Source organism: Pan troglodytes, chromosome 22 (assembly GCF_028858775.2).
Source record: "Pan troglodytes isolate AG18354 chromosome 22, NHGRI_mPanTro3-v2.0_pri, whole genome shotgun sequence".
Lineage (NCBI taxonomy): Eukaryota > Metazoa > Chordata > Mammalia > Primates > Hominidae > Pan > Pan troglodytes.
The window spans coordinates 2,484,734-2,610,859 of record NC_072420.2 but is presented as its reverse complement, the minus strand read 5'-3'; the positions used below and the strand labels follow the sequence as shown (position 1 = coordinate 2,610,859).

General features: G+C 41.7%; 2 long non-coding RNA genes and 1 pseudogene across 4 annotated transcripts; 2 read left to right on the top strand and 1 right to left on the bottom strand.

Moving 5' to 3' along the window:
• Positions 1 to 24,436: 24,436 nt before the first annotated feature.
• On the top strand, positions 24,437 to 103,931 carry LOC107972548 (uncharacterized). 3 transcript variants are annotated; one of them, XR_010154483.1, is made up of 5 exons: positions 24,437 to 24,674; positions 26,913 to 27,042; positions 93,252 to 93,434; positions 93,755 to 93,872; positions 101,110 to 103,931. It is a non-coding gene; the product is annotated as an uncharacterized LOC107972548 (long non-coding RNA). The 3 variants fall into 3 exon arrangements; XR_010154481.1 differs by having other exon boundaries at positions 99,484 to 103,931; XR_010154482.1 differs by lacking the exons at positions 93,252 to 93,434; positions 93,755 to 93,872; positions 101,110 to 103,931 and adding exons at positions 62,392 to 62,472; positions 64,625 to 64,789; positions 66,935 to 67,794.
• Positions 103,932 to 112,573: 8,642 nt separating this feature from the next.
• On the top strand, positions 112,574 to 114,087 carry LOC134809243 (C-terminal-binding protein 2-like; annotated as a pseudogene).
• A 6,911-nt stretch (positions 114,088 to 120,998) lies between these two features.
• Positions 120,999 to 126,032, bottom strand: LOC107972547 (uncharacterized). The gene is made up of 2 exons (XR_001715177.4): positions 124,493 to 126,032; positions 120,999 to 122,889 (listed from the first exon to the last, which is right to left on the bottom strand). It is a non-coding gene; the product is annotated as an uncharacterized LOC107972547 (long non-coding RNA).
• Positions 126,033 to 126,126: the final 94 nt, after the last annotated feature.

Here is a 126,126-nt window from a genome sequence, read left to right as displayed (position 1 = left end):
TCAGTAGCCAGGGGATGGACAGGGAGATGCAAACAATTCTTCAGAGTAAGTTATTATCTTCTGTTCCAGTGGAAGTTCTTGAGGCTTCATAGCTACCTGGCACTCATCTCGTATGAGTTCCTTTGTGTTTCTGAAGCCTCTGGCATACACCGAGGGTGTGGGTTTGCCTGGAATGTAGCATCAACCTGTAGAGAACAGGATTTTCCATGACCCAGTCATTGAATAAACTTGATATCTGCTTCTGCTGTTGAGAAAACATTATTTCTCCTTCAGGAATATCCACCCTCTTCATCAAGAACATCGTGTCATTTTTCAGGGTCACAGAATGCTCTACAGCCTACTTCCTGGTGTCCACCAAGGAGGAGATTAGTTGCATCTGAATTCAAGGAAGATTCGAGAGGGGTCACAGCTGCAGAATTCCAATCACGCTCAGTCTGACTGTGCTGATTTTAGAAAGACACATGGGGATCTGCCACAAGGAAGGCACTTTGCAGGGAGGCCTCAACCCCATGGCACACCGCTTCAGGAGGGTTCTTCTCCTTGTAACAGTCACTTAGCCACTTATAGAAAGGCAACTCTTAGAAAATTCAAATGGGGACCAAAATACTAACCCTAACCAGTTTATTATCTCAAAGAATTGGAAAAACAAAGTTTTCAAATACTACAGGATTAGAAGAGTAAACAAGATATGCCTTTTCTTTGGAGCTACATATATGTATTAAAAATGGGATGTACAAAGAATTTTTTATCACATGGAGAAGTGCTTATGAGATGATATACCATTAAACATATTAATTAAAGGCATACATTAAAAAGTATAACCAAACTTATACATTAGAGCTCAAAATTTAAAATGTGTAGAAAAATGATTGAGAGGAAATATGCCGAATTATAGGAATTGATGTGTTTCTTATAGGAATCAGGATCCTGTGAGAAATTAAATTGCTTTATTGATTCTCTTGTACTTTTATAGTTTCCAAAAGTTCTACAGAGAGTGTAATGTAGGACCTTAGTCAGGAATAAACATCTCTTTAAATAAGCAGCAGAGAAGTTCAAAGGAAGTGTGTGGTATGGGTTTATGTGTTTCTTTCAAGATCTAATTTTTTCCACGTTGTGCTTCAGAAAAGACAAGGTAATTTCAACAACTTAACCCCATCATCAAGAGGGTGTTACTTAAGTACATTATGGGAGGTCATAGATAAACAACCAGTCAGCTTCTAAGCATCAGAAAATCCGTGATGTCCATTGGCCTGTGAGATGATCTGCATTTCTTTGAAGGAAAAAAGCAGGTTTTAAAACACTAGAACTGAATCAAATCCTAAATTTGAATAGAAAGAGTAGAAAGGCTTATGCATGGGAAAAAGATTCAGGGTATTCAACGGTTAATTCTGACTATTTCTGAGTAATTTAAATTTACCTATAATTTAAAAAAAAAATTTAAGGTCAGGTGTGGTGACTCAAACCTGTAATCCCAGCACTTTGGGAGGCCGAGGTGGGTGAATCACTTGAGACCAGGAGTTTGTGACCAGTATGGGCACCATGGCAAAACCTCATATCTACTAGAAACACAAAAATTAGCCAATTGGTGGTGTGTGCTTGTAGTCCCAGCTATTTGAGAGGCTGATGCATGAGAATCTCTTGAACCTAGGGGGTGGAGGTTGCAATAACCCAAGATCTCACCACTGCACTCCAGTCTGGGTGACAGAGCAAGACCTTGTTTCAAAAAAAATTTTTTTGTATTTTAATTAGGAATCAATTAAGATAATTAAATGTAAACTTACACTTAACTTACTTTTTAAGCATTTTAGGAACTGGTATTCTAATTTTGTGTCGGTACATTTTAAGAATCAATAAAATTATTTTTAAAATCAAAGCAATTTTAAAGCTTTTACTTCATTAGACTCCCTGGCAAGAAAGCCCTGGGAAGATAGAAAGTTTGGAGGATGTCAGAGGGAAGTTTGGGAAAAGTAGAGGAATATATGGAGGGCAGAAGGAGTGAACATCAGGGAAACCCTCCCCTAGCTCAGTCTTCAGATATGCTGGTGGACTTCCCCACTCAGCCTGAGTCACCTTTGCTACTGACCTCATCTTGTCTTCTGACTGGATGCTCCTTTCAGGAAGCTGGTGTCTGGAAAACTTCTCAATTTTAGTATCAATTATTATTCAGAGGCTGAAAGGCAAGCCTCCACCTAAAGTGCCAGTCCTGGGGCCTTGGTGAGACCCTCTGCTGGGGAGAAACTCCACTTCACCGGGGGGTTCTTATTTTATACAAAATGGGGACATGACGGGGCAGCCAAGCAGCAGAAAACCAAATCATAAGCAAGAACCAAACTCTTGGGGAGTTTGATTCTTTCTGCTACATAGTGCACAAGTTCTAGAGAGACTATAGGGGTGAAGAATAATAAAAGATTTTATTTTTGAATCATCTTGCATGGTTGCCTGGTTGGAGTGCAGTAGCGTGATCATAGCTCACTGCAGCCTAGAACTCCTGGCTCAAGTGATCCTCTGCCTCAATGTCCAGCATAGCTGAGGCAACAGTTTGGAACTATCACAGCTGGCTAAATTTTTTTAATGCTTCAAGTTTTTTGTATAAATGGGGTCTCGCTATGTTGACAAGGCTGGTATCAAATTCCTGGCCTCAAGCAATTCTATCTCCTCAGCCCATCAATATGCCAGGAATACAGGCATGAGACACCGTGCCTGGCCAGCGCCTTTATAATGTTTTATTCTCCCAAGTTCTTCTCAAAAAAGTCAACATCCACCAAGTATCAGCTGAGATTTGAACTTCAACCCTGGGCTGAACTCAGTTGCAGGACTCTCCATTCCCAACAAGGGACAAGTGGAGAAATAAATGGTGAGAGGGAGGAGCTTGTTTCTGCCCATGCTAATTGGACACCTATTGTGTGCTAGGAAGACACACAGAGGTCAATCCAAATTCCAGCTCCAGCCACAGCAGGACACCCATGGTGTAGAAGGCCTAGCCCAGAGGAGGGAGACTTAGCAAGCGGAGCACCCCTCCATGGAGTATTGACACTCTGTTATTTCAGTTATACTGAAAACTAGTAGAAGGTATGAGATGTTGCACTCAACCATTATGAGCAAGAAAATCCATTCAATCTTCTTTAATTTGGTTAAAACTAACCATTACTAAAAGGCAGCAAAGAATAATGCTTGTCTGTGAGAATTTAAAAACATCATAGCAAACCACTCCTTTCTCAGTTTAAGAGGAAAGGCAAAACGCTTGTGTGGGAGAATAAGAAAAAAAAATTTATGTAATACTTTGAGTTTCTATTGCTCCTAACCACCATTGCTACATAATTATTCCAAATTATAGCACTTATTTACCCATCTTACTGTTAAAAAGTACCTCACTGATTCTGTAACCCCCAACTAATCCATCCTATAGTCCCTAGATGACGAGAGATGCCTATTATCCTCTGCTTTTTACTGTCACTCTCCCCAGTCCAGCAAACTCATTCCTCTTCCTGCATGAGCCTCCTGTGTTTCTGCCCTTTTTTATCTGCACCCTCTGCTGAGATTCTTTTGTCTTCACCCATCCCAAAGCCATCCATACTTCCACAGCTTGACTAGGGGTAATTATCTCATTCAACCAGCCTAATTTTTAAACTTACCTTCCTGCTCCCACCCTCTCTTCACTCTGAACAAGATTTTACTAGGTTGTTGTTAAGTTCTGGGGTTCGGAGAATCTGACTAGTGTGAGTTTCGCAAGGTACAGGTAATGCCTTAATAATTTTCACTTTAATTGCTCTTTGCGCACTGTTTTGCACAAAATTAACACAATAATTGCTCCCGGAGTAAATGCATAAATCTTTGCAATGTCCGATTTGACTCCCTTAGAGTTTGGATCTTTTCCCCTACAACCATCCAGAGTCCTGTCTAACCAAAGTGAAAATGCGGAACTCCCTCTTTCTGGCTGGCATCACTGCTGAGAATGGAAATAAATGCTGTCTATGCCAACTCCCTAGAATAAGTATAGGTTTCATCTAGACTAGTTTTCAAAATGAGGAAACAGGATGCAGACAAATACTTTATTCTCACTTTTTGGCCTGGGGTTTATTAACAAGGTGAAATTATACAGAAGAATAAATTAGTTTAGCTGAAAAAAGAAAAAATGTATAGTTAACTGAGGGAAGAAATTGAAAATGCAATAAAACCAGATGTTCAGGAATTTAAAGTTGTTGATGCATAGAAATGCTACTGATTTTTGTACATTGGTTTTGGGTCCTAAAACTACTTGCTTATCCATTTCAGGAGGCTTTTCAAGTTTTCTCCAAAAGGAGTTTTGGAAAGACTTTAGCATTCTCTATGTAGTAACTCATATTGCAAATGGAGAAAGAGAATTCAATTTTTTTTTCTATTTGTATGCCTTTTTCTTTTCTATTGGCTGATTGCTGTGGATAGGACTTTTAAATCTAATTAAATTGTATTTGTTAGATTTTTGTATATTTTAATATGTCTCCAATTAATTTTATATCTGTATAATGTCCCTTTATAAAGGAATAAGTAGCTGTTTTATTTAGTTATTTTATTATTGATGCACATTTGAGTTTTTTTCAGTTTGGAAAAGTACCAAATAATGCTGCTTAGAGCATTTTTCTGCATTGGAAAATATGCTGGCATTTCTATTGGGTGTATATACCTAGTAGCAGAGTTGCTGGGTCCTAGAGTGTGCTTATGTACATCGTGTATGTAAGGAGTTACTACTCAAGAGGTTTTGAATGCCGTTATAACAGTTTGCACACAGAATGGTATAAGAAAGTTCCAGTTGCTTGACATCATCACTAGTACTTAATTTTGTCAGTTTTCAAAAATGTTAATGATTGCATAGTGGTATTCAATTGTAGTTTTCATATGCATTGTTCTGATGCATAAGGATGTGGATATGTTCATCTACTTGTTGGCCCTTTGGTTCTGTATGTGGAACTCCTAGTCACGTGTTTGCCAATTTTGTTCAATGTATGCATCTTTGTTTATTAATTGATGGGATTTAGTTAAATAAACTAGATAAAAGGCTTTTGCCACATCAATATATGACAAATGTTGATTTCCACTTTGTTCTTGCCTTTCAGCTCTCCTGAAGGTTTTTTTTTTTATGAAGAGAAGGTTTTAATTCTAATAAAGTCCAATTTGTCATATTTTTGTCTTGAGAATTAATGCATTTTGTGTCCCGAGAAATCTGGGCCTGTGCCAGTCATGGACATATTTATCTATGTTATCTACTAGAAATATTGTTTTCAACTTTGACCTTAAAATTTAAAATCCACTTTTCGTTGGAATTTGTTAATAATATAAGATAGGAGTGTTTTTACTCACATAAATAACCGGTTGACCCAAGGCTGTTTACCGAGAAGACTGTCTTCACTCCTCTTCTGTGCCTTTTTTGTAATATACAAAATGTCCAAATGTGTGAGTCTGAGTTGGACTCTCGAGTTTTTCTAGTTTTCTTTGTGCCTATTTTTGCATTACTACCATAGATAGCTTTTATTACTGTAGCTTTAATCTAAGTCTGAATATATGTCATTTTAAGCTCACAAACTTTGTTATTCTTCAGGGCAGTTTTTACAGTTCTTCGATTTTTTATATGTATTTAAATTTTTAAACTGATTAGACAGTTTCCACAAGATTTCTGCCAAAATATTGTATTGTGAAAATGGAAATCTATAAATCAATTTAGGGAGAAGTTACATAGAAACAAAGCAAAACAAAACACTAGTAACATCCAAAACAAACTTAAAGAGAACACCAAAATAAGAAAAGAAATTCCCAAATCGGAATAAATATTTACAACTCATGGAATTACAAAGGTGCTCGCATTTCCATAAAGGGCACTCTCTCTCTCCCTCTGTCTCTCTTTTTTTTTTTCCACAGAGACTCACTCTGTCACCCTGTCTTGAGTGCAGTCGTGCAATCTCGGCTCACTGCAACCTCTGCCTCCCAAGTTTCAGCAATTCTTCTGTCTCAGCCTCCTGAGTAGCTGGGGCTACAGGCTTGTGCCACCATTCCCGGCTAATTTTTTGTAATTTTAGTAGAGACAGGGTTTCACCAAGTTGGCCAGGCTGGTTTTTAACTCCTGACCTCAAATGATCCACCCGCCTCGGCCTCTCAAAGTGTTGAAATTACAGATGTGAGGCACCACAGCTGACGTGTAAAGACCTCTTAAAAATTAGTTAAAAAACAAACAAAACAGAAAAAGAGAAAGAAGAAACAGCCACTCAGTTAAAAAAAAAAAAGAAAAAGAAAAAGAAAAGAAAAGAAAAGAAAAAAAGGCAAAAGACATTATTTTACAGGTCTAGTGCCCTGTGCCCCTCACTGTAATCGGGGTGGATATGGGCTTCACAGGACATGAAATTCATCAAACAGTTGCTGGTTGAAGGAGGGAAAATCTTGCGGGACCAGCCTCCAGAACAGAGCCTGTGGTGCATTGTCTCACCCCGTAGCCCTGGTAAGATAACCTGGCTGTGCCATGCTTTATGTTCGCCTGCATTGGCCCTGTTCAGAGGCCTGAGCTACCATGGACACATAAGTCTGCCCAAACTCTCCCCATCCCAATATTCTATCTGGTATTGAGCATGACACCCTGTCTTCACTGAGCATGTGTTTATGCAGTTTTGTGACCACCTATCCATTTTACAACAGGAAGACTGATGCCCCCAAAAAAGGCAAAGAATGGTCCATATCCCAGAAATTGGGAAGAGCACAGAGTATAAGGAAGGTAGCCAGCTTCCAAGGCCTTGCATGCACCCCACCCATCAGGTTTGCTTTGGAAATGAGTGCTCCTAAATCCTGGAAAACCCTGTGCTCTACTTTCTACCTGGGCTTTCTATCCTTCCTTATTCTCACATAGGTGTGCTGGCATGCACACACAAGCACACCACACACACAGGCTTCTAAGGTGGAGATCATGGAGGTGAGGTTAGAGAGGAGGAAACCAGAGAAGTGACAAAATGGGAAGAAATAGAAGAGGCAGCTTTGCCATGATGCATAGGCATCCACTACCCCAGCTACATGTCCAGGAGCTGACAGCATGGGATGAAGGATCCTCCAGGTTCCCTGGGTTCTTCCAGGCCTGGGGACCTTCCCAGCTGTTTCAAGAGGACAGGACAGGGGTTGTGACTCCCACTTCTGTGGGCACCTGGAACTAAAATGAGCTATGCCCTCCCCCAACCACCCCGTGTGATATAAAGTGGGGCTATGGGAAAGAAAACCTTCGTTTTCTCTCTCATAAATAGGGGTACTCAAAAGGAATAATACCAAGAATTCTAGATACTCATAAGTGTCTGCTCCCCTTGGTTCTTCATTGGTAACTCACTGTGCTTTGAGACTCTGGGAAGAGGCTTTTCAGGTTCTAGAGGTCCTTCAGAGAAGAGAGAGACCTAGAGATGTGGGCAGATGAGGACTTGGAATAAAGCAGAATGTGACAATGCACTGGGCTCTGGAGTGTGGGGCCCAGAAAAAATACTAGTTTTTTGGGCTGTCCTTGAGGTCCTCATTCAGAAGTGGAAGAAAATAATGTCTCTGAATGCTGTTAAAGTGTTTAATGAGTGCACAGCACACTCAAAGAGGCTGAGGAAAATAGGAATCAAGGGAGGTTTCCGAGGTTACTTTTATGGCCCTTGGAGTCTTCAGATACTGCTCCCTTTCCCAGGGATCCCTGAATAGCCACTGCCTTGAGAATTCCCCAATGCAGGTGCCTGTTTTGTGATGCTTCCACCTGGGACTTCAGTGCTAATGGAGGCCTCTAGGTGGCGGCAGACCCCGTGTTTCTTATGCCCGCTGGGCTTTACTGGAGTAGCTGGAGCTAGGGGGAGAGTCAGCCTGAGGTCCTGCACCTCCTGTTATCATTCATGATCTCCACATTATTGGGTGGCCAAAAGCGGGAAGAAGGGCTTTGTGATTTTCCATGTTATTTTACTCAGCGACTCTTCCCCTAGCACTCACCCTGTGGCAGCTACCTTGGTAGGTTCACCATGTGGTACCAAAAATGATTATGTTATCCCTGCCTCCCAGCGGGAGCCCACAGTCTGAGGACGGCAGGACAAAAACACTAAAGCAAGTACATGTGAAAGAAAAGAGCATTTTATAATGGAAATAAAGTAGAATGTTGGGAGGGAGGGCTGGGGAGAGGTTGCCTGGAGGGGACATGAATGCCTCCCTGAGGTGACATTATGTTGTCACCAGAATGACAACACAGAGCCAGTCCTGCACAGGTGTGGAAAGTGTGCCAGGGAAAAGCCACTCTTCGTGAAGAGACTCACAGGCACAGGTGAGTTCAGCAGAGGAGTTTATAACGGGACAATTGTGGCTGCAGGCAGCCTGAGAAAGAAAGGAAAAGAGGGGAGGGAGGATCCTGGGGACTGAAAGAGGAGATTAGTCATTTGCCCCTCTCTGACAAAATTTCCCTGAATTTTAGCACATGTTGACAACAAATACTGTCTCACAACTTTTGCGAACCGGAATCTCGATATAGCTTAGTAGGGTGCCTCTGCCTCAAGGTCTCTTATGAGGCTGGGGCTGTGATTTCAACTGAAGCTGGATTTGAAGAGAGATCGGCCTTCTCTCTGCCTCATGGAAACTGGCACGATTCAGTGTGAACTGAGAGCCCGAGTTCCTTCCTCTCGATTGGCCTGGGCATCTCCTCAGTTCTCTATCATGTGGGTCTGTGCCTAGAGCATCTTAGGACACTGCAGATCACTTCCTCATCTTGAGGATTACAATACAGAGATGGAAAATGAAAGAGATAGACAGACATATGCAGAGAAAAAGAGAGAAAGGGAGACAGAGAGATTGAGAGAGGACGCACAGGACAGAGCAAGTAAGAGGAAAATAATAGCTGTTTTAGAAATATAACTTTGGAAGTTGCAGTAGACTATGTGATTCCCCTCTATATTCACATTCCAGAACCTTATTCCCCAGTGTAATGGCCTTAGCAGGTCAGAGGTAATTAAGTCCAAAGCATGAGGACCTCATGATAGCGATTACTGGCTTTGTAAAAGAAACCGCAGAAGGCTGTCTCTCCCTCTCTCTGCTAAATGAGAAAACAACCTGAAGTCTGGAGTTTGAAACTCAGAAGAGAGTCCTTACCAGACCCCAACAATGCTGGAAGCCCAATCTCAAATTTCTGGCCTCCAGAACTAATGTCTTTTATTTATAAGTTGCCTAGTCTATGTTTTTTGGTATAGAAGTCTGAACTAAGTCAGAAGTGATAACCTATCACATTTGTTGTATTCCCTTTGACAGAAACTAGAACCAGGTCCCCAAAGAGTTCAACCAATGACTAGCAGAAATTCTTCAGTTTGCAGAATGACAGGTAAGAAAAGATACAACTTGTTGAAAGAATGAAATTTATTCCACTTATCAGACTTCTAAAAAGTGGCTAAAGTTGGTCGGAACCAATATGGTCAACTGGAGTCTGTGTGAAATAAGCTCACTGATGTCAGAGCCCAAATTTCCATCACATGTTTTGTACTAACTGTCCCCAAATTTGCACATGTGATCTGTGTGTAGCAAGAAAAAATAGTTGTTCATGCCCAATGACTTTCCATACATTTTTCCTTTCAGCAATTCCGTACTAATCCAGAACCCACCTCCTAAACCTTTCTGAGAATATTACTACCTTTAAGTAAGCACAGGGAAACAGACTTGAGCTGGAATCCCATCTCTCTGTTAGAAACCCGGTGTTATAGTACCTGCTTCTGAGGCACTGAGAGGTGAGCTGCATTTTTAAATAACAGAGTCACTCACAACTTAGTGTTGTTGTGAGATTTTGTTGGGGGCTCCCACCACATAGGCTGAGATAAGGCATATACATATGATTCTAAATATAATGCACAGCACTGGAATATTTAATGCCAGAAGACAGTATCTGATTTTCTTTTAATTTCAACCTCTTCTGCTGTGGAATAGAAAATTAAGGCCATATACATATAATATATATCTTTTAAGTATAAACGATACATAAACTATGTATCTTTTATATATAAAGATATATATGTATAAGTTTATATATTATATATAGTTATATATAATTGATATATATATAGTTATATATAATATATAAATAAAAATATTTATATACATAATATATATATATATTTTTTGAGACTCAGTCTCGCTCTGTCACCCAGGCTGGAGTGCAGTGGCAGGGTCATGGCTCAATGTAATCTCTGCTTCCTGGGCTCAAGTGATTCTTACACCTCAGCCTCCTGAGTGGCTGGGATTACAGGCATGCATCAACACATCGGCTAATTTTTGGATTTTTAGTAGAGAAGGGTTTTTGCCATGCTGGCCATGGCTGGTTTCAAACCCCTGGCTTTAAGTGTTCCACCCATCATCTTGGTCTACCAATCTGCTAAGATTACAGGCAAGAGCCACTGCATCCAACTGATTTTGATTCATTCTATCTCTTAAATCACCAATGACTGTTTTTGGAAGTTGATGTTAGCATAATTCCATTATGCATACTTCAGGGCTGGGGAGACCTGAAGCACACAGTGATTTTTATATGGTCACAGAAATGAAAAGGAAAAGAAGATTTTAATCGAACTCTGTTCTCTCAAACCTGGGGCCCTGGCTGCATTTAGATATTTTTGGGAACTAAGGGACATAATTGTGTTTGCATAACTGTTTACAGGTAAAGAGTTGACATGGGAGAGGAGGGTGAGCAATCAGCAGCCCAGCAGGGACTTTGCATAGATTTATGGAGGAAAAGGGCTCAGGGGATAAAACCTTGAAGAAGTTAACAGACTTCCCTTGTGACAAAACCTAACAGAATTCAGAACTTTGGGAACCAGAAACCCACATTCTAGAGACAGCCCTGTATCTAGCTAACTTCATGGGAGATGCTTGAGAGAGCACTGTGTTCTCATTGTATGCCATATTCCCAAGCTGTTGCCTGAGAAAGGCTCAAAGTGAGAGCCTTTTCTGACAGTATACATACTGGCTCAGCCTACACCCTTGATACCACTGGCCATTCGACAAGAGGCACCCACAGGTAACACAGTGTAGCCCAGGGCAGGTCCGTCCATGCCAGGCCACCCGTGTCATCTAATCTAGGCAACCCGATCCTGCCTACCATTACCCTGTGTTGCAAGGGGAGCAGGAAAGGAGGGGGCTTTTCCTCACAGGGTCAGGTTTTAAGACACAGGAACCCTGGTGGGTCTGTCATGTTCATACCCAGGTCACGGTTGGTGGAATAAAAAGTTGTGAGTTGTGGACCAAGTACGTCTACTCAGATGTGAATCCCAAGGCCTTAAGCTGTCCTCGGGTTTCCTCATTGGCTGGGGGTCTATGCAGATACTCCTATGTGCCTGATCTAGGAAACAGAATTTCTAATGGAGATGTCACCTGATGGTAAAAACAAAGAAGACAATTAACTTTTTTCGCTGCTGGGAACACTCTTTGTAGAGCTGCATTAAAATCAGTGAGCAGATATTTGATGGGGTCAACTCCCCCATCTCCTTCGACAACTGGCAGGTTAACCACGCCCCCAAGCATGGCATACAATGAGTTATGGTGAGAGCAGGCACATGGGGGTCTCCACAGAGAGGGACCTGACAAAACCAGGATGGGCCCAGGATCCAGACCCAAATATGGAATTTCTCTGCGCTTTCTCCTAGGGGATTTCCATGAGTGACCCACAGATCTACCCCCAAAAATCTAGCCTTACCTGGTCCCAGTGGCAACTTGGTTAAGTGTAAAGTTCCTTTTTACATTCTTGTAGAAATATCAGAGAAGACCTTTGTGTTGTTTTTACTTTACACTAGGCTGTATTTATTCATGTTACTACAGTTTGTATGGTTTAATGATTCCCCCCGGTATCATCTGTAGCAGGCAGGTTCACGGTACTGCCAGACTTTCTCCAAGACTTGAAAGCCACCACTATCACTAATACTCTACAAAAATAGGGAAGAGTTTACATGAAAAAGGGGTTATATTGTTTCCTGCATTTGTCTGCAATGTGTCATCTAAGAGAACTCATCCCAGTAGCCCATCAGGGCAGAAGTGGTGCCCTCACATATCTTTGTAATGTTCTATAATGGAGGTCACTTCCCAGAGTGGTTTAGCCTTTCAGTGACTATTATTTCTGATCAAAATGGAATAAAACTAGAAAAGAATAACAGAAGAAAACAAAAATAGCAACATATATATGGAAATTAAACAACTCACTTTTGAGCATGCTCATGTTTAAGGGTTGTAAGACTTAATATTATGAATAATGCTCATGATGTCTAAAGCGAGTTACAGATTCAATGCAATCCCTTTTAAATTAAGAGCTTTTTTTTTTTGAAATAGAAAAAGGAACCAACAAATTATATGGAATCTCAAGCGACCATAAAGAGCCCAAAAATGTTTAAAAAAAAACAATGTTAGTGACCTCACCTTTTCTGATTTCAAAGCACATTACAAAGCAACAGCAATGAAAACAATTTGTTTCTGGCATAAAGACAGACAATTTTTCCAATAAAACCGAAGGTAGCACACATGTAAACCTCACACACATGAGCAAATAGCTATTTGCATACCCATATTCATTGCAGCATTATTCACAAAGGCCAATAGGTGAAAGCAACACAAACTTTCCTCATAGAATGAATAAATAAATACAATTTGTAATATAAAAGTAATGGAATATTACTTAGCTTTTAAAGGCAGAAAATCTTGTACCATCCACAATAAAGAGGAATCTTGAGAACATAATGCTAAGTAAAATTAGTCACAATAAAACAGATACTATATGATTCTACTTATATGTAATATCTAAAGTATTGAAACTTAGAACCAGAAAATAGAATGATATTTATCAGGAGCCAGGTGGTAAGGAAAATGGATAGTTGTCATTTCATGTGTACTGAGTTTTAGTTTCGCAAAAGAAAAAATTTTACAAATATGTTGCATAACAATGTAAATACACTTAACATGACTGAACTGTATAAGAAAAAATATTAAAGATTCTAAATTTTATGTTATGTATTTTTACCACAATCAAAATTATAAATGACACCCAAGGGCCAAGAGTGATCACTCATGCCTGTAATCCCAGCACTCTGGGAGGCTGAGGCATGCAGATTACTTGAGGCCATGAGTTCAAGACCACCCTGGCCAACATGGTGAAACCCCAGCTTCAAGAAAAATACAAAAATTAGCCAGGCGCGGTGGTGCACAATTTTAATGCCAGCTACTCAAGAGGCAGCAGCTGGAGAATTGCTTTAACCTGGGAGGTGGAGGTTGCAGTGATCCAAGATTGTGCCACTGCACTTTGGCGACAGGGTGAGAGTCTGTCAAAAAAAAAAAAAAAAAAGACACCCGAAGAGACAGATTTACAAAGTTTCTGAAAAATTATCTTCAAATCGCATAAATCTTTCTTTCACACTAAGATAATATAAACAATAGATGTTGAAATTAAGACAATTTCCATGATTACTCACTTAGACAGAATAAATTATTGGCCATCAAATAAGAAGAAAATATACAAGTCATAAACAAAATAGGGGCAATATTTATACAGGCAAACAAAGAGTTAAATCATTATATTAACAAAAGACATAGGGATGGTTCATATTTGACTTTTGCCCCACACTGTCTTAAGGCATACAGAGTTGAATATTGTTATAAAATATTATATTATATAAATTAAAACTTAAAACAATAAACTAATATAAGGTGCCCTACCCTAAAACATGAAACACAGAAATGTAAAATTGCAAAACAAAGTTAAAAGAAACATTAAACCCCAAATTCTTATTTGAATAATGAAATTCAAAATCATAATAAATAGGTAGAAAGTAAAAACACAATTAACTGATGTGAGACAGTCTACTCTAAAAAATACAGAAACATAAAATTATAAAACATAATTAAGAGAAATTTTAATCCATAAAATCCTGAATAAACATAGTGTCCAAATGAAAAAGAATCGTAGGTAACTACAATTTTTAACTCTTCCTGTGAATCCATGAAAAGTATAAATTTTGAATTATTTGGATACAGTTAGGGCAACAACATTTCAGAGAAAACACATTATAATTATTACAAAGAGCTGTGATGAGAAAGTTTTAAGGAATAAGCATTTAAGTAATACTAGAGAAAGTTTTAAATTATGCTACTGATGCATTGCTGCTTTTCTTACACAAAACGGTAAGGCTGTAATCTAGCTTTTAAGTGAAAAGTCTTACATTTCTAAATATGGTAACAATATAAATATTGTAAATACAGTATAAAACATTGACATATAAAATAAAAATTGGAAATAAATTGTACTATTAGTCAAATAAAAGTTGGGAAAACTGGAAGAAGATGCTAATAGTAACATTGTGCCTAGAGTCAATTAAACATACAAGCCAAATATTTTAATAAATTGTAAATTATATAATTTATACATAATATATACATTTGAGCATGCTGTTTTACAACTTCTGAAAGGAAATTACGGAAAAATGTGACACATGATAATTCAGAAAGTGAAAACACAGTCATAGTAATCTTCATATTAAAGAAGACAGAATCATAAAATACTAAGTGAGAAATAAAGTAATAATTGTGAATTCAATATATGTTGAACAATATTCTAATTTCCCTTATGGAAAAAGTTTTTGTAAGAAATCTGTAAAATGAGTACATACAATAAACCATCCTACAGTAGAGGCTGTTGGCATATAGAGTTTACATTTCTATGATTAGGTCCTACTAAGAAAAAGGAAATTTTAAAATAAAATACTTAGATTTTCCTATTTAATAAGATAATTTTTGCCTATAAAGTTTTTCAGTCTAATTTTCTTGTAGTATTAGGTTTTAGCCATCGTAAAACTTGACATTATAAAGCAGAAAACAGGTGTCATCTGTCTCTGGTGTTCCTGGAATTTCTAACCCAAATGCCAATTCCTCCACAACTCCCCTCACACACTTCTGAATTGAAGCACAACAGATTTATTAAAAATGGCATAACAGCGGTCTCCAGAAATGTGCAGAGATTTTCCCAGATCCCCAAAAGCAATGACAAACTATTCAGATCATTTAGGTTCTCACAAGATACTGGGAGGACTTTGGCTTTTAGTGTGAATGCACTGGAAGATTCTAAGAGAGAGGGAGAGAGAGAGAATGTGTGTGTGTTGAAATCAGAACCCCACCTTATGTGTTTATTGTGGAAATTGAAAATGAAAGCCTAAAGTTGAAAATTAAAATCACACATGATAGCACATTGCAAACTATTTTCTGTGCTAGATGGGTCGTTCTAGGGTGTAGGACCCTGGAAACACCATTTTCCCCTCCTTCTGGAAAGAGCTACTCACACTGCTCAAAGCCTGCATTTACATGTACCATGTCCAAGACCAGCTCAAGAGCCTGGACCCATATGCCACCTTCAGCAGGGTTGACTGCAGCTTCTTTTTCTTCCCGAGCATCTTCTCCAATGGTGACCTGAGAGTTGCGGGAGGCATTGGGGCCAGGATTGAACAGAGGAAAAAGGAGCACAGAGGCCAGGTGCTGAGGACCAGGCCATCTCACCTGGAGAGTTCTGGCCCTGAGACATCCAGACCAGCATGACGTTTAGGTGCAGACAGCTGGCCCTGGGTGGCCCTATGCTGATCACCGTCCTCGGCCACTCAAACAGTGGGAAATGGAAGAATGGCTGGAAATGGGCACTGTCAACAGTGTGTCACCTGAGCACATTCTCCCAGGGGCCCAAGAGGGTCCATCGTGTCTCTAGAACCAGAACTGGAAGGTGATACTGCCAGGGGGAAAAAAGAAGAGGGTCCTCAGTTGGCTGGAGGGTCTCACAGCAAGATGCCTGGCTTAATCAAGCTTGGCCATTCCTGAAGCACGTTCAGTGACTAAAACTGCCTTCCATGAGCAGCTGGAACACACTCTCTGAGAGCTAAAAGATGCATGGGGACCTCATGTACCTGTTTGTAATTACAGCCAAGGACCAGCAGGCAGCATTACTGCATCCACATGGGCTTTTGCTGGAACCAGTAAGTCTCTGCTAGCCCCTCCCAGGCTCCTGGGATGCCACTTGTTCTGGGTCTGTGGACAGATAACCAGGACACTTACTCAGTGAAGCCCATCACTCAACCCCAGCCCCACCATACCCGGATTCCTAAGCCATTCCTCATCCCAGAAGGAAAGGCAATGCATTTGTCCCACAGCCCCTGCCTTGTGTCATGTCATGTGGGGGTATGGAATGAACCGGTCAGCCTAAACTCCAGTCCTTCTGCCTGAGGAATCTGCCCCCGCTGTCTGAGTCACCCTCGAGGGAGCACTCAGTGGGATAGAGAGCAACCCTGGAAGAGAGGCCCACCTTCTTCTGTTTGACTTCAGGACAGCCTTTCAGGGCAAGAACCCAGAGCAGATGGAGGCCTCACAGAAGCCTGTGGCAGGGCTCTGGGCTTGGTGGGCTAAGCATCTCCCTCTCTGATGACTGACATGGGGCCCACAACCACTCATTCAAGAGGGTCACCACCACATTGCAGGTGTGCAGCTGGATGGTTCCCCAGGCAGAGTCTGCCATGGACTGCAAGCACACAGAGGAGGCACACCTTGAAGTTGGACCATGAGGAGAACATTCCTGAAGAGGTGCATGCAGCCTGTCCCTGCCCTCACTGGGAACCCCCTTCCATCTGGGTACTAGACAGAATTCTGTGCGCTTTTCTGGAGGCTCCATGCTGGTCTGTTCATTTGGAAGTTTGATGTGTCCGTGAGGAAATAACAAAAGAGATATCTCAGAGCAGGTTGTGGGTCACAGGCTGAGCGATTTTCTCCCTCCCTAGTCCCTCTGCAGACATGGGGCTGGAACAAGGACCTGTGGATAATGAGAGAACTTCTCTTCGAGAACCTGCCTGAGCAGCTGCTTCAAGAAAGAGCCACATTAAAGGTGCCTATAGCCCCTGATGAGGGAATGGCAGCCTCAGGCCTGCCTGCCATCTGTGAGCAGGTTTTCTTGCTAACAGGATGAAAGCAAAGAAAGCTGGAATGAGCCCAGCCCTCTCAGGCACCTTGAAGACTGCTGGGGTTCCTTCCAGGCCTTCTAGCCTTATGCTTTTTGGCAGGCCACTCAGGCACCTTTTTCCAGCCTCTGAGACTTCCATGCTCTGGAAGAAGAGGGTCCCACTTTTCACTAGGCTATGGGGCCAGGCCCATCCAGCTCCCGGCTGCCACTAACAACCATGGGGCTCTCACCTGGGCGCACACTGCCCAAACATGGCCCTTCTAAGGCAGAAGATCATGTGTCTTGCAGTTTCAGCTTGCTAGGGCTTAAAAGTTATCAGTGCTGTTATTAAGATAGGGAAGTGAGAAAGGAAAACTTGCTGTAAAAGTTTCCCATAATCTTACCACAGAGATCATCAGCACAGATGACAGCACAGGCAGAGCTGCTGGGGAGGCTGAAGGCGAGTGTCCAGCCTGTTCTGCCAGCTGGTCCTTGCCAGGGGTGTCTCGTGACCCAGTACCTTAGAGAAGCATACAGATATCTCAGCAAGTATCTGGAAGGTGCAGATCAGGGCAACACAGCACCACTGACGGTGGAGTGGGCCTACCTCCCATCAAGCTGTGTCTCCACAGCTGACCCTTGGAGCCAGGAGGTGTTTTACGACATGTGCAAGGCAGTGAGCCCCATCAGCTGTGTGGCAATGAACATTCACTTCAACTCGGACATCTCACCAGAAAGCAGTGGGGACTGACCAATGCAGAAGCCTGCAAAGTAGATCAGAGCGTCATGGGGTGGGGGATGTGGGGCCTGCCTGCTGATCTGAGCACTGCTCCCTGAGGGTGTGATCTGCAGGATTCCTGAAGGAGGGCTGTGAGCTCATCTGCGAGGCCCTGAGCCTGTGGAACATGCCTGAGGCCAAGCCCATGGGGATTTGTGTCTACTTGCACCTCCTTGTTCATCTCAGTACACTACAGGTGACTGTGCCAAGGTGGGCCTTGAGCATCCCCTGGGCAGTGTTAGCAAAGGGCTCTGGGTCTGGCCTGGCATTGAGGGATGGCAAAAAAAGAGCCTGGGGTTGCATTGTCACCCCCTATGGTAGCATAAAATAAGAGAGTCCAGACCTGCAGGACTGGAACCCTAACAAAGGGGTTAGGAGACTGCTCACTTTCCCTCAGGGACCCATGTGGAGGAGCTGAGGGAAGTTAAGGAGACCCTAGGGACTCACTTGTTCTGTCTGGGCTTCCCCCTGCTCCATCGTTTGATGACCATTTTTTGGGAAGAGCTCAGGAACTTCCTGTGCTCTAGTGAGACTGAGCCTCCCCTCACAGTGTATTCTGAGACTGTGAGTGAGAAGCTAACACAGTGCCTTGCAATACTCATGGGAGCTGTCATCCTCTGTGACCATCACGTGGCCTTGTAGTGTTCAGACTGCCTGGCCTGCCTGGGGTTTGGTGAGGCTGTTTTGTGGTCAGCTGCTTTAGAATCTCACTTTCTCTGCAATCAAACAGTGACTGTTTTCATGTCTGTTTATGGGTTTAAAAAATCCTAATATTTCCTTTATAGTAGTTCAGCTTGTATGTGTTTATTTGTATAAATTTTCTTAGAATAAAGAGTGCTTAAGACAATAGCATTTTAAGGTCTTCATGGGGCATAGACTTTCATGTCACAACAGCTAACGTTGACCTCCTTTTGCTGCCTTTGTGTAAAGTACACATAAAAAGTGCAGCCAGAGGTGACTAGAGCTGAGCTTCTTGGGCTTCCTTGCTGGCCTGCAGTCAGGTGGACTCTGGCTGCGAGGTGGTGCCCACCCTGGATCTACATCCCCCATCCCCTCTCCTTAGTCCCTGAGTAACCAACAAGGCCGTGCTAATGAGAGGGTGAGTGATGGGCATCGGGCACCCCAATACTATCTGGGAAAATTTGAATGCCATCTGGGCTGGAGCTGTTGGGATTAGGGGCTATGGCTGTCTTGGCTTGTCATGGTGCCACCCACAGATGTGCCTGCCCTGTGCTGCTTCTCCAGCAGCCGGCTGCCCATGGCCCTGAGCCTGTCACACCATGCTTGCTACCTCATGCTGCTTGTGTTTGAAAAACCCATCCCAAGATGACGCTGCTGGATGTAAGTCCTGAAAAGAGGGCATCACCTTTGTCCTGGGGGATTAGGAGCTGACCAGATTCCTCTTGACTCCCTCCCAGAACAAGTGGGGCTGGTGCTGCAATTAATGATGCCCCCCAGAACATGTGTTTGCACTGGCTGAGCAAATATACGATGCAGAGACCTAAATGAAGACACGTGAATGGGGTGTGTGGACATCAGTTAGCAACTGGGAAACAGGTGTCTCTCAGGCCTCTCGTGCTCCAGCAAGTGTGGAATATGCCTGTGCCCATGAGTGTAGACATCTGGAGTGCATACATTTGGCTGCTGATTTTGCTGCCACTATTCCCAGGCCCAACCTGGCTTAAAGTCCAGGTTTTAAGTAAAAAGTAGGAGGCTTTTTGCCACACAGCTCCGTGAGAGGCTGAGGTGAAAGCATCACTGGAGCCTAAGAGTTTGAGGCTGCAGTGACCCATGATTCAGCCACTGCACTGACAGAGTGAGACCTGCGTGTGCCCTTCTACAGAGAATAGCTCTGGGGCATTTGGGGATCCCTACAGTCCGGGACATCTCCCTGTCCCCTGCTGCCTGTGCTCCTTTCCTTGCCTGCTGTCAGAGCCTAACATGGAGGCGGTTGCCACCCTGTGAGCCTGAGGGAGCTGTGTCTGACTGGAACTTCTGTCTGGGGTTTTGCGAAGAGCTACTTATGAATATGGTCTGTCCAGATACCTTGTTTCAAAGGAAGTGAGCAAGAGCTAGCAAATGTAGCCACCCCACAGCTGATAAACAACTTTGTCTTGTTTTTAAATCATCAATCTTCATTTCACATTGGAATAAAGTAAGTGAAACCTGCTACCCGAGCCTCGGCCGTGTGTTCTGTAACCCAGACTCATGTGGTTGTGAGGGCTGTTGTCTGAAATGTTATAAAAAAGTTATGCATAAATTAGATCAAATATAAAATTATGCTTATAATGTCACTTGAGTGGGAGGTAAGAGGGTAGAGTCACAGCAAATCTGTTGGGGTTTACACCCCTGCTACTTACCAAGCTCATGAGAGTGTGGCACTGGTGACCATCACCTGACATTGGTGACAGAAGAGAAAAGGCCGATGTGAAGGCCAGGTAGGGGAGAGGTGCCACGCTGTGGCATCAGGCCCTGCGCATGCTGGGCCTGTTAGGTCACTGAACATCTAACTACCTGGGAACCAGCTCTTTTCACATCATTTGAGGTAAGACGATAGGGGAGCACTCTCCAGAAGTCACACTGCGCTGGGAGAATGGAGGAGAGTCTACATCCCGCCATCCTAGGGTAGGTTTTAGATTGAGCTGGACTGTCTTCGAGAGCTAATGAGATGGGAGGAAGACAGTCCCCCAGGTGCACCTGACAGTCAGAGCCTATGAAGTTAGGGGGGTTGTGTGGGGGTGGCCTGTCCCTATAAGAGGAGGAGCTTAAAGCTCTTAAAGCTGGTGGCTGCTGCTCTGCCATCCCTCTACAGAGCAGGCAAGTCCTCAGCTGCACGAATATCTGAATGTCTTTTGGAGTGTTAGAGTCCTCTATGTCTTAGAAATTTTGAAAAGAAAAACAAATCTCAATTTTAATGTTGATTAGTTTCTCTGAGCCAATTGGGTGAAAAAAACGTCCTTCACCTCAAAGGTTTAAGTGACACCGAAGGGTAGCCACCAGTGCCTCGGCCACTGAAGCCTCATGCATGCTCCCACTACCAGTTTGATTTGCAGCCCCATAGTTGTGTTGTACTAAATATTATTTCCTCTGGCCTTGTCCAGTGAACACGGTTCACATGGCTAACACCACTTCTTGAGATGCGAACACCATGCAAAGCTGAGAATGGATTGGGTTTTGTGACCATTGTGCCTCCTCCTCACCTGAGAGGCCCATTTTTCCTGGTTGATTCATTAAGTGTATTAGTGCTGTCAGTCGCCTTTGGACAATTCCAATGACAAGTGGCTGTTGATTCATAAAGAAAATGAAGGCTTTAGATGTGAAACCCTCGTTTTCTCTTGTCCTTCTCTTAGGTGAAAGATTTTATTTTTTTTCAAAAGGCTACATACTGGTATCCCAGCAGGTGGAATGTGAGAACGGGCATTTGTTAGGCTATGGTTTCAGTGTGGATGGGCAATTCTTCAAGATGGAAAACCAAGTCTCACTAAGTTGCTGGAGCCATAGTCACCTTTCTCCACATCCCCCACCATGGGCTTTCACTTTTCTCCTGTGCTTGAATTTTTTTCACTTACAAATTGTTTATACACAGACACACACACACATCACACTCTGTCAGTGCAGGGGCTGAATCTTGGTTCACTGCAGCCTCAACCTCTTAGGCTCCAGTGATGCTTTCACCTCAGCCTCTCAAGTAGCTGGGACTACAGGCATGCAAAGCTACGCCCAGACAATTTTTAAATATTTTTCTAGAGACTGAGCCTACTTATGTTGCCCAGACACGTCTTGAACTCCTGGGATCAACCGATCATCCCACCTTGGCCACCCAAAGTGTTTAGATTAGAGGTGTGAGCTAGCACTCTCAGCAAAAACATATTTTAAAGAACCGTTACAACCAAATTATGAGTTATGATTATGCCACTGCCCTCCAGCCTGGGCACCAGAGCAAGACCTTGTATCCAAAAACTAAGCAAAACTAAACAAGAACAAAAAAAAACCTTATAAAGAAATTAAATTTTAAGATTATGTCATCTGTGTCCTTCCCTGCCCTCCAAGCTATCAATGTTAAATATAATGGTTATTGAGAAAATGGTTAGATATTATTAAGAAATTTCTATATATCTTCCAGCTGAGAATAGGTATTCTGGTGTGGCCCAAATATTTTCTCACCGCTACCTTCAGGGTCTCAACTAGCAAATCAGGACACCTGCAGAGGACAGTTGGCCGTTTTCAAATAGAAAGAGAAATACCCCCGTTCATGAGAGTAATCCAGTGATTTTCAAAAAGACAAGTCAGACTGACATGCAGCGCAGTCAGGCCACAATAACCCTGGAATAATCACTTCACACAGAATGGTTGAGGAGACTTTCTAAGATGAGCAAATTTGGGCAACATAATCCTTGCTTATTTTTTCCCGGCCCCCGCTGCCCGCCTGATTCCTAGTGGCCACCCTACAATGAGGTCAGCAGTGGGATGTAGCGTGGTGAGAGAGGGGCTCAGGGATGGGATGAAGGTCTTTCCTGCATTATCAAAATGCAGGTTAAAAAGTTGTTAAAAAGATATCCAAATGTTCTAATCCCTACTGTTACATAGCTGCTAAGATGCATTATACAACAGACCCAGGTAAGGGAAGGAGCATGTGCATTTCAAGTCTCAGCTCACTTCTTAATTAGCTGTGATACTCTGGGCATGTGACCCCAAATATACGAGCCTGTTTGCCTGTCAACCCAAAACAATCCTAAGCAAAAACAACAAAGCTTGAGGCATCCTGCTACCCGACTTCAAACTATACTACAAGGCTGCAGTAACCAAAACAGCACAGTACTGATACCAAATCAGATATATAGACCAATGGAACAGAACAGAGGCCTCAGAAATAACATCACCCATCTACAACCATCTGATCTCTAACAAACCTGACCAAAACAAGCAATGGAGAAAGATTTCCTACATAACAAGTGGTGCTGAAAGAACTGGCTAGCCACATTCAGAAAACAGAAACTGGACCCCTTCCTTACACCTTACACAAACATTATCTCAAGATGGATTAAAGTCTTAAATATAAAACACCAAACCATAAAAACCCTAGAAGAAAACCTAGGCAATACCATTCAGGACATAGGCATGAGCAAAGTCTTCAGGAATAAAATACCAAAAGCAATCACAACAAAAGCTAAAATTGACAAATGAGATCTAATTAAACTAACGAGCTTCTGCACAGCAAAAGAATCTATCATCAGAGTGACCAGGCAACCTACAGAATGACAGAAAATTTTTGCAATCTATCCATGTGTCAGAGGTCTAATATCCAGAATCTACAAGGAACTTAAATTCACACACACACAAAAAAAAAACCATCAAAAAGTGAGTAAAGAATATGAACAGACTATTCTCAAAAGAAGACATTTGGCTGGGCATGGTTGATCAAGCCTGTAATCCCAGCACTTTCAGCCATGGAGGCAGGTGGATCATGAGGTCAGGTGTTCAAGAGTAGCCTGGGCAACAAGGTGAAACCATGTCTCTACTAAAAACACAAAAAATTAGCATGGTGTTTTGGCGGGTGGCTGCGATTCCAGCTTCTTGGGAGGATAAGGCAGGAGAATCACTTGAACCTGGGTGGCAGATGTTGCAGTGAGCTGAGATCCTGCCACTGCACTCCAGTCTGGGTGACAGAGCAAGACTCCGTCTTAAAAATAATAATAAATAAAAATAAATAAAAAGAAAAGGAAGAAGGAGAAGAAGAAGAAGAGGAAGAGGAAGAAGAAGAAGAAGAAGAAGAAGAAGAAGAAGAAGAAGAAGAAGAAGACGACATTTATGTGGTCAAAAAATACACAAAAAGGAAAAAGAAAAAAGCTCATCATCACTGATGATTAGAGAAATGCAAATCAAAATCACAATGGGATACCATCTCACACCATTTGGAATGGCAGTTATTAAAATGTCAGGAACAACAGATGCTGGTGAGGCTGTGGAGAAATAGAAACGCTTTTACACTGCTGGAGGGAGTGTAAATTAGTTCAACCATTATGGAAGACAGTGTGGTGATTCCCCAAGTATCTAGAACCAGAAATACCATTTGACCCAGCAATCTCATTACTGGGTATATACCCAAAGGAATATGAATCATTCTAGCATAAAGACACATGCACTTATATATCTATTGCAGCACTGTTTACAATAACAAAGACTTGGAACCAACCTAATGCCCATCACTGATAGACTGGAAAAAGAAAATGTGGCACATATACACCATGAAATAATAAGCAGCCATAAAAAGAATGAGTTCATGTCCTCTGCAGGGACGTGAATGATGCTGGAAACCATTAACCTCAGCAAACTAACACGGGAACAGGAAACAAAACACTATATGTTCTCACTCATATGTGGGAGTTGAACAATGAGAACACATGGACACCGGGAACAAAACATCACACACTGGGGCCTGTTAGGGTGTTGAGGTCAAGGGGAGGGAGAGAATTAGGACAAATACCTAATGCATATGGGGCTTAAATCCTAGACGTCAGGTTGATAGAAGCAGCAAACCACCATGGCACATGTAAAACCATGTAACAAACCTGCACGTTCTGCACATGTATTCCAGAACTTAAAGTAAAACAAACTAACAAAAATGCACTAAGGCTGAGGGGGAGTGGGGGTAGGGGCAGGAGTCAGGCGGGGGTGGGTGAGTCCTGGAGTTTTATCCAGTCATTGACACTGATGTGGGAACCGCCCAATCAGGCGCTCAGTTGGAGAGGACAGGAGAGGAGGGCGTGGCTTCCGGCGTTTGGCGGGATCTTTGTCTCTTCCTGGCGTTGGCACAGGAACTTGGGATCCGTCTCCTCTTTCGCCTCCTCCACTTTGGGAGCCCCGGGCTACTCTTTCACAGCCCCTGTTGCCCTGTGATCTGTACGTCCTTGGGGACTCAGAGTTAAGATGCCAGGACATCCTGGAAGCTGGGAAATGGTGAGTATACGGGGTTAAGCATCCCGAGAGGGGAGAGCAGGCTGTGAAACCGGCAGGACCGGCCTCCCCACGGTTAGCTCCGAGTCTCCCGCAGCTTGGCCCTCAGTCCCCTGTGGCTGCAAGATGGCCGCTGGGCCAGCCCCGAGGCACCCACGTCCCGCCCGGCCCATCCGGTCCTGTCCCTGGGCAGCGCCCTGCTCTGCGCCCACAGCCATGAGTATTTCCCAGATTGTTCAGGGAGGCCTGGTGGGTCATCAGGGAAAAACTGCCACTGGGTGTTTGCGTGGGAGGAGCTGCGGCCCGTGGGGTCCCCAGTCTCTCTTGTTAAAAATTAAGGGGAGTCTATGTTAAAACGTTAACCAGTTTATCTGAACAAACAGTGATTGGTGAAATGGAAAGCACCCAGCCATGATTTCTGGTCCACCAGAGGGGCATAAAGGAAAGGCTTTCATAAGATGCATGAGAAAGCAACCAAAATTCAATAATTGGTTCCAGTTATGTAGTCACCTTATTTGAACTATCCAGATGGAAATGTCCTGGTTACATATTCAGAGGTTAATTGCATGTTTGCCATTGGTTAAACGTGCATTTTGTTTCAGGCTAAGATAATGGTTTATAGGAAATGTATTTGAGTTAGGTTTTAGTTTGTTTGTTTTTTTTTTACCTATGAACACAGGGCACTAGAGCCACTTTAGACTAATTTTCTGCTCTTTAATTATTTTAACACTCCAGAGGAGGACTGGTTTTCTCCTGTGTTTTTTTAATATATGGCAAGTGGAACCTCTAATGGACCACCCTGTTTTTCAGCCTAACTCAGACTTGCGGTAAAATTATCAGTTCCCACTTTCTTTGCTGCATTCTCAAATGCAACACAGGAGAACAGTTTCCCTTGCAAATTTACAATGTTGTTAACTATTTGTCCTTTATTATACATTTCATTAAAGTTTTCTATTATTGGATTTATTTCTACTTCTCCCTACAGTTCTGCCCATATTTGCTTTTTATATTTAGAAGCCTCCCTTTTGGGTGCATAAATATATATAGCTGTATTTGCTTGACAAATTAACCTCTATTATTATTGTATGGTAAACTCATTTCATGCTTGTGAGAGACATTGCTAGAAAGTCTATTTTGTCTAATTTAAGCATAACTACCATTGAACTCCTATGGCTATTATTTGCATGGAATATCATTTTCTATCCTTTCACTTTTAGCCTATGCTCTTTATTCATAATTGAGTCTCCTGTAAGCAGCATATTACGAGGTTTAAAAGTTTCATTTATCCACTCTGTCTGCTTTAGTCTCTTTTGGCTGTTATAACAGAATATCACAGACTGGTAATTAATAAAGAACAGAATTTTATTTGACTCATGATTCTGGAGGCTGGGAAGGTAAAACACCATGTTACTGGTATCTGTTGAAGGTCTAGTTGCTGGATAATAACATGGCCAAAGATGTGAGGGAGAGAGAGCTTTTTTTTTTTTTTTAATATATAACAGATCCATTCTTGTTAAAATTAGCCCATTCCCATAATAAGAACATTAATCCATTCATGAGGGCAGAGTGCTTATAGCTTAATTAATTTTTAAAGGTTCTGCCTCTTAATTCTATCACATTGGCTATTTTATCGTAAATTTTGGAGATGACATTCAGTCTACAGAAGTATCTGTTTAGTAGATAATTTAATCTTCTTATTTGTAAGGTAGTGATAGGTAAGCAGTTACTATTGTACATTTGTAGTTTTCTGTCCATTTTAAGTTTGCTTCTTTTTTTTCTGGTTCTGTCTTTCCTGTGGTATTGTTCATTTTTGTTGAGACAAAGTTATGCTTTCTTGCTCAGACTGAAGTTCAGTGGCATATCACAGCTCACTGTAGCCTCAACATCCTGGGCTCAAGCAATCCTCCCACCTTAGCCACCCAAGTAGCTTGGACTCTTGGACATGTACCACAACACCCAAGGAGTTTATGATTCTTCCACCTTGGCCTCCAAAAGTGTTGGAATTATAAGCAGGAGCCACTATATCCAATGTGTAATTTTTGTTGTTTGTGTATGCTTTAATTACTTTCTCTTTTTCTTTACTATGTTTTTTTCCCCCAGTGGTTATCATGAGACTTATGTACAACATCTTGTATTTTAATAGTCTAGTTTAAGATGATAACAATTTAGAGTATTCTGAATTTCAGTATGTATTTACTATTTTTAGTGACATTTATACTTTAGTATTTTTCATATTTTTAGTTAGCATTTCATCATATCAATGTGAAGATTTCTTCCAGACCATGGCTGGAGAAGGAAAGAAGGTGTGTTTTGCCTGATTCAGCGACTATAGAGAGAACCAAGTTCTGCAGGCCTGTCACCTAAGTCTCAGGTGAGTATGAATTCTCTTGTGTTTTTCACAGATTTTTGCAGTGGCAGGACCAAGGTCAAATGAGTTGTAGCCAAGTCTACAGTAAGATGTGGTAGTATTCTGTTTTGAAGCGAGGACCATGATTGGCAAGCTTGCCATTTGGTCAAGTGCTTACCCTCTGAAGATGTCTTCCTTGGTCTTTGCCTCCAGCTGGGTGTCACAAACTCAACTGGATTCTAAGGCTTTCATGAATGCACTTATGTTTCCTGTGGCAGCTGCATTATGTTGTGGGGGATGTGCATGCAGAACCTCCCATTCTGTCGTCTTGCTTATGTTACTCTCCTTTATGTTTCACTTTCGCAAATGAATGTCAAGCTGGTGATTTTTAGATTCAAAAATTCTAAAATAAATTGCTGAAATTTCCACATTATGTAAGCTATTAATAAAATGTCTTGTAGGTGCTACATATTTATTAAAATTTTTGGTTGTAATTTTAAGCTCACTGCAGGCAGAAAGGAATCATTAACATTTATATTCTTTTTTTTAGTCTGTATCTAAATGATGGTATATTTTAATTCCAGATATTTACTTTATACTGCAGTAATGCTCGTCATATTTTGCAAAATTTATGTTGTTCTTTTATTTGGAAATATAAGGCTTTTTTAGCTCCTGAAATCTATATTATAGGCATATAATTTTATTATATTTTGTGGTAAGAAGTGCAGCAACATATTGAGAACATAATAAAATTATCCTGTCTTTTTAATGATTATTTATTAAATTCTTCTCATTAGAGCCTGTTATTAATGATTGTAATGTATTTTCGGTATAATTTTACTGCAATTTATTAAATTCTAATGACTTAATTTGTCTGCTTTTCATGAGTGCACACAGTTGAATGCTGTAGATATCTAAAGAATTATTTTTTGGCCGGTTGTGGTGGCTCATGCCTGTATTCCCAGCACTTTGGGAGGCCAAGGCGGGTGGATCACGAGGTCAGGAGATCGAGAGAACCCTGACTAACATGGTGAAACCCCGTCTCTACTAAATATACAAAAAATTAGCCGGGCATAGTGGCAGGCGCCTGTATTCCCAGCTACTCAGGAGGCTGAGGCAGGAGAATGGCGTGAACTCAGTGGGCAGAGTTTTCACTGAGCCGAGATTGCGCCACTGCACTCCAGCCTGGGCGAAAGGGCAAGACTCTGTCTCAAAAAAAAAATTAAAAAAAAAAACGGTTATTTTCCATTGTAAATCTATGTTGTATTCAGGATTTTATGCTCGAAAATCTCTCTTCTTGTTTTCAATTCCGTGTTATTGTGTTTCTTTTCTTGGGAGTTATGTTTTCTCAGATCAGTTAATTGTATTTTTGTTTTAAATCTTGATATCATCAGTCAAAAGATAATTTTTAGCTTGGTACAGTTTATCTCAATGTGATGTTTAATATATGTGTGAATTAGCTGTGTTTGTTGCTTATAGGTATATCTGTATGTTTTTCACTTATGTAAGTATGACATCTTTTTCCTTGTTTTTTTGTTTTTTTCTTTTCAGTTTCAGATAGGCTTTTATTTTTTTTTAAGAGAATTTTAAAACAGAGTCGAAAGAACAGAAATCAGTTATTTGTCCTCTTGCAGGGCGGGGAGACAACTTCCTTCCCCACAGGTTTAAGGCTATGCCTAAGTGGTGAGTCTTGGGGAGATGCAGAAAGGATCCATCCCAGGCACTTGGCTGGACTTAAGTAAGCATAGCCTTTGGGCCACAAGACCTGATGTCTTGGGTACTGGTCTGGACGTAAGTCCCCATCTTCCCAGAAATATCGTCTTTTATCTGCAACAACTGGCTGGAGAAATATTTCAGAAAGATGTGTGTCTGGAACACCCAAAGGCATACTTTTCCTTTCTCCTTGGCATAGGCCTTGCAGCACTGAAGAAAGACCAGGTTTGCAATGGAGCCTTCAACAGTCTTCATCCCTATGGAACTCAGGGTCTCATAGGGTGACAGGAGAGGAGACAAAGCTAACTTGGGAAGAGTCTTTGTCCTTCAGCTTCTCCCCTACTGAAACACTATATATTTGGCCCACAGTTCATAGCAAAACACACATGCTCTCTTTCTTTCTCTCACACCCACATCTCGGGAACCCAAAAACTTGATGGCAGGTAGCTCTGGGTATCCTTGGTCTGGCATTCACCCACTGGGCACCTAAGCTGTCCTAAAGCTCTTTTCAATCACTTCTCACTGTTTCCAGGCCCATGTGGGTAGGTGTTCCAGGCTTCATTCTTTCAGGCTGATCATAAAGGCACAGTGCGGGAAAATCCCCTACTGTGATGGCCATTGCTGGGAAGCAGGAAAGGCTAAGGGCCCACTGCTGCCCAAGGCTAGTGTATACACCCTCTGCTCCTCCACTCATCTCCTCAAAGAATGATATCAGGTGCAGCAGCTGCTGTCTGGAATGTTATCAAACCAGGACTGCACAGGCACTGCATTCTCTCTGTGGAAGATGTAAGAAGCAGGCGAGTTGTCCAGGATGAGAGTTTTCCTCAGGTCCCTCCCCAGATGGCTGAGGTCATTGACATAGCAGCCTTGGTGGAACAAACGTGACTCATGGGCTAGGCAACTCCAGAACACCTCGCACTGGTCCATCACACCCATCACAATGTGTCTGGAATTGGTGGGTTCTTGTTCTCACTGACTTCAAGAATGAAGCCACAGACCCTCACGGTGAGTGTTACAGTTCTTAAAGGTGGCATGTCTGGAGTTTCTTCGTTCTGACATTCGGATGTGTTGAGAGTTTCTTCCTTCTGGTGGGCTCGTGGTCTCACTGGCTCAGGAGTGAAGCTGCAGACGTTCGCGGTGAGTGTTACAGCTCTTAAGGTGGCGCGTCTGGAGTTGTTCATTCCTCCAGGTGGGTTCGTGTTCTCTCTGGCTTCAGGAGTGAAGTTGTGGACCTTCACAGTGAGTGTTACAGCTCATAAAGGCATTGTGGACCCAAAGAGTGAGCAGCAGCAAGATTTATTGCAAAGAGCAAAAGAACAAAGCTTCCACAGTGTGGAAGGGGACCCGAGTGGGTCGCCACTGCTGGCTGGGGCAGCCTACTTTTATTCTGTTATCTGGCCCCACGCACATCTTGCTGATTGTTAGAGCCGAGTGGTCTTTTTTCACAGGGCGCTGATTGGTGTGTTTACAATCCCTGAGCTAGACACAAAGGTTCTCCACATCCCCACCAGTGTAGCTAGATACAGAGTGTTGATTGGTGCATTCACAAACCCTGAGCTAGACACAGGGTGCTTGTTGGTGTGTTTACAAACCTTGAGCTAGATACAGAGTTCCGATTGGTGTATTTACAATCCCTGAGCTAGACACAAAGTTTCTCCATGTCCCCACCAGACTCAGGAGCCCAGCTGGCTTCACCCAGTGGATCCCCCACAGGGTCTGCAGGTGTAGCTGCCTGCCAGTCTGGCGCTGTGCACCCGCACTTCTCAGCCCTTGGGTGGTTGATGGGACTGGGTGCCGTGGAGCAGGGGGTGGCACTCATCCAGGAGGCTTGGGCACACAGGAGCCCACGGATGGTGGGGAGGCTCAGGCATGGCAGGCTGCAGGACCCAAGCCCTGCCCTGTGGGAAGGCAGCTAAGGCCCAGCGAGAAATTGAGCACAGCAGCTGCTGGCCGAGGTGTTAAGCCCCTCACTGCCTGGGGCCGGTGGGGCCAGCCGGCGGCTCTGAGTGCGGGGTCTGCCGGGCTCGGGCTGGCCTGCAAGCACTGCATGCCGCCCTGGTTCCCACACGCACCTCTCCCTCCACACCTCGTCGCAAGCTGAGGGAGCCGGCTCCGACCTTGGCCAGCCCAGAAAGGGGCTCCCACAGTGCAGCGACAGGCTGAAGGGCTCCTAAAGTGCTGCCAAAGTGGGAGCCCAGGCAGAGGAGGCCCTGAGAGCGAGCAAGGGTTGTGAGGACTGCCAGCACGCTGTCACCTCTCAACAGGATCTGCATACTTGTTCAGGCTGGAATGAAGAGAGCAAAGAAGAAAACACATTTAAACAGTTCCTCCAGTCATCTCAGGAACTCATCCATATAAGGCTTCATGGTCCCCTCAATCTTTACAGTCACTAGGCAGTCAGCATTGCTGATTGGCTTAATGGAGCTATGCACAAGGGTTTCATCCATGTCAGTGACCATACAGATCGTTCCTTGATTTTTCTCTGTCACCTCTGGGAGCAGGCAGGTCCCTGGGATCTGATAAAACTGATACTGGAGACCCTGGAGCTGATCCGACTTAGCAATGGTGTTGACTCCCTCCTTATGTGTGGAGAAGTCAGTGGGGGAACTTGACTTGCCAACATGCTGGGTGCAAGAGCAGCAGAAAGGTACCTTCTAAGATGTGACAAATATGAGGCCTCTTCAGAGAGCACTTTGGAAACCAGGCCTTGCTTGCTAAGGACCAGGGCATCTTCCTTTCATGCCTGGGTGATGATGGAGCCTGCTTCCATCTAACAGTCCTGAGGGCTTGGCTGGCTGGGTGGGAAGACAGTGGGCACGTTGGCTGGATTGGGCTGGGGGGCATGGGCTGGGGCCTGATTCAGTTCCCGAGAGTCTGACTTCCACAGCTGTTCACATACCCCTTCTCCTTTCCATCACAGGCCGGGAAGGGAGGCGGCCTGTAGGGACAGTGGACGGCCTTGGCAGCAGCTCCCCAGGGTGCACCCAGCCCCAATTCCCCAGTAGGAGCTTCAGGATCCTCAGTTTGGGTCTAACATAGGGAATCCACCTCATACTCAGTGTTTTTTCAAGTTTTATTTTAAGTTCAGTGGTCCATATGTGATAAGCTTTTTTTTCAACTTTTATTTTAAGTTTAGGGGTCCATGTGCAGGATAAGCAGGTCTCTTACATAGATAAACGTGTGCCATTGTGCTTTACTGCACAGATCATCTCATCACCCAGGTACTAAGCCCAGCATCCACAGCTATTCTTCCTGTTGCTCTCCTTCCCCTCCCCCATGCCATGAAGCAGGTGTCCAGTGTGTGTTGTTCTTCCTGATGTGTCCATGTGTTCTCATTGATCTGCTTCTGCTAATAAGTTAGAATAATAATAGGTGGTGTTTGGTTTTCTGTTCCTGCATTAGTTTGCTGGGAGTAATGGCTTCAAATTCCAACCATGTCCCTGCAAACGACATCATCTCATTACATTTTATGGCTTCATAGTGTTCCATGGTGTATGTGTATCACATTTTCTTTATCCAGTGTATCATTGATGGGCATGTAGATTGATTACATGACGTTGCTATTGTAAATAGTGCTGCAATGAACATATGTATACATGTATATTTAAAATAGATTTATATTCCTTTGGGTGTATGCCCAGTAATAGTATTGCTGGGTCAAATGGTATTTCTGCTTCTAGGTCTTTGAGGAATCTCCACACTCTCTTCCACAATGCTTGAAATAATTTACAATCCCACCAACAGTGTAAAAGTGTTCCCTTTTCTCCACAACCTCACCAGCATCTGTTTTTATTTCTTTTTTACTTTTTATTAATAGCCATTATAATTTGTGTGAGATGGTATCTCATTGTTGTTTTGATGTGTATTTATCCAGTTATCAGTGATGTTGAGCTTTCCCTGTTTGTTGGGCACATGTATGTCTTCTTTTGAGATATGTCTGTTCATGTCCTTTGACCACTTTTTAATGGGGTTGTTTGTTTTTCTCTTGTAAATTTTAAATCCCTCATAGATTCTGGGTATTAGACATTTGTCAGATGAATACGTTGCAAAATTTTTCTCCCATTCTCTAGCTTCTCTGCTCTGATGATAGCTTCTTTGGCTCTGCAGAAGCTCTTTAGTTTAATTAGACCCCATTAGTCAATTTTTGCTTTTGTTGCTATTTCTTTTGGTCTTTTTGTCATCAAATCCTTCCTCATGCCTATATCCTGAATGGTATTATCTAGATTTTTTCTTCTAAGGTTTTTATAGTTTTGGGTTTTACATTCAAGTCTTTAATCCATCTTGAGTCAATTTTTGTCTATGGTGTTAGGAAGGGTTCCAGTTTTAATTCTCTGCACATGACTAGCCAGTTATCCTAGCACCATTTATTGAATAGGGAGACTTTTCCCTAATTCCTTGTTTTTGTTGACTTTGTCAAAGATCAGGTTGTTGTAGGTTTTTGGCTTTATTTCTATGCTCTCTATTTTGTTTCATTTGTCTGTGTGTCTGTTTCTATACCAGTACCATGCTGTTTTTGTTACTGTACTCTTCTAGTACAGTTTGAAGTTAGGCAATGACCCTTTCAGCTTTTTTTTTTTCTTAAGGTTGGCTTGGCCATTTGGGCTCTTTTTTGGTTCCATATGAATTTTAAAAAGTTTTTTTTTTCTAATTATCTGAAGAATGTCAGTAGTTCAATGGGAACAGCATTGAATCTATAAATTACTTAGGGCAATGTGCTCATATTCGTGGTACTGATTCTTCCTCTCCATGAGCATGGAATGTTTCTCCATTTCTTTTGTGTCCACTCTGATTCCTCTGAGTAGTTGTTTGTAGTTCTCCTTGAAGATATCCTTCACTTTCCTTCAGAGCTGTATTCCTTGGTATTTTTTTCTCTTTATAGCAAATGTGAATGAAAGTTCATTCATGATTTGTCTCCCTGCTTGCCTGTTGCTTGTGTATGGGAATGCTAGCTACATTTGCACATTGATTTTATATCCTGAGATTTTGCTACTGTTGCTTATCACCTTAAGAAGCTTTGGGGCTGAGACGAAGAGGCTTTCTAGATATAGGGTCAGGTCATCTGTAAACAAAGATAATTTGACTTCCTCTCTTTCTATTTGAATACTCTTTATTTCTTCCTCTGGCCTGATTTTCCTGGACAAGGTTTCCGAACGGGAGTTGTAATGGGAGTGGTGAGAGAGAGCATACTTTTCTTGTGCCGGTTTTCAGGGGGAATGTTTCCAGCCTTTGCACATTCAGTATGATATTGGCTGTGGGTTTGTTGTATATGGCTCTTATTATTTTGAGGTATGTTTCTTCAGTTCCTAGTTTATTGAGAATTTTAAAAGTGAAGGAATGCTGAATTTTACTGGGTGCTTTTTCTGCATCTATTGAGGTAATCATGTGGTTTTTTTTATTTAGTTTTCTTTATGTGATGAGTCACATTTGTTGATTTGCATATGTTGAATCAATCTTGCATCCTGGGGACAAAGCCAATTCCACTGTGGTGGATGCACTTTTTAAAGTGCTGCTGGGTTTGGTTTGCCAGTATTTTATTGAGGATTTTTACACAGTGTTCATCAAAGACATTGGCATGATGTGTTGTTGTTGTTGTTGTTGTTGTTGTTGTTGTTGTATCTATGTTAGGTTTTGGTATCAGGATGATGCTGGCCTGACAGAATGAGTTAGAGAGAACTTCTTTGTCTTCAATTTTTTTTGGATAGTTTTAGGAGAAAATGTACTATCTCCTCTTTACCTCAAGTCAAATTCAGCTTGCTTGGTAGGCTAGTTCTTACTGCCTCAATTTCAGAACACATTATTGATCTATTCAGGGTTCAGTCTTGTGGAGAGTTTATTTTGCAAGGAAATTGTCCATTTCTTCTAGATTTTCTGGTTTATGAGCATAGAGGTGTTTATAGTATTCTCTGATCGTTGTTCTTATTTCCATGGGATCAGTGATGATATCTCCCTTATTATTTCTATTTGTGTTTTGTTCTTTCTTTTCTTATTTATTTGCCTAGCTAGTGTTCCATCTAGTTTATTAATTTTTTTTTCATAAAAACAGCTCCTGGATTGGTTGAGTTATTATTTTTTTTTTTTGGAAGAGTTTTCAGTGTCTCTATCTCCTTCAGCTCTACTCTGATCTTGGCTATTTCTTGTTTTCTGCTAGCTTTCAGGTTTGTTTTCACTTGGTTTTCTTGTTCTTTTAGTCAAGATGTTAGGCTGTTAACTTTAGATCTTTCTAATTTTTTTTTTTTCTTGTGGGACAGTTTCACTCTGTCACACAGGCTGGAGTACAGTGGCATAATCTCGGCTCACTGCAACCTCCACTTCTCGGTTTTAAGTCACTTCTGCTGTCTCAGCCTCCTGAGTAGCTGGGATTACAGTTGTGAATCACCACACCTAGCTAATTTTTGTATTTTTTTGTAGAGATATGGTTTTGCTGTTGGCCAGGCTGGTCCTGAACACCTGGTCTCAAGTGATCTGCCTACCCCAGCCTCCCAAAGTGCTGGAATTACAGGCATGAGCCACCATGACCGGCCCTTTCTAGCTTTTTGATGTGGACATTAGTGCTATAAATTTCCCTCTTTTCTTCATTTCTAGTGATTATTTTATTCTATCTTGGTGAGTAGTCAGGGAAATAATCTTAAATTTACAATCAACTTATAGTTTAAATCTAAATAATTATGTGAGAAGAACCCTTTGTTATTTGAAGGGGATGTTTGAAGATTTTGTAACCGTGCCTTTTAGGTAGTCCTAAATTTCTAATTGTAGTTAAAAACATGCCATTTTCATTTCTAACATTTTAAGTATATGGTTTAGAAGTGGTAAGTATAGCTCTATTTTTTTTTGCAATATGTTTTAGATAATTTTTGTCTTACAAAAGTAAAAGTGAATACTCAATTAATTGTGAAACAAGTTAGTTAGCTTGCTTTAGTTAGATAGCAAGAGAAGGGTCCCTGGAAAGTCCCTGGCCCTTGGGTCAGTGTCTCATCCCTGCATAACATAAAAGGAATCCTGGAAAAAATCAAGCTGCAGACACTAACAAGGTAACTAGCACAGGATGTTGTGCTTGGAGACATGCCCATGGCTGCACAGACAGAAAAACCTCTGGCCCATTTGGATAAAAACTTGTACAAACCTCCAGCTCACTGAGATAAGGGAACAAGACCGACCTGGCATAGAAATGCCTTTGTTTGGCCAGGCACGGTGGCTTATGCCCGTAATTCCAGCAATTTGGGAGGCAGAAGTGGGCGGATCACCTGAGGTCGGGAGTTCGAGACCAGCATGACCAACATGGAGAAACCCCGTCTCTACTAAAAATTCAAAATTAGCCGGGCGTGGTGCCTCATGCCTGTAATCCCAGCTACTTGGGTGGCTGAGGCAGGAGAATCACTTAAACCGAGGTGGCGGAGTTTGCTGTGGGCCGAGATCACACCATTGCACTCCAGCCTGGGCAACAAGAGCAAAACTACGTCTCAAAATAAATAAATAAATAAATAAATAAATAAATAAATAAGAAAGTACATCTCAAAAAAAAAAAATGAAAGATTTAAAGAAAAGAAAACGAAAAAAAGAAACGCCTTTGTACTTTGTGCAGTCAGTGGGCTCCCAGGAAAATGTTTCTTCTCCTTTTGTGGGCATAAGCGCAGTGGGCCCTGGTGCATTCCGGTCGACACTCTCCTTTACTTGAACTGTAAGTCTGACCTCTGTGAATAATTACTTCAGTCCCTGATTGCTCCCGGGACAAGCTCCTGCGCCAAGCTTTCACTTTAGCTTCTGATAAGTCTTGGGCCAATCTAAATAGCATCTATGAATCATCCCTTCAGCTCCTGATTGGTCCCGGGCCAAAGTCCTGGGCCAAGCTGAGCCACACTTTTTTCAAGACAGCCTGTGAACTTGGCACTTTTCCTTCTCTTCCTTTCCCAGTCCATAAAAACCTTGGACCCCAGCCTCACAGAGGTCACCCCATTCAGAAACTATCTCTGCTGGCAAAGAGCTTTCTTCTCTTGCTTATCAAACTTTCAGTCTAACCTCACCTTTGTGTTCACGCTCCTTAATCTCCTTAGAAGTAGAACAAAGAACTTTCGATGCTATCTCAGACTATGAGAGACTGTTACATCTTGGTGCACTGCTGAGACTACAACACTTGGTTTCTTTGAGTTTGACTAAATATTTTACATAGGTGTAATTATACAGTTTTCCTTTTTGACTGTCTTGTTTTACTTAACAGAATGTTTTCGAGATTTGTCCTTATTGTAGTACTTTTCAAGATTTCCTTATTTTTAAGGCTGAATGCTATCCCAGTGAATATACATGCCCTGTTTGTTGAATCTACTCATCCTTAAAGGTACATTTGCTTCCAGGTAGTATGTTTGTGAGTAATGCTACAGTGTACATAATTGTGCATATATCTATTCCATGTTCTGCTTTGCCTGTTTGGGATATTTTTCACACCCTGATTTAGTACCATGTGTATTCCCTTGCTTTTGTTGTCTGATCCGTTGATGTTACATCCCCCAAATTATTGCCGAGACCAATTGTCATGAAGCTTCACCCTTCTGTACTGTGCTAGGAATTTTACAGCTATAGATTTTACATTATAGTGTTAATTTTTTAAAATTGACACATGTAATTGTACAAATTTTGGGGAAACAATTATGTATATATGTTGTATAGCAATAAAAATCAGAGTACTTAGTGTAATTATTGCCTCATACATTTGTTATTTTTGTGGTGAGAACATTCAAAAGCTTCTCTAGCTATTTTTTATATCTTTATGTATTAACTTTTTTTAGAGACAGGATCTTGCTCTAACACACAGATTGGAGTGCAGTGGTGCAATCCTAGCTCACTGTAACCTCAAACAATCTTCTAACCTCAGCTTCCCAATTAGCTGAGACTACAGGAAGCTGCCTCCATGCCTGGATAATGTTTTAATTTTTCATAGAGACGGGGTCACACTATGTTGTCCAGGCTCATCTTGAACTTCTGTCTTCAAGTGATTCTCCTACCTCATTCTCCCAAAATGTATGGATGGCAGGAATGTGCCACCACAACTGGTCTCTTTTAGCTATTTTGTAATATGCGATACCTTTTCATTAATTATTATTATTCTGCTGTGTAACAAAAAACAAAAACTTATTTCTCCTATCTAATTGTAACACAATACTTTTGAAGCTACCTTTTACCATCTCCCTGCTTCAGTCTCTGGTAACCCCTGTTGTACTCTTTGCTTATATCAACCCTTTTTTTCAGGTTCCTCAAATGAGTGGGATAATAAGATCATAAAGTATTTGTGTTTCTCTATGTGGCTTATTTTACTTAACATGGTATGCTCAAGGTTCATCCATGCTCCTTTAACTGACAGAATTTTATCCTTTCTTATGGCTGAATAGTATTTCACTGGGCATATATAGTACATTTTCCTTATCCATTTATCTGTTGCTGTACATTTGAATTGATTCCATATATAAGCTATTATAACTAGTTCTGTAACTAACATGGAAATGCAAATATCTTTTTGACACAGTGATATCCTTTCTTTTGTATATACATGCAGGAGTAAAATCGCTGGATCATGTAATACATCTATTTTTAATTTCTTTCAGAAACCTCCATGGTATTTTCTATAGTGGCCATACTAATTTACAATTCCACAAACAATGTATACATTCACTCATTTTATATCCTCATTAGTACTTGTTTTATTAATTTTTTTTTATTATAGCCATTCTAAATGGGAGTGAGGCAGTACCTCATTGTGGTTTGGATTTTCATTTCCTTGGTGATTAGTAATGTAGAACATCTTTTTATGTTCCAGTTAGCCATTTTTGTATCACTTTTTGACAAACATCTATTAAGATCTTTTGCATTTTTTAAATTAGATTATAAGTGTATTTTATTTTGAGATTTTAAAGTTTCTTATTTATTCTGAATATTAGCCTTTTGTCATATGTATAGCCTGAAAGCATTTTCTTTTATTGCCTAAGCTGTCTCTTCAATCTTTTAGTTTTTTTTAATATGGAAAAGCATTTTAGTTGGACATAATGTTGTTTGCTTATTTTTGATTTTGTTGCCTATGTTTTGACATGTTATTTTAATAATCCTTTTCCCGTCCAATGTTATAAAGCATTTTTTAGTTTTTCTCTAATAGCTTCATAATTGATAGCATTACATTTAAGTCTTTAGTTTGAGTTGATTATCACATATGGCAAGGCACTGGGGTCTAGTATAATTTTTCTGAATTTAAATATTTAAATGGCCCTGCACCGTTTATTGAAGAGATTAGCTTTTCCCTAAAGTGTGTTCTTGGCAATTTTGTTGACAATCAGTTGGCTTTAGGTGCATAAACTAACTTCTGGGCTTATTGGGCACATTAGTCTATGTGTTTGTTTTTATGCCAGTACAGTGCTGTTTTGGTTACTATAGCTTTGTAGCAAGTTTTGAAGTTTGATAAAGTGATGCCTTTAGCTTTGCTTACTTTGCTCAAAGTTATTTGTCTATTCAGAGTTTTTTGTGGATCCACATAAATTTAAAATATTTTTTCTATTTCTGTGAAAAAATGTCATTGATATTTTGATAAAAATCACTTTACGTCTGTAGATCACTTTGGGTAGCTATATTAACAGTATTCTTCCAGTGTATAAACACAAGATTTTTTCATTTATTCATTTGTATTTTATATTTTTTATCCATGTTATGTTTTTTATCCATGTTTCAGAGTAGAGATCTTGTACCTTTTAAGTTAAGTTTGTTGCTAGGTGTATTAGTCGGGCTCCCTAGAGAGATCGCAAGATCTCACAATAGGTTGTCTGCAAGTTTTAGGAGCAAGGAGAGGCAGTCCACGTCCCAAAGCTGAAGAACTTGGAGTCTGGTGTTTGAGGGCTGGAAGCGTCCAGCACAGGAGAAAGATGTAGACTGGGAGCTTAGGCCAGTCTCTGCCTGCTTTATATTCACTGGCAGCTGATTAGATGGTGCTCACCCAATTCAGAGTGGGCCTCCCTTTCCCAGCCCACTGACTCAAATGTTAATCTCGTTTGTCAACACCCTCACAGACACACCCAGGATCAATGCTTTCTATCCTCCAATCCAATCAATTTGACAGCCAGTATTAACCATCACATTAAGTATTTTAATTTTTGTACCTTTTGCTTATGGAGAAGAAACGTTGGATGAAATTCAACATTCATTAGGATGAAAACTCTCAACAAATTAGGAATAGAAGTTATGTTCCTCAACACAATAAAGGCCATTTATGACAAAGCAATGCTAACATTATACTAAATAAGGAAAAGCTGAAAGCTTTCTCTCTGAGATCTGGAACAAGACTAATCATCCCCACTTTCAGACCTCTTATTCAACATAGTACTGGAAGTCCTAGCCAAGGACATTATGCAAGAGGTAGAAATAAAGTCATACTAATAGGAAAGGATGAAGTCAAATGGTCTCTGATTGTGGACAAAATAATCTTATATGTGAAAAACTCTAAACACTACACCAAAACCTAATAGAACTACTAAACAAATTCTGTAACATTGCAGAAAATCAACAGAGTAGCAGCTTTCTGTATGCTGATAGCAAAATATCTGAAAAATAAAGTTTAAAATTCCATTTTAATAACTAACAAAAATTAGTTATTTTGAGTTTATTTCCTTATATGAGGTGGAGTCTTTCTCTGTCGCCAGGCTGAAGCACAGTGGTGTGATCTCCGCTCACTGAAACTCTTGCCTCCCGGGTTCCAGAGACTCTCCTGCCTCAGCCTCCTGAGTGGCTGGAACTATAGGCCTGTGCCACCACCACCAACTAATTTTTGTTTGTATTTTTAGTAGAGACGTTGTTTCCCCATGTTGGCTGGGATGGTCTTGATCTCCTTACCTTGTGATTCACTTGCCTCAGCCTCCCAAAGTGCTGGGATTACAGGTGTGAGCCACCACACCCGGCCTTGAGTTTATGTTTTTATTGGTGCAAGGTAAGGTCTAACTTTGTTATTTTTTCCTTGTAAATTTTTATTATTCCCAATACTGTTTGTTGAAGAGACTGTTCTTTCCTTATTGTGAATTCTTGGAACAGTTTTTAAAAATACGTTTACTAAACCCATGAGGTCTTATGTCCGAACTCTCTCATCTGTTTCATCATTGATTTGTCTTTATGTCAGCACCAAACTGTTTTGATTACTATACCTTTATAGTATGTTTTGAAATTAGAAAGTATGATGCCTCTATCTTTATATTTTTTTCCCAATATTATTTGGCTGTTTGCAATCACTTGAAATTCCATAAAAATTATAGAATATTTTAAAACTTCTGCAAAAAGTTTCATTGGTATTTTGATAGAAAGTATATTGAATCAGCTAGGGGTGGTGGCTCATGCCTGTAATCCCAGCACTTTGGGAGGCTGAGGAAGGTGGATCACCTGAGGTCAGGAGTTCGAGACCAGCCATGGAGAAACCCCATCTCTACTAAAAATACAAAATTAGCCAGGTTTGGTGGCACTTGCCTGTAATCCCAGCTACTCAGGAGGCTGAGGCAGGAGAATGGCTTGAACCCAGGAGGTGGAGGTTGCAGTGAACTGAGATCACACCATTGCACTCCACCTTGGGCAACAAGAGCAAAAACCCATCTCAAGATAAAAAGAAAGAAAAGAAAAGAAAGAGCATTGAATCAGTAAACCACTTTCGGTAGTAGTGACATGTTAAAAATATTAAGTCTATAACCTCTTGAACAAGAGTGTGTTTGAGAATTTGTTGTTTAATTTTTACTTATTTGACATGCTAGTGTTTTTAACTTCTTGTTTTATTGTATCATAGTTAGCAATAATTTTGTAATTCCATCTGCTTAAATTTGCTAAGATTCGTTTTTTAACTTAACAGGTGGTCTATCTGGAATATTGTGGCATGTGTGATTGAAAGTATTGCAGAGTCTACTGTTGAGTGGAGAGATATAAATGTGACTGTTAGGTCTAATTGTTCTATCGTGTTGTTGAAGTCCTCTGTTTACTTATCCATCTTATGTTTGTTTTTTAATTTACATTACTAAAAGTCAGATATAAAAGTCATTTACTGTTATCAGGTGCTGGCTACTTCATGTTTCAATTCTGTAAAATGTTGCTTCATATGTTTGGGAACTGTGATGTAAGGCACATGCGTTACTGTTGTTGTTTTATTGTTGTATGTTGTTTTAATGTTGTTGCTTTTATTGTTGTATGTTGCTTTATTGTTGTTGCTTTTATTGTTGTTGTTTTTATTGTCCTTTTCCTCTTGTCTCTTGAGGAAGTTTTTGATATAATATGTATTTTGTCTACCATGACAGTATTTGATTTTGCATTTAATATTTTTTATTATTCTTTCATGTACAGGTTATATGTGTTCCAGATCATAATTTGGTTATTTGTAGGAAGCAGAGAGTTGAATCTTGTTTCATGAATGTATTTAGTGAAAGTATGTTTTTGATTGACATAATTAATTTATATTAAAAAATTACTAAAAGGGAATGATTTCGTATTGTATTTTGTTTCTTTTTTGTTTTAGGTCCTGTAGCTTTTTTTTTTTTTTTTTTTTGAGATGGAGTCTCTCTCTGTCGCCCAGGTTGGAGTGCAGTGGTGAGATCTTGGCTCAATGTAAGCTCTGCCTCCCGGGTTCATGCCATTCTCCTGTCTCAGATTCCCCAGCAGCTGGGATTGCAGGAGCCTGCCACCACGCCCGGCTATTTTTTTTTTTTTTTTTTTTTTTTTGGTAGAGACGTGGTTTCACCGTGTTAGCCAGGATGGGCTCGATCTCCTGACCTCGTTGATCCACCCACCTCAGCCTCCCAAATTGCTAGGATTACAAGCGTGAGCCACCGCCCCTGGCCGGTCTTGTAGCTATTTCGTTCCTATTTTTCTCTCTTGTTCTCTTTCTTAGTGTACTATTGATTTTTGTAGTGGCATGTTTTAATTCCTTTCTCACTACTCTCTGTGTGTGTATGTCTTTGTGTGTGTGTACTATAGGTACTTCCTTTTTTTTTTTTTTTGACAGGGTCTTGCTCTGTCACCCAGGCTGGAGTGCAGTGGCACAATCTCTGCTTACTCAAGCTCTGCCTCTCAGGCTCAACTCAAACAATCCTCCCACCACAGCCTTCTGAGTACCTGGGACCACAGATGTGCACCACTACTCCTGGCTAACAGTTGTTATTTTGCATAGAGACAGGGTTTTGCCATGTTGCCCAGACTAGTCTCAAAATCCTAAGAACTGTAGGTATTTTCTTTGTTGTTACTATAGATATTACCAAGAAAAACTACTATTGCATATAAAACCCTGCCTCTTTATGGCTCCCTATGTGTTTTATTGATGTCACAAATTATATCATTTTGTGTTGTGAATCTATTGGCACAGATTTATAGTCATTTTTAAGTCTTTGTTATCTCAAATATATAGCAGAATTAAAGCATTCTGTGCATCTTCATTATAATTACAAAGAATATTATGATTGTGTACATAATTTTCTTTATTACAAAACGTCATATTTTACATAATTTTGTGTTGCTCTCATCATTATTTCATTTTTTAATGTGAATGACTAGCATTTTTTAAGACAGGCCTAGTGGGTATAAATTTATACAGTTTTTGTTGATCTTGAATATTCTTTATTTTTATTTTTTAATTCATTTGAAATGATAGTTTTGGCAGACATAGTGTTCTTGGCTGGTACTTGCCATTTTTTCAGCACTTTGAGTATGTCATCCTACAACCTCTTACCTGTAAGTTTTTTTGCTGAGACATCTGCTTGTCATCCTGCAGGGGTAAACTTGTACATGCTAAGTCACTTTTTTCTTGCTGACTTCAAGATTCTCGGTGTTTTAACTTTTGAATCTCTGATTATAATGTGTCTTGTCATGGGTCTCCCTGTGTTGTTATTAGTTGGAGTTGGTAAAGTTTCATTATATTTTAGGTCATTTTCTCCCTCAAATTCTGAGTTCTGTGTCACTGTTTGTTTCTTGAAATAACTTTGCTGCTCTCTTTTTTCTTTTTATTTTAGAATTCCCATTATGAGTATATTGGCCATCTTAATGGTATCCTATAAGTCCCTTAGGCTCTCTTAATTTTTTAAATTATTTTTAGCCTCCTCACCCTATAATTTCAAGTGACTTCTTATGAGGCTTGCTGAATTTTTTCCTGCTAGATCAAACCTGTTGTTGGACCTTCTAGTGAATCTCTAAACTCAGGTATTTTACTTTTCAGCTCTACACGTTGTTTCTATTTTGCACTTTTAATCACTTCTTTGATAATCTCATTATCTTCATGCATTGTTTTCCTTTTCTGTTTAGTTTTCTATATTCTTCTTTAGCTGACTGAGCATCTTTAAGCTAGGTGTTTTAGCCAGGCACAGTGACATGTACATGTAACTCCAGCTACTTTGAAAGCTAAGGCAAGAGGACTACTGTATTAATCCATTATCATGCTAATAATAAGGACATAAACAAGACTATGTAATTTATCATGAAAAAAGGTTTAATGGCCTCACAGTTTCACATGGTTAGGGAGGTCTCACCATTATTGGAACAAGCAAGAGACTTTGTTCAGGGGAACCTCCACTTATAAAACCATCAGATCACATGAGACTTATTTGTTATCATGAGAACAGCACGGGAAAATCCCACCCGCATGATTCAATTACCTCCCACAGGGTCCCTCCCAGGACATATGGGGATTATTACCATTTAAGATGAGATTTGATTGGGGACACAGAGCCAAACCCTATCAATTACTTAAAGCCAGGAGTTTGAGACTCCCCTGGGCAATATTGTGAGAAGCTATTGGTAAAAAATATTTTCACAGATTAGTCAGGCATTGTGGAATGTTCCTGTAGTCTCAGGAAGTTGGAGGCTGATGTAAGATTATTCCTTGAGTTCCCCAGGAACTTGAGGCTGCATTGAGCTATAATCATGGTATTGTGTTCCTGTCTGGGTGAGAGAGTAAGACCTCTTTTTAGAATTTCAAATTTATTTTAGATTTAGGAGGTACCTACACAGGTTTTTTACATGGGTATTTTGTATAATCCTGAGGTTTGAATTATGAGTAATTCCATCACTCAAGTAGTGAGCATAGTACTAAGTAGACAGTTTTTCAGTTCTTGGTCCCTCCCTCTCTCCACCCTCTAAGAGTTGTCTATTATTTTTGTTTTTCTGTCCATGTGTACCCAGTGTTAATTTCCATTTATAAGTGAGAATATGCAGTATTTTCATTTTCCATTTCTGCATTAATTTGCTTTGTATAATGGCCTTTAGTTGTGTTAACGTTGCGCAAAGGAGGTTTTTTTTGTTTGTTTTTGCTAAGTAGTATTGCTGTACATGTGACACTTTTTAAATTCAATTTACCATCAATAGGCTGGACACGGTGGCTGATGCCTGTAATCCCAGTGCTGTGGGAGGCCAAGGCGGGTGGATCATGAGGTCAGGAGATCGAGACCATCCTGGACAACGTAATGAAACCCCGTCTCTACTGGAAATACAAAAGTTAGCCAGGCTTGTTGACATGCGCCTGTAGTCCCAGCTACTCGGGTGGCTGAGGCAGGAGAATTGCTTGAACCTGGGAGGTGGAGGTTGTAGTGAGCTGAGATAGTGCCACTGCACTCCAGCCTGGGCAACAGAGTGACACGTCATCTCAAAAAAATAAAAAATTACCTTTAATAGGCACGTAGGTTGATTCACGTCCTTCCTCTTATGAATCGTGTAGTGATGAACCAACAAGGGCATGTGCTATTTTGGTAGAATAGTTTATTCTCTTTTGGGTATATACCCAGCGGTGAAATTGCTGGGTTGAATCACAGTTTAACTCTCAGTTATTTGGAAAATCTCCAAGCTGCTCTCCACAGTGGCTGAACTAATTTACATTCCTATTAACAGTGTATAAGTGGTTTTTTCCCTCTAAAACCTCATCAACATCTATTATCATTTTACTTTTTAACAAAAGCCATTCTAACTGGTGTACGATGGTGTCTTATTGTGGTTTTTATTTACATTTCCTTGATGGTTAGTGATGATAAGCTTTTTTCATGTTATTTGGCCACTTGTATGTGTTCTTTTGAACAGTGTCTGTTATTGCCCACTTTTTCATGGGGTAATTTTTTCCTTGTGAATTCTTTAAGTTTCTTATATATTCTGAGTATTAGATTTTGTCAGGTTCATAGGTTATGAATATTTTTCCCATTCTGCTAGCTTTGGGGTAAGTTAGTTTTTATTTTTCTAGTTTCTCTAAGTGTGAAGTTAAATTGTTAGTTTGAGATCATTCTAACTTCTTGATGCAGGTATTTAGCACTCTCAACTTTCCTCTTAAAAGAGCTCTTCCTACAACCCAGACATTTTGTTATATTGTGTCTCTTCTATTTCAAAATCTTTTTAATTTTCTGCCTTAATTTTTTTGTTTATCCAAAATTCATTCAGGAGCAAGTTGTTTAATTTCAATATCATTCTGTGATTTTGTGAGATTTTCTTGGTATTGATTTTTGTCTTTGTTCCATTGTGGCCTGTCATATTCTGTGAGCAGATGAGAAGAATTTACTTTCTTTAGATGATGTGTCGCATATACTATAAATGTCTGTTAGTTTCAATTGATCAAGTGTCGAATCAAACTCCAGAATTTCTTTGTTAAGTTTCTGCCTAGATAATCTGTCGAACACTTAGTGGGGAGTTGCATTCCCCTACTATTATTGTGTGTCTACTTGAGTCTTATTGTAGGTCTAGCTGTACTTGTTGTATAACTCTATGTTCCCCAAAGTTGGGTGCATCTACATTTAGGATAGTGAAGTCTTCTTGTTGAATTGAACCCTTTATCGTTACTCAATACCTTTCTTTGTTTTATTTTACTGTTAATGATTTAAAGCTCTTTTTTCTTAAAAGAGAAACAATTCCAGGTATGATGGCTTGTGCCAGCACTTCCAGACTGAAGCAGTCAGATTGCCTGAGACCAGGAGTTTGAGACCAGCTGAGGCAACACAGCAACATACTGTTTGTACAAATTTTTTTAAAGAAACTATACAGGAGGGGTAACGTGCACAACTGTGGTCATATTTACTCAGGAGACATAGGTGGCATGACTGCTTGACTTCCGAAATTTGAGGTTACAGTGAGCTGTGATTCCACCAGTGTACTCTGTCCCAGGAGATAAAGTAAGATCCTGTGCATAAAATGAAAAAGTAAATGAAAATAAAATGATTTTAAGTTAAAAAAATAATTCCTAGATCTCCACTTCTTTAGTTTCACTTGAATATATATTTTTCTCCTTTGATTAGGTTATATTTCCTGGTTGCTTTTACATACTGTAGTTTTGTTAAGGTTTTGATCAATTAAGAAACCACTACCTATTTTATCTTTTATGAAAGAGCTTTATACATGGGAAAATTGACAACATTCAGCCACAGTAGTCATACTGGGAGCTTCTCCAATCTGTTGTCAAAATGTGTCTTCTTTGGACTACTGTATGTATTTTCTTGTTAATAAGGTTTACCTCTGTTTCCTCTTAGGAGCCTTTAGTCTCTTCCCTTCGTCACTGTTGTAGGCACTACAGTCTCTGTTGTTGTAAGAAGCATTTATCTTTATTCTCGGTTGACCCAAGCTGTCATTTAAACTCTGTCTCTATTCTCGTCAACACTAAATGTTAAAGGAAGCAATTTCCAGTCTTTGGATAACCCCGGTAGGACTCAGTAAGTCAGAAGTTTGCGTATGCATTTCACTCTTTTTTCTTTCCCGAAGGAGAATCATGGAATGGACAGATTTTTATCTAACTGCACTGTTCTGTAGTGCACAAATGTGACCAAATTTTCTTCTAAATTGGTTATGGTTGGCTTTTTTCTCATGTGGGGTGCTACAAACTCAACTGGCTTTGCTCGCCCAATTGTAGTTAAGTTCATATGTCAATTGAGAGAAACAGGATCTCAGGTTCCGCTTCAACTGTCATTGTCTTCTCAGCTGACCTCATTTTGTACATTAGATTTATAAAATATATTTACTTTAATCTCATCACCGAATTTTTTAAAAAATTATTATTTTTCAGCTCTTTTAGCAATATATCCAATCAAGACCCAGAGAAAACAGTACATAGAAGCTTCTTTTCAAAAAGTAATATTGGGAAGATATGGGAGCTCTGGCCTTGAACTTTTACACTTAAGGAGAGTGGGAAATTGAAGGATAAGTGTAAACGGCACAAAGGATGCTATGATGAATATACCAGATATACAGCAATTACCTACAGCAAAAATGTCACTGCTAGAAGAGCTCAAAACCATAAAGTATTTTGGAAAAAGCATAATTAATGTTGATTCTTTTTTCTGAACTATATATTTATATAATTACATACCAATAACAATTTTTGAAACATATCATGTTTTTGAAACAAAATTTGGAAAATCTAAATAATGGCCTAGGCCAGGAATATTTCTTCTAATGCTATCCCTCCCATAGTCCCCCACTTCCCGACAGGCTCCAGTGTGTGGTGTTCCCCTTCCTGTGTCCCTGTGTTCTCTTTGTTTAACTCCCTATTATGAGTGAGAACATGCGATGTTAGCTTTTCTACTCTTGTGTTAGTTTGCTGAGAATGGTGGTTTCCAGCTTCATCCATGTCCCTGCAAAGGACATGAACTCATCCTTTTTATGACTGCATCGTATTCCATGATGTGTACATGCCAAGTTTTCTTTATTCAGTCTATATTGATGGTCATTTGGTTTGTTTCAAAGTTTTTGCTCTTGTGAACAGTGCCATAATAAACATATGTATGCATGTATCTTTATAATAGAATAATTTATAATCCTTTGGGTATATACCCAGTAATGGGATTGCTGGGTCAAATGGTATTTCTCATTGTGGATCCTTGAGGAATCACCACACTATCTTCCACACTGGTTGAACTAATTTACACTCTCACCAACAGTGTATAAGTCTTCCTATTTTTCCACATCCTTTGTTGTTTCCTGATTTTTTTAATGATCACCATTCTAACTGGTGTGGGATGGTTTCTCATTGTGTTTTTGATTTGCATGTGTCTAATAACCAGTGATGATGTCCTTTTTTTCATATGTTTATTGGCTGCATAAATGTCTCCTTTTGAGAAGTGTCTGTTCAAATCCTTTGCCCATTTTCGATGTTGTTGTTTCTTTTTTTCTTGTAAATTTGTTTAAGTTCTTTGTAGATTCCACATATCAGCCCATTGTCAGATGGATAGATTGCAGAAATTTTCTCCCATTCTTTAGGTTGCCTGTTCACTCTGATATAGTTTCTTTTGTTGTGCAGAAGCTCTTTAGTTTAATTATATCTCGTTTGTCAATTTTGGCTTTTGTTGCCATTGTTTTTGGTGTTTTAGTCATGAAGTCTTTGCCCATGCCTATGTCCTGAATGGTACTGCCTTGGTTTTCTTCTGGGGTTTTTATGGTTTTAAGTCTTATGTTTAAGTCTTTAATCCATCTTCAGTTATGTTTTGTGTAACGAGTAAGGAAGAAGTCCAGTTTCAGTTTTTTGCATATGGCTAGCTAGTTTTCCAACACCATTTATTAAATAGGGAATCCTTTCCCCATTACTTGTTTTTGTCAGGTTCATCAAATATCAGATGATTCTAGATATTGAGTGTTATTTCTGAGGCCTCTGTTCTGTTCCATTTGTCAATATATCTGTTTTGGTACGAGTACCATCCTGTCTTGGTTACTGTGGCCTTTTTGTATAGTTTGAAGACAGCTAGCATGATGCCTCCACCTTTGTTCTTTTTGCGTAGTATTGTCTTGTCTATGCAAGATCTTTTTTGGTTCCATATGAAATTTGAAGTAGTTTTTTTTCTAATTCTGTGAAGAAAGTCAACGGGAGCTTGATGGGGATAGCAATGAATTTATAAATTACTTTGGGCAGTATGGCCATTTTCACAATATTGATTCTTCCTATCCATGAGCATGGATTGTTTTCCGTTTGTTTGTGTCCTCTTTCATTTCCTTGAGCAGTGGTTTGTAGTTCTCCTTGAAGAGGTCCTTTACATCATTTTTAAGTTGGATTCCTAGGTATTTTATTCCCTTTGTAGTAATTGTGAATGAGAGTTAACACATGATTTGGCTCTCTGTTTGCCTATTATTGCGTATAGGAATGCTTGTGATTTTTGAACATTGATTTCGTATCCTGAGACTTTGCTGAAGTTGCTTATCAATTTAAGGAAATTTTGGGCTGAGATGGTAGGGTTTTCTAGATATACAATCATGTCATCTGCAAACAGAGACAATTTGACTTCCTCTCTTCCTATCTGAATACGCTTTATTTCTTTCTTTCTTTGGCTGATTGCCAGAACTTCCAATACTATAATGAATAGGAGTGGGGAGAAAGGGTGTTCTTGTCTTGTGCAGGTTTTCAAAGGGAATGCTTCCAGTTTTTGCCCATTCAGTATGATATTATCTGTGCATTTGTCATAAATAACTCTTATTGTGTTGAGATAGGTTCCATCAATACATAATTCATGGAGAGTTTTTACCATGAAGAGGTGTGGAATTTTATTGAAGGCCTTTTTTGCATCTATTGAGATAATCATGTGGTTTTTGTCATTAGTTCTGTTTATGTGATGGATTTTATTTATTGATTTGCATATGTTGAACCAGCTTTGTATCCCAGGGATTAAGCTGACTAGATCGTGGTGGATAAGCTCTTTGATGTGCTGCTGGATTCAGTTTGCCAGTATTTTATTGAGGATTTTCACATCGATGTTCATCAGGGATACGGGCCTGAAATTTTCTTTTTTTGTTGTGCCTTTGCCAGGTTTTGGTTTCAGGATGATGCTGGCCACATAAAATGAATTAGGGAGGAGTACCTCTTTTTCTATTGTTTGAAATAGTTTCAGAAGGAATGGTACCAGCTCCTCTTTGTACCTTTGGTAGAATTCGGCTGTGAATCCGTCTGGTCCTGGACTTCTTTTTGTTGGTAGGCTACTAATTACTGCCTCAATTTTAGAACTTGTTATTGGCCTATTCAGGGATTCGACTTCTTACTGGTTTGCACTTGGGAGAGTATATGTGACCAGGAATTTATCCATTTCGTCTAGATTTTCTAGTTAATTTGCAAAGAGGTATTTATAATATTCTCTAATGATACTTTTTATTTCTGTGGGATCAATGGTTATATCCCCTTTATCATTTCCTATTGCATGTATTTGATTCTTCTCTTCTTCCTTATTTGGCTAGAAGTTTATTTACTTTCTTGATCTTTTCAAAAAACCAGCTCCTGGATTCATTGATTTTTTGGATGGGCTTTTTGTGTCTCTATCTCCTTCAGTTCTGCTATGATCTTAAATCTTGTCTTCTGCTAGTTTTTGAATTTGTTTGCTCTTGCTTCCCTAGTTTTTTTAATTGTGATGTTACGGTGTCAATTTTAGACATTTTTCTGCTTTCTCTTGTGGGGATTTAGTGCTGTAAATTTCCCTTTACAGACTACTTTAGCTGTGTTGTATTTTACTTTTTAAGCCCTCAATCTTTCTTTTTCATCATGATAGTCTTGACTGTTTTATGTTTATGTAATGTAAAATTGACTACACAATTTTTACAAAGATTTTATGAAAATATTTTATTGAGAATGTACAAACCTGTCAGTCAATTGGAGGAGAAGTTACACTGTAGTAATAAATAGTCACAAAGCAAAACAGCAAAAGACATCCAAATCAGAATAAAACAAAACATTTTAACAAAAACATAAAGAACAAACTGGCAACAAATATGTGAAGTTTATATTACAAAGATGCTCACTTATCCACTCTAAAGAGAGCTTTTAGAATTTGATTTAAAATATGGCAAAGACATTATCCCACACTTCACAGAAAAAATAAATTTAAGCAGCTGTTAACACATGAATGTATTATCAAGCTCAGATATAATCAAAATTAAATATTTGACAAGAGATTCTACAGTTTGGGAGAAATAGAAGTGTTTTTTTCTTTTCCCCAGGCCCACAAGTCTAGTTTCTTGGTCTTCCTCACTATAATGGGGTTTGTCATCAGCTCCCCAAAATATGGGAAGCACAGAGCAGGTGCTGGCTGAAGGTGGGGTATCCTGTGAAACCATATTTAAGATCAGAGCCCTTGGTCCATTGTGTTGTAATCAGCTGGCTCAGGAAAGAACACCTGGCTGTCCAGAGCTCTACACCTACTGCACTGGGTATGACAGGAGGCCTGAGAACCCATGGTTCCCAAACCCACCCCACTCCAAAATATCATCCAGTATTGAGAACTCTGACACCAAATTCTCACAGAGCATATGTTTATGCAGTTTTACATTTAATTTCTCATTACATTACAATTGGGAAACTGAGGCCCCAGAAGAGGCAGAGACTGGTCCAGATCTCAGGAGGTGGGCAGGCTCCAGAGCATTAGAGAGGGCTCCAGCTTCCTAGGCCTTGGCTCCGTCCCACCTATCAGGTTTGTTTTCGAAATTAGAGTCTGTAGCTATACATTCAGGAGCACAGAAAATGAGCAGATTCAGGGTTCTGTTCACATGGGAACCTCTCCATGTCAGTTTCAAGATAACAGGACTGGGGTTCTGCATCCAGCTCTGAGGGCACCTGGAAGTAAAATGAGCTATGCTCCACCTCAGCGTAATGTAGACAATGCCTACAGGAAAGCCTGTTTCCTTCCTCATAAATAAGGGTGCCTGAAGTGGGTGACGTTGATGATTTCACATACTCATAAGTGCCTGCCAGCCTGGATTCTTGCTCTGAGACTGCAAAAATGCACCCACTCTCTGCAGATCTTTCAAATCAGAGGGAGGCATGGCCACTTGAGAGGCATCTTGGGTAGATGAAGATGAGACAGAGTTAAATGTGCCAGAGCATTTGACTCTGAGGCTGAAGTCCACGGAAAATCTCAGCTACTGTTGGGTTCTTAAGGTCCTCATTTGAAAGTGGTAGAAAATAATTTCACTGGATAAGGGGAGGATATCTCATGGATAAATAGCACAACCCAAAAGTTGGAGGCAAAGAGAGGGCAAAACGGGATTCCTAGGTCACTCATTATACTTGGGGCCTTCAGATCCTGCTACTTTATCCCCTAGGACCTTGAAGAACCAGTGCCTTGAGGACAGAAAAATCAAGGTATCAGATTTGTTCCATAGTGCTCCTGCTTGGGGCTGTAGGGTTAGTGATGGCCAGGAGGTGGTTACAGCCTGCTGTGTTTCTGCTGCCCACTGAGCTTTGCTGGAGCAGCTGGAACAAGTAAGAGTCACACACCTCATGTTGTTATCAGTGATCTCCACATTATCATGTGGTCAAAAGAGGAAGGGATATTAGAGATCCCCCATATAATCACTTAGCCAGTCTTTTTTCCCTTGCACTCACCATTTGCCAGCTACCCTGGTGGGTCCAACATGTGGTACAGAAAATTATTACATCATGCCTGCACCCCCCAACCCAGGACCAAACAGTCTGAGGACCGTTGGACAAAAGCACTAAAGCAAGTATATGTGAAAGAAAAGAGCAAGGACTATAATATAAAGTAGATTATTGAGAAGAAAACCTGGAAAATTATTGCATGGGAGGACCTCAGGCCTCACTGAGGTGACTTTTAATCCATGATGAGGATGACAGCAGGGAGGCATCTGCACAAGCATGTGTCAGGGAGAAGCCACCCTTAGTGAAAAGACTCATAGGTGTGAGTTTGGCAGAGGTAAAAAGGGACTAGTTTGGCTGCAGACAGCCTGAGGAAGAGATAAGCAGAGGGGTGGAGAATCCTAGGGCCTGGGAGATGAGGTTAGATATCTGCTCCTTTCTGAACAATATTGCCCTAAAACTCAGCACTTTTCAACAACATATAATATCTCATAATTTGTGTGGACCAGAATCTGGACACAGTTCAGCTGGCTACCTCTGCCTTCAGGTCTTTTATGAGACTGGGGGCTGTGGTCTTAACTGAAGCTGGACTGGGAAAGCATGAGCCTTTAAGCTGACTCATGTGAAAATTGACAGGGTTTAGTGTGGACAGAGAGCCTGACTTTCTTTCTCTCTACTCGTCTGAGCACCCCCTCACCCTTTGTTATGTGGGTCTCTACATGGAGCATCTCATAGCATTGGAGCTTGCGTCCTGTGTTTGAGGAATACAATAGACAGAATTAGACAAAAAGGTTTACACAAAAAGAGACAGAGAGAAAGATCGAGGGCGCAAACGAGAAAAACCAAGTAGGAGAAAAATTAGAGCTTTAAAAAAATCTTGACAGGGTGCGGTGGCTCACACCTGTAATCCCAGCACTTTGGGATGCTGAGACATGTGGATCGCCTAAGGTCAAGGGTTTGAAACCAACCTGGACAACATGGTGAAACCACCGTCTCTTCTAAAAATACAAAATGAGCCAGATGTGGTGGCGTATGCCTGTAATCCCAGCTACTTGGGAGACTGAGGCAGGAGAATCAATTGAACCTGGGAGGCGAAGGTTCCAATAAGCCGAGATCACACCACTGCACTCCAGCCTGGGATACAAGAGTGAAACTGTGTCTAAAAAAAAAAAAGAAAGAAAGAAAGAAAGAAAAAAAACTTGAAAGTTACTATAATTTTTCTTCTATATTTGTGTTAAAATTGTAACCCCCGGCTATAAGGAGGTAGAATGTAATTAACCCCTTAGGGTGGGACCCTCATAATAGAGATTACTGGCTTTATACAAGAAACCGCAGAGGAAAATCGCTTGAACCTGGGAGGTGGTGGTTGTAGTGAGCCGAGATTATACCACTGCACTCCAGCCTGGGGGATAGAATGAGACTTCATAGCAAAAAAAAAAAAAAAAAAAAAAAGAAAAGAAACCAATGCTGGGGACCGACTCATATTCAGAGAAGGACTGTGTGGTAGATAGAGCTCCCTCTCCCCTCTCCCCTCTCCCCTCTCCCCTCTCCCCTCTCCCCTCTCCCCTCTCCCCTCTCCCCTCTTTCCACGGTCTCCCTCTGATGCCGAGCCGAAGCTGGACGGTACTGCTGCCATCTCAGCTCACTGCAACCTCCCTGCCCGATTCTCCTGCCTCAGCCTGCCGAGTGCCTGCGATTGCAGGCGTGCGCTGCCACGCCTGACTGGTTTTCGTATTTTTTTGGTGGAGACGGGGTTTCGATGTGTCGGCTGGGCTGGTCTCCAGCTCCTAACCACGAGTGATCCGCCAGCCTCGGCCTCCCGAGGTGCCGGGATTGCAGACGGAGTCTCGTTAACTCAGTGCTCAATGGCGCCCAGGCTGGAGTGCAGTGGCGTGATCTCGGCTCGCTACAACCACCTCCCAGCCGCCTGCCTTGGCCTCCCTAAGTGCCGAGATTGCAGCCTCTGCCTGGCAGCCACCGCGTCTGGGAAGTGAGGAGCGTCTCCGCCTGACCGCCCATCGTCTGGGATGTGAGGAGCCCCTCTGCCTGGCTGCCCAGTCTGGAAAGTGAGGAGCGTCTCTGCCCAGCCGCCATCCCATCTAGGAAGTGAGGAGCATCTCCGCCTGACTGCCCATCGTCTGGGATGTGAGGAGCCCCTCTGCCTGGCTGCCCAGTCTGGAAAGTGAGGAGCATCTCTGCCCGGCCGCCATCCCATCTAGGAAGTGAGGAGCGCCTCTTCCCGGCCGCCATCACATCTGGGAAGTGAGGAGCGTCTCTGCCCGGCCGCCCATCGTCTGAGATGTGGGGAGCACCTCTGCCCTGCCGCCCCGTCCGGGATGTGAGGAGTGTCTCTGCCCGGCCGCCCTGTCTGAGAAGTGAGGAGACCCTCTGCCTGGCAACCGCCCCGTCTGAGAAGTGAGGAGCCCCTCCGTCTGGCAGCCACCCCGTCTGAGAAGTGAGGAGCGTCCTCCCTCCTCGTCTGGGAGGGAGGTGGGGGGGTCAGCCCCCCGCCCGGCCAGCCGCCCCGTCCGGGAGGTGAGGGGCACCTCTGCCCGGCCGCCCCTACCGGGAAGTGAGGAGCCCCTCTGCCCGGCCAGCCGCCCCGTCCGGGAGGGAGGTGGGGGGGTCAGCCCCCTGCCCGGCCAGCCGCCCCGTCCGGGAGGGAGGTGGGGGGATCAGCCCCCTGCCCGGCCAGCCGCCCTGTCCAGGAGGTGGGGGGGCGCCTCTGCCCGGCTGCCCCTACTGGGAAGTGAGGAGCCCCTCTGCCTGGCCAGCCGCTCTGTCTGGGAGGGAGGTGGGGGGGTCAGCCCCCGGCCCGGCCAGCCGCCCCATCCGGGAGGGATGTGGGGGGGTTAGCCCCCCGCCTGGCCAGCCGCCCCATCCGGGAGGTGAGGGGCGCCTCTGCCCGGCCGCCCCTTCTGGGAAGTGAGGAGCCCCTCTGCCCGGCCAGCCGCCCCGTCCGGGAGGGAGGTGGGGGGGTCAGCCCCCCGCCTGGCCAGCCGCCCCGTCTGGGAGGGAGGTGGGGGGGTCAGCCCCCCGCCCGGCCAGCCGCCCCGTCCGGGAGGGAGGTGGGGGGTCAGATCCCAGCCCGGCCAGCCGCCCCGTCCAGGAGGGAGGTGGGGGGGTTAGCCCCCCGCCTGGCCAGCCACCCCATCTGGGAGGTGAGGGGCGCCTCTGCCTGGCCGCCCCTTCTGGGAAGTGAGGAGCCCCTCTGCCCGGCCAGCCGCCCCGTCCGGGAGGGAGGTGGGGGGGTCAGCCCCCCGCCCGGCCAGCCGCCCCGTCCGGGAGGGAGGTGGGGGGTCAGCCCCCCGCCCGGCCAGCCGCCCCGTCCGGGAGGGAGGTGGGGGGGTCAGCCCCCCGCCCTGCCAGCCGCCCCGTCCGGGAGGGAGGTGGGGGGGTCAGCCCCCCGCCCTGCCAGCCGCCCCGTCCGGGAGGGAGGTGGGGGGGTCAGCCCCCCGCCCTGCCAGCCGCCCCGTCCGGGAGGGAGGTGGGGGGATCAGCCCCCCGCCCGGCCAGCTGCCCTGTCCGGGAGGTGAGGGGCGCCTCTGCCCGGCCGCCCCTACCGGGAAGTGAGGAGCCCCTCTGCCCGGCCAGCCGCCCCCTCCGGGAGGGAGGTGGGGGGGTCAGCCCCCCGCCGGGCCAGCCGCCCCGTCAGGGAAGTGAGGGGCGCCTCTGCCCGGCCGCCCCTACTGGGAAGTGAGGAGCCCCTCTGCCCGGCCAGCCACCCTGTCCCGGAGGGAGGTGGGGGGTCAGCCCCCCGCCCGGCCAGCCGCCCCGTCCGGGAGGGAGGTGGGGAGGGTCAGCCCCCCGCCCAGCCAGCCGCCCCGTCCGGGAGGTGAGGGGCGCTTCTGCCCGGCCGCCCCTACTGGGAAGTGAGGAGCTCCTCTGCCCGGCCACCACCCCATCTGGGAGGTGTACTCAACAGCTCATTGAGAATGGGCCATGAAGACAATGGCGGTTTTGTGGAATAGAAAGTGGGGAAAGGTGGGGAAAAGATTGAGAAATCGGATGGTTGCTGTGTCTGTGTAGAAAGAGGTAGACATGGGAGACTTTTCATTTTGTTCTGTACTAAGAAAAATTCTTCTGCCTTGGGATCCTGTTGATCTGTGACCTTACCCCCAACCCTGTGCTCTCTGAAATATGTGCTGTATCCACTCATGGTTGAATGGATTAAGGGCGGTGCAAGATGTGCTTTGTTAAACAGATGCTTGAAGGCAGCATGTTCGTTAAGAGTCATCACCACTCCTTAATCTCAAGTACCCAGGGACACAAACACTGCGGAAGGCCGCAGGGTCCTCTGCCTAGGAAAACCAGAGAACTTTGTTCACTTGTTTATCTGCTGACCTTCCCTCCACTATTGTCCTGTGACCCTGCCAAATCCCCCTCTGCGAGAAACACCCAAGAATGATCAATAAAAAAGAAAAAAAAAAAAAAAAAGAAACCGCAGAGGGCTCTCATCCTCCTGCAAAATGAGGGTAAAACCTGAAGTGTGCAGGCTGAAATTCAGAAGCGAGTCATCACCAGATCTCAACCATGCTGACACCCTGATCTCAAATTTGAACCTCTGGAGGTATGAGAAATTAAGTCCTGTTGTCTATATGCTGCCTATCTATGGTTCTTTGGTATAGCAGCCTGAACTAATACAAAAGTGATATCCTTTTCTGTATTTCATTGGACAGAAGCTGAATTTGTACCCCCTATACTGTTAAAAAAAAAGACTTAAAAAATCGATCTTCAGAATGAAAGATAGGAAATGGCTTGTTGAAACACTAAAATTTTAACTGCTATAAGTTTTTTAAACATTGGCTGAAATTGTTGGAACCAATATGGCCAACTGAAGTCCATAAAGCATCAGTTTGCAGATGTTGGAGCCCAAATTTCCATTGTGTGCTTCATACTAACTCTCCCTGAATTTGTATGTGACCTGTGAGGAAACAAGAAGAGATGACTGTGTATGTCTCATGACTTTCCATATTCCTACTTTCCTTCCAGCAATCCCCTACAGAACCCACCTATTAGGCCTTTTCTAATCAGTGCCTTAAAGCCAGTATGACAAAACAAATTTGATTTGAACTCCTATCTCCTTGTTAGCCACCCTACAAGATGATATTTTCCTCAAAACCGAAGGGCCATAGTACTGGCATCAGGAAATATTCCATTTTATTCAATAAAAAACTGAGTCACTCAATACCTAGTACTGGGAGACTTTGTGAAGACTTCCTCTGTCATAGACGTGATAAGGCACATGGATATGATTCTAAATATAAAGAGAAAGCACTAGAAAGTTGAATTCCTGTATTAGATCCTTCTCATACTGCAATGATGGAGTACCTGAGACTGGGTAACTTATAAAGAAAAGAAGTTTAATTGACTCACAGTTCCACATAATTGGGGGGGCACCTCAGAAACCTTCCAATTACAGTGGCTGACAAGTGAAATGAGTGAGAGCAGGGGATGTACCAGATGCTTATGAAACTATCAGATCTCGTGAGAACTCACTATCACAAGAACAGTATGAGGAGAACCCGTCCCCATAATCCAATCATCTCCCCTCAGGTTTTCCCTTAACACCTAGGGGTTATAATACACAATGAGTTTTGGGTGGGGACGCACAGCTAAAATATATGAATGCCAGAGGACAGTATCTACATTTAATTTCAACTTCATACTGGAGCAGAATGAAAATGAGGCCCAGTGGAGAAGTGATATTCCCGAGATCACCCTGCCAGACACCAGGACTGTTTGAGTTGTGGCCCATGCTATCTCCCACCTATTCTCCTAATGCTTCCATCTCTAAGTGTGTGCATTATCTACAGGTGACACTACATCATTATTTTTATGTCTTATCTTATATACACCTAATACATTCCCTAGGAAGTAGATGTTAGCATCATCACCACTGTGCATGTTAGGAGGCTGGGGAAGCCTTGAATACAGTGACTTTTACTGGGTTACCCAGGTTGCATTTAGGTCTTTCCAGGGAATTAAGGGGAAGTTGTGTTTGCATAATTGTGTACAAATAAAGAGTTGACATGGAAGAGGAGACTGAGCAATCAGTAGCATAGTGGGGCCTTTCAGTATCTCTTACAGAAACATGGGGCCCAGTAGATGGAACCTTGAAGAGTTTAACACACTTTCTTGGTGTCAGAACCCAACAGCAGTTAAGAAACCAGGAATCCACATTCTTGAGACAGCTCTGTATCCACCTCTGTTGGTGAGGGTTGCTCAAGAGAGTGAGATGCTCTTTCATTGTGCCCTGAAATTTCTGAGTTTCAGCCTTACAAAGGCTCAAGGTAAAAGTCTTATCTGATAACACAGATGTCAACTGAGCCCTGATCACTGATGTCCCTGGCTATTGGCCGGGTGCACCTACAAATAACACAGGGCAGCCCAGGACAGGCCCCTCCACGCCAGCCTCTCTTGTCAACTCATCTGGGCAGTCCCACACCACTTCTTAGTACCATGAGTTGGATGGGGAGCAAGAGGGAGGGCACTCTTCTTGGACTGAAGTAGATTGTCGGGTGTTGGAACTCTTGTGTACCTGTCATGTTCATACCTAGGCCATAGTTGACAGAATAAAAAGAAGAGGGTTGGAGAACGAATCTGTGTACTCAGATGTGAATTCCAAGACTTTAACTTCTCCTCTGGTTTCCTTCCTTCATGGAGATTTATACAGATTCTCCTTATGTGCCTAATGTGAAGAGCAGAATTTCTTTTCTTTTCTTTTTTCCTTTCTTCTTTTCTTTTTTCCTTTCTTCTCTTTTCTTTTCTTTCTTTCTTTCTTTCTTCTTTCTTTCTTTTTCTTTCTCTTTCTTTCTTTCCATCTCTCTCTTTCTTTCTTTCCTTCTCTCTCTCTTTCTTTTTTATTTATCATGAAGTCTCACTCTGTTACCCAGGCTGGAGTGCAGAGAAAAGCAGAATTTCTAATGGAGGTGTCACATACGGTCAAAGCAAGGCAGATCACAGACTTTTCTTTGTGTGGTTTCTAGGCACATTTACAAAGCTGCATTCAGATTGATGAGGAGCTTCATCATTCAGTTTGATGTGGCCAACTCCTCCCTCTTTTTGGAAAAAAAGCAGGTGCACTAAACCAGCAAACACAGCCAGCACTGGGCTGTGCTGAGAGCAGCCACATAGGGGTCTCTACAGACAGAAAGCCGAGAAGACCGGGACAGACCCAGGACCCAGACTCAAATATGAAAAATCTCTGGGCTTTGTCCTAAGGCCTTCCCATTAGTAACTCATAGTCTTGTTGCCATGGAATCTGGCCTTCATTAGTCTCAGTGGCAAGTTGGTTATGTGGAAAGTCTCTCTTTACACACTTGTGCGAATAACAGTAAAGACTTTTGTATTGTTTTCACTCTACATTAGACCATGAGTATTTATGCCTGTGGCTGCAGTTTGTGTTAGTTTCCTGCCCCAGGTATCTCCTGCAGCATGCAGCTTCAGTCCTATCGGACCCTCAAAACTTAAAAGCTAACACTATTACTAGGGAGGATTTCGCAGGAAAATGGTGAAAGGGTTACACACCAAAAAGGTTAAACTACTCTATGCATGTTTCTGCAATGTGTTATCTCAGGAACTCATTTCTGTAGCCCATCAGGGCAGGAGCTGGGCTCTCACCTGTTGATAATATTCCATAAGGGAGGTTCTTCCCCACAGTGTTTAGTCTTCCAACGCTGGTACAGCCTGACATGATGACATTCTACTTTCAAGTCGGTCATGCTGCAGGGAAAATTCTGTGAGTGTCCTAATAGGCTGGAATCATTTGCTAGGGTGAATCCCATCTTTGGTGCTCACTTTTCTGTTATCTTGTAATTAGCTTTATTCTCAGCAAATCCATGTCTATTTTATTTATCTGTTTATTTACTTATTTTTATGTATGGAAAAACACTTTTCTTTATTTACTTATTTATTTAGAGACAGGGTCTCCGTCTGTTACCCAAGCTGGAGTACAGTGGTAGAGTGCTGTGATCATGGCTCATTGCAGCTTCAAACTCTTGGGCTCAAATGATTCTCTCACCTCAGCCTCCTGTGCCACCATGCCCTGCTAGTTGATTTTAATTTTTGATAAAGAAGGAGACTCATTATGCTGCCCAGGCTGGTCTCAAACTCCTGGGCCCAAGCAATTCTCTCATCTCAGCCTCCCAAAACACTGGGATTAAAAACATGAGCCACTGTACTGAGCTGTGCCTACTTCAAAAGACTGAAAATAAAAAATCAATAAATCTTTGCCAAATTAAAAAACAAAACAATAGTTTCCAGGTCTTAGACAAAGACAATTCTGTATCATGAAGAGTGGCAAAAGGCTTATTTAGCTGTTAAAATGATTTGCTTATATTTCAAAGAAGCAGAGAAAAAAAGATACATATAAAAGTTTTCCAGGCCAGGCACGGTGGTTCATGCCTGTAATCCCAACATTTGGGGAGGCCAAGGCAGGAGGATCTCTTGAAGCCAAATGTTTGAGTCCAGTACACGCAACATGGTGAAATTCTGTCACCATAAAAAAATAAATAAAATAAATGTGGCTGGGCATGGTGGTTCACGCTTGTAATACCAGCACTTTGGGAGTCGGAGGCAGGTGGATAATGAGGTCAGGGGTTCGAGACCAGCCTGGCCAAAATGGTGAAACCCTTTCTCTCCTAAAAATAATAACAATAAAAAATTAGCCAGGCATAGTGCTGTGCGCCTGTAATGCCAGCTACTCAAAAGGTTGAAGCAAGAGAATTGCTTGAACCTGGGAGGCGGAGGTTGCATTGAGCTAAGATCATGCCACTACACTCTAGCCTGGCCCACAGAGCAAGACACTGTCTTGAAAAAATAAATAAATAAATAAAGTTAGCCAGGCCTGGAGGTGCATGCCTATAGTCCTAAGTAATTAAGAGGTTGATGCAGGAGGACTGCTCAAACCCAAGAAGTTAAGGTTATAGTGAGCTATGATTATGCCATTTCACTTCAGACTAAGCAAAAGAGTAAGATTCCGTCTCAAAAAATTAATAAAAAAGTTTTCTAAATTACATTGTTTAAGAAAAGGGAAAAGAAAAAATATCTTTTTAAATTTTCAAATGGGAGAATAGAGCCTCTCATTTCTAATTTGTATTTCCTTCTGTAAAAACATGGTCTAGGCCCATGGTCTTGAACTACTGGACATCTGGATTTTAGTAGGTGCTGGATTCAGGCAACTAAGGGGTGGCTTGGACACACTGAGTGCACGTAAAAAAAAGGTTTGAGGTGAACTAAAAGGTAAAAGAGGGGAAGGTGTTATTAAGAACCCACAATTGGGAGACAGTACAGGGTTGGTGGAAGGACTGGTTCATGCTACAGATACTGCCCCAGGTGAAACTTTGCTCTGACTTATTTTTATGTCCATGCAGGAAGACGAGATTATGATCAGGTGGCACAGAAATCTGGGATGGTGAAAAAACCAGGTTGCCCCTGCAGATTCCGTGTCTGAGGTACAGCATATGCCAGGGGTCTTTTAGGCACATGTGTGGGTTTTTGGTGGGAAAGTCTATGAGGATAGGTAGCATGGGCAATAATCTTGATGCTGAAGCCCTGTGCTGGGAGGGGCTTGACCACATCAACATGTGGTGCATATGTTCAGTGGGTGAAAAACATGTGGTGGCCTCAGGTTGGCAGGAGGGTAGAAGGCATCTGTTCTCAGAACTTCTTCCCTCAGAGTCGTCGGTCCTTTTTACCATGGGAGGATGCGTGGAACCACAGGGCAGTGCATGGTGTAGCAGCCTGTGTGCAGAGCAGAGCCTACCTTCCCCGAGACACCTGGAGTCTCTCTCCAGCAGAGGCCCCCACATTGTCTTTCTTTTTACAATGCTTTTGATCCTAAATGTAGAAAGTTCCCTGAAAACCCACTGATTCTCCAACACCCATTTGTTGCCCCAAAATTTAATTCTGACACAACTTAGAGTTCGCATAGACCCCAGAAATTCAGGGCTCAGTCCCACATCACCTGTCTCACTGTAGAGGAGAGTTACACATCCCTGCAGCCCATCTACACTTCTGAGCTACCTCCTATAAATCTAAGACTAGCATAAACCCCTTTTCAAGTTAAATAATTTGATAGAATTACTAAAAAGAAAACCTCAACAAATAACTGTAATTATATACACTACTTTATTATAAAAATGTAACTCAGAAACAGCCAAATGGAAGAGATGTCTAGGGCAAGGAACAGTTGTAGGTGAAGGTAATCCTGGAAATAGCTATATTTAAAGAAATTCCCCCATTCTTTGCATTCTCAAAGAACAGCTTAGTGAAGAGAAACGTGCTTCCCCTGATGACTTTGAGGATGCTCCCCGCTGTTTTTTTAACCTATCACAAAAATGGACACAAATTGCAAATTCCCATTTTTAAAAATGAACAACCATTCAGTAATTTAGTCTTCAGTGGTCAAAATAACATACTCTTTACAGAAACTTTGCTTGTTTCTCTTCTTCCAACCAGCCCCTGAACTTTGACTCACCCACAGCTTCAGCAAACCTACAACCCTTATTTATACATACCCCTCCTAAGAACAGGCTGACTTCAAGGTGAAACATTCTTATCTGGGATCAGATTTTGCTACCCTCCATCTTGTGCTTCCTTTCCAACCTTCTTTGTAAACTTGTTTTCTCCTCCCTATGAAATAAGGCCCTTTTCCACCTAACCTTTGAGATCCTCAAAGATCTAATCATTTGTACTTTTTCTTTGTTCCAATACTTCTTAGGTAACTTCTTAGACCAAGTCTAGAAACAGTTTGAGGACAATAACAATTCCATTCTAAGAAGAATCTCCCAACATTTCTTCTATCTCAACCTCAACTGCATCTGCCTGTGAACTTCCAGCTTACCAAGGCTCTATATCTTCTGGCAGTGACAAAGGCTCTTTCCACTTACCAGTTAGTCATTCAGTTAGTTTTCAATTCAAAAAATACTTCATGTTTGAAGAATCCAGCAAAAATTATTCAAATCTAAGGTATAAAAGAGAGGAAATTACAGCCAGGCATGGTGACTCATGCCTGTAATCCCTGCATTTTGGGAGGCCTAGGCGGGCAGATGACCTGAGATCAGGAGTTTGAGACCAGCCTGACCAACATGAAGAAACCCCGTCTCTACTAAAAATACAAAATTAGCCAGGTGTGGTGTTGTATGCCTGTAATCCCAGCTACTCGGGAGGCCGAGGCAGGAGATTCGCTTGAACCCAGGAGGTGGAGTTTACAGTGAGCAGATGTCTTGCCATTGCACGCCAGCCTGGGCAACAAGAGTGAAACTACATCTAAAAAATAACAGAATAAAATAAAATAAAAACATTTTAAGGGGCTTATATCTTATAATTCATCAAGAAAAGCCAAAGTATCTATCCCTTTCAGAAAATAAACATGTAATTTAATTATGTTCATAACAAATCATTTAGTAAACAATTAATCATATGTGAACACTTCAGGAGGTGCAAAGTCCCAGCTCCTAAAACTTAACATTACCCTCAAACACCCAGATGGCAGCATATGGAATAGAGTTATTCACTTTCACAAGTTCTCTGTTTTGAAAAAAAGAATAACTTATGTGATAAATTTATGTAATTTGACAATTAATCTACCTCATGTGCTTGCAGATATGTATTCAATTCCTACCACCGTAGTGGAAGAGAGGCTATCCCTATCTTTACAACTGATAGCATTTCCAACAGTAAGCTGTGAGATTCTGCTTGAAATCACCTCTCAAACAAATAAAAAACAGACCTGGGAGACACACTACACTCATTCTGCTGAAGAAATAGGTAAGTAACAATTTTTAACAAATGAAATATATTACTACTTAATTTTATTCAAAATTCACCAACTTAATGTGCTTTATAAATATTCTCATACCTTTGAAGCTCTACTGATAAAACATAATTTACAGTTAATGAAAAAGTGAAGTTAAAATAAATACAATCATATTTTCAAGGTGACAAAATTAGAAGGTGACAATGCTGATTGAAACACAGACATATCTGACCCAAGGGTCAAGTCAAGCCATTCTATTACTTGGGATATTTTCCCTGCTCCCATCTGGTTCAGTGAAGTGGGTCATGAGCGTCCTCCCAGGAGCTGCTACACCCTGCTCCACTGTGTCTCTGAGGTGCATTTTACTTTGCAGGTTTTTGCACTGCCTCACTAGGTTGGATTTCTTTGTCCTTTGAAATATTTTCTCTCCCTTCACCAATCTGAGGACATTTTTTCCTCAATATCAGCATCCAGTTGCCTGGCCTGCAGTGTGTCTCTAAGGAATGGAAACTAAGCATTGGGGTAAGAAATTCTTAATGTCCTAAGGGGTTTGCTTTTAACGCAAAGGTATACCTGGAGATTCCTTCCAGGTATAGTGCATCCAACCACTCCAAAAAGAGGCTGCATTCCCATACTTTGGGCTGTTCCCTGAGAGGAGATGACACAAGGGATGCTATTTACTAGACACTTCAAGAGTCATGGCCAGTGTTGGTATCTTGGGGATTCTCAAGCAGTTTTGAAACCCAAAACCAAGAAAATAACACAGGATGGCTGAGGATGTATTGCCCTGTGAGGTTTCCGAAATGAAACCTCAACCCAAAGACATTCTGATGAGGTGTCTGTGCCAAGGGAAGATTAAAGAAAGGGGCACAAATATTTTCTTTTCTTTTCTTTTCTTTTTTTTTACTGTGGATTGTCAGGGGATTATTATCTGCTTTCATGTCCTGTAAAATGTTTACAAATGAAAAATATTTTTTTAAGTGTCATCCACTGCTTTTTGAAAAAATGCAGAATTAAAATACTGTGTCTAAAATGTACAATAAAGAACAGTTGATAATGTTGTGAGTTACACAAGGTTAGTTAGTGTTGGTAAGTGTCAGGAAAGAACTGGAAATTTAAACTCTGACTGCAAGCCAGAGTTAGGCTGGGGTAACAGGGTGGTAGATTTGAGGCTCTTCTTGCCACACATTTGGAAAATGCATGAGAAAACTAATTCTCTTTTGGAGTGTTAAAACAACTAAAAAACAGGCGATTGCGTTGAGGTGGCTCTAGTGTCCTGAGCTCTGAGTGGAGAGACAGGCAAAGGCATCCCTAGATCCAAAAATCTGCCCATTCTTCTCCAGCTGTGCACCTGATTAGATAATTTGCACTCCAGAACCCATGATTGGATATAGTTCAATTCCCCACCACGCCCCCTCAGTGACATATGTGATTTGACACTGGATTGAATAAAGCAAGAATTATAGGTTTTTCCTGGATCCTTTTCTGGCAGGGCTTCCTTCATGCACTGGACACTGGCCCTGCATGTAAAATACTTGCATTTTCATTTGTGTGTAAGATTATTTGTATTTATGAAAAATATATATGTGTTATTCATACATGGAAGCAATATAATGACAATTATTTTAAAATTTCAGATTTTTTACTTTCCTGGCACACCCAGGTTTTAGAGCAGGCAGCCTGAGATTTCAAAAATGAGGCAATTCTCTAAGAAATAATATGTGAGGCACATGTGAATTTTAAATATTCTAGTAGCTACATTTTAATAAATACACCAGGCATGCTTGCCTGTGCCTGTAGGTTGAACTCTTTGGGAGACTGATGTAGGTGGATCATTTGAGGCCAGGAGTTTGAGACTAGCCCAGGCAGCATAGAGAAAGCCATCTCCACAAAAAAAAAAAAAAAAAAAAATTGAAAAATTAGCCATGCCTGGTGTATGCCTTCAGTCCCAGCTACTCAGAAGGCTGGAGCTGGAGGATCACCTGAGCCTGGGAGGTCAAGGCTGCAGTGAGCCATGATCACACCACTGCACTCCAGCCTCACTGACAGAACAAAACTCTGACTCAAAAAACTGATCTCTGGAAAGGCATTTTCTTTTTCTGCAACGTAGCCAACTAGCTAAGTATGTATTGAAGCCATCCTTTAATTTTTAACAGGGCAAGAATATTTTCTAAGACCCCGAACTCCAGATATGTGATGGGGCAAATCCTGAAGTGTACATGGCTATCTCTCACAGCTAAAGCATCCCTCACCCCTATCCAGCGCTTCTTACCCCTGGCACAAGAGAATCACCTGCGGGGAGGAAAACTTTCAAAATCCCTTAAACCCAAGTTGTAACCGCACAACTCAATCAGAATCCTTGGAGCTGGATCTGAAAAAAATACGGTTGAAAGTTGTGCAGGTGATTACAATGTGTAGGCAAGCCAGAAAACCATGGCTTTAATGAGCAGCTTTTGTTAGAAATGATTTCTCAAATGAATGTAAAAACATATGCTGCTGAATTGTGACCTTTCAATTTTACCTGCTTTTCCTGCAAAGTATATTTTGCAGACCCAGGCTGGCTTCTCCTTCTGTTCCTGGTTCACCCAGTGCCGTGTGTGCTCAGTGCATCCTGTGCACGGGTCACTGTGCTGTGTGCGCTGGCCTGGGTGAGCATCATTCTTCGGGGAGAACCTTTCTGAAAACAAAGCTGCATTCCAAAAAGTTAAAACCATGCTACTTACTGTACTGAGGTAAAAATTAAAAGACCTAGGGGACTCTTCCAAAAGTTAAAATGTAAATAAATATCTTGGAACATTAATATACACCTGATGATGTCCTGAGTGAACACGCCCCACTTTAAAACAAAACAAAACATTACTATTATTCTAAAATATTAATTTAGGATTGTTATGCAAATATGTACTATTTAAATATTTATTGATGAATAACATGCATACAGCAATATAGGAACAAAATATTTATGGAATGCTTGATGAATTATTACTAAATAAATACACTTGTGTATGTAAGAATCAGATTTGCTCATGCCCTTGACACTTTCCCCTTCCCAAAGGTAACCAAGACCTTAAGAGCTAAGTGTAGATAAACTTTGTCATTTTCTACAAGTGTTTTATTACAGAACATTAAAAATGTATACACAATACAAAAAAAAAAGGATAACAGACCAGTCACCCAGCTTTAACAGCTACTAGTCATGTGTCATTTTTGTTTCACCTATACTTCCAGCCATTCCCACCCCAATTTCATTATTTTTTAGGCTTTTTGGATAAAATGTATATTCATTGCAAGGTACAATGTGAACTGTAAATAGTAGAGAGATGGGGTTTCACCATGTTGACCAGGCTAGTCTTGAACTCATGTCCTCAGGTGATCCACCTGCTTCGGCTACCCAAATTGCTGGGATTACAGGCGTAAGCCAATATACTCGGCCTGAGAATTCTTATTTCTAACAAAGTACAAATCCATAGGGCACATGACAACTGCAATGTCCATCTACAGTAAATACAGTTTGATGAATAAAATGAAAGGCAATTGACCTAAGGTGAAAAAAAAAACAAAAAACAATCAAAGCATGGGTACTATGTGTCATCTGTAAGAGCATTTGGTTAAGAATAACAAACAAACCAGTTTTATCGTTTTAATAGCCGAAATTGGCAAAATTTTTAGTTTTTCTTTCATAGGAATGCTCTTTGCAAGAAAAAATTTTCATATAGTGAGAGCAAAAATGGCAACCATTTGCAAGTAAATGTCTTATGAAATTAAGTAGCAGATATCAAGCTCATGAACTTCAGATAGTTACCCCTAACTCAATCATTTACATAGCAAGTGCAGATAATTTTCATAGCTCCCTATTAAATTTATATTTGAATGCCCTTACAAATTGTGACTGTTTTTAAATAAAGTTGACCAACTAAAATTTTGTATATGACATATGATAAATTCCCCTTCAAGTCACCTTACATTTACTTAATTTTATTAGGCAGTGTCTGTCTACCACCCAATAATACTTGAGGATTCTCCCTCCATTTGCACAGGCATCATACTTGGGGAAACAGGGATTCACAAGACCCAGGCTGTTCCCTACATATGTTTCCTCCTCCGACATCAGTTCATCAGTCAATCAAGTCATGTGAGAGTGGAGGCCTTGTATTCCCTATTATTCTTGGGCACTCTCCTCCAAGGAGGGAAAGGCCAGGAGGTCCTTTTAGAGGATGCACTCTGAGAGCCCGGGCTCCCTAAGGTATGAGAGTTCTAACCAGCAGGTGTAGACTTTTCAGGAGTGAGGAATGAGGCAGGCATTCCAAACCGGTACCTTCATTACCTTTTGTTTCATCTCAAGACAATTCTGAGGGGCTGTTTTGGAGCGTGTCTGGAAGGTGAACGTTGAAGAAGAGTGTGGGCTTTGATATGACTCAGTTGAGATCTTTCATGGGGAGGCAGGAATTCAATGCCCAGAATCTGGGCTGGTGTCTTTGAGGTCAGTAGGTTGCATCTTTTTATCCAAGTCCGTTGTTACTAGGTTGGAGGCTGGAGATTCTAAATGGCTTCCAGACTGCCTCTCTGATTCTCTTTGGGAGATGTGGTCTGAAAGACAATGTCAGTATTTTTGGGAAATTCTAGAAAGTCTGCTTGGAAACGTGGGAAGAGCTCTTGCCTAGTGCCTAAATGCTCCATTTGCAGCTCTAGCCAAGTAGATACTTGGTAGGTATAGAGCCGGGTTTGCATTTATATCAGCAAAACCTATGTCAGAGTTGAAGAAGTAGTCAGGAAAAAGTGTCTTGGTCACAGGCCGGGGAACGTCTTAAAAGCAAACTTCTAGCCTGCTGACTCTTGGCAATGAGTGTTGGATCCTGGCTAAAGTGCCTTGAATGCAGCATGAGTCCAATCCATGAATCCAACTTCTCATGGAGAAATGTTAATATTTTTTCTGTTTGAATCAATCAGGGTGAAACTACCATGCTATTGGTTTGCTTACTTTTTATTATTTCATATAAAATCTAAGACAAAATACATTAAATGCTTATTGACATATGTATTTATTCTTCACTGGGCTGATAATATCTGCCTAATTTTAAACTTTCTTCCATTTTGTAGGTTTCAACTTATTTTATTGTAAGATATTGTTAAATCTAATACAGGCATTGTCACTTTTACATATAATTTTATTTTATTTCATATATTTCCTATTGGCTTTTTACATTTAAATTATGGACCACTTCATCATATAAAAAGCTTCAATTATATTTAAACAGTAAGTCTTTGGATTTTTTTGTCTTGTAATTTCCATATTACATAATAATGAGATAAACATTAATGTTTTCAGGGTACTTTAAATTTTAGATAATTACTCATTGTATTCATGTGAAATTTGTTTTTACTGCATGTGTGGGTTGGAGGACTGTTTTCACTTCTGATTCATCTTTACTCTTATCTCATCAGAGCTCATACCTCTTGTAGTTGGGGGATTGCAGTTTATAATTCCGATAAATGGGGCAAATTCAATAATAACATAATACAGATGAGTTTGAATGCAGGACATGTCTTCAAAGCATACACAACATGGGCCAACATATGTATAACAATAATAATTTATAAGTTACAGTTTGTATGGAAAGTAAAAGTACAGAAAATTTGTTAAAGGAAATTAAAATGGAGATCATGTCTCAATAATCTCAGAGCAGACAAAATTAGTTAGGTCTCATAAGTGATCTCAACCTTGCTTGATTTGCAAATACAAACAAAACTTAAATTATTTCTTGTAGCTGCATATTTAAAAAAGAGAAATGAAGCTCAACCAATCAGAAGTAGCCAACAACCTTATATAAATAGAAACTGTCCAACAAGGTAAACAGACAAACACAAAACAATAAAAAAAGTTGTGCTACCACCAATCAAATGATTTCTTTGTTTCTACATTTTTCAAATAAATACTTGCTTCTCACACTGTCAATGAAGCACTCAATATCTTTCCGTCTGATATTTTATAATTTATCAATTGCTCTTACTCAAATAAACACTTTGCAATTTCATTGTGTCTCAAATTACTTTTTAGCAGAATAAACTAGGAATAAATATTACAAAAGTGTCTACGGAATATGGAAAAACCACAGAAAGTTTATGAAATATATGAATGTAGACATAAGCAAATAGACAATTTGTATTATATTCTTAGGCAGAAAAACTCAATATTATCAACATCAATTGTCCTTAAAGTTATTTATAAATTCAATTTTGTTCCTATACAGGTAACATTAAATATTGCAAGTACACGTTACTATAAAATATTATATAGATGAAAACGCAAACAAGAATAGACAAGAAAACTCTGAAAAAAAAAAAAAAAAAAACACTGGCAAGCCCTGTGTAAAATCTTGATTGATTAAAAAACTCATGGATCACTGAAACTAAAAATTCAGAAATAAACCAAAGTGCCTAAGAAAGTGTCATAGTGCATCTTGGCTGTTATAACAAAATACCTTAGACTGGGTAAAGGATAAATAAGAGAAATGTATTTTTCACAGTTATGGAGTCTGGAAAGTGCAAGATCAAGGCAGCAGCAAATTTAGTATATGGTGAGAGCCCTATTCCCCATAGATGGTACCATCTCGCACACGGGACAAGGGCATTCCCTTTAACTTCCTTTGAAAGAGCACTGATTCCATTCATGAAGATGAAGAACTCTTGGCTTCACCACTTTCCCAAAGGCCTCACGCCTAAAATTATACACATATGAATTTGAAAGGGGACATAAACTTTCAGGCCATAGCAATAAAAAGTACATGGGTGATGGCATCATTTATACATGAGGTGTAAAAATGTGATGTTCTTATCACAAAGGAAATAAATGATTTATTCTTCATGGCATATATCAAAATAAAGGTCCAATGAAAATATTTTTTATAAAGATAAATCTATATGGCAAAAAATTAAGTGTTGATAAGTTTAACCCTACAGGTTGCATCAGGATTTTCAAGGTTTCCAGGGATGAGCAAGGCCCTGGACTTTCCTCCTGTGACATTTTCCTGGAAATTGCTCATGCTATTATTCAATTTGAAAGTAGATAATATTGTTTGTTTCTCTTCCAATATTTACTAAATTCAAAATAATATAGGGCTCTTTACTCATAATTCTCAAACAATCATTCAGTCAGTGGGGCTCTGCTGAAGAAGAACACAGACACATCCACACACGTATAATGTTCCTCAAATAGAGGACTTCTCCTTGTGCTGGAGCCACCTATGATGCACTCGATCAGAGGCTTTCCCAGGATAGCATTTCTCTGCAGCCCTACCACAGACTTAACCCTGAAAATCCCACTCAGAAGGCGACGGATGTACACCCACCCTAGCATTCTAATCTAATGGATCCTCTCTTAACAGTCCCTTCCAGGGATCTGGGATCTTTCCTGGATTCGTCGGCCACACACAGCTAGGCTCAAAAATTTGGACAGAAACTTTGATCCTCATTGGCCGTCCTGCCCTGTCCTACCAGCTTCTCTAGAAGTATGCTTCTCTAATTGCTCCTGAGAGACACTATCTAAGGGTATCAACCTGTGCCAATATAATTGATCTCATAAAGTGAGAAGGGAAATAGGCAAGAGTCCAGCTAGCCTAGAAGCAGTGTCTAGGGTTCCTTACCTGATTTATGTCTCTGATTTACCTAAATATTGACAAATACAGATTCACCTCTAAGCAGTAGAAAAACAGAAGGAGAAATCCCAGTTCATAGAGGAAGAAGAAAATGCAATCAATGCTGTCTAGAGTCCCGCTTAAGCTCAGCCACAGGGTACTAAGTCTCTTCAGGAAAAAGCAATTGTTGTCCATCATCTGAAAAACTGTGGCCTGGAACTATGGGCACCGAGAGTGCACACTGCCCACTAGAGTTCCATGCCTACATCACGGAGAGATAGAATAGTCTCAAGGGATTCTTAAGAGTAATGTGGGGGCAAAAGGAGATGAATCCACAGCCTCTGTCTTACCGTCTGATCTAACTAATATATTTCCAGACCTTTCTGTGGGCTGCACCAGGGGTTGTTCAGAAAGAAAAAAAGTTGTTAATGTCCCACCGTTTCCCGTAGCTTCCGAGGTCTGTGTTGTTCATACCCCAGGTTCCAGGTTGTTCTCCCACTACTTCCACAGAATCAGTGTGTCTCATTCCGGTACCTATAATCTCATCTTTATTCTAGTCGCCCTCTACTTTTTTCTAGACACTTTATCTACTAGAGCCAGGTAAAATAGAGACAAGGATATTTACATAAAACTTAGCTGGAACTAAGTTGGAGTCCCATAACTGCTACTAGGCTGAGATGCAACTCAGAGGATACAAAAGCCAGGCTTGCCTAGAATTGCAGTTATGGGAAAGAAAGTCACATTTCACCCAGGAATTATTAGCACGAAATTCCAAGTTTGTGAAATAGATTCCTAGATCCCCCAAACATTTCATCCTTATCTTGGAGGCAATCAGGAAGAGAAAATAAACCATACCTAATCAACACATTATCTAACCAACATGTGTGGAAAAGGAGGGAACATCATAGAGTTGGCTTGTTTTAGTACGTGTGGTGAAAAATGCCACGAAGTCAGAGCTCAGTTGGTCTCAAAAGCCTAAAAGATGGCACAGATTAGCTTCAAGGGACACATGGTATGGATGGAGTCGGCATACTGTTATGCTGAAGATGTCAAGAGTGGTGACTGATATCTCAAGAAGTGGGCCAAAAGTCCACTTCTGGTTATTCTGCTAGGTATGGTGTAGGAATTTTTCAACCATGAGACAAATAGGCCAACTTTCACCAGCAACCCCAAGTCTGGCTTGCAGTATTAGACTCTGCGTTAGACACAGATTTAGGTTCAATCTGCAGCTTGATTGTTGTCACTCTCTAGAAAACAAACCCTTACCATGGACTTCTAGATGAGTGATCCAGTTAGATCAGCATCTGAGATTGCTTCCGGTTTGCAACCCAAAAGACATTCAGACAGTCTACAGTTTCCATTGTAGATAACCAAACAGATAGAATATGTGCAATTACCACAAACCCTGAGTTCTGACCTTTGAGAGGAGCAACCACTCATTTCAGGTTCTGTATGACTGGCACAGATTAAACAGCCACAGCGGCACAGTGGACATCATGAGGTTTCACCTTCCCTGACTCATCTATGAACCAGGACCAGTCATATAGGAAATGCTCAGTAAATTGGGGGCCCCACAGAGACAGCAGCTTTGCTTCAGAGGATAGAAGGAGGCATAAAATCTCTAGCAGTTGGGGATGCTCTAGCCCTCTATGGGTGAAACTGAGTTTGGCAGGAGTTCTGCAGCAGGCTCTTAGCTGACTTTCAAATCAGTGTAACCAGTAGTGTGTCACTGAGTCCAAAAGCCCAAAGAACACCTCTGGGAGGAGGCTAGTCCTTTACTGGAGGCTCCAAATGCCAAAATCAAGATTTTCTTGACCTCAGGATGAATTGATCAATGCAAGTCTCCCCAAATATTTTCACTAAACCTTAATTGGAAAGTAAGACTCCAGATTTTTTAACTCTCACTAAACATAAATATCTGATTTTCTCACCTGAGATCTATGTATGTGTGTTGGAGCATGCCTTTACCAATCAGCATAAAGTTACAACTCTCCTTGTGCCTCTACTTTCTACTTGTGCAGAGTTTAAAATGCAGAGGTGAGCGCTTAGGGTTTTCTGGGTCTTTTGCTAAGCATGTACCTGATCCTGAGCATCCCCAATTCCCCATTTCCTTCTTGATCCCAAAGACTGTTATCACAGTCCTAATTCCCAGCAGCTTTTCCTCCTGGAGCTTTTTGACATGATTATTCTTAGAGCCAACTGATATCCTTTGTTCCTGGTAGACTGCGTAGCTCATTTCCATTTAAATGCTTTTACAAATATTAAACTATTGATTTAAGATTTATCTGTTTTTTAAATTAAGTAATGCTGCTCTTAGCCTTCCACAGGACTTGAGGGTTATAAAAAAAAAGGAAGAAAATAATTATTTTATACCAATAGTATGAAAAAGAGACTGGGAATGACTACGTTAATAGCAGACAAAATAGACTTAAAAACTTAAAAGAGACAATAAGACATTATATAGTCATAGATTGTCCATTTGGCAGGAAGATAGAAATAGTTTAAACCCATACCTAATAATAAAACATTTAGATATAGAAAGCATAAGTTGACAGAATTAAAGGGGCAAAAAGGCGGTTCTAAAATAATAGTTGAAGATGTTAATACTCCACTCTGAGTAATGAATAGAAAAATGAGATAGATGATAAATTAGGAAATAGAGGACTTGACTAACTCAATGAACCAAATTGATCTAACAGATATATACAATATACTCCATCCAACAAAAGAGACTATACACTTTTCTCAAATGCACATGGGGAATTCCCCACGATGGGCTGTATAGTAGATCTCAAATTAAATCAATAACAGAAGAAACGTTAGAAAGTTTACAAAACTGTATAAATTAAACAACATACCCTTAAACAACAAATAAGTAAAAGAAGAAATCACAGAGGAAGTAGGAACATACTTACAGAGGAAGAAAAATGAAAACAAAACACATCAAAAGTTAAGGGAAACAGCAAAAAGAATGCTAAGATGTAAAGTTTGCAGCTAAAATACGTTTAAAAAGAACAAAGATTTCAAATAAATAATAACTTTATCACCTAGTAAATTAGAAAAATAACACCAAATTAGATGCAAAGCAAAGACAAAGAAGAAAATATTAAAGCTTTTAGCAGAGATAAATGCAATGGAGATTATACAAACCACAGAATTCCAAAAAACCAAAAGTTCATTCTCACTTCTTCAAAAAATTAACAATTGGCAAACTTTCAGCTACATGCAAAAAAAATTAACAGCATATTCACATACTAAAATGAGAAATGAAAGTGGGACATTGCTACTAATTCAAAGAATTAAAATATTTTAAAAAGTGTACTGTGAACTATGATAGGATGATAAATTGGAAAACCTAGATAAAGTGGGCAGATTCCTGGGTATACAAGACTTGATTACAAAGAAATACAAAATCTGAATAGATACAAAACTACTAAGGAAATGGAATCAGTAATTAAAAGCCTCTTCATAAAGAAAAGCCCTTATTTTGTTGGCTTCACTAGTGATTTAGATCAAGCATTTATAGAACAAAAATCCTTTCCAAAGTCCACCAAAAGCCTGAAGAGAGCAGTTCCAAACTTATTCCATGAAGCCACCATTAGCTCATACCGAAGCCAGACAGAGATACTACAAAAACCCATAGACTAATATGCGTTATGAACACGGATGCAAAACTAGTCAGCAACAACCTAGCTAACTACATTCAGCAGCATACTAGCAAGATTACAACCCATGACCAAGGGGAGTTTATTATTGGAATGAAAGGAAGTTTCAGCATATGGGTGGTTTCAGTGCAGTGGTGTTTACAAATAATTGATCACAACCAGTATAGATTTCTTTATTCTTTTTCCAGTCTCACTGGTTCACTTAGCTAGCCTTTCTTAACAAAAGTTTAAGCATATGAAAATTAATCAATGCATATTCCACATTGTCAAAATTTTTAAAAAGTATTCTCTCATTAATACAGATAACGTATTTTACAAAATTCAAAATATTTTATAATAAAAACAATAAATTAGGAATAAAAGGAAACCAGCATTGTAAAATTCACATATAAAAACCCACAGCAAACAACATATTCCAGAGGAATAGATCAAAAGTATTTCCTCTAAGCTCAGAAGACAGAGTGAATATCTGCTCTTGCCAGCCACTTTTATTCAACACTGTATTAGAAGTTTCATTCAGAGAAATTAAAAAAGACAATGAAATAAACTGCATCAAAGTGTGTACAGAAAATATATTCTTATATTTGGAAAATCTTTAAGATTCCACACAAAAAATATTACAACTAATAAATTCAGCTGAGTAGTAGCATACATAATCAACACACAAAAACAAACTGCATTTTATGTAGTAACATGAATAATCTGAGAAGAAAACTCTGAAAACAATTCAATTTACAATAGTATCAAAAGAATAAAGTAGTTAAGAAGTAACCAAGAAGTAAAATGCCAATTACTTTTGTGTAGATATTAAAAAATCAATTTTTAAGTTTATGGGGAATCTCAAAGATCTTTAAATTGCAAAAATAATTTTGAAAAAAAATACCAAAGTTAGAGAAGTCACACTTAATGATTTCAAGACTTACTACAAAATTCCAAAATAGCATGCTACAAAGAGACTAATGGAGTAATATAGAAAGCCCATATAAATAAACCCTCATATATAAGGTCAAATGATTTTTATGGGAAATGAACTGCCTTTACAACAATTAGTGCTGGGGAAATTGGGTGCCCACATGTAAAAGAGTGAAGCTGGGCCCTTAACTTCTACTATAAGAAAAAATTAACTAACTGGATCAAAGACCTAAATGTAAGAGCTAAAACTACAAAATTCTTAGTATAAAATGTAGGTAAAACATGACATAAGGCTGGATTTGGCAGTGATTTTTTTTAACAGGACACCAAAAACGCAAGAAACAAAAGAAAAATAGATAAAGAGGAGTCTATCCAGAATATACAAAGAACAGTTCAGCAATAATAAAACAAACTACTTGTTTAAAATATGGGCAAAATACCTAAATAGATATTTCTCTAAAAATTATGTGAAGTGGCTTATAAGCCCATGAAAAGGTACTCAACAAAACCTTTTCATTTTCATTAGTAAAATGAAAATCTAACCCCAAATGACATATCACCTAATACACATCAGCATAACTAGTACCAAAAGAAAAAAAAAACAGAAAATCACAAGTGTTGGTGAGGAAGTGGAGCAGTTAGAACCCTTGTACACTGTTGGTGGAAATGTAAAATGCTGCAGCTGCTATAAAACAACACCATAGTAACGAAATAATTTACACTCAAAATCACCATATGATCCAGCAATTTCACATCTTGGTATATTGCAAAAGATGTGAAAGCGAAGACACAAAATAATACACGTACACCTAAGCTCATAGCAGCATTACTCACATCACTCAAAAGGTTTTTGAATTACCTGTGTTGTTCGAATTATCATTAATGAATAAATAGATAAAATGTGATTTATACATACAGTGGGATATTATTGAGTTATGAAAAATAAGGAAATTCTGACACATGGTACGTCATGCATGAACCTTAAGGACATTGTGCAAAGTGACATGAGCCAGTCATAAAAGGACAAATACTGTATCATTCCACTTATGAGATACTTAAAGTAGTTAAATTCTGGAAACCCACGTAGAAGAGTGGTTCCTAGGAGCTGGAGGGGGAGTAACAGGGAGCTGTTATTTAATGTGTATTGAATTTTGGTTTGGAAGTTGAAAAAAGATCCTTATGAATGGGAATAATAGTTGCAAAACAATGTGAGTGTAGTTAATTTCTCTGAGCTGAACACTTAAAATAGTTAAAATGGTTAATTTTATGTATACTTTGCCAAAATGTAAAAAATATTTTTTAAATAAACAAACTATAGCTATCTGCAATAGCAAGAATTAATATCATAAATATAAAGTTGCCTAGAAGAAAGTAGATGTAAAAGTATACATATTATATAATTTCACTTATATAAAATCCAGAAAGTGAACACAACTGAGGTTCTGGCTTCCAGTAATAATGAAGTAGACTAGTTCGTTGAATAACTATTTCACAGATAACAATAATAAAGCTTAAAAAAATACTATATTTTGCTATATAGAGAGGCACACTGTTTAGAAGACTGAATGAAGATTTTATCTATGCCACTGTGGAAGAGATAAGGATTGGGGTTTGAATCTATTCAAATTAACTCCCTCTTAAAATAATAATTTTCAAAGAAATACAACAGAATCCAGAGTCCCTGTAGTTCCTATCACACAATTTAAAAATTCATGAGATGCGTGAAGAAGCATGAAAGTGTAATCGATTCACAAGATAAAAAGCAGACAATAGAACCTATTCTCAAGATGTGCAAGATGCTGTAATCACTAGATAAGATTTGAAAGAAGCTTTGGTAAGTACGTTCATGGGGGTAAAAGAAAACAGTCTCATGACAAGTGAACAGAAGTGTAACTGTACACTTTCGTGCGTGTCCGTGTGAAGAGACTGCCAAACAGGCTGTGTGTGAGCAACATGGCTGTTTATTTCACCTGGGTGCAGGCGGGCTGAGTCCGAAAAGAGAGTCAGCGAAGGGAGATAAGGCTGGAGCCGTTTTATAGGATTTGGGTAGGTAAAGGAAAATTATAGTCAAAGGGAGTTTGTTCTCTGGTGGGCAGGAGTGGGGGTCGCAAGGTGCTCAGTGGGGGTGCTTTTTGAGCCAGGATGAGCCAGGAAAAGGACTCTCACAAGGTAATGTCATCAGTTAAGGCAAGGACCGGCCATTTACACTTCTTTTGTGGTGGAATGTCATCAGTTAAGGTGGGGCAGGGCATATTCACTTCTTTTGTGATTCTTCAGTTACTTCAGGCCATCTGGGCGTATACGTGCAAGTCACAGGGGATGCGATGGCTTGGCTTGGTCTCAGAGGCCTGACATACACTCCCAGTGTTTTGGTCACAGGGCTCTGGGACTGAGGAGGGAAATTAAAGAAAAATAAAATTAAAAAGAAAGAGAAACAAATTTTCTTGTATTGGGCTGACTTGTCCCAGAGGCATCAACAGGCACAGCCCAGAACCAGGAAAAGTCTTGATAATATTATCTAATGTGCTCTGGAGTCTCTCCCAATTTTCCCCCAACATACGGAAAAGAAAAACAAATTTCCTTTTTTTACGGAATGAGTTTATAGATTATTGTTCTCTGTAACCAGTGACTTCAAGTATTCTGTTTTATCTAAGAAGTACGATGTAAGTCATGAGAAGCCTGAGTAGGCTGAACTACAGCTGTTTGGTCACCATAGTGAGGGTTATAGGATAAGCCCATGCCCAGGGAAACCTACAAAATGGACGTGTGGGTTGCTTGGCAATGGTCATGTGCAATCCTGTCTGTCCTGCCTCTGTATCCCTGCTTTCACGCCACTGTAAGCTTGCTTCAAGCTAGCCCACCTCCTTTTGTGAAGTGTGTATAAAAGTCAGGTTCTGTCTTTGTTCCGGGCCCAGTCTTTTTGACGTGAGTTAGCTTGTCCTCAGTTTCATGCGCGTCCATGTGAAGAGACCACCAAACAGGCTTCGTGTAAGCAATAAAAGCTTTTAATCACCTGGGTGCAGTCAGGCTGAGTCCGAAAAGAGAGTCAGCAAACGTACATAGGGGTGGGGCCATTTTATAGGATTTGGGTAGGTAAAGGAAAAAGGGGGGTTGTTCTCTGGCGGGCAGGAGTGGGGGGTCACAAGGTACACAGTGGGGGAGCTTTTGAGCCAGGATGAGCCAGGAGAAGGAATTTCACAAGACAATGTCATCAGTTAAGGCAGGAACAGGCCATTTTCACTTCTTTTGTGGTGGAATGTCATCAGTTAAAACAAGAACCGGCCATCTGGATGTGTACGTGCAGGTCACAGAAGATATGATGGCTTAGCTTAGGCTCAGAGGCCTGACACTGAGTGCACTCAATAAAAATTCTCCTGTTTCAACCCGAGGTCTCTCTCATCCTCCTGAATCCCACAACAGGAGAATTCCAGCATGCACCAGGTTCACGGGACAGTGCACGGTCACTGAAGGAAAAGTGGGGCGGGGAGGGTGGTGTGCGGCTGTGAGCACCTCTTGTGCTTGCTGGGAGATGTAGTCTTATAAAGACTCCCAGCCCTTTGGTCACAGGGCTGCAGCACCGCAATTCCAGCATACACCGGAATCAGAGACAGTGCGCGCCGGCAGAGGAAGAGGTAGAGCTGTGCGTGACTCTCTGGGCTTGAAGGAAAATGTAATCTCATGAACACTCCTTAATGAACAGTGCGCCTCACTGGAGGAAAAGGCGGGGCTGTGTAGGCCTTGCTTTGCTTGCTGAGAGATGCGGTCTCATAACACTCCCAGCCCTTTGGTCACAGTGCTGCAGGACTACATTCCCATCATGCACCGGGATCAGGGATAGTGCATGTGCCTGGGCGAAGAGACAAAGTTTTGAGCGCCTCCTTTGGCTTCCTGGGAGATGTAGTTTCATAAAGACACCCAGACTTTTCATTACAGGGCAGCAGGACTACAATCCCAGTATGCACCAAGATCAAGGATAGTGCGCGTAACTGGAGAATGAGGCGGGATTGTGCACGCCTCGCTGGACTTGGTGGGATATGTATTCTCATAAACATGCCCAAACCTTTGGTCACAGGGCGGCAAGACTACAATCCCAGCATGCACCTGGCTAAGAGACAGTGCCTGTCACTGGAGGAAGAGGCGGAAGACTACAATCCCAGCCAGCACCGAGCTCAGGAAAATTGTGCGTCAGTGGAGGAAGACGCGGGGTTGTGTGCTACTCGCCAGGCTTGCTGGGAGTTGTATTCTCATAAACCCTCCCAGCCCTTTCATCACAGGGCTGAAGGACTACACTTCCAGCCCCAGCATGCACTGGACTCAGGGACAGCGCGCGTCACTGGAGGAAGAGGTAGGGCTTTGCGCTTCTAGCTGTGCTTTTTTGGGAGATGTAGTCTCATTAATGCTCCCAGCCCTTTGGTCACAGAGATCCAGGACTGCAACCCCAACATGCACCCAGCTCAGGGATAATGCGCTAGTCACTGCAGGAAGAGGCAGGGCTGTGTGCACCTCCTGGGCGTACTGGGAGATGTATCCTCATAAACACTCCCATCCCTTTGGTCATAAGGCTGCAGGACTACAATCCTAGCATGCACCCAGCTCAGTGACAGTGCGCTAGTCTAAGGAGAAAGAGGCAGGGCAGTGTGCGCCTTGCTGGGCTTCCTGGGAGATGTAGTCTCATGGCCTCTCCCTGCCCTATGGTCACAGTGCTATAAGACTACAATCCCAGCATGCACGGGGCTCACGGAGAGTCCACATCACTGCAGAAAGAGGGGCAGGTTGTGCGCACCTCGCCGCGTTTGCTGGGAGATGTTGTTTCATAAAGACTCTCAGACCTTTTGTCACAACGCTGCAGGACTACAATCCCAGGATGCATCGGGATCAAAGCAGTATGCGTCACGGAGAAAAGATGCGGAGCTGTGTGCGTCTCCCTAGGTCTTCTGGGAGATGTAGTCTCTTGGCCCTTTGGTCACAGGGCTGCAGGACTACAATGCCAGCATGCAGCGGGTTCATCGACAGTGTGTATCACTGGAGGAAGACGTGGAGCTCTGCGTGTGCCTCGCTGGGCTTGCAGGGAGATGCAGTCTCATAACTACCCCAGTCCTTTGGTCACAGGGCTGCAGCACTACAATTTCAGCATGTCTCTGGCTCAGGGAGAGTGCACTAGTCACTGGAGGAAAAGGCAGGTCTGTGCGCACCTCTCTGGGCATGCTGGGAGAGGTAGTCTCATAAACACTACCAGCCCTTTCATCACATCGCTGTAGGACTACAATTCCAGCATGCACGGGGCGCCGGGGCAGTCCGCCTCACTGGAGGAAGAGAAAGGGGTGTGAGCGCCTTGCTGGGCTTTCTGGGAGATGTTGTCTCTTTATTTCTCCCAGCCCTTTGGTCACAGGGCTTCAGGACTACAATCCCAGCATGCATCCTGCTCAGGGACAACGCGCGTCACTGTAGGAAGAGGTGGACCTGTGCTGTTCTCGCTATGCTTTTTGGGATACGTATTCTCGTAAACACTCCCAGCCCTTTGGTCACTGGACTGCATCACTACAATCCCAGCATACATCGGGATCAGGGAGAGTGCGCTAATCAGTGGAGAAAGGGGCGAGGCTCTGCACGCCTCGCTGGTCTTGCTGGGAGATGCAGTCTCATAAACAATCCCAGCCCTTTGGTCACTGGGCTGCAGCGCTACAATCCTAGCATGGACCGGGCGCAAGGAAAGTGCGCGTCACTGGAGGAAGAGGCAGGGTTGTGCACGCCTCTCTGGGCTTGGTGGGAGTTGCAGTCTCATAAACACTCCCAGACCTCTCATCACCGGGCTGCAGGACTACCATCCCATTATGCACTGGGGTCAGAGACACGGCCCGTCAGTGGAGAAAGAGGCGGGGCTGTGTGCGTCTCCCTCGGCTTGCTGGGAGATGTATTCTCATAAACACTCCCAGCCCTTTGGTCAAAGGGCTACAGGACTACAATCCCAGCATGTGCCAGTCTCTGGGGTGAGGTACAGTCCTGGAAGAAGGGGCAGAGTGGTACACGCCCCACCTAATATGCTGGGAGCTGTAGTCTGTTAACTGCTCTCAGCCTGTTTGTCGGTAGGCTTCAGAACTATAATCACAGCATGTACCGGGATCCGGGGTGCATAGCCCTGGAGGGAGGGGCAGAGCGGTGTGGACTTCCCGGTGTCCAAAGCACTGCTGAGTTCTTATGCTATGCCGACTCTTTGCCAAGGAGAATGAGTACATAGGTGGACCTAGAGGACAGGTCTGCGCTGAGCATTGAGGAGGGTATTACCCTACGTAGGCACCTTACCTTTGCCCAAATCGGGCGGGTTGTCCTCAACTGATTGGCCCTATCCTTCTCAAGTTCCTCTTTCAGCTGCACCCAGGGTTCTTTCCAGAGCATTGCGCCTTCTGCAGCCCAGGGCGCTGCCTTCTTTCCTAAACTGCTGTGGAAACTGTCCTGATGTCTGAGACACTGTCCATTGTGCCGCGGCCCTCTTTTTTCTCTAGCCAGGGCTCATGCTCAACAGCTTTTGAGAGAAATCTTCCATGTGGCCTGCTTATGAACAGCTTCAGAATTCTGTAGGGGGTGACAAGGTCTGTGCCTTCCTGGAAATGTCACTCTCAATGGCGCCTTTTTCACGAATGTGAAAGTTGAGGCATCAGGAAGGTTAATTATTGGGTTGCACAAAATCTGCTAACAGCAAAGGAGAAAACCCCATTTCCGAGGCATCGGTCTTGTGAGCCATTTTCATCAACCCATTTAAGTGGACAAGCTCCAAAATGAAACCTGAAGCTGCTGACTATTTAGGCATTTTACACTTGAAATCATCGATCTCATCTCAAGTCACGCCTGACTTGCCAGTGTCTCAGAAACACAAATGGGACCTGATCCCTCAGGAGCAGATAGTGTTCCAGCTTTGTTGGAGCGACATTTAAGACGTGGAGCACTTGGGCTCGTTTGAAACCCGCTATCTTCAGTAGGGACTTTTACTTCTAGAGAGCATGTGCATTTTGATTTTATCTGTCCTCAAACTGAACTTTTGCTCATTTTAATAGTAAAAACACATTCCTAGGTGGAGACTTAAGATGCTAATGAGACATGCAATGTATGCACAAATATGTACAGTTAGTGCACATGTGCACCCAGAAGACCACTCAAAACATGCTTACACTAACACTTCTTTCCACCTTCTTATGAATAATCGTGCAAAACCCCCAGAAGGAGGGTTTCTCCAGTAACAATTAATGCTGTCTCACTCTTATGAGCAGCCTGCCCTGGAATCTCTTTCTCAGAATGTACCGTCTGTTCTGCACTTAATTTTCAAAGTAGTCCTTTCTTTTTTTGTGTGCAATAAATTACTCTATGCTGTACTTATTTTGCTGTGTGTTTCTTGTTTAAATTCTTTTAAACTAAGAAAATAAGAATCAAGGTGTTACATCAGCCATCAACATTTCTTTTGCCATGGCCCGGAGAGAGGTCTGTCCGCTTCACTGATTTCACTTTCCCTTTACTTGCCGTGAATACTGTGCCACTTCCAGACTACCTAGTTAACTATCGCTGGTTCTTCCAGCACTGTTTCACTAAAGTTCTGGGGAAACCCTGTCCCTTCAGGCTTTATGCATTTCCCAGCTCCTTGAAATTGTTCTTCAACAGGCTTTCTTTGCTGAACAAAAGATGCACAGTCGTGTATATGCCCAGTCATAGGGTTTGAATCTGAGCATTGCAGGTGTTATAATTGGGCATCATAAATGGCAAACCACTGAATTAGGGAAAGGCTTGTCAGCCAGACATCTGCTCCCCAGCGAGCAGTGGGGGTCATCTCGGCAGGGCTGGAGATGTCCAGCGCTGGTGAGAGCTAGGACAGTGCATGGTAAATGCCTATGACCTCCTAGAGCTTCAGTTAATGGGGTTTCAAGGGGATGAGTTGGACAACTTGGTGGTTCCACTTGGCCCATGGGGCTGCCCACAGCCTCCTGGACTTTAGCACATGTTCTGTCATTTGCAGGATTCTTTCGGCACCATGGGAATCACTTCCTCTACTGTCACTGAAACACACCTGGGATGTATATTTAAAAATTGAAACAGCTTTTGGCTAAATGAAGCAAAAAAACAATTATCTTCTTTTGTAAAACTATTTAGCCTGCATACAGATTAGCTGACAAAACATGGCTGGAGAATGAGACTGTGAAATTTAACACCATCATACAGCTAGATCTTTTCTGTAGTAATCAGGGAAAATGGTCTGAAGTATCCTATATGCAAGACTTTCTGGCCCGACAACAAAACCCAGCTCTATGCAGCACCTGTGGGCTAAAGCCTAATAAGCCACAAAGCCCCTCAGAACCATTAGAAGATCATTTGTTTTATGGGCAAGGGACCCCAGACCCTACAGCCCAATTCCAGCTCCAGATAGGGGCCCTCAGAGGCCTACACCTGCTTTAGAATCCCCAGCGTCCCCACACTATCAGAGTCTTCTGTAGAATCTAAGCTTGTTTCATCTCCTCCTTATGCTCCTCTATCAGCCTTTGCCAGTTACAATAGAGACCAGTCCAGCTGCAGTTACTCACAGTGGAGCTTCACACCATGCAGGGCCAGAGAATTTGATCCACTTACAGAAAGTCTCAAATGGAGAGAGGACCATCAGAGTGCTTGTTCTCTTCTCAATAAATGATCTAATCCAACGTAAGCAACAGCTCTGATGGCTCTCAGACAACTTCAGTGCATTACTGAAGCCTTTCAGTCTCTAACTTTGACCACCGTTCAACTTCACCATCCATAAATGGACCCAATGACTGCTGCCAACTCAGCTGCACAAAACTTTTTCTTATTTGCGAAAAATAGAAAAGATTTAAAACTTTTGCTGCTTTCACCATTTTAAAGCAGAATTCTTTTGCAGCACAAAGGTCACCATAAGTTGGATCCTTGGGAATCCAGTATAAACTATCTCAGAAAATCTCAGTGTGTCCCCAACAGGGAGCAGAGGGCCTCAATAGACTTCAACAACATCTGGACTACCATGGCCACTGTAGTCCAACAAAACCAAAGAGCCTGGGATCTTCTCCCAGCCAGGCAAAGAGGAACATGTTTATATCTAAAAGAAGAATGCTGTTTTTTGAGATCAATCAGTCTGGTTTAGTCCTAGAAAATATTAATAATATCATCACCCAGGCAGACAAAATTGAATCTCTAGGAACTTCCATGGGAACATGAAAGTGATGTCCATTGCCTGCCTTGCTCTCTTTAATAGTACCAGTCATTATTATATTTTCAACTTTTACTTTTGTTCCAATTTTGTTTAAAATGTTAACTGATTTCCTGCTATCTTGCTTGTGGCAGCTCCATGTTTGCATGATGGTTTGCAAGGCTTTCAATCTTTGGCTGCCAACATCTTCCCACTGGTTCCACGAACGACATGGTTTACACCCTGTTAGATCACACAGGAAGAAACTTTAAGGCCCAGGCTAGGCAGAAGTAACACCCACTCAGCAGGAAACAGCTCCAGAAAAATTGGTCTAACCCCTCAACCTCCAATATGGTTATTGCCCTAAAATCTCTTAGGGGGAAATTGAGGCAGACTAGATAGTCCAGAAAATGACCATGATCTCGGGATACAGAAACCGTGGTGACTGTACAGCCAAAACAATAAGCCTTAGCATTGGCATTGTAATTGGGCTTATTCGAGCAAAGCTATCCTTATTAAGGACTTTCTGTTCTAGAGAGCATGTGTATTTTGATATTACCTGCCCTCAAACTTAAATTTTGCTTATTTTAATAGCAAAAAATGCACCCCCTAGCCAGGCACGGTGGCTTATACCTGTACTCCCAGCACTTTGGGAGGCTGAGGAAGATGGATCACTTCAAACTAGAAGCTTGAGACTAGACTGGCCAACATAGTGAAACCCCGTCTAAATGAAAAATACAAAAATTAGCAGGGTATGATGGTGAATGCCTGTAATCCCAGATACTCAGGAGGCAGAGGCACGAGCATGGCTTGAACTCAGGAGGCAGAGGTTGCAGTGAGCAGAGATCACACCACTGCACACCAGCTTGGGCAACACGGCGAGACTCTGTCTCAAACAAACAAACAAACAAACAGAAATACACTCCTGGGTGGAAATATAAGATGCTAACGAGACATGCAACATATGAACAAGCATGTACAGCTACTGCGCATATGCACCCAGAATACCACAGATAACATGCTTACTAGCAACTCCTCTTCCCTCCTCCTTATTAATAATAATGTAAAACTGCCATAAAGGGGTTTCTCCAGTGACAATCCACGCTGTCTCACTCTTATGAGCAGTCCGCCCTGGAATATCTCTCTCAGGGTATACTGTATTCTGCACTTAATTTTCAAATATTTTCTTTTCCAATAAATTATGCTGTACTTTTTTTCTTGGTGTCTCTTGTTTAAATTCTTAAAATCTAAGAAGACAAGAACAGAGGTATCACATCAGTTGTCAACACAGTAATAAGTCGGCCTCCTTCTTGTAAGCATGGCCCATGCAGAAAAGGAGAGTTGCATCACCTAGGTGCTGGATCCAGAGGTATGTCACAATTTATCCCATGCACAAAGTTAAGGTCATTGAGGAGAGTCGTATTAAATAGTTTCTGGGCCCAGGGATTAGTCACAACGGCTCCTGTGAGAAGAGATCAGGCAGCATAATCACATAACCGGTGTGCTGGACACAGCGATAAGCCACCTTTCATCTGCGGGCATGACCCAGGCAAGAAAGAAGAGTCACGGCATTTAGGTGCTTGCTGCAGAGGTACGTAACAATCTCTCTTATGGGCAAAGCTCAGGTAAGAGAGAAGAGTCAAATCTCCAAGGTGATTCATGTAGAAATTTGTCACAAGAGACTTTTTAGGCAGGGCCCATGCTGGATCTTCTTATCTTCCAGAAGTTAGGTACAGGGATATGTCAGAATACCCAAAATACACGGGGCTCAGTCAATAAAGAAGAGCCACATCACCCAGGTGCTGGATCTAGACATATGTCACATCTCTTTTATGGGGAAAGCTCAGGTAAAAAAGGAAGGTCACATCAAATAGTTGATAGACCCAGAGATATGTCACATTGCCTCCTGCTTGAAGTGTCTAGGCCAAAGACTCACATCACATTGGTGCTAGGCCCGTGTTCATATATAAACATTCAACCAGAGTTGAAATGGTGGCTCGTTTCTAAACCCAGCTTATAGGCAAGGGATGAGTCTCCTATCCTGACCTAGTTAATTGTAATGATGTTGACTCTCATCCTTGGGCTTAATGCTACAAGTATGATCATGGGTCCCTACGATTAGGAAGGTCTCAAAGCTGATTACAACTCTCATGCATACTGTATAGGGCCATTGGGTAGTACACAGAGAGTGCTAACTGGGCCGAGCACACAGGTGAGATTGTGACACTCATATGCACACCCAGCCAACAGTAACTATTGTCATCCTCTCACGGGAACACAGGTCAGTCTGCAGAGGAATTGAGGCTCTCATGCGCAAATCCAGTCTGGTGTTGAGATGATTATTCGTGGGCTTAGACCCAACATACAGGAGGTGTTGAATGTCATGCCTACAACTGAGACAGCTGTGGGATTGTTAATCTAATTCCTGGACCATTCTGCAGCTTCCATTGTGAAATTTCCGGTGCCTAGCACCTGAGTGACTTGATGATCTCGCATGGACCCAGCCCACAGATGGGATATTAACATATTGCTGGATCCAGCACATTGAGGGTGTAACTCTATTCTCCTTCCTTGGCACTGCCCACAGTGAGTATTTTGACATATCGCTAGACCTTACACCCAGGTGATGTGAGTCTCCTCTTCTGCCTTGGCGCTGCCCTCAGGAAGCGTTCTTATATATAGCTTGGCCTCGCATCCAGGTTATGTGACTCTCCGGCTTGTGCACTGCCCATATGGGACACTGTGTTATATTGCTGGGTCCACTACTCAGGCGATGTAACTCCCCTGCCTGGGCCCTGCCTTACAGGGGCATTGTGATATATCTCTGTGCTCATCAGCCAGGTGATGTGATTCTCTTCTCCTGCCTGGTCCCTTTACACAGAAGGGATTGTGACACGTTGCTGGGCTTAGCACCAAGTTGATGTTGATGTGAATCTTCTGCCTGGATCGAGTTCACAGAAGGCATCGTGACATACCTCTGGGTGCATCACCTATTTGATGAGACTCTCCTCTCTTACCTGAGCATTGCCCATAAGAGAGATTGTGGCATATCCCTGGGTCTAGCACTGGGATGATGTGAATTCTCCCTGCCTGGGTCATGCCCACAGAAGGAAGTGTGACTTATAACTGGGCACAGCACACGGGTGATGTGATTCTTCTGCCTGGTTCCTACATACAGGAGTCGTTGTCAAATGCCTCTGGGCCCATCATCTAGACTATGTGACTCTCTACTTCTTCCTAGGGTCTGCTCACATAAGGATTGTGACATATTACATGCCCTACATCATGTGAGATTTCTCTCACGTCTGGGCTCCGTCTTGGAGATGAATGTGACACATACCTAGGCCTAGCCCCTAGGTTCTGTAACTTCTCCTTTTTCAAAATCCTACCCACCGGGGCATTGAAACATCTCTGTGGGCACTTCACTTAGGTAATGTTACCCTGTTGCCTGGAGCCTCCCCTCTGGGGGGTATGGTGACATATTGCTGGACACAGTACCTATGTGATATTCTCTCCTTTCTTGCCTGGGCCTTGTATACATTATGTATTGTAATATATGGCTGGGTTCAATGACTAGGTGATGCAACTCTTATGCATAGACCCTACCCACAGGGATAGTATGACATTTCTTTAGCTCTGACTCTCCTCTTTTTCCTTAGCCCTGCCAAAAAGGGAGGTGGTGACATATAACTGGACCTAGCAACCAGCTAATATGAGTCTCCTCTTTTGTCTGCACCCAGCATATTTTAGGTGTTGTATCATATCCTTTGTCTCAAAACCTGCAGGATGAAAGGCTCCTGCCTGAGCCCAGCCATCTGTCAAAATTGTCATTCTCCCACACGAACATGGACCATAATTGAGGTTCTGAAACTCACACCCAGAGGCAGTCAAAAGTTGGAAAATTGGCTCTTAAAAGTGGATATTGTCCTTAAGTGGGTTTGTGACTCCCTGACCAAGATCCAAAACGCTTGTGAGGCTGTGAGTCCACTAAGATAACTCCGTTTTCAAAAGGGATTAAGGCTCTCATGGAAAAAACCCATTCCTCCATTGAGATTGTGATTTATGCACATAGATGCAACATACAGGAGGCGTTCACTCTCATACCCAGAACCGGAACTTATGTGGGATTGTTAATCTCATCCATGGACCTTCCTGCAGGTGTGATTCTGACGTACACCTCTAGCCAGCACCTGAGTGATTTGACATTTTTGCCTGGGTGTAGCCCACAGATGAGATTGTGATATATCCCTGAATCCAGCACCTAATTAATATGCTTCTATTCTCCTGTCTTGGCACTGCCCATAATGGGTATCCTGACCTAACACTGGTCCTGGCACTTTGTTATGTGACTCTGTCCTGTGCTTTGCCCACATGAGCCATTGTGACATATTGCTGGGTCCAACACCCAGGTGATGTAACTCTTGTCTAGGCTTTGCCTACAGGGGGCATTGTGACATATCTCTACACTGACCACCCAGGTGATGGGACTCACTTCTCCTGACTGCTACCTGTTCATAGCAGGGATTGTTACAAATCATTGAGGGCAGACTCTAGGTAATGTGACTGTCTTTTTACTGAGCGCTACCCACAGGAGCCATTGCAAAATATCTGTGAGCCTCTCACCTAAATGTAGTGACTCTTTGCCTGGGCTCATTTCTCAGGGGTATTGTGACATATGGCTGACCTCAGCACCGAGGTGAACTGAGTTTTTCTACTGTAGGGCTCTGACCAAAGAGAGATTACAATGTATCACCGGGCCCAGCACCTGAGCTATTTGACTCTCCGCTCTTGGCTGCGCCCTACATATATTGTGTATTGTGACATATCACTGGGTCCAACACCTAGGTAATGTGACTCACCTGCATGGGCCATTTCCCCATGGGTACTATGAAGTATCTTTTTGTTCATCACTTAGGTGATGCAACTCTCCTCTTTGCCTTGGGCCCCACATAATTTAGCTATTGTGACGTATCACTGGGCCAATCACCTAGACAATAGGAAGCTTCTGCCAAGACCCTGACTACTGGGGGCCTTGTGACATAGCTCTGCATTTATCACCTAGAAAATATGATCCCCCTCACCATTTCTGCCTGAACCATGCTCACAAGAAAAATTGTAGCATATTTCTGGGCCCAGCAAACAGGTGATGTGTTTCACCTGCCTGTGCTTAGTTCACAGGGAAAATTGTGACATATCACTGGGCCCAGAACCCAGGTGGGGTAACTCTGCTGCATGTGTCGTGCTTTCAGGAGGGAACAAGAACATATCCCTGGCAGAACACTTAGGGATGTGACTCTCTTGCCTTGTCCCTGTCCTCAGGGAAGACTGCAACATGTCCCTGACACAGACCCAGGTGATGAGACTCTCCTGCTTCTGACTACCCAAATGTGAGATTGTCACATATATTTTGGCCTAGCATGTAGGTGTGATGATGACATTCATACCTTAAACCAACCAATAGCAGAGATGCTTTCTCTCACAGCCAGGCTTAACAAAACTTGCAAAATTATGGGTCTTCTCTTACTATGAAGGTCAGAGAAAGTAAGCACTCTTGCATATCCTGTAAAGCACTCAGATGGTACAGTGACATCACAGGGCCCAGAACACAGGTGAGATTGTTTTCTCTGTATACACACCCACCAATCATCAGAATTCTCATTCCTACACAGGAACAGAGGTGATTAGGGAGGTCTAAAGCTCATACCTGAATGCAGTCCACAGTTGGAATTGTAACTATCATATGTGAACATCCAGTCACAGTTGGGATAGTGACTTATTTCTGAACCCAGTTTACAGCCAAGTAAAGATCCTCTTATCTGGATCCAGCCAGCTGGAGAGATGTTGACTCTCATACCTGGACTTATGGCCACAGGTGTGATCATAGGTTCATATCAGCATGAAGACCTCAGAGTGGATTATGTTTAATGCATACTCTACAAGGCCCACAGGAGGTACATAGTGTCCTAACAGGGCCCAGCAAACAGGTGAGATTCTAACACTCATGCACACTCTGGTGACAATAAAAGTTACCATCCTCAAAAATGGGCACAACCGGTGTGGCTCAGTGGCTCATGCCTGTAATCGCAGCACTTTGGGAAGCCGAAGCGGACAGATCACGAGATCAAGAGATCAAGACCATCCTGGCCAACATGGTGAAACCACGTCTCTCTACTATTTATGATGATGATGATGATGATGATTATTATTATTATTATTATTTTGAGACAGAGTCTTGCTCTGTCACCCAGACTGGAGTTCAGTGGCACCATCTAGGCTTACTGCAACATCCGCCTCCCGGGTTCAAACAATTCTCTTGTCTCAGCTTCCCGAGTAGCAGGGACTACAGGCTCATGCCACCATACCCAGCTAATTTTTGTATTTTTAGTGGAGACGGGGTTTCACCATATTGATTAGGCTGGTCTCAAACTCCTGACCTCAGGTGATCCCCCCACCTCGACCTCCCAAAGTGCTGGGATTACAGGCATGGGACACTGTGCCTGGCCACCCCATCTCTGCTAAAAATACAAAAATTAGCTGAGCGTGGTGGCACGTACCTGCAATCCCAGCTACTCGGGAAGCTGAGGCAAAAGAGTTGCTTGAACCCAGGAGGCAGAAGTTGCAGAGAGCCGAGATCGCCCCACTGCACTCTAGCCTGGTGATAGAGTGAAACTCCGTCTCAAGGGACCAAAAGAAGAAAGAAGGAAAGAAAGAAAGAAAGAAAGAAAGAAAGAAAGAAAGAAAGAAAGAAAGAGAAAGAAAGAGAAAGAAAGAAAGAAAGAAGAAAGAAGGAAGGAAGAAAGAAAGAAAAAAGAAAAGAAAGAAAGAAAGAAAGAAAGAAAGAGAAAATTGACTCTCATATATGGATTTTGTCCACAGGTAGGTGTGTGACTCTCAAACCAAAATTCATTACATCTGTGAGACTGTAACTCTCCTAAGGGGAGAAGTTCTTCTCAGCCAGAGAAGACTCATTTATGAATCCAGTTCACTGTTGAGATTGGGACTGGTGTACCTAGGCCAAACATACAAATTCTCATACCTGGAATCCGGACATGTGTGGAGTTGTTCATCTCATCCCTGTCGCTTTCTGCAGGTGGGATTGTGACATACATCTCTGCCCAGCTCCTGAGTGTTTTAGCTCTGTTTCCTGTGTCCAGCTCACAGATGGGATTCTGATATATCACTGAAGCCAGCACCTAAGTTATGTGACTCTTATCTCCTGCCTTGGTGCTGCCCACAGGGGACATTGGGACATATCACTTGGCCTTGCACCTAGGTAATGTATGTTTTCTGTCTTGCATTAGTGCTACTCACAGGGGTGTTGTGATGTATTGCTGGGTCCCACATCCATGTTATGTGACTCTTCTGCCGGTGCCCAGTCCACAATGGCCATTTTGACATATTGTTGCATCCAAAACCTAGATGATCTACCTCTCCTTCCTGAGCTTTGCCTAAGGGGACATTGTGAAATATCTATGAACCCATCACCCATGTGGTGTGATTTTCTTCTCCTGCCTAGTCCCTGCTTAAAGAAAGGATTGTGACGTATCACTGTACCCAGCACCTAGCTCATGTTACTCTTCTTTTGTATTTTAGGATTTGTTTGGAAGGAGATTGTGATACATTGGTGGGTCCAACTTCTCAGTGACATTACTCTGTTGACTTTGCTCTGCAAGCAGAAAGCACTGTGACACATTATTGGGCCCAAACCAAGGTGAGTCTCCTGCCTGAAGCCTGCCTACAGCAATTTGGGACATATCTCTGAGCCCATCAACTATTTGACAAGATTCTCCTGTTTTAACAAAGGCTTTGCCCATAGGAGAGATTTTGACATAATTCTGAGCCCAGAAAATAGGTGATATTTCTTTTGTTTTCTGCTTGAGCCCCACATTGTGATGTATTTCTCCTCCCAACAACTGAGGGAAGGGAAAGTCCTGCCTGGGTCTTGCCTACAGGGAGCCTTGTGAAATCTTTCTGCGTTTATCACCTTAAATATGTGACCCTCATCTTCTGCGTGGCCATGTTTACAGAAGGGAGAATGGGTTATTCCTAGACCCAGCACACAGGTCATGTGATTCTGCATCCTGGTGTCTCCAGAGGGGTCATTTTGACATATCTCTAGACTCATCAACTAGATAATGTGATGCTCCTCTTCCCCCTGAAACCTATCCATAGTGGAGATTGTGAAATACAGCCTGGCACAGCACCTACATGATGGTACTCTCTTCTCACACTTGGGTGCTGCCCACAGGGGTGATTGAGACTTATAGCTGGGTACAGTCTTCAGATGATGTAACTCTCCTCTATTTTTGGGCCCACACACACAGGGCACTACCGTATAGCTCTGCTCCTCAGACCTAGGTGATGTGACTCTCCTGTCTGTTACCTCCTCTTAGAGGGAATTGTGATATATTGCTGGGCCCAGAAAGGAGGTGATGTGGCCTTTTCTCTTGCCTGGGCCCTGCATACATGGTGTAAAGTAACATATATCTGGGTTGAACACATAGGTGATGTGACTCTTCTGCATAGGTCTTGCCAACAGGGGTATTATGACATACTCTTCTATTCATTGCCTAGGCGATGTGACTCTCCACTCCTACCTGGGCCCTTCCAAAAGAGGGGATTGTGACATATCACTGACCCTACCACCAAGGTGATGTGACTGTTCTCTTTTGCCTGGGTTTGCATATTTTGGGTATTGTGACATATCCCTGGGCCCAACACTTACGGAATAAAAGGTTTATTCCTCTACCTTACGCGCAGTGAAGCTTGTGACATATTTCTGCATTCATCACCAAGAAGATTTGACACTTCTGCCTGCATCCTGACCACAGAGAGGATTGTGACATATTGCTAGATCCAGCATGCAGGTGATGTGTCTCTGCTGCCTGGTTCCTAATGTGAGGAGTGGATTGCAACATACCGATGCCTGAACATTCAGGTAATGTGACTGTTGCCTGGTCCCTGTCCTCAGGGAAGCCACATATCACTGGCCCAGCGTCCAACTGATTTTACTCTCCTGCTCTCTTCCTATATGCAGGTGTAATTGTGACATATATCTTGGAACACAACACACAGGTGCAATGATGACATTCATATGTCAAACCAGCCAATAGAAGAGATATTGCTTCTCCTAGCTACACTTAGGGAAATGAAAAAAAGCCCTGGGTCTCCTCGCTAAAATCATCCACTCTCTCACATATTACAGAAAGTCCTCGGGTGGTAGAGAGTCTTATCACAGGGCCCAGCACACAGGTGAAATTTATTACTCCTATGCGCACCCTGCACCCTCCTGACCATTATGATTTTCACCCTCACATATAAACAGAACCCACTGGTGAGGTCCTGAATTTCACACATGAATGCAGTTTACAGTTGGAATTGCGAATCTCATATGTAAAGATCTGGCCACAGTTGGAATGGGAACTTCGTTATAAACCCAGCGCATAGAAAGGTGATGATTCTCTTATCTGGACCCCGCCAATTGTAAAGATGTTGACTCATATATAGGCTTAGGGCCACAGGTTTGATCATGGGTCCATACCAGCATGAAAATCTCTGAAAGAATTGAGACTGTCATGCATACCACATAAAGCCCTCAGGTGCAACACAGAAAGTCCTAATAGGGCTCAGCACACAGTAATATAATGACATTGGGATGCACACCCAGCCAACATTAAAGATTGTCGTTCTTTCACATGATCATAGTTCACTTTTGAGGCTCTGAATCCCATACCCAAAGGCAGATTGAAAAGTTGAAAAATTGACTCTCATATGTGAGAGTCACAGATGTGTTGATGACTCTCAGATCATGAGTCAGCATACCTAGGAAGCTGTGATTTCAATTAGGGGACAAAGTACGCAAGAGAAAATGGGGCTGCCATGCACAAATTTAGTCCACTATTGAGATAGCGACTTGTGTACTTAGATCAAACATACAGAAGGTGTTCACTCTCATGCGTAAAACCAGAATATGTGCAGGATTCATCCCATATCTGGACTTTCCTGCAGGTGTCATTGTGACAAGCATACACATTTGTCCAGCACCTGAGTGATTAGACTCTTCTGTTTAAGCCCAGCTCACAAATAAAATTGGGACATATCATTATACCTAGAACATAGGTGATGTGGCTCTATTCTCTTGCCTTCGTGCTGCCCACAGGGAGCATTGTAACGTATCACTGAACTTAACACCTAGGAGATTAGAGGCTCCTTCCTGAACTCTGTCCACAGTGAGCCTTGTAGCATATTTCTGCTTCCAACACCAGATGATGTGACTCTCCTTTCTGCCTGCACCTTGCCCACAGGAAAGATTCTGACATATCACTGGTCTCAGTAATCAGTAATCAGGTGATGTTTCTCTCCTGCTATGGCCTTGCCCTCAGGGAGTGTGGTGACATATCACTGAGCTCAATATTCAGGTGATTTGACTCTGCTGTTTGTACTCTGATTTCAGGAGGGGATTGTAACATATCCCCTGTGAGCACACAAGTGATGGGACTCCCTTCCTAGCCTCTGACCTCAGAAAACATTGTTACATATCCCTGGCCCAACCTTAGGTATGTGACTCTCCTACCTGTTCCCTGCCATCAGGGAAGATATTGACAGATCTCAGGCCAAGCATCCTGGTGACGTGACTCTCCTGCTCACTTCCTACCCACAGGAGAGATTCAAACATATATCTTGGCCAGCTCACAGGTGTAATAATGACTCTCATACCTCAAACCTGCCACTAAGAGAAATGCTATTTTTCATAGGGAGGCTTCGGGAAACCGGTAGGTCTTAAGTCTTCCTTTTGTATGAAGGTCTTAGAGGAATACAACTCTCTCATATTATATAAAGCTCTTAAATGGTACAAAGAGTGTTATCACAGGGATATGTTGCATAACCTAGGGGAGGGGCCCAGTTATATGTCACAATTAACCCAGGGGGCAGGGCACAGGCATGAGAAGAGAGTCACACCACATATGTGCTGGCCTAAGTGATACATCATCATCCCCACTGTGGACAGGTCACAGTAAGAACAGGAGAGTCACATCATTCTAATAATGGTCTCAGAGATACATCACAATGACTCCCCTGGGCAGAAACAAGGGATAAGATTCACATCACCTGTGGGCTAGGCCTGGAGATGTCACTCTTACTTCTGTGGGCATGTCTCAGGCTGGAGAGGAGAATCACATTACCTAAGCACTGGATCAAGAAATACGTCACAATCTTTCTCACGGGCAAAGCCCAGGTAAGAGAATAGAGCCATATCAAATAGTTCATGGGCTCAGAGATATGTCACAATGCTCCCTGTGGGCAGGGTTCAGGTAGGACAATCACATTACCTTGGTGCTTGTTCAGCAATATATCCCAAAGCCTTCTGAGGGCAGAGCCAAGACAAAAGAGTAAAATCATTTTGGTGTTTTACAAATCGATATGTCACAATCTCCCCCGAGGGCAGAACCTGAAAAAAGGGAAGAGTCACTTTAGGTAAATGCTGTGCCGGGTGATAACTCACAATTCACCCTGTAGGCAGAGACTAGACAGAAGATAGAGTCACATCATCTAGTGGCTGGTGCAGGGATATGCCACCATGCCCTCTCTAGGCAGAGTTCAGACAGGAGAGTTATGTCACCTGTGTTTTGGACCCAGAAATATGTCACAAAAGCCCATGGACAGAGCACAGGAAAGACAGTCACATAACCTGAATATCAGGTTCAGTGGTATGTCCCAATGCCTCCTGTGAGCATTCCAAGGCAGGAGAGGAGACTCAGATTACCTGTGTGCAAGACCCAGTGATATGTCACATGGAGGAGTACCACTGTCATGCATATTGTGTAAACTATGGTAGAGAAATTGTCACCACAGGGCTCACCACACTGGTGAGATTATGCTTCTCAGATGCACACCCCACCAATATTCAGGATGGTCTCTATCACACGTGGAGAGAGCCCACTCTTGAGGTCCTGAATTACACATGCAGACACAGTCCACAATTGGGATTGTGACTTTCATATGTGAACATCCAGCCACAGGTGGGATGGTGACTCATTTTTAAACACAGCTCACAGGCAGTTAAGAAACCTTATTTGGACCCTGCCAATTAGAAAGATGTTGACTGTCATACCTGGGCTTAAAGCTAAAGGTACAAGGAGGGTTCCACTTAAGGAGGTGCCTGCTTAAGGTTTCAGAGAGGATTTTTACATTCATGCATACTTTATAAAGACTTCATGTGGTGAAGAGAGTGTCCTGACAGGGCCCAGAACAAAAGTAGGTTGTGACACTCATATCTACTCTGAGCCAAGAGTAAAAATTGTCATCTTTTCACATGAACACAGCCCACTGTTGAGGTTCCAAATCTCACACCTGGAAGCAGTTGAGAGATGAACAATTGACTCTCATAAGTAGATGCGATCCATGTTTGAGTCAGTGACTCTAAAACCAACATTCAGCAAACACGTGAGGCTGTGACTCCATTAAGGGGCCATGGTCCTCGGGAAAGACTGAAGCTGCCATGCACAGATCCAGTGCACCACTGAGACTGTGACTTGTACACTTAGACCCAACAAACAGAATGTGTTTGCTCTCACACCTAGATATGGGACATGTGCAGGATTGTCAGTCTCAACCCTGGACTTTCCTGGAGGTGTAACTGTGAAATATATCTCGGCCCAGCTCGTGAGTGACTTGACTCTTCTGCGTAGCCCAGCCCATGATAAAATTGTGACATTATTGAAACCAGCACCTATGACCCTCCTCTTCTGCCTGGGTCCTGTCAAAAAGAGAGATTGTGACAAATCACTGGGACAAGCACCCACATGATGTGACTCTCCTCTTTTGCCTGGGCCCTGCATATTTTGTATATTGTGACATACTGCTGGGCATAATACCTAGGGAATTGATGGCTACTGCCTGAACCCTGTTCACAGGGGGTCTTGTGACATCTCCCTGCATTCACCACCTAGAAAAAGTGTGTGCACCCTGCCTACAAAGAAGATTGTAGCAGATCACTTGTACTAGCAACCAAGTGATGCGAGTCTCCTGTCCTGCCTTGGTGCTGCTCACAGGGGACATTATAACATATACTTGGTGCTGCACCCATGTTTTGTAATTTTTCTGCCAGGGGTCTACAAAATAAGCTATATTGCTGGGTCCAACACCCAGGTTATGCAGCTCTCCTTTCTGTGCTCTGCCTACAGGGGACATTGTGACTTATCTCTGTACCCATCACTCAGGTGATGTGACTTGCTTCTGCTGACTGATTCCTGTTCAAGTGGAGATTGTGACATATCAATGGGGGCACCATCTAGCTGATGTAACTATTCTCTTCTGCCTAGGTTCTTCCTGCAGTGGAAATTGTGATGTATCACTGGGCTTAACACCAAAGTGACATTGATTTTTTGCCTTGGTTCTTCCCTCAGAAGACATTGTAACATATTGCTGGGCTCAGCACCAAAACGATGTGGATTTCCTGTCTGGACCCTGCATACAGGAGTCCCTGTGACATATCTCTTGACTCATCAACTATTTGATGTGACTCTCCTCTGTTCCCTGAGCTTTGCCTTTAGGAAAGCATCAGCCTGCGCTCCAGAGTCAGCCACCCACCCCTGCACAGACAAGGAGAGGTCTCATTAAGCTTCAGCACAGTCTGGGACCATAGCTTTTTTTGTAACGATTTGTTCGGCATGAGGCCCACTCACAAGGGCCCTTCGTGACTGGACTCAAGGAAAACGAAAAGGCCAACTTGTTTTTGCGATTTTCTGTTGTTTTTCAATAACTATTTCTCAGAAACAGTGCTGGATGAATTCCACAAGGGGTTCACACAACCCGTTCCAGGACTTAGTGACCATTGTTTCTGTCCATGTTCATTTAGTTCAAATTTAATATTTAACTTTTCCTCCTCATTCAGCCTCAATTTGACACTGAATCATAGGAAAATATTTTTACAGATATGGGGGAAGGCACAACTGGTATAGATTACAGATAAAGCAGAGGAGAATTAAAAGCACAATTAATAGAAACCACACCTACCACGGCCAACGCCAATGCCAGTTTGACAGCCAGTCCATGATGGGGTCCTGACAGGTAGATTCTGTTTTACTTGTCCTTGCATGTCTTGGGCAAGGAGAGTAATATTGTGAGAACTGTCAGGGATATACACACAACATTCAGTATGCAGCAAAGTTCAAAGCCCTCCTTGGGCTGTGGTAAACATACCTAATGCCATTCGATTTTGCAACACAACAGTGCACAGCTGAACAAGTTCTTCTGGTAACAACAGAAGTCCAGTGCTACTATCTTAGGAGCTTTTTCTACATGTAGACTTAATATTTTAATTTGTTGCTGAAGCAGGATTGTACCAGGGGCAAGGGAGAATACCGTGATAGGTTTCCACCACCAGGGAGTCTGTCACGTTCATAACCAGCTATCTTTGTAAGCATCTAGATTACTGGGGAGGAGAATATTAGCCTGGATGGTGAATGGAATTAATGGCACCCCCAAGTGAATCTCCCCATCCAATAAGGGGGCAGGTACGGCCACCCATAGGGTCTGCATACCCAGAGGGCCACCCAGGAGACAGTAATGGTTATACCACAATTATAGTGTATTTAAATGTAATTAAAGTAGCAAAGGAAGTCCAGGTTGGATTGCAAGTGTTGTTGTTTTGGCCCCATTGGTAGTGACAGAGCCATTCAGAAATATTGGCAAGGACAACTCTCCAAGGTAGTCCATTTCCTGTGGCCTCTGGCAATTTGATGCATAGCCAGCATTGACTGTGGTTGGCTTCTGTTGCAGTGGTGGCTGCCCAGTTGATGAACTCATTCTCCACCTCAGACACGATGACCCAGGTACTGATTACTACTAGACAGGTTATTCTCTGTAACAACAAAACTGAAGGGGAACATGATATTGTTTTTCATTTTTAGGAAATTGTACTACCCTTTTATTTTCTGCTCCCATAGCTACAAGGTCACCCACCTTAGGGGCAGAATCTGATGGAGGCTGTATCCATATTTTCGCTCCAGGATTTAAGCTACCTATACCAGTGGATCTTAATTTCCCAGTTCTGTAAGTAGCCTCTGTTGGGGCAGAGATTTCCTCAGGGGTTAATTGTTAACAAGGTACCAGGTACCACTGACAATTGAGCAATCCGAATCTGTAGTCTTGTAACAAAAGAATGTGGAGTGGTATTGTGTAAAGTGAACTTTAACTCTTCCCGGTAATCATTATCAATTATACCACCATACATTATAATGTGTCCCATTGCCAGGCTTGAAATTGTTGTAATCCATTCACCCACATTCAAGTTTGCATTTATGCTGGAAATTTTGGCCTGTTGATCTGCCTGCTGATTAGTCTGTCAAGAGAATGCAGAGATGCATGAGAATCAATATGGAAAACAGCAATAATAGTAATGTGCCTCAGGATTCAGGTATCTTCCTAGTATTGTTTTCTCCAAACCTCTTTATTCGTAATTCACCATTTGTTTCATTGCCATTCGGGCAACTAGGTAGTAAGACTATTTTCTGCTGACCAACAGTTGGTATACAAGCAACAAATCGCTCTGGCCTCCTCCTGAATAGTTCAGAGGATGGCTTCTAGTTCAGCCAGCTGGCTGCTCACACCCCTCCCTTCATCAGAAATGCTTGTGTTTTTAACAGGATTATAAGCCATGGCCTCCCAGCATTGGGTCCCATCAATGTATTTGGTGGAACCATCAGTAACCAAGCGTGTTTCTGACCCTCTGGGCTTAGTTCTTTAAAGGATTTGCCCCATTGGGCAGGGGAGGTTTCCTTCCCTATCTGCAGGACTTCCCTTGTGGTTTCCTGAGTTGGGAAGTTTTGCACATCTTCATGTAAAAATGATACCCCTTTTAGTTCTGGCTTAGCCTGGTCTTGTATGTACCATTTCCATTTTATGATACTGCATTCTTGAGTGTACCCTATCCAATGGGTTTTGAGGGAGCTCACGACCCAAGTCATAATAGGAATTTGGGGCCTCATAAAAACATAATGATTAAAACAAACATGTTCTCTTTCCTGTACAGCCCAGTAGCAGGCCAACAGCTGCTTCTCAAAGAGATTATAAGCTTTGCCAGCCTCTGGCAGCTTCTGGGTCTAAAACCCCAAAGGTATTTTCTTCCCATCTTGTTTCTACCTAAGGCTCCAATTAGCATGTTGATCTAGGACAGTTACTTGCAGTTCTGTTGACCCATCCTGTAAGGGCCATAGATCCAGGGCCAGTTGTTCAGCTTGTTTGGCTTGTTGAAAAGCCAGGCTGTCTTTCTCTCTCCAGTGATATTCATAGTGTTTTCTAGTGACTGCATGCAGAGGTTGTAATATGTTACCCTAGTGGGGAATATGATGTCTCCAGAATCCAAACAAGCCAATACAATTTTGGACCTCCTTTTCAGTGGTAGGGCTGCAAATTCTAGTATTTTAGCCTTAGCCTTTGGTAAAATGGACTGTGTCCCTGCATTCCATAGGATGCCAAGGAGCTTTACAGTTTGTGCAGGCCATTGAATTTTACTAGAGTTAACTTCCCATCCTTGAGATAGGATTTGGGTTTTTACCCTCTTCAAGCCCTGAAAACTGACTAGTTCTTCAGTTTTACCCTGACTGGGCCGCTCGGACAGCTGCTTTTTCAGCAATAGGCTGATAGCTTTGAGCCTGATCAGTTAAGACAGGCCTGGCATGGGGCCAGGGCCAGTCTGGAAGTCAGATTAAAATTTTCCTTTTCCAGCTTATATTTCTCTTGTAGCAACCAGTCCCTATATTGACACTTTAACTTATAAGCAGTAAGCAAGCATCATCAATGCTGGGAAATTCCCTTAGCATTCCAATTACCAGCTGGGATTCCCTGCAGCACCTCACGCACAGCCAGTGATTCAAAATGCACTAATATAGATTCCCAATTTTCACAAAGGCCAGTTCCCTTGGACCAGTCAATGACCAAAGGTAAGAACTGGAGGAGCTTCCATCCGAATACACGGGAAGTTCCTGAGCTCCCTGTCTGGTTCCTGCTGCCAAAAAAAATGGCAAGCTTTCACTTTTGAATCCTGTTCGTGACGCCAAAAATGTGCTGTGCGGGAAACATGCAAGGGGAGAAGAAAACACACACACACACACACACACACACAACAGCTTTAAGGGTAAACAAATTTTATCCCACTTAAATGGCAATGCAGATATAATAAGCAAATATATAAGCAAGTTGCAATGGGACGGGGAGAAGGGAAAAGATACATATATATATTTACACTCACCAAACTATGGAGGATTCACCACCAGACTGCGAAGCAACAGCCTGGGCTCCAGATTGGGCCCTCGTCCGTGCTCAGACGAGGAGAGATCTCAGGAAGCTTTGGCACAGTCTGGAACCCCCGCTTTTTTTTGGAATGAGTTATTTGGCATGAAGTCCAGTCAGGAAGGCTCTTCACCACTGGGCTCAAGCAACACAAAAAGGTCAACTTTTTTTTTTGATTGTCTATTGTTTTTCAATAACTAACATATAGGAATAAATTGAAATAGAGATATATCTGAAACAGCGCTGCATGAAGGCTTCAAGGGGCTCACAAAACCTGTTCCGGGACTTGGTGACCATTGTTTGAGTCCATGTTCAATTGAGTTGAAATTTAATATTTAACTGTTACTCCACAAAGGGTCCGAAGTAATTCCTTCAAATGCAGGAAATTATGTAGCTACTTACAAACTAAATTTCTCAACCAAAATTCATAAATTGAGTACAGAGATAAAAAATAAAATAAAATCTAACTACATCTGTCTACAGGGGACTCAATTTATTTATTGATTTATTTATTTTAGAGACATGGTATTGCTTTGTTTCCCAGGCTGGTCTCAAACTTCTGGGCTCAAATGAACCTCCCACCTCAATCTCCTAAAATGCTAGGATGACAGATATGAGCCATCCTACTCTATAGTAACAAAAACAGACTAAATGTGGCAAGATGCATCCAAAACAATTTTATGCAAATTGTAATCAAATGAAGACAACGTCACAAGCACATTATGCAAAATACTTTTTAAATAACTGTCTTAGTTTATAAAATATACTATAAGAAGTTAAAACTGTCAAAGAAAACAAAGGACAAAATAATAAAAGAGTTTATTCACTGGAAACCTAGGAAAATTATATACATTTATATAATATACATTTATACAATCGTGTGTACTTATCTAATTATATATACACACACAAATATATAAGCACCTCACATGAGGATTTTAAAATAAATCAACAATATTTTGTCAGAACATAAACAAAAAACTGCAATATACTGAGAACAATATTTTAATACACCAGTTCTGTAATTAATAATAAAGCCAGAGAGAATGTTAAAAAGAAAACAGAGGACATGAAAATACTGTAAAACAGTTAGATGTCACAGATGCATAGAGACCACTCTACACAACAACAAAACTCACAGTCTTGTCAAAAGCTCATAAAACATTGCCCTAAAAATAAATATAAGGAAAAAAAATTTTTAACAGAATTTAAAAAAATTGAATGTTACAGAAAACCCTTCAAAAAATCAATCAACCCAGGAGCTGGTTTTTTGAAAAGACCAACAAAATAGATAGACTGCTAGTAAGACTAATAAAGAAGAAAACAGAGAAGAATCAAAGAGACGCAATAAAAAATGACAAAGGGGATATCACCACCAAACCCGCAGAAATACAAACTACCATCAGAGAATACTATAAACATCTCTACGGAAATAAACTGGAAAACCTAGAAGAAATTGATAAATTCCTGGAAACATACACACCTCCAAGACTAAACGAGGAAAAAGTTGAATCTCTAAATAGACCAATAGCAGGTTCTGAAATTGAGGCAATAATTAGTAGCTTACCAACAAAAAAATGTCCAGGACCAGACGAATTCACAACAGAATTCTACCAGAGATACAAGGAGGAGCTGGTACCAACCCTTATGAAACGATTCGAATCAATAGAAAAAGAGGGATTCTTCCCTAACTCATTTTATGAGGCCAGCATCGTCCTGATACCAAAGCCTGGCAGAGGCACAACAGAAAAACAATATCCCTGATGAACATCAATGCAAACATCCTCAATAAAATGCTGGCAAACCAAATCCAGCAGCACATCCAAAATCTTATCCACCACGATCAAGTCAGCTTCATCCCTGGGATGCAAGGCTGGTTCAACATATGCAAATCAATAAACATAATTCATCACATAAACAGAACCAATGATAAAAATCTCATGACTATCTCAATAGATGCAGAAAAGGCCTTCAATAAAACTCAACAGCCTTTCACGATAAAAACTCTAAATAAACTAGGCATTGATGGAACTTATCTGAAAATAATAAGAGCTATTTATGACAAACCCACAGCCAATATCATGCAGAATGGGCAAAACCTGGAAACATTCCCTTTGAAAACCAGCACAAGACAACAATGCCTTCTCTCACCACTCCCACTAAAGATAGTATTTGAAGTTCTGGCCAGGGCCATCAGGCAAGAGAAAGAAATAAAGGACATTCGATTAGGAAAAAGAGGAAGCCAAATTGTCTCTGTTTGCAGATGACATGATTGTATATTTAGAAAATGCCATTGTCTTAGCCCAAAATCTCCTTAAGCTGATAAGCAGCTTCAGCAAAGTCTCAGGATACAAAATAATGTGCAAAAATCACAAGTATTTCCATACACCAACAACAAACAGAGAGCCAAATCATGAGTGAACTCCCACTCAACAATTGCTACAAAGAGAATAAAATACATAGGAATCCAACTTACAAGGGATGTGAACGACCTCTTGAAGGACAACTACAAACCACTGCTTGATGAAATAAAAACGGACAAAAACAAATGGAAGAACATTCCATGCTCCTGGAAAGGAAGAATCAATATCATGAAAATGGCCATGCTGCCCAAGATAACTTACAGATTCAATAGTATCCCCATCAAGCTACCAGTGACTTTCTTCACAGAATTGGAAAAAAACTACTTTGAAGTTCATATGGAACCAAAAACAGCCTGCAAAGGCAAGAAAATTCTAAGCAAAAGGAGAAAAGCCTAAGCAAAAGGAGAAAAGCTGGAGGTATCATGCTACCTGACTTCTATCTATTCTACAGGTCTATAGTAACCAAAACAGCATGGTACTGGTACCAAAACAGATATATAGACCAATGGAAAAAAACAGAGGCCTCAGAAATACCACCACACATTTACAACAATTGGATCTTTGACAAATATGACAAAAACAAACAATGGGGAAAGGATTCCTTATTTAATAAATTTTGCTGGAAAAAATGGCAAGGCATATGCAGAAAACTGAAACTGGATTTCTTCCTTACACCCTATACAAAAATTGACTCAAGATGGATTAAAGACTTAAATGTAAAACCTAAAACCATAAAAACCTAACAGAAAACCTAGGCAATACCATTCAGGACATAGGCATGGGCAAAGACTTCATGACTAAAACACCAAAAGCAATGGCAACAAAAGCCAAAATAGACAAATGAAATCTAATTAAACTTAAAAGCTTTTACACAGCAAACGAAACTATCATCAGAGTGAACAGGCAACCTACAGAATGGGAGAAAATTTTTGCAATCTACCTATCTGACAAAGGACTCACATCCAGAATCTACAAAGAACTTAAACAAATTTACAAGAAAAAAATGAGCAATCGCATCAAAAATGGGCAAAGGATATTAACAGACACTTCTCAAAAGAAGATATTAATGTAACCAACAGACATGAAAAATTGCTCATCGTTACTGGTCATTGGAGAAATGTAAATGAAAACCACAATGAGATACCATCTTACACCAGTTAGAATGGGGATCATTAAAATGTCAGGAAACAACAGATGCTGGAGAGGATGTGAAAAAATAAAAACGCTTTTACACTGTGGGTTGGAGTGTAAATTAGTTCAACCACTGTGGAAGACAGTGTGGCAATTCCTCAAGTATCTACAACCAGAACTACCGTTTGACCCAGCAATCCCATTACTGGGTATATATCCAAAGGATTATAAATGATGCAACTATAAAGACACATGCACACATATGTTTATTGTGGCACTGTTCACAATAGCAAAGTCTTGGAACCAACCCAAATGTCCATCAATGATAGACTGGGTTAAGAAATTGTGGCACATATACACCATGGAATACTACACAGCCTTAAAAAAGGATGAGTTCATGTCATTTGCAGGGACATGGATGAAGCTGGAAACCATCATTCTCAGCAAACTATCACAAGGACAGAAAAACAAACACTGCATGTTTTCACTCACAGGTAGGAGTTGAACAATGAGAACAGATGGGCACAGGACAGGGAATATCAAACGCTAGTGCCTGTTTGGGGGTGGGGGTTTATGAAAGGGATAGCATTAGGAGAAACACTTAATGTAAATGATGAGTTGATGGGTGCAGCAAACCAACATGGCACATGTATACCTCTGTAACAAACCTGTACGTTCTGCACATGTATCCTAGAACTTAAAGCATAATAAAAATTGAAGGTTACAGACTATAATTTCTGACCAAAATGGATTAAAACTAGGAATCAATAACAGAAGAAAATTCATAAAATTCACAAATACATGACAATTAAACAATTTACTCTTCAACATGCTTTTGTTCAAGAGGTAAAAATTTTACATTTTGAACGTGTCTATAACACCCAAAGTGAGCTACAGATTTAATACAATCTCTATGAAATTCTTAATATTATTTTTGACAGAAACAGAGAATGTGACTCCCCAAAGTATACGGAATTTCAGGGGACCACATAAAAAAAGTTGGAAGCATTACAATTCCTGATTTCAAAACATGTTAGAAATCTACAGTAATCAAAATCGTTTGTTACTGGCATAAAGACAGACAACTAGACTAATAAAAAAATCTTTGCCAATTCTGCAGACAGTGCCTGCATCATCCTGCAGACTGACAACGATCATTTTGCTGCTGATGACTTTAAAGTGTGAGACAGAGCTGGCCATGTGCCAGTTTGTGGAGAGCGACATTACTGATAATACCAGTGTCACTGAGCCTCTGCTGGAGACAGAGATGGAGGCCCTCAAGGAAGAGCTGCTCTTCATGAAGAATCATGAGGAGGAAGTTAAAGGTCTATAATACCTGATTTCCAGCTCTTGGTTGACCATGGAGGTAGATGTCCCCAAGTCTCAGGACCTTGGCAAGATCATGACAGGCATCTGGGTCCAATATGACGAGATGGCTGAGAACAGCTGAGAGGAGCTGGACAAGTACTGGTCCCAGCAGACTGAGGAGAGCACCAGAGTAGTCACCATGCAGTCCGCTGAGATCGGAACTGCTGAGAGGATGCTCAGGGGGTTGAGATGTACAGTCCAGTCCTTGGATATCGAACTGGACTCAATGAGATATCTGAAAGTCAGCTTGGAGAACAGCCTGAGGGAGGTAGATGCAGATGGAGCAGCTCAACAGGATCCTGCTGCACCTGGAGTCAGAGCTATCCCAAAACCGGGAAGAGAGGCACCACGCCCAAGAGCACGAGGACCTGTGGAACATCAAGGTCGCGCTGGAGGCGGAGATTGCCACTTACTGCCGCCTGCTAGAAGACGGGAAGGATTTCAATCTCCTGGATGCTCTGGACAGCAGTAAATACCTGCAAGCTATCCAAAAGAACAGCCCCCGCAGGATAGTGGACGGCAAAGTGGTGTCTGAGACCAACAATACAGACGTTTTGTTGTGCTAAGCCATGAGAAGCAAGGTCCCTTTGGGGAGCAGGAGGCCAGTAAAAAGTTCAGAGGTAAAAAAAAATTACCTTCAAATCACAGAAGTGTTTCCTTCAACACAAAAGTAATATAGATTCATTAACATATAGAAGTGGAAATTAAGACAATTTCCACAACTACTCACCCAGAGAGGATTAAAAAAATAATTGACCACCAACTAATAAAACAAATAAACAAGTCATAAATAAAGAATGAGTAATGTTTATACAGGCAAATGAACAGAGAATTATGTTGGCAATAGACGTGTGGTTGATTCATATTTGACTGATTCATATTCAACTGTACACAGTTGAATATAGTCATACAAAATTATAATATATAGGCAGAATCTAAAAACACAATTAAATAATGTAAGGCAGCCTATCCTAACAAGGAAATACAAGAATATATAATATTAGAAAATAAAATTAAATAAACATTAGCCTGTGAAATACCGAATAAACAAAGCATGCAATGGAAGAAGACTCTTTCTATATAACAAGCATGTTCAACCATAACTGGGCTCCCATAAAGAGCAGATTTTGAATTCTTAGCATATGGTTACAGTAACAAAATTGCACAACAAATACATTATAATCTCCCATAAAGAGCATTTAGAAGAAAATTTTAATAAAGATTTCAATGATATTAGAGACACTTTTTATTATGTTCTTAATATATTACTCCTCTTTTTATACAAATGGAAAGGCTATAATTTATTTATTTTTTTTTAAGTTTTTGAGATGGAGTCTCGCTTTGTCACCCAGGCTGGAGTGTAGTGGCGAGACCTCGGCTCACTGCAACCTCCCCCTCCCGGGTTCACACCATTCTCCTGCCTCAGCCTCCTGAGTAGCTGGGACTACAGGCGCCCACCATCACGCCCGGCTAATTTTTGTGTATTTTTAGTATAGACGGGGTTTCACCGTATTAGCCAGGAAGGTCTTGATCTTCTGACCTCGTGATCCACCCGTCTCGGCCTCCCAAAGTGCTGGGATTACAGGCTTGAGCCACCGCTCCTCGCCGGCGATATTTTTTGTAGTTTTAGTAGAGACAGGATTTCACCATGTTGGCCAGGCTGGTCTTGAACTCCTGACCTCGTGATCCACCCATCTCAACCTTTTAATGTGCTGTGATTACAAGCATGAAACACAGCACTGGCCTATAATTTATTTTTTTCAAAGCAAAGAAAAGCCTTACATTTTTACATATGGGAACAACATGAATATTGTAAAATATGCTGTGGAAAACTACAATATAATAAGCAATTAGAAATAAATTATACTATCATTCAGATAAATGTTGAGGAAAGTAAATGGAAACACTAATGATAAGTTTTTCTATGCAGTGAACTTAGACACAAACTAAAACTTTTCTTAATGTGATGTGCATACTATCCAATTCACTTTTTATATAACACACAAATTCAAGTATGTTTTCTGAAACCCCTGAAGCTAAAATTATAGGCTAATTTGACATACATAAAAACAGGATAGGGAAAACGTACAGATCACAGTCCCACTAAGCTTTATATAAGATTAATTAATAAAATAACTCATTAAGAAATAATGTAACAGTTAAGAATTTGTTCTATTCCTGGCATGTTTCTAAGTTTTTCTATGGATTAAGATCTTTAAAAATTCTTTGAGATGAGTAGATACAATAAACTATTCCACAGGTGAGATGTTTGGCATAGAGAGTTCACATTTCTAAGTTAGTTTCTACTAAGGGAAAGAAAACTTTTTGACCTACATTACCAGAGATGAAAAAAAGAATAAAGTGAAATAGAAGATTCAACTTTATCATATGTGCTGAGGTGCTTTGGGCTCTGATAAATTTTTTTTCTGATTTTTTTGCAGGAACACATTTGAAATCATAGGACTGAAAATTATGAGGAAGAAACATTTGTCCTTGGAGTTTCTGAAATATGTGAACCAAACCCCAATGCCTGCACTTTTACTCTCACAAACTTCTGACATGAGGCACAGATTTTTACAAAACAGCTTAACATAGAAGTCTCACAAAATGTGCAGATTTCCTCAGATCCCAAAAACAATGGAAAAGCACTCAGACCACAAGGGCTTCATGGGAATATCAGAAAGAAGAGGCGAACTTTGGGTCTCACTGTGAATGCCCTGAAATGTTAGTGGATGAACAGGAGAAGCCTTAGAAGATTTAAGAGCATAATAAGCATAGGGTAGGAAATTTCCACCTGTGGCAGCAAAAGAAGTAAATTTATAATTTTCCAGAACCAATTTCTTTGAAGCAGAACTTCCCACACCACATTTTTAAGGTTTTCTCCTTGGCCTTTGCACCTCACATCTTTGTTATTTGTTCATTCTTCCCTATTGGGGTGATGCCTATTATTTTCTCTCTTTTTACATTCCAAAGATATTTCCTTTACTGTAGAACAGGGGCATCCATGGGAGACTACAGCCATGAGTTCTTAGTTTCTGTTTCTGGTTGAGCCAGTAAGGCCCTTTCCTCATCCCCCTTTTCCACTTATGACTAGAGACAGAACCCAAAAACCATTGCTGCAGGCTGCTAAAAACCTAAAACAAAACAGAGCCATAACAAAAACAAAACAAGGTGGGTTGGAAAAGCTTGCTGTACAAGGCAACCAGGTCTGGCTTATATTCACCACATCCCTTCTTCTTTCCCAGAACAACAATTGGGCTCAAGAGAAAGCGTCCAACTTTTAGTATCTCCCTCAGTATAGAATGAGAACAGTGGAACATATGTTCAAAGGTTTGGCTTTGTGGGCTACCGCTGATGACTAGATTCTGTCTCCCCCAACAGGGAATGCTAAAGGAAATGGCAGAGTAATGAGAATGACAACTTATGACTGCTGAGAAGAGAAGTTACATGCTTATCACAGCCTCAGAGAAACAAACACTACAATCAACTGCGGAAGCAAAGGACTACAGTGTCTGGAAAACAATGGGAAAAATATCTTTACCTTAAAAATACACACACAAGCCCAGAGAAGACACATTGAAGACACTGTTAATGAAGTACCAGAATGTACAGCCTCACTGATTGTTGTATTATCTTGTAGTAAGCAAGTTTGTACATACTACATTACACAGTTGTTTTATAAATTTCTGAATCTCATCAAAAGATTGCAGGGCATACAGAAAAGGACGAAAACATGTCCCAATTGAAGAAATAAAATAAACCTACAAATATTGACCTTTAAAAATCTTTGTTGACTTTTAAAGGTCAAAATTTGTAGGTTTATTCTTTGTTGTTGTTGTTTTTGAATTATATAATTTTAAAAATCAAAATAATTATCAAAGCTCCTTAATAATATGAACACTCCTCCGGTCCGCAGGGCTCCAGCAAGGGAGGAGCCTAGACACCATGCGGGACACCCGGGTGGACCCCCAACCCACGCCCGAGGCTCAGAGCAGGAGCAAGGACCTGGCTGCACCAGGCCGAAGCCACGTCCACCCCCAGCGGTCGCAGACTCCAGGAGCTCCAGACCTGGGGTCGTGGTGAGATTCGTTGATTGACTGCGCGATGGTGGCTGAGTTGCAAGCAAATGGGTTTCATCACCTTAAATGGTTTTGAACCAATGAAGCTATATTCCCTTAAAAAGACGGACAGCCCGTCGTGTGAACTATAGAGTTTGTGAACAAATTTATATTGGGTTCATAGTGGCATCATGCACACAGACTCCTGCGAGTTCCCCTAAGTTCTTAGAGGACTGCTTTACCTTTTGATCTGAGAGTTGCAAAGTTCCGTAAAGAATGGCCCTGTGGATAAGCGCTAAGTCAAGAGACAGCGATTGGACAGAATTTGTGAAGGAATTCGCCGCCAGATCATGAAAGACCCCCCAAGCCCCCGCTCACTGGCAGCGGTCCTGGTCGGCCGTGACTGCACCGTGGACATGCCCATCCTGAAGGACCTGGCCACCGTGGCCTTCTATGATGCAGCCCACGCAGGAAACCCACGAGAAAGTTCTAAACAGAGCCGTGGGCGCCATGATGCACCACACAATCACCTCACCAGGGAGGTTCTGGCAAATTTCAAGTCCTTGAGAGTGATCGTGGGGGTGGGCAGTGGCTATGACAACGTGGACATCAAGGCTGCCAGTGAGCTCGGAATTGCTGTGTGAAACATCCTGTCCGCAGCCGTGGAAGAGACAGCCAATTCCACCAACTGCCACATTCTCAACATGTACCGGAGGAACACATGGCTGTACCAGGCACTGTGGGAAGGCAAGCGGGTTCAGAACATGGAGCAGATCTGCGAGGTGGCCTCGGGAGTGGCCCGCATTCGTGGGAAGACGCCGGACCTCATCGGCTAGGGTCGCACGCAGCAGGCTTTTGCAGTTCCAGCCACAGCCTTTGGATTCAGCATAATATTTTATTACCCCTACTTGCAGGATGGGATCGAGCAGTCCCTGGGCATGCAGAGGGTCTACACCCTGCAGGATTTGCTGTATCAGAGCAACTGCGTCTCCTTGCGCTGCAGTCTCAACGAACATAAGCATCACCGCATCAATGACTTTACCATAAAGCAGATGAGGCAGGGAGCATTCCTTGTGAACGCAGCCCGTGGTGGCCTGGTGGACGAGAAAGCCTTAGCACAGGCCCTCAAGGAAGGCAGGATACGAAGGGCAGTCCTCGACGTGAATGAGTCGCAGCCCTTTAGCTTTGCTCAGGGTCCGTTGAAAGATGCCCCCAATCTCATCTGCACTCCTCACACTGCCTGCTACAGCCAGCAGGTGTCACTGGAGATGAGGGAGACAGCTGCCACCGAGCTTCGCCGAGCCATCACAGGTCGCATCCCAGGAAGCTTAAGAAACTGTGTGAACGAGGAATTCTTTGTCACATCTGTGCTTTGGTGGGAAATAGACCAGCAAGAAATTCATCCAGGCATCGTGGGCGTGGGTCCAGGAGGACTTCCTGCATCCATGGAAGGGATCTTCCCTGGAGACATCCAGGTGACTCATAAACTCCTGACAGTGGCACATCCTTCCCAAGCACCCTCTCCCAACAGCCCTCAAACACGGGGACAATCGAGAGCACCCCAACGAGTAATAACAGAGAATGCCGGAAGGTAATCATTCAGATACACTTTTGAAGAAGAGACAGTGAAAAATAGACAAACTAGAGAAAAAGAATCTGACGCTCTTTTTAGCTGATTCTGGACATATGCTCATTGGTATTGCAGTGTTAAAACTGCAAGACCTAGAAAACTGAAGATGTCGTCTGCTTACGGAAGCTCTGAAAGACTAGGATGTGATTTATTAACCACCAACTTCCGTTATTATGTGTTTAGTTTTTCATCTGTGCATCAAATCACAAAGAATAAATACAACTTTTTCCTTTATCAGTCCCTTGGGCACAGCAGGTCTGGAACACCCTGCTCAGAATGTTGCATCAAGACTTCAAACATCAAAATAAAAACCATGAGGAGGAAATCCCCATCTTGTGACTTGAGTCCCTTCAGTCTACAGGGACTGGTTACCGTGTTTTGCTAATAGGAAGATCACATTACTAGAAAATATAGAGTAAACTGTTTGCCTGTGGTAGACACCTGCAAGCATAGGATTGAAGACAATACCGGCTCCTGTGCAGAGAAGCGTCTCTCACATCTGAACTGCATACTGAGCGGGCAAGTTGGTTGTAAGTTCAGTAAAAGCCTCCGATAATACAAAAAAAAAAAAAAGTATTAAGTTTCACAACCTGTTTGTAATCAAGTATATTTTCTCAGTTTCATATCCTCTGCTATTTTATCGAGTGGAAAGTCTTGCACTAAAAGCGTTCAAGAAAAATAATATTGCATTTTCTTATGTCACAGGAAACACTTTGAATGGTAATTTGTCAGATGGTCTATGAAAAACCCACTTTTTAAGACACTGATAAAGTTTTCTTTTCTTCACGTTGTGTTTTACACAAGAACAGTTCAGACGTATTCGATGTGACTGATTTTAACAAATTCTATTAGATTTGCATCAATTAGTTACATGTTCTATTCATAGTCTTTTGTGAATCATTGTCTTTTTGTTTAAAAATGGCCTATTTTGATCCTTTGATTAGGTACATTCCCGTTTTTGTAAGAAAAGAAAAATTTTTTAAATTGTCCCAAGCAGAAAAATAATGGCTATCGGAAGTACGTTTTGTTTTAGTGTAGTGAGAGTTACCGTTACTGTAGTTGTTTATTGTAAAGATGGACATTTAGCATTCAGTGCAGTTTTCAATAAAATGTAATTAGAAAAAACTGCTTAATGAACAAAAACAGAACATAGACAACAAAAGAATATTAGAAGAAGTGATACATAAAGAAAATGAGATATTGATAAATAGATTTTTAAAAACCAACAATTGTGAATCTGAAGAACATAATAGCTATATTAAAAATTTAATCAACAGTCACAAAAGCAGACTAATACAGGAGAAAAAATTACACAATTGACGACATTGTAGTTATAAATACTGAGTGATGAAAACAAATTATTTAAGCAGAATGAAGAAAAAAGTATGGGACGTATTGCACACCATCAAGTGGACCATTATATTTATGAAAGGAGTCTTACAAAAACAATATAGGAGAAAAGTAATAAAGAGGTTATTTTTAAAAAGTAGCTGAGAAATCCCCAGATGACAACGTAACTAAACAAGAAGAAATACTTCCAAACAAAAACCTTCAACTGGAGTAATATCACTTCAGAAATAAAAAAACTAAACCTTTCCAAAATAAATAAAAGTTGAGTGTGTTACTAACCACTAGAATCGTCCTAAAGGAAATGTAAAAGAGTCTATCACGTCCAAAAATGAAATGATGCTGCACAGCATCATAACAGCACATGAAAATAGAAAGCTCTCTATTAAAGGTAAATATATAAACAGGTAAAGAAATCTCTACTGTCATAATCATGGTGCACAAAACTTTCAAAATATTGCCATGGAGTTTAAAACATGAAGCAAATTCTGCATAAATTTGTGTTCTTAGACCATAAGGAAAGATAATATGTGATATTAATAAAACAGTGGGGGTGTGAAGAGGTACATCTTTGCATTCAGTTGAAATATAGTTGTTATATACTGTCATAACTTTAAGATGATTTATGAAGTCTTTATTTCTCAGGATGATTACCAAAAAAACCTGTAGAATGTAAGCAAAGGCAAATGAGAAAGAAATTCAATCACGTCACCACAAAATCAACAAACAGAAATAAAGCAGTAAGAGAAAAAATGATAAATAACACATCTACAAGAAACACAGAAGACAATTACAAATAATAAAGTAACTTCATTAACTGCAGTAATTACTTCAAATATAAAAAGTTAAATACCTTAAAGAAAATTAATAAATAATTTAATGGAATAAGAACAAAGAAGATCCAGCAATGTGCTCTCTACAAGAGTCACTTCAGCTCTAAGGACTCAAATAAGTTGAAAGTAACAGTATAAAGAAAATATATTTTATGCAAACAGTAGCTACAATTGGAGGGCCATGGTCATAATTATACTAAACAAAATATATTTTAAATAAAAAATATGAACAAGAGACAGATTGGTATTGTGTTTTTGTTTTTGTTTTTGGAGACAGAGTCTCATTCTGTCACCAGGCTGGAGTGCAGTGGCACGATCTCGGCTCACTGCAACCACCACCTCCCTGGTTCAATCGATTCTCCTGCTTCAGCTTCCCGAGTAGCTGGGACTACAGGCACACACCGCCACCTCACCCAGCTAATTTTTGTACTTTTTAGTAGATATGGGGTTTCACCTTGTTGGCCAGGATGGTCTCGATCTCTGGACCTCATGATTCACCCGCCTCGGCCTCAGCCTCCCAAAGTGCTGAGACTACAGGCGTGAGCCACTGCGCTCGGCCGAGAGAGATTGGTATTATGTAATGCTGAGATGGATTAACTTTCCAGGAATCTATAACAATAATTTATAAATCATATATATATAATTTGAAAAATCTGCAAAAATATACCATTGAGATTTTGACAGAAATTACATTAAATTTTTGTATTACTATAAATAGCACTGACATCTTTCTTTCTTTTTTTTTTTTTAGAGAGAGTTTCTTTCTCTCAGGCTGGAGGGCAGCGGCACGATCTCGCGATAGGCTCACTTCAACCTCCTCCTCCCAGGTTCAACTGATTCTCGTCTTTCAAATATGTAAAACAAATATTGACAGAAGTCAAGCAAGAAATACATAGCAACACAACAATGGTGGACTTCAAGACTCCACTTTCAGTAATGACTAGAATAGTCAGAAGTAATATCAGTAAGAAAGCCAAACCTGAACATTATAGACCCAACTAGTATTTACAGAACTCTCCAATTTAAAGGAGCAAAATCTGCAATATTCTAAATCACACATGGTACATTCTGTTAGGATACATGTCTTATTAAATTTAAGAAAATTGAAGCCATACAATGTAAATGAAACTAGAATACAAAAGCAAGAAAATGTGGCAAATATGTAAATAAGAGAAAATTAAGCAAAATCTTTCATATAGTCTTGCTCAAGTGTCAGGTGACTTAATATTGTTAAGATGTCAGGGCCGGCATGAGGCTCATGCCTGTAATCCCAGGACTTTGGGAGGCCAAAGTGGGTGGATCACTTGAGATCAGAAGTTTGAGACTAGCCTAGTGAATATGGCAAAACCCTATCTCTACTAAAAATACAAAAGTTAGCTAGATGTGATGGTGCACGACTGTAATCCCAGCTACTCTGGTGGCTGAGACTGGAGAATTGCTTGAACCTGGGAAGCGGAGCCTGCAGTGAGCACATCTCACACCCCTGCCCTTCAGCCTGAGTGACTCACTAAATCTCCATCTCCAAAAAAAAAAAATGTTGTCAGTACTACTCATGATGATATAAAAATGTAAGGTAATTTTTGTCAAAATCCCAATGGTATTTTTTTTGCAGAATTTTTGTGTATAATTCTAAAGGTTGCTTAGGAAAGGTGACTAGCCAAACACCCTTTAAAAAGAACAAAGAGGTATTACATTTTCTGATTCAAAATCATGATACAAAGCTACAAAAATAAAAACAATATGGTATTGCCACAAAAACAGATACATAGATGATGAAACAGAATAGAGATCCCAGAAATAAACCCTTGCATATGTGATAAAATAATCTTCCATAAGTTTTCCATGACCACACAATAGAAAAATAAGAATCTATTTAACAAATAATTTTCCAAATTGAATATTTACAGAGAAAAAAATAAAGTTGGATGCTTCCTTTGTATCATATATAAAAAGAAAAGTTTTTAAAATAAATTCAATACTTAAACATAAAACCTAATAAAATTCTTAGAAGTAGACATAAGGGAAAAGTTTATGACATAAGTCTTAAAACTCTTTCCTTAAGTTTGACATCAAATTCATAAGCAACAAGGAAAAGAACAACGACCAAAAAAAGGGACTACATTAAGCTTCAACTATTCTACACATCAAATAAAACATTTAGTGCCATACAAACGTCACCTAATAAGTGGGTGAAAGCTAGGCATGGTGTCTCATGCCTTTAATTCTACAACTTTAGGAGGCCAAGGCAGAACAATCACTTGAGGCCAAAACTTTGAGACTAGCCATGAAAACATAGCAAGACCCTGTCTTGTATAGGGTTACAGATATGCATACATACATACATATAACAAAAAAGAGTAAAAATATTTTCTAATCACATATTTGGTAGGTGTTAATTTTCAAAATATATAAATTCCTAAAACTCAACAACAAAACAAGTTAATAACTTGATTTAGAATGGCACATGTTTGAAATGACTTTCTCCAAAGAAGACATAGAAATGACTAGGCATTTAAAAGGATACTCGACAACTCTCTTCTGGAAAAATACAAAGAAAAGTCACAATAATCTATCACCTCAAACCTATTTTTAAAAAAGTATGAAAGCTCTTCAAAAAATTTAAAATGAGATTATTATACAATCCAGCAAACCCCATTCTGGCTATGTATTTAAAATATACAACACATGATCCGGAAGAGATATTTGCACACCCAAATTTATTGCAACATTACTAACACAAGCCAAAAGGCAGAAACAATCCAGATGTCCCTTGACCAATGAACAGATTAATAACAAGTGGCACATACACAAAGTGGAATATTATTCAGTCTTTAAAAAGTCACATTATATGATAATTCTGGAGAATATCACGTTAACTGAAATAAGCCAGGAACAAAGTGACAGTCTATGATTCCATTCATAATCAGGTATCTTAAGTAGACAAACTCATAGGAAAAAAAAAGTTAGAATGGTGTTTGTCAAGGGCTCAAGAGATGGTAAAATGGGCAATTGTCTTAAAAGACATTTAATGTTAGTTTTGCAAGACACAGAAGTTCCGCAGGTCTTTTGCATAACTATGTGAATGTACTTAACGCTAATGAAATATACACTTAAAAAGAATTAAAATGGTAAATTTTACATTATGTGTTTTTACCACGATCAAAATTTTTAAAAGGAAAGATATGGACTTATAAAGCTTTCCAAAAATTAAATTTTGTTGACAAAAGATTTTCTCTCACACAAAGGAAGTATAGATTTATAATTAAACACATTGTGAAATTAAGACTATTTCATTGACTATTCATCCACACAAGATAAGACAACCACTGAAAATCAGCCAAAAAATATGGAAGATAAGCCATGAGCAAAGTTGGGGACATATTTATAGAGACAAACAAACACATAAATAATTTAATTTTCAAAACGTATGACCGATTTATATTTTAATTAAACCCAACATTAGTTTCCCGAGTGAAATTTGGTTTTCAATTTGGGCAAATGAAGACCTTTCTGTGGTTAAAAGGATTCTTTCTTCTCCGTTTCTTGATATGGACCTGTGCTGGGGACTGGTCAGCTGTTCAAGTGCAAAGCATTCAGTTTTGGTTCTGTGCCAGGATTAAACCTACGATACTTCACGTTTCATATATAAACCCCGATGAAGTGTTTCTAGGAGATGGCTGCCTCATTACCTATATTTTGCCAAATGTTTACTATGAATTTCACCACCATCCTCTTGAAGGTGGTATTGTAACTAAAACTCTTCAGGACATTCTACTTAAAACTAAAATCACGTATATCTCAAGAAACTGCTTTCTGATTTGAAATGCCTCTGTCGTGTATTGTCTGCAATCAGCATGCTCTTTCAAAGAAAGTAGAAAGGACAGATGAGGAAACTGATAGTGTTACTGCATGGGAGACAGAGGTGAGGATACACATGGCAGATGAAAACATGGAAGTTATTTCTACAGCAGGATCTTGTAAGTGTCTGATTGCTATTCTCCCTTGCATATCAAATGATGTTCCTTTACTGGAAGAGAAGACAGTGCGCTGTTTACCTTGACATTGAGAGGCAATTTTGAATCTCTGTCGTGATTGCTTAGGACTGAGGATTTAATGTGCTATTTTGTGGAAATCTTAGAAGCAGTAATGGGATTTAATGATCTTAACTATCATCCATCCGAAAAACCTAACGCGATTTTAAATAAAATGGCCTGCTGCTTCCACCGTTCCCTTTTTAAACCAGGAGCTGCCATTGCTTTTAACATTATGAAGTTGAATCTATGAATAGTTTGTACTATTAAAAATTTTTTAAAAATCCACATTGACTTGAAGTGTACAGGCAGAGTTGGAAATTATAACATCCAATGTTATAATACATACGTAAAACCGAAAATAAAATCAACAGCTGCCCTGAAACCTATTATAAATAATTGAGACAGTAATATGGAATTGTAAAGAAAAACAAGAAACATATTTACTCATAAAATCTTGCAAGCAAAGATTTTTTTCTTTTTTTGAGACAGAGTCTCACTCTGTCACCCAGGCTGAAGTGCAGTGGCGAGACGACGGCTCATTTCAACCTCCGCCTCCTGAGTTCAAACAATTCTCCTGCCTCAGCCTTCACTGAGATTACAAGCACCTGCTACCAGACCAGGCTACCTTGCATATAAACTTGATATATCATTTATAAAAATATTTTTTAGATAACTAAAATATTCTACTGTGACTGTGCAGTCATGAAGTTCGGGTACCTTGAATCATTGGCATGTAGTGTATGACAGTAAAATTTCACAGAAAATACAGTATAACCATTAATAAAAGGCTCTAACAAGAGAATTTTAATGGATAAGAATTGAAAAGACACCATAAATAATTTCCGTTATATTTTTAATACACTGATGCTATTCTTACACAAAGTAAAAAGGCTGAGTAAGTTGTGGTGGCTCACACCTGTAATTCCAGCACTTTGGGAGGCCGAGGTAGCAGACTGCTTAAGCACAAGAGTTCACAACATGCCTGGGCAGCATAGGGAGACCCTGTCTCTGCAAATAATAATAAACATCCAAGTGTGCTAATACACATTTGTGGTCCCAGCTGCTCAGGAGGCTGAGGCAGGAGAATTGCCTGAGCCTGAGTCGTCAAGGCTAGAGTGAGCTGTGATTGTGCATTGCATTCCAGCCCAGGTGACAGAGTGAGACCCTGTTTAAAGAAAAAAAAAAAAAAAACTAACAATTAGCCAGGAGTAGTGGCATGCACCTGTACTCTCAGCTACTTCAGAAGCTGAAGTTAGAAAATCATTTGAGCCTGAGAGTTTGAGTCTGCAGTGAGCCATAATTGAGCTACTGAACTCCAGTCTGGGTGACAGAGCAAGGCCTTGTCATAGATAGATAGATAGATGATAGATAGATAGATAGATAGATAGATAGATAGATAGATAGAATACACCTGGAGAAACAGTAGATTTAAGAAAATGTAGTGTGATGTAAATTTTAAAATAAACTTTATGTGTATCACTTAGAAATTTATAGAACAGGCAGGGCGCGGTGCCTCACGCCTGTAATCCCAGCACTCTGGGAAGACGAAGTGGGCAGATCAGGGGGGCGGATATTGAGACCAAGACCATCCTGGCTAACACGGTGAAACCCTGTCTCTACTAAAAATACAAAAAATTAGCCGGGCGTGGTGGTGGACACCTCTAGTCCCAGCTACTCGAGAGGCTGAGGCAGGAGAATGGCGTGAAACCAGGAGGCAGAGCTTGCAGTGAGCCGAGATTGTGCCACTCCACTCCAGCCTGGGCAACACAGCGAGACGCTTTCTCAAAAAAAAAAAAGAAAGAAAGAAATTTATACAACTTAGCCAGAAGAATAAAAAACAACCTCTTAACAGTTTTTTCAAATAAAAAAAAGTGAGTTTGAAGAGAAGGGAATAAAGGGGACTTTCAGTTTATTATGTCTTTATTTTTTGAGTCAGGGTCTCACTTTGTTGTCCACATGGAAGCGCAGTGGTGTGATTACAGCTCACTGCAAATTTGGCCTCCTAGGCTCAAACAATCCTCCCACCTCAGCCTCCCTAGTAGCTGGGAATACAGATGTACATCACCATAACTGGTTAATTTTTGTATTTTTGTAGAGAGAGGGTTTTACCATGTTGCCCACACTGGTCTTGAGCTTCTGGGCTCAAGCAATTCACCTGCCTTGGGCTCCCAAAGTGCTGGGATTGAGCCACTAGGCCAACCAACTTTTTGTTTTGTTTTGTTTTTGAGATGGAGTCTCACTCTCTTGCCCAGGCTAGAGTGCAGTGGCACGATCTTGGCTCACTGCACCATTCACCTCCTGGGTTCAAGTGATTCTCCTGCTTCAACCTCGTGGGTAGCTGGGATTACAGGCACCCGCCACCAAGACCAGCTAATTTTTGTATTTTTTAGTAGAGACGGGGTTCCACCATGTCAGCTAGGCTGGTCTGAAATTCCTGACCTCATGATCCACACACCTCGGCCTCACAAAGTGCTGAGATTACATGCATGAGTCACTTCTCCCGGCCACCAGCCAAGAATTTTACTTTATAAAGATATTTATGATGTGTTCTTTTCTTTTTACAGTATGTATTGCATTTATAATTGGAGATACAAAAAAAAGTGACTGTTACTGTTTGACAGCAAGGCAGTAGTATTATCTTCATCAATATTTGCAACTTCATTCGCAGGAACCTGTAAGAGAAAGCCCAGACAAAACTTTAAGGCAAAGAAATTACACTTGTAAAAAGTGAGAGGACTATTTTTTTTATAATAACAAATATTCCAGGTGAGGACTGGTCAGGATCTACCACTGCTCCATCTCACCTGATAAATCTCACACCTGCCAGGGTAAGAAGCAGCAGAGAGAAGGACAAATGCCAGTGAGTTTTCTCTCCCACTAAGGACCTGTTTGTCAAGTTTCCTACCATCAAGTAGTAGATGTACTAAAAATAAAACATGTACGCTTGCAGATGCTAGAAGAGAGGCACAAAATAGAAAAGGAGGTAAGCCCACACACTGTGGAGGCAGAGATTCAACTTAAGATTCAAAATGCACCAGAAAGTTGTGTAAAATTCATTAAATTACTCAAAATCCTGGAACATTGGTTTCCTCACCTGTAAAATGGGGATCATGTGCCTACTTCATAAGTTGTTTTGACAGCTAAATTCACAAAGATATTTAATAGTGCCTGCTATGGCAAGTGTTCACATTAACAAAGTAGTATCAAACTTCAAAATATGGGAAAGGTATTTTGAATAATGTCAATGAGGCCAAGGACAACATGCCCATCTTCGTAATCAATCCCAGCCACATTACACTGAGGAGATCTGCAGGTAACTATATTTCTTCCACAAATTCCATTAGAGAGGAAGTGCGTGGAGTCTGACAACATGACACAAATGTGACCAGTGTACAGTGACTTAGGTAGTGGGGGGTGGAATCCGCACATATTCTCTGAATTGCAGTTACACAGTGAGTTACCAGGAAACAAATGGAATAGAAAAGGCAACACAAAAGATACTACCATAAATGCGGTGAGCATAGCAGGTTCACAACCACAAATCTAAGCAGGAGACTCAAATCACAAGGAGCACCTAGATCTGTGAACAGCAGGTGTGGTGGCATCAGGTTCAAATTTCTGAGGCCACCGCTGTGGGCAGTGTCTTTGCAGGCACATACTCAGCAGCAGTGCATCTGAATACAGATCTCAAGGCTCTTCTCTTCATTAATTATTAAGATGATAGACGATGGATACCCTCACGTTACAACATCCCCACTAACGCTCTGGACAAGTGAATTCAGAAAACCCCACCTAAATACACAGTGAAGAGTAGGATGAGAATATTGCAGGATAGCTTAAGAATGCAGGCATTCGACCCCATAGAGTCTATTTAAAATAAGAGAATGGCCCTAGTTTTGTTCTGTGGTCTCCCTATATATAGTTCTTTATTTTTCCAATTTTATAAAGGCCATACAGTTTTTCTTCCTTTCCTTACAAATGTGCTGATGAACCCATGTGTAATTAATCCTGAAGGGGTTAATTCCTCATAAAGTACAGTAACGTGATTCAATTGCTATGATGAGGTTTTTCAGGTTTTTTAATAGTGTCCTATACTCACTAATCACAAGTGAAAATTATAAGAACATGTAATTTGAACAAAGTATTCTTTTCACATAGAGAATTACACAGGTTTGTACAGATTAGATGCATGATGAAAGTTGGTAACATCTGGGAACAAAAGGAACCATCCTGAGGACATAAGGAACTTAGGGACGTCGATTATTAAGAGGCTACCTGCAAGTGGAATTTCTGGGTTTTCATTGTCTAGACAGAAAAATTTAACTGATAAGCCCCAGTATATTAAGGTACATCCCCAACGGCTGTGGGTGATCAACTTTCCATCCAAAGCAGAGATGTAAAACATGAATGACTTCAAATACTGCTCAAGTGCTCTGCACCTTGAAAGTCATCCCCACAAAGCTGGAGCACCACCTGTTCCTGAGGGATCAGGTCACCAACTGCGTTTTTGAGACACTCGTCAGTCAGGACTCAGTTGAGATAAGGCTGGTGATTTCAACTGTAAAATATCTAAACCATCATCTTTAGGTAGATTCTTATGCCTGGGAATTGTGGTTTTCTCCTCTGCTGTTAGCAGATCCTGGGTAACCCAATAAATACCCTCTCTCACGCGTCAAGTTCTATATCACAAGAAAGGCGCTGCAGACGGTGACATTTTCACGAAGGAGCCACAGCCCGCATCACCCCCTGAAAGCTATGGAGTTGCTCACGGGTGGGCCACGCAGCAGGTGGATGTCTCAGTTCCCATGGAGTTTAGCAGAGCAGGCGGCTTCCTGGGCTGGAAGAGGTGCGATGCTCTGGAAACCCTCCGCGGGTGTGTATGTGAGAGGACACCGAGATGTGCAGTGGGCTGTGCAGTGAGGACCAGACACCTCCGATTTGAGCAACGGAGGTGCACTTCGCAGGGTCACACCGTCCTCATCGCCCAGCCTAGACCTGCCCCTCAAGTCCTTCTGCGGTCTCCCTTGGCGAGGGGTTGGCACAGAATCAGCATGTGGCATCGCTTAGGAAAGGACCAGGTCCACACTGCCCTGTCCCTCCCTCCAGGGCTGCGCACCACGGGGGAGGACAGACAGCGCATGCTGGTTTTGTAGTTAGCAGGTCGGCGACCAATGGGCTGGAAATCGTTAAGACACCATAACTCCCAGCACTCCTAGCTAGGGACGCGCCTCCCTATCCTTCGCTTCCATACTACACACCGCCCCCAAACCCAGCGCATGCTGAGATTGTAGTCCGTTAGCCTCGCGACCAATGGGCTGGAAATACTTAAAGGACTATGACCCCCAGGATGCCTTGCGAGGTACCCGCCGTCCCAATCCTTCCTCTAGGGCTGCGCACCGCCTCCAAGCCCAACGTATGCTGGGATTGTAGTCAGGTAGCCCTGAGACCAACTGACTGGAAACTGTTAAGAGACTATAATTCCCAGCACGCCTGGCAAAGGTCGCACCTCCCTGTCCTTCCCTTCAGTGCTACACACCGCCTCGAAGCCCGGTGCTGCTGGGATTGTAGTCTGCAGGCCGGGGGCCATCGCTGGAAACCGTTAAGAGACCATAACTCCCAGCATCCCTGGCCAGGGACGAGCCTCTCTATCCTTCCCTCCAGGGTTACACACCGCCCCAATCCCGGTGCATGCTGGGATTGTAGTTCGGTAGCCTTCCGATCAACGTGCTGGAAACCGTTTAAGGACTATGACTCCCAGGATGCCTTGCGAGGGACCCACCCTGTTGACCCTTCCTCCAGGGCTGGGCACCTCCCCTAAGCCCAGCGCATGCTGGGATTATAGTCCGACTGCCGCGACAAAAAGGCTGGGAGTGGATCTGAGACTACAGTTCCAACACTACGGGGAAAAT